General features: G+C 43.3%; 9 protein-coding genes across 34 annotated transcripts in view; 5 read left to right on the top strand and 4 right to left on the bottom strand.

Annotated features, from left to right (window-relative positions):
* LOC106579140 (V-type proton ATPase subunit C 1-A) overlaps positions 1-1,489 on the bottom strand; it is an 8,640-nt gene extending 7,151 nt beyond the window's left edge. The window contains exons 1-2 of the mRNA XM_014158739.3: positions 1,330-1,489; positions 755-943 (exon numbers count right to left, since the gene is read on the bottom strand). Of these exons, the coding sequence (XP_014014214.1) occupies positions 755-886 (132 nt within the window). The 5' untranslated portion in view covers positions 887-943; positions 1,330-1,489. The remainder of the gene's footprint in view (positions 1-754; positions 944-1,329) is intronic.
* A 3,936-nt stretch (positions 1,490-5,425) lies between these two features.
* On the top strand, positions 5,426-14,588 carry azin1 (antizyme inhibitor 1). 3 transcript variants are annotated; one of them, NM_001140405.2, is given in 13 exon segments: positions 6,768-6,939; positions 7,661-7,783; positions 9,171-9,370; positions 9,427-9,614; positions 10,040-10,213; positions 10,582-10,754; positions 10,873-11,007; positions 11,759-11,840; positions 11,978-12,052; positions 12,309-12,471; positions 12,657-12,772; positions 13,016-13,230; positions 13,531-14,588. In NM_001140405.2, coding segments are annotated over 10 exon segments (1,350 nt in total). In that variant the 5' UTR covers positions 6,768-6,939; positions 7,661-7,783; positions 9,171-9,370; positions 9,427-9,512; the 3' UTR covers positions 13,646-14,588.
* A 3,921-nt stretch (positions 14,589-18,509) lies between these two features.
* On the bottom strand, positions 18,510-25,014 carry LOC123728948 (Krueppel-like factor 10). Its single transcript, XM_045701874.2, has 4 exons — positions 24,843-25,014; positions 20,809-21,057; positions 19,811-20,645; positions 18,510-19,494 (listed from the first exon to the last, which is right to left on the bottom strand). Exons 1-4 carry the CDS (start codon positions 24,882-24,884, stop codon positions 19,190-19,192), a joined length of 1,431 nt encoding a protein of 476 aa, XP_045557830.1. The 5' UTR covers positions 24,885-25,014; the 3' UTR covers positions 18,510-19,189.
* A 13,338-nt stretch (positions 25,015-38,352) lies between these two features.
* On the top strand, positions 38,353-87,969 carry LOC106579145 (E3 ubiquitin-protein ligase UBR5). Of its 21 annotated transcripts, none has more exons than XM_082961677.1 (57): positions 38,353-38,615; positions 43,350-43,394; positions 43,510-43,591; positions 43,825-43,901; positions 46,031-46,153; positions 46,782-47,067; positions 47,280-47,439; positions 47,772-47,921; positions 48,567-48,760; positions 49,042-49,158; positions 49,413-49,678; positions 49,947-50,064; positions 50,237-50,442; positions 50,655-50,785; positions 51,189-51,301; positions 51,614-51,775; positions 51,995-52,106; positions 52,234-52,388; positions 52,526-52,723; positions 54,443-54,653; positions 54,954-55,080; positions 55,370-55,617; positions 55,924-56,047; positions 56,318-56,415; positions 56,671-56,828; positions 56,967-57,058; positions 57,195-57,341; positions 57,820-57,938; positions 58,097-58,223; positions 58,554-58,692; positions 59,024-59,184; positions 59,407-59,646; positions 59,849-59,972; positions 60,175-60,295; positions 60,420-60,551; positions 61,879-62,136; positions 62,374-62,645; positions 62,886-63,103; positions 63,244-63,477; positions 63,720-63,793; positions 63,940-64,026; positions 75,043-75,215; positions 78,186-78,320; positions 78,669-78,883; positions 79,155-79,275; positions 79,750-80,134; positions 80,295-80,382; positions 82,379-82,523; positions 84,278-84,408; positions 84,678-84,738; positions 85,146-85,327; positions 85,492-85,576; positions 85,688-85,843; positions 86,171-86,284; positions 86,611-86,794; positions 87,069-87,154; positions 87,261-87,969. In XM_082961677.1, the coding sequence occupies exons 1-57, from the start codon at positions 38,554-38,556 to the stop codon at positions 87,471-87,473; spliced, it is 8,742 nt and encodes a 2,913-aa protein (XP_082817803.1). In that variant the 5' UTR covers positions 38,353-38,553; the 3' UTR covers positions 87,474-87,969. The 21 variants fall into 21 exon arrangements, with proteins under 21 accessions (XP_082817803.1, XP_082817810.1, XP_082817805.1 ...); XM_082961684.1 differs by having other exon boundaries at positions 48,549-48,760; positions 50,258-50,442; positions 50,676-50,785; XM_082961679.1 differs by having other exon boundaries at positions 48,549-48,760; positions 50,258-50,442.
* A 385-nt stretch (positions 87,970-88,354) lies between these two features.
* On the top strand, positions 88,355-96,478 carry lyric (LYRIC protein). Of its 3 annotated transcripts, none has more exons than XM_014158286.3 (12): positions 88,355-88,948; positions 89,133-89,246; positions 89,917-89,998; positions 90,914-91,114; positions 91,573-91,632; positions 91,841-91,990; positions 92,714-92,779; positions 93,021-93,154; positions 93,758-93,874; positions 94,089-94,190; positions 94,456-94,573; positions 95,543-96,478. In XM_014158286.3, exons 1-12 carry the CDS (start codon positions 88,616-88,618, stop codon positions 95,605-95,607), a joined length of 1,542 nt encoding a protein of 513 aa, XP_014013761.3. In that variant the 5' UTR covers positions 88,355-88,615; the 3' UTR covers positions 95,608-96,478.
* Positions 96,479-97,096: 618 nt separating this feature from the next.
* LOC106579220 (lysosomal-associated transmembrane protein 4B) lies at positions 97,097-112,276 on the top strand. The gene is made up of 7 exons (XM_014158920.3): positions 97,097-97,379; positions 98,167-98,278; positions 99,360-99,433; positions 99,817-99,939; positions 100,134-100,232; positions 106,457-106,552; positions 109,894-112,276. Exons 1-7 carry the CDS (start codon positions 97,287-97,289, stop codon positions 109,975-109,977), a joined length of 681 nt encoding a protein of 226 aa, XP_014014395.1. The 5' UTR covers positions 97,097-97,286; the 3' UTR covers positions 109,978-112,276.
* A 2,759-nt stretch (positions 112,277-115,035) lies between these two features.
* LOC106579226 (matrilin-1) lies at positions 115,036-122,130 on the top strand. The gene is made up of 7 exons (XM_082969160.1): positions 115,036-115,174; positions 116,678-116,886; positions 117,090-117,453; positions 117,560-117,682; positions 120,534-120,938; positions 121,074-121,226; positions 122,000-122,130. Exons 1-7 carry the CDS (start codon positions 115,036-115,038, stop codon positions 122,128-122,130), a joined length of 1,524 nt encoding a protein of 507 aa, XP_082825286.1.
* Positions 122,131-124,509: 2,379 nt separating this feature from the next.
* rn146 (RING finger protein 146) lies at positions 124,510-129,977 on the bottom strand. 2 transcript variants are annotated; one of them, XM_014158390.3, is made up of 3 exons: positions 129,887-129,977; positions 126,838-126,900; positions 124,510-126,670 (listed from the first exon to the last, which is right to left on the bottom strand). In XM_014158390.3, the coding sequence occupies exon 3, from the start codon at positions 126,656-126,658 to the stop codon at positions 125,609-125,611; it is 1,050 nt and encodes a 349-aa protein (XP_014013865.1). In that variant the 5' UTR covers positions 126,659-126,670; positions 126,838-126,900; positions 129,887-129,977; the 3' UTR covers positions 124,510-125,608.
* A 9,349-nt stretch (positions 129,978-139,326) lies between these two features.
* The window catches only part of LOC106579240 (R-spondin-3), a 19,186-nt gene continuing 15,593 nt past the window's right edge, over positions 139,327-142,919 (bottom strand). The window contains exon 6 of the mRNA XM_014158965.3: positions 139,327-140,483. Coding sequence (XP_014014440.1) covers positions 140,245-140,483 — 239 coding nt within the window. The 3' untranslated portion in view covers positions 139,327-140,244. The remainder of the gene's footprint in view (positions 140,484-142,919) is intronic.

Below are 142,919 nucleotides of genomic sequence, written 5' to 3'. Positions count from 1 at the left end.
TAGCCCCACTATTGTTATTTACTGCTGCTCTTTAATTATTTGTTATTCTTATCTCTTACCTCTAAAAAAAAAAGTATTTTCTTAAAACTGCATTGTTGGTTAAGGGCTTGTAAGTAAGCGTTTCACTGTTGTATTCGGCATGTGACAAATACAATTTGATATGCCACACCTGTCAGGTGGATGGATTATCTTGGCCAGGTCGCAGTTGTAAATGAGTACTTGTTTTCAATTAGCCTACCTGGTTAAATAAAGGTGAAATTAAAAATTTTAAAAATCTTGGAAAAGGAGAAATTCTCACTAACAGGGATGAGATAAATAAGCTTTTTTTGCATATGGAACATTCCTGGGAACTTTTATTTCAGCTCATGAAAAATGGGACCAACACTTTACATTTTGCATTTATATTTTTGTTCAGTATAAGTTAGTTGGGCGATATGGCCATTTTCATTCAATAGTTCTCATTTTTGATGGTATGTCAGTTTTTGAGTAGTGCATGACCGTAGGATGGCAACAAGTGAATTCTAAGTGTTATTATTGGGCTTTCTCCATTCTGATTATTTTATACTCAACCAAACTCGGAGAAAACTAGTAACTTGTTATTTATTTAGCACTGTCAACATATTGTTATAGATGGTATTGTAAAAATCCATACCGGTATGTGGCTCTGTACCGGTATTCACGATATATTGCCCAGCCCTACAAGTTAGTATGGTAATGTAGTAGCTACTATCTATGGCTACTACTGCAGGCTAACCTTGAGGTCTGGGATGTTGAACTTGTTGTTGGTGGACAGGTTGTTGTTGCGGGTGGTGGCCACCATCATCTGGTCCCATGTCTGCTGGCAGGTCTTTTCTCCAGGAGCTGAGATCAACCAGAACTCTGTCATCGTTACAGCTATACACTGATGACTACAGGCTCAAAACGAAATGCACAGAGATGGGTGCTGTAAGACAAAAAAATATATACTTGTTCAACAGGACTTAATTTGTAGTACAGTATTATCAATCGCAACGTTATTCTCTATTTCATGTTGATACATCAGTAGATAAATGATAGCAAGACAACATTGACTGTTATTTAATCAATCTGTCTTCCCAAACCTGTCGTATCTACGTGCTGCTGATATCTGGTTAGCTAGCATGCAAGATAAAGGATATTTGTCTTCTATTGCTTTACATCAAAAGTTGCTAACGTTAGCTAAACCTCACTAACGTTACTGCAAGTGACATTCTCTGTTGATTGAAACATGACCCATAGCTAGCTAGCTGGTATCACATGATATCGAGGAGATTTACAGTAAAAAACAAAATACATTTTTCCATTTCTTACCTGAGATCTAATGACAAAACTACTCGAACACTAATCAATTACTACCGTACAATTCCTATGGTTTAATCTTCATAATTGCCAATCAAATCCTAATCCTAGAGGTCTTTCCAGCAGCATCACATTCAAGTCAGCTGATCAAATGAGGAACAGAAAGGCCTCTCGTGGGGGAGGGGAAGTTTTGGCGTCACGTCATTTGACAGACGACCTCAGCTGGTTTGGAGGAGGTACTACAGCATGGACATTTCAAAACAGAGTAGAAAGATTTATTTTTTTACACAAATACTTTTAAAAAGTATCAGGGTTGGGGTCAGTTGATCCATTTCAATTTAGGAGTGCTATTTATTTACAATGAGTCATTTTAACCATTGAATTGGAATTGCATGATCCCCTCAAGCATGTACTGTACTTCTTGTGGGGCTACATGCTGGAGAGGGAAGGGAAGAGGGAGAGAGGGAAGGGGAGAGAGGGAGAGAGGGAGAGAGGGAGAGGGAAGGGGGGAGAGGGAAGGTTAGAGAGGGAGAGGGAAGGGGAGAGAGGGAGAGGTAAGGGGAGAGAGGGAGAGGGAAGGGGAGAGAGGACACAGACAATCTCAAATGTCCAGTCAGCTGTAATTTGGGGTGTAGACAATTTGGACAGGAGTCCAGCCGTTTCCTGACTTTGGGTGTCTCCCTGCTCAGAATTCAAGGAAAACCCTACAAAGGGACATGTTTATAGTTCAGTAGGTCTGGGGTGCATTGTTTGGGATACAATGCCTGGTCTGGCTGGAGCCAGCCGACCAGCCAACCCCTCAGATCAAACGACAGGCCAGGGACCAGGGTGGGCTGCCCACTGTTGGACACAGGCCAGTCTACAGAGACATGTCTGGGCACGTGCACTGTAATCACTGTCTCATTTGGGCTGCAGACACACAGACTGGGTCTGGGTCATTGAGTGGGGATGATGATGTGAGGAGAGGTATTAAGTGTTTCCTCAACAAAAACTGCCTCTAATACAAGTTAGTCATACAGTGTGAGATTTCTGAAAAACCTATGGATGAAGGTCATTGCTGTAACTTTGTGTATTTCAAAGATGGATGTCAACATTCTCTATCATTCCCATCTCAGTTACATGGTTTAATATATCCAAAGCATTACACAGAAATAGAGCACCAAGTTTGTTGTTGAGTCCTACCAACAGCAACGTGTCACATGCTCCCTCCAGTTGGAATGCCTTGTATACTGTGCTTAACTTTACATATCACATGTTTGAACTTTTACACGTTAGTTTGAGTGACCATGACACTGACAATACATCTTACTACAAAAACATGACATGATTAAACTGTAAATTACAAAATAATATACAACTACACATTCCTTCTACTGTGTACAAACTTTCAAGATCCATATAGTGTCCTCAGTTTCGTTCACTGTATTCAGGTTAGTTCTATTTCCCCAGCTAGTTAATCTGAGCCTTCTGAGGGACATTACAGTAAATCTAATCTAGTATGTCTGAATTATTATGGACTGCCTAGGGCAGAAAGGGGGTGGAAGGTTTTAAAGAGGGAAATTGTGTGAGATAAGCATTATTTTGTTTTATTGTTTCAGTGGCAGATTGGATCTATTTGTCAACCTCTCTGATACTAGTGTTACAAGGCCAACATGTCCAAGGCTCGAGTCCAGAATCAGACTCAGTGACTTCAGGAAAATGTTAGAGACTTGAGAAGAGAGGGATACCGGAGTGCTTTTACAGTTTCCTTTTGAATGTGTTTATTCAGAGTTCAGAGTAACCTGTAAAACACGTTTTATATATAGAATGAAATAGAATAGAATTTTGGTATTTTATAGTAAATTAGCGGAATGCAGTAGCTTTTATTTACTGTGGTCAAATTCTCTGACTGGATTTACACAGTTTGTATTTGACCCTGCTCAAAATTCAGCTTAGAGAAAAGGTCTGTGTAGAGGTAGTTTTACTTATCAACATTCTTTGGCAAATGCATAAGGCTGAAACACCATGGTGTAACTCACAGCATTAGAAACAAGTACTAGATCAAGACCCATTGTATAATGCAGAGACTGATGATTGACTGTATTCATTTGGATTTAGCCATTTCAACCTCCCCATGTCTCTTCTACACAACAAAGAGTGGAGTGATTCACTTGACCTACCAAAGGACATGCGCTTAGACAACCACTGTAATGCCAGTTATTCAATGAAGAATTGAGTTTTCCACTAGGTTCACTAGTCTTGTGACATTGTGCTTTGTTGCAGTGTAACATAACACTATCTAAGAACTGTGAGGAATTCCTTAATTTGTACTAAAATGTAACTATTATATTTTTGTTGGAGGTGTAGTGATTTGTAAAGGCAAATAGGATTGATACTAATTACACAAATAGGTTTCCCTATTATAGGAACAATAACAATAACATATGTTGTTTATTGATTATTTTAAGTTCCACTATGATTTATTATCACAATCCATAGAGTCCTCTGATAAACGAACATGGAGCTTTCATTGTGTGTACAATATGTGGTGTTTGCTCATGCAACAGTAATTGTGTTCATATCATCTGGCTGTTGATCATACTAAATAACTCTGTGTATATAATCTAGGCTTCAGTGGGGTGATATTTTGATGTAATCTGGCCCTGTTTGCAAATGAGAATTCCAGTTGCACAATGCACGCCACTGGAGTGTTTTCACTCACTGTGGGCGGTACACACTTCGACAGCAAGTGTGCTCAGTGTCCCGGGCTATTATGATCACAACAATGAAATTAAACATTATGTTTTTCTGGAAGCCACTTTAGATGCTATGTGTGATTATGATTAGACTCAATGCATACCCTCATCTACAGTCTTGGAGAACAGACACAAAGCTCGGAACAGATTCTTTTGTGTTGTGGTCCATAGGATAAACTTTCACTTTCAAGTCTTGACAATTGGCCAAGAAACTTGTGTTTGAGCAAAACAAACAGAACCATTGTGTTTTTTTCCCTTACCAATACCCATAGCTCATCTGACATTATGAGTTCACACTCCTCTAACCACCATCTATCTAAGATAAACAGGCCACATGTGTGGTTTTGGACTTTGCACATAAGCTATGTACCGGTGGCTATTCATAGGAGCTAAGTGCATGTCCTAAGCTTACTCTATCATTATATAATAAGGAATTGAAATCATATTTGGTCCTTTGCAGGCTAAATACAAAGTGATCAGGGCCAATTGAGAATCATATGGGACCAATAATATTAGTATCATAATTGTTCTTAGCTATAAAAAAAAAAATGGTGTATATTATTACAGTTTGAATTGTAATGCATAAACAGGCACAGTTATCCATATATTTCATTTCAACGTTCATTGTCTACCGTGGACATCTACTGTGGTTGCTGAAAATGGACATTGACCACAAAACAAGACAGCTGATATGGATTCCTGTAAGTATGTATGAAAATAAGAAAGGGTACAATAACAGTAGCCTGTTTTTATATATTCTAAATATAATATAAAAAAACAGTTCCCAGAATATACAATTTCATGAAGTGCAATTTTCATTCTCACATGCATTTAGCCTATCAACTGATAAACACCACTTGTGAAACCCGGTATGGGTGGTATGCTGGTGGTGTGTCTGAGCCTTAGGAGCCATGACTAACTTCTAAGGGTGATCATAGCCCATACCACAATGTAAACACATACAATCTCTGTATGCAGAGAGCAGCATAGGTTTGTGGCTGCAGGAGACAAGTTTTAGGATAGTCTGGCTGGCTGTTCAGACAGATCCCTGATGACTACATTAACTAATTACTCTATTAATCCATTGTCTGTAAAAAAATAATAATACATCACAACAAAATGTAATATTACCTACATAACCAAGTTATCATTGATACAACAGTCAACGGGGGAATAAAAAAAAAACGGTCAAATGAATACATTTGCAGGTACCCAGTCCCCCTGTCTGAAATTAAATTAATGTAGTTTTTCCAATTTGGAATAGACCTCCTTCTCCACCAATAGTCAAGAAGGGTGACGTGTAAATTCGTCTGTGGGAAATATACTCCTTTGCGTCTTCAGAGGGAAGCAAAACTTCACAAACTCTCCGCAGACAAGGCAACGTGAACGTCGAGGAAATCAAGAGGCAACGTGAACAAGGCAACGTGAACATCGTGGAAATCAAGAGGTTGTTTAAAAAAAAAAACACCTGCAACCTCATTTCACGCTGTTGAACTTGAAGCATGTGTTTCCAGAATACAAGAGAAGAGTACCAGTGACATTTTGTGGACATCATTTTACAGTTATCGTGGTGCCATGGGAAAAAGCATGAAGACGTAACCAAGGTAACAATACTATCTGATTGAGACGTTATATTCTCAAAACCGTAGTAGTATATTCTGGCAATAGTTGAATATTAAAGGGCATTCAAACAATACCAATCCACCTATCCCGCCACTGTTTTGGTAAATAGCTGAGGAATGGGGCTGGAGAAATCAAATTCATAGACAGAACTATGGATGAAATGGTCTGACCATATAAAAAATGACCTTTGAGGCTATACAGTGTTTGTTTACAGTTACATTGTTTACAAAAAAATGTGGTTGACAAACTTATATTTTGGGTTGTGACAGGATACGGCAGTTGAACTAAGTTCAGAGGCATTTATGAGCTATTTTCAATAATCGATGGGTAGAGATCGTTTATTTAAAAGTTGTATTTTTTTTAAAAATGTTTGATTAAACATAATTCTCAGCATATCAATAGCATAGGTATAATTGTAAATAATATGATCACAACAACTAGATATCACACATGAGGAAAAGACAATAACGCTTAGAATTAAAATACAAGCCAGACAACCTATCAGTCGCATTTGCTTTGACAGCTCGAAAACCCCGCCTATCTGACGTCATCCCCTTTCGTTCCAAAGATTTTTATAAGCAAACCAAGATAGACCACGGCCTATCGTTTCCAACAGGAACAAATGAGTCATAGTGGGCAGAACAAGCAAGGAGGTTGGCAGAGCCAAGCACGAGCTAGCGAGATCCTATTTGCCTGTTCCAGCATACATCTGCATATTTCCGTTAGGGAACGCCTGTGTGAAGTGCGTAAATGGAATAACCCAACTCGCATTTGCGCTCCTTATAAACAACGCGATTTTTTAAGACTTTGACAACGGTCAAAGTCTACAAAACGTAGTCCACTCTGTTCAAAACAGATTTTAGTTTAGGGACCCGAAAAATGTATTGGGATCCAATGTTAATCGATAAGAAAATTTGCAGAATTTCGGCCAAAATCCATTTCCTCCATCTTCTCCCACTGCTGGCCACTGGGCTTCCTCTCACTACCAAATTTGGTAGTGAGTAGAAACGCCAAGCGAACGCTTCACATTTAATAACTCCAGTGAAATATCTGTCTCATTGTTCTATCTGTGTTATTTCTCTCTCTCGACTTCGGCAGTTTTGTTCGCTGCGTAGCTACGAAAGGGTTCGATTTAGCGTCAAATTTCGATCTGCACCTCGGCTTTGATGGCATTTTTTCTTTCCTATAGTGCCCCCGCCACTCTTTGAAAATTCCACCTAAAAGGAAAAAACTATCCACCCCAAATATTGGGTTTTATTCTCACGTAAGTACCTACTAGCTAGCTAGCGTGCTATGTAAGTGGTTAACGTTAACTGTTTAAGGAGGGAAAGTAGCTAGAGTTAGCCGCAGCTAGCTACGTTAGCTAGTTAGGCAATGAACGAACTAGCTAACGACTGACTGTCATTATTGTCGTCATTCATCAAAGTTATTTAGCTAGCTATTTTAGTTTACTAGATATTATCATAGCTAGCTAGCCAACTGTGCTAGCTAGATAATTAACATTAGCTACGATTACTTAAACGTTATCGGTGTTTCTAACACTCGGAGTCTTATTTACAGCCATTTATCACACAGGGTTAGCTAATGTTCGCCTGCTGAGTTGGCATGTAATGTAAGTTAGCTGGCTAGCTAGCTATGGATGGTTTGTTTTGAAATTTCAGTGTTGTGTTATTTTGGAAACACAACAGTGGTACAATCAATAGCTATTTAGTTGAGGTTGGAACTTAGTTAACAACATTTAACATATTAGACAACATAAGGTACAACGTGGCACTTGCATTCATTCAAAATTGAGAAATAATGATTTGAGATGACAACCTAAAGAGAATTTCACACCTGTTATAGCTTTGAAAACCACCAGTCCCTAACAATCAATTAACCTATGTCTTTCTTTCCCATTCAGTATTTAATTTGATCTCATCTAATCCTCAGAGCCATCTTTGCCTCTTTCCTCTTGACTCAACTGTATCTTGTCTTCTGTGTAGGTGTACAATTATTACCCAGAGGGCTTAGGGGCGGCTCTCCGCCGAGAGCCGTTCGACTTCAACGCCGAGCCACCTTGGGAACCTAGCTGATAGTGGGGGAGCTCCATCTCCTAACTCGTCCATGTGAGTAGACATCAGGTCGCGTAGGAGGAGTAATGATCTCGGTTCAGTTTAGCCTCTTAGATCATAATAAATATAAAATACTACGGACAGGTTGACCCTGATCCTAGATCAGCACTCCTACTCTGAGACGCTTTGTGAATACGGGTCCAGGTCACGCTGACACCATAAAAACCCAAGCATGTCCTTGTGGTGACTTTTGTAATAACAATAGCATAGTGTTGGGCTACTTTTATCTGATGCTCTCTGTCCTTGTTTTTACTGGTGACTGGTTAGATCCAGTAACAGAGAGGAGGGGCCACTCAGCTATGAGTCATAGTTGTAACACAATGTTTCCTGTCTTCACCTGTAACCTAAATATTATGATTTCTTTGTGTATGTCATGTTGTAAGCATACTGTTAGATTTGTGATATGCTTTTATTTACTCCCAGGTCTTTGCTCCAGTGAAGTTGGTGGTCTGTAGAATTAAGCATTTTTCAAAGTTGCACAAACGTTTTTGTCCATTAACCAAAAAGAGACCATAATTTGTGACCTTTGATTTTTTTTTTTGACTAATTGTAGTGGGTTGTTGTCAGTGTTTTCACAGACTGCTGAGATGTTGTTTTAGTCATGCCACGGCTGGCCTGTTTCTTAGTGCTGTTCCAGCTTGCTATCATGAAGCTGTCTGTGTTTTTGAACTGCCAGTACAAGGCTCCCAGCCACAGAACAGAGACAGGGAGATACACAGCACCCTTATGATCACAATAGTCCAACCTGGCTGTGCGACACTGCACCCCTCTCATCACAGACAGTGTTCTGGTCCAGTCCAGCCGTCAAACATTGCAGTCTGAGGCCAACCAACCAGACATTGTGTCACCGCACACACCCAGGCCCACAGACCCAGGCCCACAATGCTCTACTGACTGACGTATTATGTAACATTATTGAATGCAGAGATCTGACATCCCATGCCGCTGGTATTGTACGCAGATAATGCCATCAAAAGAAACCTTTATGGGTCACTGCCAGTGGGATTAATCCTAATTGTCGGGAGTAATTGATGGTAAGGTAAACAAACTCCATGCCCCAGAGATCTTGTTTTCACAGTGGCTGTCCAGACACCCAGGGCTTCCCATACACAGCCCCATAACGTGATTTCCACTGAGACCTCTGATTGGCTGCCCTCACAAATATCTTGGTTCACAGCCGGAAACCATCCTAAAGGCTTAACTGGTCAAACTTAGTGTAACATTTAGAGAAAAGTAGACCAACTGCTTTTGCCTTTTTCTGTCAAATAATTCCCTATTTCTTTCCCCCCATTTTTGTAATGATTAGATGGATCTAATTTTCCCCATCCACTTCAATAGTTAGGGCTATATTTCACGCTGCCTCTCTTCCTGTGTTTTCCAGTTTACTGCATACTATCTAAGGGCTCAGAGAGCGACCACTTCACCCAGGGGCTCAGAGAGCGACCACTTCACCCAGGGGCTCAGAGAGCGACCACTTCACCCAGGGGCTCAGAGAGCGACCACTTCACCCAGGGGCTCAGAGAGCGACCACTTCACCCAGGGGCTCAGAGAGCGACCACTTCACCCAGGGGCTCAGAGAGCGACCACTTCACCCAGAGGATCAGAGAGCGACCACTTCACCCAGGGGCTCAGAGAGAGACCACTTCACCCAGGGGCTCAGAGAGAGACCACTTCACCCAGGCATAATTCTTTATGACTGGCAGATTAGCGGACAACAGTTGAGATGAAGGGACTAGCTGATGAACCAAACTACTCCGTCGCCCTGCTGGAGGGAGCCATGGCCCTCAGCGACGTGGTTGAGAACCACATTTATGAACAAACACTGGTAAGTACTGTAAAGAGACATTCTCTGTACATTAAAATACTTGTGTATCAAAGTTGTGCCCATGGAAATGAGATGAGTTGATTGCCTAATCCAGAAATAGATTGATAAATTCTAGCAATCAGCACGTAAATAAATTGAGGATGTGACAAATACAATGCTGCTTTGTAAAACTGTGTGCCAGTCTCCTCTCACTTGGTTGAAGTGGCAGGTTAATGAGTCATTGTGCCCGGTGACCACGCTCTATATGCTTTCAATTCACACCAGTGGGAAAATTAGGTTGCGGATCGCTCTTATGTAATTGTATGGTGTTGGATGAGAGACAGTAAGAATAATCAGTCATTGTGTACTTGACAGATACAGGTGAATGACATCATAGCATGCCAGACAGCCAGTAAACCTGTCGTGTCATGTTTTTCCTCCCTCAGGGTGGGAAGAATGCGTTCTTCGTGGCAGACTTGGGGGTCCTTATGAGGCAACATGTTCGCTGGCGAACCCACATGCCCCAGATGCGTCCCTTCTACGCTGTCCAAGCCAACAGCAGCCTGGCTGTCATTGAGATCCTAGCAGCTCTCAGCACTGGCTTCATCTGCACCAACAAGGTGCCTGCAGTGCTCTCTCCCGCTACTACTGCCAGAACACTGCAATAGCATAACAGACAACCTGTCCAGACCAAATTGCATTTTATTGTAGATTAATTTACGGGTCCTTTTCCACAGCTTTAGGATGTGTTTTTCAGTTAAATACATTTTATAGATTCATGGCTTACATCAGTTGCAGCTTCTCACAGCTCTGTTTTGGATCGTTTTGTTGGGCCAATTACTGCTTTATAACTGCTTTATAATTCAACTGGCCTCTATTCACAGAAAATAGGAAGGAGCGCCATCTAGTGGAGAAATGTCTCGCCACAGAGCATGGCTCCACTACTTAGAGCTGTAATATCAACGTTGTTGTTTTTGTGTCTTTTCAGTATGAGTTGGAGCTTGTGCAGGGCTATGGCGTTCCCTCTGAAGACATTATCTACAGCGGTGTGTGTAAGCAGCTCTCCCAGATCAAGTACGCAGCTAAGAACGGCATCGACTTCCTGGTGTGTGACAACGAGGCCGAACTACGCAAGATCGCTCGCTGCCATCCCCGTGCCAAGTAGGTGTCCATGTAACTGTTATTTTAAAAGTCTATATTTCATACCCTCTACAATACAACTACAATGGCTATAGATATGAAATCCCTTAAAACGATAATCTCCCTCGTCTCTGCTCAGACTGCTGCTGGAGGTGGCCACAGAGGCTTCCAGCGAGGGTGAGGAGATGGGCATGATGTTTGGCTCCAAGCTGAAGGACTGCAGACACCTGCTGGAGAGCGCCAAGGAACTGGGCCTGCAGGTGGTGGGGGTCAGGTGAGTCCTTCTGCAACTCCACCTTTCCTCTCTAGTCAGAGTTCATTATTATATTCTAGGTTTTTCTCTTTTGTCTTTTAATTATGTGCTAATAAATGAAACTGTATGTGTGCAGCAGAATTGTGTGCCTGTCTGTCCAAAGCTATTTTCACCCTGAGGAAAAAATAGTTTACTGTATCATTGGGGATTGACCATTGGACAATTCAGCAGTATTTTTTTTTTGTTTGCCTGAAATAATATAGTCACTTGCCCGAAAATGTGCAAATAGTTGTTTACACCCAAATTGCCGTAACTTGTCGGTCACTTAACAATAGGGAGGAAGTAGAGATCTGTTTTACGGGCCTGCTACATTGGATGTATAACTTCCGCAGAGTGTGAGACACTCATATTCATTTCAACAAAACCCTGGGTGTAAGCGTGCCGGCTCCCCAAGAGGTTTGCGCTGCTCGAGCTGAACTACGTTCTGGTTCTATTTCCAAGATTTCAACGTGCAGCTCACAGCCGAGATCTATAGGACATAGTGGCCAGCGCGCTGACCACAAGTTAAGCTTCCAGTTTAAAAAAAAATCACCTGCCTAATGAAGCTGCCCGGCTGCCATAAATTGGCCGTCTTTCATTTTTTTAATTACATTTTTAATCACTTTGGGTGACCTCAGCAGGCTCAACTTGCCCGAGTGTTCGGTTTACGTTCCTCAGTCAATCGCTGATTATATGGTATTCTCATGACGTCATCATTATCCCCATGATGCAGGTTCCACATTCCCAGCACCTGTGACGACCCTCAGGCCTACAGCCATGCAGTGTCTGACGCTCGCTGTGTCTTTGACATGGGGGTGAGTTAGCTAGTGCTCACGTTATGGGACTTTGAATGTGCATAATATGTGAAGGAGACAGCCAGAAATATGACCCACCCTCCTATTATATTTTGTTTTAAAAGTTTACAATAATTTTTCTGTAATGTTGTTTTCAGGAGGATATTGGCTTCAGTATGACAATCCTGGATATTGGAGGTGGATTCAACGGCTCAGAGACTCAGCTGAAACAGGTCATTATTGTATAATAGTTAGCTCGTTACATAGTACTGATTTTAGATGGATTACTTCAGCTGAATTAAGTCGTGACTCGGTCAGTCAATGGTCACAAACCACTTCACCCTCTTTCTGACGTCAGGCCTGTACTAGTAATGTATTTTTCAGAGGAAAGCCTTCACACAGCTTTCCTTTTTGAATTTGAACAAACACACTCTATTGAATGCCTGTTAGGCAGGTGCTGATTTTATTTTTTCTTCTCTCTGGTAACAGATTAACAGTGCAGTCAGGCCGTTGTTGGACCTGTACTTCCCTGCATCGTCTGGCGTCTCCATCATGGCAGAGCCTGGCAGTTACTACGTGTCCTCCTCCTTCACCCTGGCTGTCAACATCATCGCTAAGGAAGTAGGCGCCCGGGATCTTCATGGCAATCACGGTCAGGGGCAGTACCTTCTCAATACCTAGCATATGAAGTCAAATGCACTTCCATGGTGTGGTGGGCTGGTCAAAATCAGTGCTATAGTAAACGTGGTTCAGCAGACCTAGATGCTCCAGTACACCAGCACACACCTTTTCTACTATTTTTGTCTCATGACTCTTGTCCGCCATACCTCTTTATAGATGAACCATCTCCCAACGATGAGCCAGAGTTCCTGTACTACATGAATGATGGGGTGTACGGCTCGTTCACTAGCAAGCTAGCAGACAATGTGATTCCAGCCCCGGCTCTGCCCAAGGTGAGTTTTGGCTTCAGGGCTTAGTAAACTAAATCTAAATAAACAAAATGACTAATGAAATGCATGAAATTGCAACGATTTTGCATCACTAATCAAAGTTCAGTTCAATTCAATTTCCTGTCTCGAGCACCCTAGAGTGAATATTAGGCTACATCCCAAATGGAAACCCTATTCCCTATTTACTCATAATCATGGCCCATAAGTCTCTCTAAATGACTCTCTCTGTGTCCCTGGATGTTCCAGAGCGGTGTGTCCGAGGAACCGGTGTTTGCCAGCAGTCTGTGGGGTCCGTCGGGTGATGAGCTGGACCAGGTGGTGGATCAGTGTCTGTTGCCAGAGCTCAGTGTGGGAGACTGGCTGATCTTCAACAACGCTGGGGCCTATTGTCTGGGCCCTCAGTCTACTTTCACAGATTCAACCAGACCCCCCGTCTACTACACCATCTCTACTGGAGACTGGTAAGAGACAGACGAATGTCAGGGTCAGGCTGGCACTGCCACTGTTTGAAATGGGGAGCTGTTGAGGATTTGATTTGATTTATTGTTTGAGGTGAGTTTCTCCCATTTAATGTATGTAAAGTGCTTTCACCATCTGGAAAAGTGTTATTAAATTACATCAGTTTATTTATTTGGGACCTACTGATTTTTATTTTAACAGTTGTGTGCTGCCATTGACTTAGTTTTTTTCTATATGGTTTTGGTTGTCTTTGAAGTGAAGATTAATTACTTTCAACAAGTTTTGTTTTTTGTTGTTGACAGGTTTGAGATGCAGGATGCTGGTATCACCCAGGACATCAGCATGAAGAACTTCTCTCTGGTCCCCTACTTCCTCCACTCCAGCCAATCAGACGAAGCCCTGTCGGTCCCAGCTTAGGCTAGCTGAACCAATCCCATGTCTCTGCTGTGCTGACCTCACCTGGTCAACATTCCAATGGGAGGAAAAGACTGAATGGTGCTTGCTGGCTAAAAGCTTTTTATTATTCATTTCATAAGGAATTGAGCTTTTTGGGGTGGGGGGTGACAAGCCCTATACAGGATATTGTTGGCTCTCTTAAGGACTAGCACAGGTGTTCCTTTTCCACATGCAATAAAATGGATGAGTCTGTAGGGATGGAACTCCCACCTATGTGGTTACAGTTTACATACAGTAAATGGAATTTAAAAGTTAATATTTGAAACGTATTATATTGCCTATATGTCTCCTTTTGCCAGTCTTGTAAATTCAATTGTCTACCTACTCAAAGTGGAGCAGTTGCTTATTTTAACAAAACCTGATGTTTTAAAGCCATTTTTGGATGCTTTGCTAAAACATATTTATTTATGTTTTTCTTTTTTTAAATTTTTAAAAAAATGTTTTGTGCTATGAATATCTGATCCCCTGGCATTTATGATCAGTCAGTATTTAAAAGGGGGCATACAGTAGCCAAGGACGCATCCCAAATGGCACTCTATTCCCTATTTACTGCACTACTTTTGAACAGGGCCCATAGTGCACTACTTTTGACCAGAGCCCTATCTAGGAAACAGTGTCATTTGGGATGCATATAACAGTACAGTTCCTCAGATGAAGGGGAACTCTATTTGACTCAAGCAATATGAGTACAGAATATCATTCACCAAACATCTCGTTGATAGGGAGCTTGTGCTCACACTCTAAATATAGACCGTCTTGAGACTATCATAATGTAACATTGATGTTTCATTTGTTTTTTTTAAATCCCTCTTACAAGTCTCTGTGGAAAGAATTGTCCAACGTCTGTGAATTGGTCTCCAGTTTTGCCTAAAGTAAATTAATATAAAAGCTCTCTGAATCATAATGTGTATATGTTGTTCTTGCTGGTAAAATATACATTTTCACCCACCGCTTATTAACAGCACTGTTATACTGGTAACATGAGCCACTATACCAAACATACTCAGGGGACAGTTTATTAGGTACACCCATCTAGTACTGGGTGGACCCCCCCCCCCCCCCCCTTTGCCTCTAGAACAGCCCAAATTCTTTGGGGCATGGAAACATTGATCAATTGATATCAAATAAAATGCTTTTGGTCACATATGCATATTTAGCAGATGTTATTGCAGGTGTAGTGAAATGCTTGTGTTCCTAACTCCAACAGTGTGGTAGTATCTAACAATACACACATCTAAAAGTAAAAGAATGGCATGAAGAAATATATAAATATTAGATTGAGCAATGTCGGAGTGGCATTGACTAAAATACAGTAGAATAGAATACAGTATATACATATGAGATGAGTAAAGCCGTATGTAAACATTCAAGTGACTAGTGTTCCATTATTGAAGTGGCCAGGGATTCCAAGTCTATGTATATAGGGCAGCAGCCTCTAAGGTGCAGGGTTGCATAACTGGGTGGAAGCTGGCTAGTGATGGCTATTTAACAGTCTGATGGCTGCTCTCGGTCCCAGCTCATATGCACCTGTATTGACTTCGCCTTCATGATGATAGCGGGGTGAACAGGCAGTGGCTCGGGTGGTTGTTGTCATTGATCTTTTTGGCCTTGTGACATCGGGTGCTCTAGGTGTCCTGGAGGGCAGGTAGTTTGCCTCCGGTGATGTGTTGAGCAGACCGTTGCGGGCGTAGCAGTTGCCGTACAAGGCGGTGATACAGCCCGACATGATGCTCTCAATTGTGCATCTGTAAAAGTTTGTGAGGGTTTTGGGGGCCAAGCCAAATTTCTTCAGCCTCCTGAGGTTGAAGAGGCGCTGTTGCGCCTTGTTCACCACACTGTCTGTGTGGGTGGACCATTTCAGATCGTCAGTGATGAGTACACCAAGGAACTTGAATCTTTCCACCTTCTCCACTGCAGTCCCATCGATGTGGATAGGGGCGTGCTCCCTCTGCTGTTTCCTGAAGTTCACGATCAGCTCCTTGGTTTTGTTGATGTTGAGTGAGAGGTTATTTTCCTTGCACCACTCTCCCAGGGCCCTCACCTCCCTGTAGGCTGTCTTGTCATTGTTGGTAATCAAGCCTACTAATGCTGCAAACTTGATTGAGTTGGAGGCGTACGTGGCCACGCAGTCATTGGTGAACAGGGAGTACAGGAGGGGGCTGAGCACGCACCCTTGTGGGCCCCAGTGTTGAGGATCAGCAAAGTGGAGGTGTTGTTTCCAGTACCCAGTTGCACAGGGCGGGGTTCAGACCCAGGGCCCGAACTTAATGATGAGCTTGGCGGGTACTATGGTGTTGAATGCTGAGCTGTAGTCAATGAACAGCATTCTTACATAGGTATTCTTCTTGTTCAGATGGGATAGGGCAGTGCGATGGCGATTGCATCGTCTGTGGACCTATTGGGGCGGTAAGCAAATTGAAGTGGGTCTTGATCCTTAACTAGCCTCTCAAAGCACTTCATGGAACAATGGTGGACATCTTGAAGCAAGTGGGGAAAGCAGACAGGGATAGGGAGAGATTGAATATGTCTAAACACCAGTCAACTGGTCTGCACATGCTCTGAGGACGTGGCTTGGGATGCCGTCTAGGCCGGCAGCCTTGCGAAGGTTAACACGCTTAAATGTCTTACGTCGGCCACGGAGAAGGAGGGCCCACAGTCCTTGGTAGCGGACCGTGTCAGTGGCACTGTGTTATCCTCAAAGTGGGCGAAGAAGGTGTTTAGCTTGTCCGGAAGCAAGGTCAAGAGACCTAACGTGTGCCAGGAAAACATTCCCCACTCCATTCCGCCACCAGCCTGTACCATTAACACCAGGCAGGATAGAGCCATACTCGTGCTGCTTACACCACATCCTGACTCTGTCATCAGCATGACGCAACAGGAACCAGGATTCATAGGACCAGGCAAAGTTTTTCCACTCCTCAATCGTCCAGTGTTGGTGATCGTATGCCCAGTGGAGCCGCTTCTTCTTGTTTTTAGCTGATAGGAGTGGAACCCGGTGTGGTTGTCTACTGCAACAGCCCATTCATGACAAGGACCAACGAGTTGTGCGTTCCGAGATGCCACCAATGTTGTATGCCGTTATTTGCCTGTTTGCCTTTTAGCTTGCACGATTCTTGCCATTCTCCTTCGACCTCTTATCAACAAGCAAGTTTTCGCCCATAGGACTGCCACTGACTGGATGTTTTTTGTTTGTCGCACCATTCTCGGTAAACCCTATACACTGTCGTGCATGAAAAGCCTAGGAGGCCAGCTGTTTCTGAGATACTGGCACCGACGATCATAACACGTTCAAAGTCGCTTAGGTCACTCGTTTTGCCCAATCTAACGTTCAATTGAACAGCAACTGGATGCCTGTCTGCCTGCTTTATATTGCAGGCCACATTAATCAGTCTCTGTAGGAGCAAACCATATTCGGGAAAATGTGCTGGTGTACCTAATATACAGTGTATATTCCACTAGAACAGGGTGTGTTGTCTATTTTCGACTGAGGATAACAATGTTGAGTAGGTGGTTTTATGTTCACGCTACACAGAAAGTGAATGCCTCTCAATGGAAGGACACTCTGGTGACCTCACCCACTATTCAGTCACAACATCGCCTTGAACTGACACAGATACACACCCAGAAAGAGAGGTATACTACAAAGCAGGATCAATGAGCTTTGGGCAGCTAACTTTAATAAACAACCAGAAATAACAGTTGATTTTCTGGTTCATTAAGAAAGCTAAACATAGATACACTATATATACAAAAGTATGTTGACACCCCTTGAAATTAGTGGATTCGGCTATTTCATCCACACCCGTTTCTTACAGGTGTATAAAATCGAGTACACAGTTATACAATCTCCATAGACAAACATTGGCAGTAGAATGGCCTTACTGAAGAGCTCAGTGACTTTCAATGTGGCACAGTCATAGGATGCCATCTTTCCAACAAGTCAGTTTGTGACATTTCTGCCCCGCTAGAGCTGCCCTGGTCAACTGTAAGTGCTGTTATTGTGAAGTGGAAACGTCTAGGAGCAACAACGGTTCAGTAGCGAAGTGGTAGGCCACACAAGCTCACAGAACAGGACAGCCGAGTGCTGAAACGCGTAGCGAGTAAAAAAAATAATCTGTCCTTGGTTCCAACACTCCCTATCGAGATCCAAAAAACATCAGCAAAATAACTGTTTGTCGGGAGCTTCATGAAATGGGTTTCCATGGCCGAGCAGCCTCACCCAAGCCTAAGATCACCATGCGCAATGCCAAGCGTCGGCTGGAGTGGTGTAAAGCTCGCTGCCATTGAACTCAAGCAGTAGAAACACGTTCTCTGTAGTGATGAATCACTCTTCACCATCTGGCAGTATAACGGACGAATCTAGGAAGGGACAAAAAATTGTCAGACTACAATCACCCCAGTCATAGACTGTTCTCTCTGCTACCGCATGGCAAGATGTACCCGGAGTGCCAAGTCTAGGTCCAAAAGGCTCCTTAACAGCTTCTACCCCCAAGCCATAAGACTGCTGAACAATTCAATAAATGCCCCCCCCCTTGTTTTTACACTGCTGCTACTTGCTGTTTATTATCTATGCAGTCACTTTCCCTCCACCTACATGTACAAATGACCTTGACTAACCTGTACCCCCGCACATTGACTCTGTATTATTATTTTGTTACTTTTTACTTTAGTTTATTTTGTAAATATTTTCTTAACCATTTCTTGAACTGCATTGTTAGTTAAGGGCTTGTAAGTGAGCATTTCATGGTAAGGTCTACACCTGTTGTATTTGGCGCATGTGACAAATACAATTTGATTTGAATTCAACACAAGTACAACAAACTAGTAAAGTTTTACACATTTTATTTCACCTGTAACAAAATAATAAAAATGTATGTAATTTAGTCAAGTTAAATATACAACATTTTATCTTTGGCCAAACATAACTCTCATGAATATTAAATATACAGTGTATTGAGCACATTCAGTAGGTAGATAAACAATTAATGCACAAGATCTAATAGTCAAGCAGTTTTGCAATCCATAATGGTAATTTACTTATTTGGTAGGCTCAGAGATTCTGAAAGAGTCTATTTAAGGCTCTAGTTGTTCACAGATTTGACTTCTACATTTCTGTACCTTGCGCCACACTTTGGAGGTTGCCACAGAAAGAGCGGACAGTTGCCACCACTACAACCAAATGACAAGAGGTTGATCTCGTCTCGTCAGTAGTTCAAAGCACAGTTGTAAAATATAATATTTGTATAATCTTCAACAAGTAAGAGCTGATCAAACTTAATAGAAAAGGAGTGAAACCCTGCTATCATTCATCATACATTAAACTGCCAATAACAACATAATATCTCAAGTGGACCTGAATGAAATATGAAATTATAAGTCAAGAAACTTTAAACATGTCTAACAACTTTAGTTTTTTAAGAATTCAACATGTAATTAATTGCATTGAAGTCTTCAGTGAGCAGTATCACAGTGAATGAGTTCCTTCCCATCTAATGAAGAAACAGCTTATTCTACAGGGTCTTTAAGGCAAGAGTTTATTCCGGGCAGAGAACGAAGGAACGGTGCTGAAAACACTACATGTGTAACATCAACGCTGTGACAGACTCCCATCTGCCAACAGGGCTTCTTGTTGGTGTCCAGGTGTCGACGGGCGTGCTTGGCCAGGTGGTCGCTACGCATGAAGCGGCTGTGGCACATGGGGCAGGCAAAGCGCTTCTCTCCCGTGTGGGTTCTACGGTGGCGTGATAGCTCATCGGATCGGGCGAAGCGTCTCTCACAGCCTTCCCACCTGCATTTGAAAGGTTTCTCACCTGAACAGAACACATAGAGGAAAGACTAGTGTTACAGCAGGACACACACAGTCAGCCATACAGGCTAAGAGGGTGATTACCTGATCTTGTTATTATGGCATGTAAGGAGGTCTTTGAACGTTGTGGCTTTAGTGCAATTACAGCACCAATAAGGTAGCAAGAAAAAGCCAAAGAAAAGAACACCAACTTCAAAAAAAACTGAGATAAGCTCTGTTGTTATTCCTACAATATGTAATGCTTGTGTTACTTGTAAACAAAATGGCCACTACATGAATTTGTAACATTTAAACCAGACTCCCCACCAGCCCTGTCTTACCTGTGTGAGTCCTCATGTGAGCCTTGAGGTGGGAGCTCTTAAAGTAGGTCTTGCCACAGTCCTCGTGGGGGCAGATATGGCTGCGGACTCTGGACACCTCAGCGGGCTGCGGGCTACTCCACTGGACCACTGAGGTGAAGCCTGGCGCTGGGGCGATGGCTGGCAGCTTGGTGCCACCAGGTGTCAGCACTGACGGCTGGATCCCGACAACTGGCCAGGAAACCAAGAAGATGATAGGGCCCTTTGTCACCTGGTCGCCCATGAAGAAAACTGAAGGAGGGCCAACTGCTGCTGACTGTTGTTGGTGACTGGTCTCTACCATTGGAATATGATTGTTCGCTGCAATGGGCACAGCAGGTAGTATCTGGCAGTAAACCGGAACAGGAGAAACCCCACAGTTGACAGGGGACACCGATGTAGGTTGGTGGATTTTACCAACAGTGGCTGGCAGAGTCACAGTAACCGGAGCCTGGGTGGTAGCCAGTTCAGCAGAGGAGTCAAGGGGTGTCATGTTCCCTTTGGAGTCCCTGCCAGATAGCCTATCTGCCAGGGGGTTGATGCTTTCTGGGCTTGGCTGGGGAGGCAGGGGTTGGGTTAGTCTGTGCTCCAGGGGGGCGGCTGGACAGATGCTCCAGCTGCAGTGCTGTGCGTCTGCAGTGTGACGGATCACACTGGTGGCCTGTGATCGGGGCTGGCTGACCATCTGTGGCTGTGTCAAGCCCTGCTGTGCTGGCTGTGGGTTATGGCTCTGGCACCAGGAGGTCTGTACTGTCTCTGGAGCAGGATGACTGTGAATGGCCTCAAAGTTTGGCGGGCTGTATGGCGGGGTCATACACTGAGACGGAGGGTAAAGAAAAACAAGGAAGTGGTTACGAAACGATATAATCTCTACATTGTGTGAGGTTATATTTATAACATTTCACTTAGTATGGAGGATTATCACAGTGAATGTATGTGACAGAACTTGAGAGAACACACAAGTAACACAGGAAATTTACCAGAGACTCATGAACCTCAGCCGGGTCAAGTGAGAGACAAGAGTCATCCTCTGAGAAGTCAGAGGAAGGGGTCAGAGGTCGGAACTGTCTATGCTTGAAGCTCCTGGACGTCCTGGCTTTCCAGTGGGTGTTCATGAACATAAGAGCTTCCACCGCCTCCATGTCTCCCACGGCCATAGGGTGACACTGGGACTCTTCATGGTTCTGACTGCCAGGATAGTACAGCTCATCAACTTCCATTGTGCCACTCTGTTAACAGATAAAGAAATATACACTGAGTGTACAAAACATTAAGAACACCTGCTCTTTCCATGATATTGACTGACCAGGTGAATCCAAGTGAAAGCTATGAACCCTTATTAATGTCACTTGTTAAATCCACTTCAATCAGTGTAGATGAAGGGGAGGAGACAGGTTAAATAAGGATTTTTAAGCCTTGAGACAATTGAGACATGGCTTGTTCATATGTGCCATTCAGAGGGTAAGTGGGCAAGACAAAATACACTGCTCAAAAAAATAAAGGGAACACTTAAACAACACAATGTAACTCCAAGTCAATCACACTTCTGTGAAATCAAACTGTCCACTTAGGAAGCAACACTGATTGACAATACATTTCACATGCTGTTGTGCAAATAGAATAGACAACAGGTGGAAATTATAGGCAATTAGCAAGACACCCCCAATAAAGGAGTGGTTCTGCAGGTGGTGACCACAGACCACTTCTCAGTTCCTATGCTTCCTGGCTGATGTTTTGGTCACTTTTGAATGCTGGCGGTGCTTTCACTCTAGTGGTAGCATGAGACGGAGTCAACAACCCACACAAATGGCTCAGGTAGTGCAGCTCATCCAGGATGGCACATCAATGCGAGCTGTGGCAAGAAGGTTTGCTGTGTCTGTCAGCGTAGTGTCCAGAGCATGGAGGCGCTACCAGGAGACAGGCCAGTACATCAGGAGACGTGGAGGAGGCCGTAGGAGGGCAACAACCCAGCAGCAGGACCGCTACCTCCGCCTTTGTGCAAGGAGGAGCAGGAGAAGCACTGCCAGAGCCCTGCAAAATGACCTCCAGCAGGCCACAAATGTGCATGTGTCTGCTCAAATGTTCAGAAACAGACTCCATGAGGGTGGTATGAGGGCCCGACGTCCACAGGTGGGGGTTGTGCTTATAGCCCAACACCGTGCAGGACGTTTGGCATTTGCCAGAGAACACCAAGATTGGCAAATTCGCCACTGGCGCCCTGTGCTCTTCACAGATGAAAGCAGGTTCACACTGAGCACGTGACAGACGTGACAGAGTCTGGAGACGCCGTGGAGAACGTTCTGCTGCCTGCAACATCCTCCAGCATGACCGGTTTGGCTGGCGGTGGGTCAGTCATGGTGTGGGGTGGCATTTCTTTGGGGGGCCGCACAGCCCTCCATGTGCTCGCCAGAGGTAGCCTGACTGCCATTAGGTACCGAGATGAGATCCTCAGAGCCCTTGTGAGACCATATGCTGGTGCGGTTGGCCCTGGGTTCCTCCTAATGCAAGACAATGCTAGACCTCATGTGGCTGGAGTGTGTCAGCAGTTCCTGCAAGAGGAAGGCATTGATGCTATGGACTGGCCCGCCCGTTCCCCAGACCTGAATCTAATTGAGCACATCTGGGACATCATGTCTCGCTCCATCCAGCAACGCCACGTTGCACCACAGACTGTCCAGGAGTTGGCGGATGCTTTAGTCCAGGTCTGGGAGGAGATCCCTCAGGAGACCATCCGCCACCTCATCAGGAGCATGCCCAGGCGTTGTAGGGAGGTCATACAGGCACGTGGAGGCCACACACACTACTGAGCCTCATTTTGACTTGTTTTAAGGACATTACATCAAAGTTGGATCAGCCTGTAGTGTGGTTTTCCACTTTAATTTTGAGTGTGACTCCAAATCCAGACCTCCATGGGTTGATAAATTGGATTTCCATGGATTATTTTTGTGTGATTTTGTTGTCAGCACATTCAACTATGTAAAGAAAAAAGTATTTAATAAGATTATTTCATTCATTCAGATGTAGGATGTGTTATTTTAGTGTTCCCTTTATTTTTTTGAGCAGTATATTTCAGTGCCAGGTGCACCGGTTTGTTTCAATAAATACAACGCTGCTGGGTTTTTCACACCAAACAGTTTTCCATGTGTATCAAGAATGGTCCACCACCCAATAGACATCCAGCCAACTTGACACAATTATGGGAAGCATTGGAGGCAACTTGGCCCAGCATCCCTGATACAACTATTAAGGCCCAGTGCCCTACTTCTTTGGGAATATATATGTATACCCGACACACACACTAATGCATTAAGTTTGGGGTCACTTAGAAATGTTATTGTTTTTTTAAAGAAAAGCAAAAACAATTGTCCATTAAAATAACATAAAATTGATCAGAAATACAGTGTAGACATTGTTAATGTTGTAAATGACTTTTGCAGCTGGAAACGGCTGATTTTTTATGGAATATCTACATAGGCGTACAGAGGCCCATTATCAGCAACCATCACTCCTGTGTTCTAATGGCTCGTTGTATTAGCTAATCTGTTTATCATTTTAAAAGGCTAATTGATCATTAGAAAACCCTTTTGCAATTATGTTAGCACAGCTGAAAACTGTTGTCTTATTAAAGAAGCAATAAAACTGGACTTCTTTAGACTAGTTGAGTATCTGGAGCATCAGCATTTGTGGGTTCAATTACAGGCACAAAATGGCCAGAAACAAAGGACTTTCTTCTGAAACTTGTCAGTCTATTCATGTTCTGAGAAATGATGGCTATTCCATGCAAGAAATTGCCAAGAAATTGAAGATCTCATACAATGCTGTGTACTACTCCCTTCACAGAACAGCGCAAACTGGCTCTAACCAGAATAGAAAGAGGAGTGGTAGGCCCCAGTAGGCCCCGGTGCACAACTGAGCAAGAGGACAAGTACATTAGAATGTCTAGTTTGAGAAACAGACAACTCACAAGTCCTCAACTGGCAGCTTCATTAAATAATACACGCAAAACACCAGTCTCAACGTCAACAGTGAAGAGGCGATTCCGGGATGCTGGCCCAGGCAGAGTTGCAAAGAAAAAGCCATATCTCAGATTGGCAAATAAAAAGACAAGATTAAGATAGGCAAAAGAACACAGACACAGGACAGAGGAACTCTGCCTAGAAAGCCAGAAAGACAGCATTCCAGAGTCAGCAGGATGTTTTTATTTAACTAGGCAAGTCAGTTAAGAACAAATTCTTATTTTACAATGACGGTGACGCTGGGCCAATTGTGCGCCACCCTATCAGCCTCCCGATCATGGCCGGTTGTGATACAGCCCAGGATCAAACCAGGGTATGTAGTGCCTTTGACCGCTGTGCCACTCAGGAGCCCCTATGTGCAATGGCAAAATGTATAGAATTGCCGTAAATGAACTTTAAAACTAAAAAAATGTATCTCTGCTGTCAAGTAAACAAGTAAAATGTTTTGCTTACTTAAGGCACCAAAAAGGCTTAGGCCAGCCCTGGCTACTGGTATACTACATTTTACTATAGTTAAGAGAGTTCAGTCATTTAACTGCACAAATCAGTTGACTGCATGTGTGGGTGTGGGTATGGATGTGGGTACGCAGACCCGCCAGCCACTGCGGCCCCTTATGAGGAGTTCAGAATTTGTGCCCCCTATCAAAGTTCAGAATTTTGTGAACTGAGTGATCGGCTAGTGTTTCCCAGCACTTTGGCCTTTAACACAGTTACCCAGCAGATGCACCGGGCGTGCTGCTTATACAAACAGTCCCACGCCCCCTCCCACAAGCTACGCAGAGAGATGGGACTCAAATCTACTGTCCTACAAATTCAACTAAATCTCAACATCCACTTATTATTACTGAAAATATCTAAAAAAGTTATGTTTACATTCAAAACCTATTCCAAAGAGATATATGCACCTTTTTTTTTAAACAAAACGTAATCATCGAACATCACCCGAACGTTAGTGGTTTCTAAATACTTAAGTGAGAATGAGGATTGTAGCTACTTACATTGTTGTGGCGCTCGACAAAGGACGACATACATTTTCTCATATTCGGAGACAATGTATCGAATGTAATTTAACTGTGTTAATGAAGTGGTGTGTGACAGTCGGACTTGTGGTAAATGTTACAATATATGTTTCCCTTGTCCTTTTTCTAATTCCGTTCATCCATAATTTCAAATGCAGTGGGATACAGAGGGGCCGGTCTCTACTTTCAGCCAATCAGACACAAAGGTGTGTAAGACAGAAACCAATAAGAGAAGAATTAACGCGTGATCAGGTGCTGATGTGGTCCGTGGAAACAGCGTGGTACACAACAGCATCAGGGTGTGAAAATACCGCTGCGAATCCTCTTTTCCCGAGTTGAGTGAGTCACATAAAACCTCTAACATGACGAATTGTCGAATTTTGAAAGATATCAGTTATTTTCCAGTCTACTGAACTACATCTGATGATACTTTAATTGTTATATTATATTACATTCTTTTACACACCTGATATTTTTGGTACAAATAAAAAATAAACATTAATGTTTTGAAGTCAATAAGACTTGACTTAAAAATATAAAATCCAATATTATATAGCAAACTGGTCTCATAGACTATACAATATAGTAAACGTAAATCCTGGATACCAAATTTGTATCATATATTACATTTGGTATGGTTGCATAAAACAGGAGGGTGGTTGGGTGGGTGTATAACATGAACTTCTAGCAACTCAAAGGTTGTGTGTTCAAAACTCATCATGGATCTCTTCATCATTTTAGCTAATTATCAACTTTTCAACTACTTACTACTTTGTATCTACTTTGTAACTACTTAGCATGTTAGCTAACCATTCCCCTAACCGTAACCCTTTTAGCTAACCCTTCCTCAAACCTTAACCCTTTTAGCTAACTCCTAACCTTTAACCCCAAACCCCTAGAGCTAACGTTAGCCACAACAAATTGGAATTCGTAACATGTCATAAGTTTAGCAAATTCCTAACATTGTTCATTTTGCAAATTTGTAACATATCATATGAATTGTAATTCATAACATTTCATACGAAATGGATGATGGACATCCACAAATGAACACATACCATACGAAATGTAAGACATCATACTAAATGGATCGTCTCGGATTTACATACAGATACAGAATAATATGAAATGCTCCGAGACCACATTGCATATCTGGTTTTGATATCTGGTTTCCAACAACAGGAGAGTTGCTGGTTTGAATCCCAGCTGACAGGAACAATCTGGTGAGAGTTAAAGTGTTCCTGTCACTGTGCCCTTGAGCAAGGCACTTAACTCTATCTGCTACAGACAAAAGCAATTTTTTTCTATATTCCCTTTAACCTCAAGGGATTTAAACCTGGGTAGATAAAGCCTAAACTTTATTCATTTAACTAGGCAAGTCTGTTGAGAACAAATTCTTATTTACAATGACGGCCTATTGGGGAACAGTGGGTTAACTGCCTTGTTCAGGGGCAGAACAACAGATTTTTACCTTGTCAGCTCAGGGATTCGATCCAGCAACTTTTCAGTTACTGACCCAACGCTCTAACCACTAGGCTACCTGCCACCCCAATGTGGCTGTGTACAGAGAGAGACATCGCCCTATTAAGTGTCTGTGCGGTTTTTGGACTGCTGCCCTCAGTAGGGCTGGTAGTGTTCTATCCTGCCAACAGAGATGGTAAGTAAAGGTAAGTGGTAAGTGTCAGCTGTCTAGACGATCCTCCATGGGGCAGAGACTGGGAACAATGGGAGGCTGCAGACAGAGACAATAGTGAAACATACACACAGACTGCCTCCCAAATGGCCCCCTGTTCCCTTAGCAATGTACTACTTTTGACCAGGGCCCATAGGGTAGTGTACTATATAGAAAATAGGGAGCTATTTGTTACACAACCACAGCCAGGCAGCACGGCAGCTCCAGGCCTCTGGGTGGTGGTACTGTCTATCTGACATTGAATGACAATATTTAACCTCTTACCTCCATTAAAATAACTGACTATAAATGAAATAAGAAAATATTTAATTCAGTCCAGTCAGTTGTGACTCACTGAACTCTTTCCATCAAGTACAGTGTTCCTTAAAAGAGTTAACTCCATTACTAGTTCACTGTATCACAGTATCATGTAGTGTCAATGCACGGTCTCTAGACGGCCAGCGGTCTCTAGCTCTGGGTGCCAAGCTTATGTACTGTACATCTCGGCCAAGTAGTGTGTCCTAAATTCAAGTTGTAATGCAAATAGATGGGGTTGTATCTGGAGTGTTGGCCTAACTTTGAGGCTTGAGGCAACTGTGCCAGTACAGTATCTTGTGATCAGAACCTTATAGGCTATCTGAGCTGCTGCTGTTCATCTGAGATTATTGCTGGAATGGAGGTGTGGCAAGAGGGGCACAGTCCCTGAATCCATCCCTTTTTCTCAGAAGAGACCAGGAAAAGCCCAGCAGTGTCCATCCCTCCCCTTTTCTCACATAAATGCCAGCAGTCACATTACACTGAACTCTGAAGCTGGGTGGCTTGTGAGATTGTAGTGCATGGGGGTGGAGGAGTGAGAGGTGGTTGCATGCCTCTAGGCCTAGACAGACCCATATTAGATTACTAACAATTTTTTATTTTAACCAGGCAAGTCAGTTAAGAACAAATTCTTATTTTCACTGACGGCCTAGAAACAGTGGGTTAACTGCATTGTTCAGGGGCAGAACGACAGATTTTTACCTTGTCAATTCGGGGATTCGATCGTGCAACCTTTCGGTTACTAGTCCAACGCACTAACCACTAGGCTACCTGCCGCCCCATTAACATTAACACTAGACGCAGACATATTCCAGTTTATCCCACACTGACCAGTCCTAAACTCAATCTTTTAAAAAAAGTCCCAGCTAGCAGTACGGAGGAGTTATTTTGAAGCCTCAGTCCTCAGTGATCTTGTTACTGAGCTGGTCTGAGTGACGAGAGCTGGTGTCGTCCCAGCTGATGTGGGCCTGTTTAGTGGGGGTGAAATAGCAGTGGAGAGAGGCTCAGCGTTTGGTCTTCAGAGTGTACATTGGAGGATTGTAAAATGTAAATCTTAAATCCTGGAGACATTGGCACTGTTTAATGATGCCTAAGAGACTTCCCCCTGTGTGAATGGGTGACACCTCGTTTCAAGTATTCTTTCAAATACTTTTAGGAATTTCAATTAGTCCACCTGGCATGCCAGATGGGTGACGTTTGTACTTTTGGGACTATTCTATTGTGCAAGGCAAGTTCAATCAAGTGCAGCTAAAGTTTTTGTTGTCTATCATAGTAAACAAATATTATTTGAAACCAGGTGGGGTGTGGATTACTTTAAGTAAAGGACACCAGGGTTTTACTCCAAATACTCCCCCACACAATAAGGCTCTAACTACAGTACTCCTCCGCTTATTTACTTGGGGCAGTGTTTTTTTTTCCCCCAAGATGGCGTAGCAGTCGGACGTGTGTTTGTCTTGTCCCGTATAAATAGTCGTTTTCCTAGTTTTTTTCATTTATATTTCGTATATATTTTACTCACTTTCCATCTACGGACTGAATATACTTTCCTGCAACCCGCCTCACCCAATGTGGTACGGATCTGCTATTTTTATACTTTAGAACCGGAACCCCCATCAGAAGCTAGACCTATCTGCTGCCTTTGATACCGTGAACCATCAGATCCTCCTCTCCACCCTCTCCGAGCTGGGCATCTCCGGCACCGCGCACGCTTGGATTGCGTCCTACCTGACAGGTCGCTCCTACCAGGTGGCGTGGCGAGAATCTGTCTCCGCACCACGTGCTCTCACCACTGGTGTCCCCCAGGGCTCTGTTCTTGGGCCACTCCTATTCTCGCTATACACCAAGTCACTTGGCTCTGTCATATCCTCACATGGTCTCTCATATCATTGCTATGCAGATGACACACAATTAATCTTCTCCTTTCCCCCTTCTGACAACCAGGTGGCGAATCGCATCTCTGCATGTCTGGCAGACATATCAGTGTGGATGACGGATCACCACCTCAAGCTGAACCTCGGCAAGACGGAGCTGCTCTTCCTCCCGGGGAAGGACTGCCCGTTCCATGATCTCGCCCTCACGGTTGACAACTCCCTTGTGTCCTCCTCCCAGAGTGCTAAGAGCCTTGGCGTGACCCTGGACAACACCCTGTCGTTCTCCACCAACATCAAGGCGGTGACCCGATCCTGTAGGTTCATGCTCTACAACATTCGCAGAGTACGACCCTGCCTCACACAGGAAGCGGCGCAGGTCCTAATCCAGGCACTTGTCATCTCCCGTCTGGATTACTGCAACTCGCTGTTGGCTGGGCTCCCTGCCTGTGCCATTAAACCCCTACAACTCATCCAGAACGCCGCAGCCCGTCTGGTGTTCAACCTTCCCAAGTTCTCTCACGTCACCCCGCTCCTCCGCTCTCTCCACTGGCTTCCAGTCGAAGCTCGCATCCGCTACAAGACCATGGTGCTTGCCTACGGAGCTGTGAGGGGAACGGCACCTCCGTACCTTCAGGCTCTGATCAGGCCCTACACCCAAACAAGGGCACTCCGTTCATCCACCTCTGGCCTGCTCGCCTCCCTACCTCTGAGGAAGCACAGTTCCCGCTCAGCCCAGTCAAAACTGTTCGCTGCTCTGGCACCCCAATGGTGGAACAAGCTCCCTCACGACGCCAGGACAGCGGAGTCAATCACCACCTTCCGGAGACACCTGAAACCCCACCTCTTCAAGGAATACCTGGTATAGGATAAAGTAATCCTTCTAACCCCCCCCTTAAAAGATTTAGATGCACTATTGTAAAGTGGTTGTTCCACTGGATATTATAGGTGAATGCACCAATTTGTAAGTCGCTCTGGATAAGAGCGTCTGCTAAATGACTAAAATGTAAAATGTAAATGTAGCTAACTAGCTACTAGCTAGTAGTCAGTTAGCCACTGCTAGCGGTCTTCACCGTTAACTCGAACACCAGCCAGCTTCAGCTCGGTCAATACCTGCTAGTCTGCACAGCGTGATATCAACACAGAGCATATCGGACTGCTTTACTGCATCACCGGATTCCTGCCGCAAGCTCTGGACCACTACACCGGATCATCACAGCTACCTAGCTGCAATCGAGTGGCTACTGCTGGCTAACGCCTCTGTCTTGAAGCAAGCGCCAGTTAGCCTTGAGCTAGCCTCGAGCTAGGCCCATTTCCCGGCTAGCCGAAGAGGTCTACAAGCTAATTCTTGAGCTACAATAGCTCTTTTGCCAATTGGCCTGGACCCTTTATTGCCGACACGGAGCCCCGCTGCTCCATCACGACTGGTCTGCCGACATAATTGTCCGAGGTGGTTTCAACAGGCTTTTCCGTTGCAAGGTTGTCGAAGACCCATCTGCTAGCCCCGGCCCGCTAGCTTTCTGAATCGCTGTGTCTCCAGCTCGCCTGGCGAGCCCTTGTCTGTACATTATGCCCTGAATCTATTCTACCACTCCCAGAAATCTGCTCCTTTTTTCTCTGTTCCCAATGCACTAGACGACCAGTTCTTATAGCCTTTAGCCATACCCTTATCCTACTCCTCCTCTGTTCTGTTGGTTGTGTGTGTTAAACAACAGTGGTTGATACTGTAATCCTAATTCTACTCTCACTAAATCCAGGCTATAGTAAATGGTTCTAGTAAACTCAAATATATTTCACACACGGGCCTCACAGAGACAACCGCATGATATACTTCAATTCCTAGTATTATATCTTAAGGGTGTAGAGAAACAGTAATATATTGTTATATAATATATTATTGACAGAACTCCTTCCTGCCATCCTCACTTCCAACATTTTCTTTCTTATAGTATTCCAATTTAATGCCTTTATCTATATACTGTTCCTCGTCCTCCTCCATATCAAAAATCCCCTTACAACAGCTCTCAGTCCTCAGACCAAATAACCAGTTCTTGATTCGTTTATCTCCCTACCCACTGCGCATTTCAGATTATTTCTATCTTCCAGGTGTCCCATAGGTTATCGCATGTTCAGAACTGTTCCCTCGGATACAGCTTCTGTCCCTAACTAAACAACTTATCTCAGGTGTCCCATAGGTTATCGCCTGTTTCAGAACTCTCTCTCAGATACAGATTCTGCTCCTAACTACTCTTGAGTACGCTTCCGGAAGTTACCCCAGCACCCCCAACACTCAGAAGGCGAGCTACTGTTCTTAATACATATAACAAATAACACACATTGACATACAACAATTACCACACACTCAATGACTTAAACATGCACATTTTAGGTTCCTTTGTTTTTATAATTACAAGAGGGAGTCGGTGCTTTTACATACCAGTGAAACACTGAACACCCACTCATAAATTACAGACTTCGATATAACAGGTGTCTTGCTTACCTTATAATTTGGTGATCAGAGAAGGGGGTTCAGGTTCCGTCCAGTAGCGTTGTACTCACTCCCTCCTGGCAAGCTCGCTAAATGTTGGTTCCATTTTTCTGTGCTCTGTTTTTTTACTTAACAAATAAGGAATACTCAAAATGTGCACTTATAAATCATAACAATTTGAATTGAAATACAGCTGTAGAAAGAAGTCAAAGATCAAACATCACACATACAACTGATGTCTCTCCTGAGTTCTGCAAAATAGGAATGGGTCCAAGTTATTTTATTATGCTTGCAGTCAACCCCTAGTGATGTCACTGCCTACGTCATTACCTTCTACTCATGAGACCAAGCCCATGCATACATAGCTATACAAACAATAGTTTCAGTGTTATCTAAAGGCTCAGCAGTAAATGTCCACTCCCCAAGTTGATTTATAGTGGTATGTCTGACTAGTCTCTTATCTCTTTCACTCCCCTGCAGGGTTCTGTGTCTATGAATCTATTTTATCTTTGAGGCGCTTTCTCACAAACCCCCTGTTTTGACTGCAATAACTTACACTGTGGAACAATATTAAACCTTATAATGAATATGTATATATTGTTAATCTGTAGTCTAGACCCTATAAATGTGGAGGGGGAGGGGTCTTATAGCCCTTCCCCTTCTATTAATACAACATAAGCATAATCAATTATTATAATACATCAAACATTTGGTGCAGCCCCGATCATGACCCCAAGTTGACCCCATCAGTTCCTCTGGTGATGTAGAGGTTAACCCAGGCCCTATAGCCCCCAGCACTACACGTATTCCCCAGGCGCTGTAACTGTAAAAAGCCTTGGTTTCATGCATGTTAACATCAGAAGCCTCCTCACTAAGTTTATTTTATTCACTGCTTTAGCACACTCCGCCAACCCTGATGTCCTAGCCGTGTCTGAATCCTGGCTTAAGAATGCCACCAAAAATTCTGAAATGTCCATCCCCAACTACATCATTTTCCGACAAGTTAGAACTGCCAAAGGGGGCGGAGTTAGCCTCCAGAGTTCTGTCATACTATGCAGGTCTGTACCCAAACAATTCGAGCTTCTACTAAAAATCCACCTTTCCAGAAATAAATCTCTCACCGTTGCCGCTTGTTATAGACCCCCCTCAGCCCCCAGCTGGACACCATATGTGAACTGATTGCCCCCCATCTATCTTCGGGTTCGTACTGTTAGGTGACCTATATTGGGATATGTTTAACACCCCGGCCGTCCTACAATCTAAGCTAGATGCACTCATCCCGTTAGTAGAGGATGCCTGGTTGCTCTTTAAAAGTGCTTTCCTCAACATCTTAAATAAGCATGCCCCATTCAAAAAATGTAGAACTAAAACAGATATAACCCTTGGTTCACCCCAGACTTGACTGCCCTTGACCAGCACAAAAACATCCTGTACCTTCTCCACAATACAATCTGGTTTCCGAGCTGGTCATAGGTTCACCTCAGCCATGCTGAGGTCCTAAACAATATCATAACCATCATCGGTAAAAGACAGTACTGTGCAGCCATCTTTACCGACCTGGCCAAGGCTTTCGACTCTGTCAATCACCACATTCTTATCGGCTGCCTCGCCTGGTTCACCAACGACTTCTCAGATAGAGTTCAGTGTGTCAAATCGGAGGGCCTTTTGTCCGGACCTCTGGCAGTCTCTATGGGGGTGCCACAGGGTTCAATTCTCGGGCCGACTCTTTTCTCTGTATATATAAATTATGTCGCTCTTGCTGCGGGTGGTTCTCTGATCCACTTCTACGCAGACGACACCATTCTGTATTCATCTGGCCCTTCTTTGGACACTGTGTTAACAAACCTCCAAATGAGCTTCAATGCCATACAACACTCCTTCCGTGGCCTCCAACTGCTTTTAAATGCTAGTAAAACTAAATGCATGCTCTTCAACTGATTGCTGCCCGCACCCGCCCGCCCGACTGGTGTAACCGATGTGAAATGGCTAGCTAGTTAGCGGTGGTGCGCGCTAATAGCGTTTCAATCGGTGACATCACTCGCTCTGAGACCTTGAAGTAGTTGTTCCCCTTGCCCTGCAAGGGCCGTGGCTTTTGTGGAGCGATGGGTAACGATGCTTCGAGGGTGGCTGTTGTCGATGTGTGCAGAGGGTCCCTGGACGAGCCCCGGTAGGGGTGAGGAGAGGGACGGAAGCTAAACTGTTACACTGGCATCACTACTCTGGACGGTTCTGACTTAGAATATGTGGACAACTACAAATCCCTCGTTGTCTGGTTAGACTGTAAACTCTCCTTCCAGACTCACATTAAGCATCTCCAATCCAAAATGAAATCAAGAATCGGCTTCCTATTTCGCAACAAAGCCTCTTTCACTCATGCTGCCAACATACCCTCGTAAAACTGACTATCCTACCGATCCTTGACTTTGGCGATGTAATTTACAAAATTTGCTCAGCAAATTGGATGTAGTCTATCACAGTGCCATCTGTTTTGTCACCAAAGCCCCATATACTACCCACCACTGCAACCTGTATGCTCTCGTTGGTTGGCACTCGCTACATATTCTTCGCCAATCCCACTGGCTCCAAGTCATCTATAAGTCTTTGCTAGGTAAAGCCCTGCCTTATCTCAGCTCACTGGTCACCATAGCAACACCCACTCGTAGCATGCGCTCCAGCAGGTATATTTCACTGGTCATCCCCAAAGCCAACACCCCCTTTGGCCGCCTTCCCTTCCAGTTCTCTGCTGCCAATGACTGGAACGAATTGCAAAAATCACTGAAGCTGGAGACTCATATCTCCCTCTCTAACTTCCAGAATCAGCTGTCAGAGCAGCTTACCGATCACTGTACCTGTACACAGCCCATCTGTAAATAGCACACCCAACTACCTCATCCCCATATTGTTATTTATTTATTTTTTCTCTTTTGCACTCCAGTATCTCTACTTTCACATCATCATCTGCACATCTATCACTCCAGTATTAATGCTAAATTGTAATTATTTCGCCTCTATGGCCTATTTATTGCCTTACCTCCCTAATCTTACTATATTTGCACACACTGTACATAATCTTTCTATTGTGTTATTGACTGTACGTGTGTTTATCCCATGGGTAACTCTGTTTTGTTGTTTTTGTAGGACAAATTGCTTTATTTTGGCCAGGTTGCAGTTGTAAATGAGAACTTGTTCTCAACTGGCCTATCTGGTTAAATAAAGGTGAAATAAATAAAAAAATGTCATACGAAGTTAAGCTTTTAAGTGGCTAGAAAATAGCAGAGGTTGTAATCTGATCTAAATTGTATAACCAATGTGAATGTGAATATGTGAGGTGAAAGTTGAAGGATGTGCACTACATTTCTGCGTTGTATAATGCAGTGCATCCATTGCCGTGACACAGCAAGTTTCCTGCTGTTTGTTTTATTATCAGTATGTCCATATTAATCCCTATTTTAGGCCATTTGGTAACACATTGACCCGTAATCTAAAAATAACAGTGATATTTCTATGTTCTTTTTTGACTTGGCTCTGATAAAGGGTTACATTTAGGCTTATTGGCAACAGAGTGGTACTGGTATGGAGTTCAACCACCTCAGGATAGGAATACACAGAGGCACACAGTGGATTTCTGGAAAAGCAACATGCTTTGGCGACAGTTCCACCAGCTATACAATCTGTTTAACTCCTGGAAATGTTCTTGCAGGTGATATTTTTAGGGAAATGTCTTGTCAGACAGTTAGCAAGCATAATCTGCAAAATATATACATCATCTGAATAATCAGTGTTTTTTTTTCTTCTGTCATCCAACTATTTTAACAACATTTTCACAATGCATTTCATCATGTAAACTAAGCCCCCCCCCCCCCAATATAACGTGGCTTTTCACTGACAATTCAGAATACAACAATGCAAAGTACCTGAAGTGAAAGTAAAAAACAAACGTAATATTTGTTATAAACCTGTTATAACACAACATGAGAAACTAAAACATGGTCACCTCACATTTACTTTGTGTACACCTAGTACCAGACCAATGGCCACATGAACCAGATTTGCCCTCATGTTTTTCTTTTTTTGTAGAAACATTTTGCAATACCGCTGAGAGAATTGTCAACCTGCTGTACCAAATCTAACTGAAGAAAGCAAGTGAGTGTGAAGCAGATCACAGCAGCTGGCTCTCTGGGAACTTTGCAGTTTATGTTGATTCTGAGGGAATGAGAGAGTCTCTCTGTCAGATGAAGGACTCTCTCCACTCATTCACCTCAGGGGCGGGCAGAGAGAAGTGGAGCTCTCTATTCCCTTCTTTTCCACTCCTATACTCAAATGGGCTGTACAGTCATGAATTTCAGAGTATTAGTAATTTCCTCTACTGTATAGGCTGATGATGAAGAAGAAAGAGATGACGAACAGACAAACCTGTAGCATTACCTATGTGCCTCTTTGTCATTCAAACGAGCAGTTGTATACAGTTTAGATAATTTTATACCCTGAGAACACAGATGTATCCTTTTCCATTTGTGTTGTTTTTTTTAACACAGAGCATATACTGTATCTTTTCTTTTTGGAGAAATATAGAAATCTTTATTTTCTGTATTAAATTCCTTCATAAATGAATTCTTCCTCTGATACTGTGATCATAAAATACAACATTTCTTGAAAAAGTAAAAATGTTTTAATAAACAGTCAAATACTTGTGATTTGACAGAGTTATTGGGTATCATAAGGTTAGGATTAGGGCCCTGTCTCTGGGATACTCTATCAGCAGCCAACAACACACTTCTCAAAAAGTGAAAGACAAAGCCTGTCATCTGCTGTTATAAAAAACAAACTTAAAGTAACCCAGACAGACCATAGGTCTAAACTGCTGAAGTTGTTTCTCGATGAGTAGGTACATGCAATCAATGCTTCTGCTACATAATAGAGTTATCTAAAAAACTGCACCAGGTCTATCAAAATGTTTTAATAATTTCTCTTCAAAAAGATGTACTGTAACATATAATCCCACAACACTGGATGCATAGCGAAAGCCAGCCATCATGTTTTTATTGCTGTGTGGAAATTTAAAAACAGGCTAAAATAATTATACCTTTGGTTCCTGCTGCCATGCTTCTTTTGGGGGTTCTGCCATAATTAGGCCAGCACAGCACTCATATCCAGGGCAACATGAATCAAGCAGTGCAGGGGTGCCTTTTACTGTAGCTAGGCTGGCCTAAGTTTACTCTGCTGTTCTATTGTCAATTTCCCTAATTTCCAATTATTTCAGGAAGGGGAATTACATTTTAAATACTGTATTGCATTTTTAACCCACCATATCCAGTGTCCCTTTGGTTATTCTGGCTCTTTAATATATTACATTTTCATGTATAGATATTTAAATATTAGTAGGGAAGGATTACCGAACAGGCATGCAGGGCTCCCCCCCCCCCAAAAAATAAAAAAAAATACAAATTGGGTTCTGGCCCCCCTGTAGGTCGGGGCCACCCAGATAATTTATGATAGCAAAATGTGTAGAATTGAAAAATTCAAAATTCTCTCTCAGCCTCATGGCAAAATGTAAGCAATAGCATGAGATGAGCTATAAAACAGCACATATTTCTCTCTGACCCATAGAAAATGTGTAGACATCAAGGAAATTAGCTTTAAAACTGCAACATTTTCTCATAGCCTCCTGACAAAATGTCTAGAATAGCATTATAAAACAGCATATTTTTTCAATGTGTTTAACTGGAGGAAGTAATAAATAAATGCATTCAAATAGAAAACACTTTTTTAAGAACATAGGACACATGTATGATTTTGACAGTGGTTACTGAAGGTCTGTAGACAGGTGCTATATCTGTGGACCTTTTTCATTACGCCACTATACCCACTGGGCAAAAACTGGTTGAATCAACATTGTTTCCACATCATTTGAACCAAAAATTAAATATGATGACTTTGAATCAACGTTGAACGGATTGGATTTGTAAAAAGTCATAAATATAACAGAATTTTGTATTTTATTCACACAACTTTTAACTTAAATCCTATGATAGGGTATAATGTTGGTTGATTTCACGTTGAATTCATGTTAGTTGACAACTCAACCAAATGTAATTCAAAACTAGACATTTAATTGAAGTATGTAATTCCTCTCTTGAGCTGTGGGGATGTCAACCAGCAGAGGGAGCATGGGGATTATAAATGGAATGGGATGCAATCATTGGCTAATATACACCTACACGAAAGTCATACTGGACAGTGATCCTCAATCTCCATGTTATAGTATCCACATATCAGTTTGCATAACGGAGAATGTTTATTTATCAGAAAAGTAATGACAGAGTGGAAAGGAAATGTTTGAATGTAAGACATTAATTTTTGTTTTGTCATTGTCAGAGGAAGCGCCTGTTATCATTGTTTGCTAAATCCCCACAGAGCCCCAAATGTATTATGGATTATCTCAAACATCCTTGGATTTGTTGGCAGAATTCCTTTGTGCATCCTTATCGTGCACCTGGAGGCATTGTGTATAATCTTCCTTCTAGGAGAGGAGACTGTCATAATTATCCTACCTCTTGCGTCAGGACCAATATAAAAAAACTGTAGCAATTTCCTTTAAACTGTAGTCTACTAATCCTAAACATCATATATGAACACATTCTTGTCTATTGATGTTCTGTATTATGTTTCATGTTTTGTGTGCACCCCAGGAAGAGTAGCTGCTGCTTTCGCAACAGTTGATGGGGATCCTAATAAAATACCCAAATACCCAAATAACACACACTCAAACTCTGAGTGAACCCTTGGTGTTATTTTATTGTTCATTTTTATTTAGGGTAGACTTAGAGACCTATAATAGGGAGAGGCTCCAGACAGTGTCCCTGGAGGAACTGTTTTTGTCTTACTTGTTTGACTGTTGGCTAAATTGGCAACCAGTGTATATAAAGATGTTATAGAGACAATGTCTATATCAAAACATAGACCATGAAAATATTGCTTTCTATCCAATAGATGTATCACAATCCAGTAAAAAAATTAAAATAGCACGAGCTAGACGTCTAGAAATGTTCATTTCCTTTCTCTTCATTGCCTTTCTTCTCTAAACCAATCCCGTTCCGTTTAACATATTCCTTGTTCTGTTCAAGGTCCAACCAGCATCCAGTTTGCGTGTGTGCTAGCGTTAATCAACATACAGAACGAAAAAGCTTGGTAGAGTTAAGATGGCGGCATGTGGGTGAGGAGGCTGTAGTTCTAAGCTCGGGATTTTTTGTCAGAAAATATTTATATGAATCCTTACATATACAGATATCGAGAAAATAACATTTCCCACACACTTGACACATTTGTGTGTTAATTTGGATTGGATCCATGACATCCATACACTTCGTGGTTCACCCGTTGCCCGGGACTGAGGACCAGCTCAATGACAGGTATTTGTTGCGGGCGTGGAAAATAAGGGTTTAAATCAATATATATGTGTAGGGTGTGGCACCCGACGATTATCTATTTGTTTCGAAGCAATGTTCATATTGTCATGTGTATTTCAATCGAACAATTTTCGACCACATTACCGTTCTTGAAGTAAGGCCCGGAATCTTGAACAAGCCTCTTCAACGTAGCTAACGACGTTAGCTAGCCTGCTAGGCTAATAAGCTAGTTAGCCAGGGCTAGCAGCAGTTAACGGAGCTGTTTAGTTCGTTCTCTGACTCTGCCTGGAGTGATTGGCCGATGGTCAGAGTTGAGACGGACAATGCGGCTTGGGGGATGGGGGGGACGTCAGTGATTATGGCATTGAAAAGATCCGTCAATGTTTGTTTTTTTGCATTTGACATTGTGTATATTATGTTAGGTACCTTTTGGATATCTTATTGTCGACTATCCAGTTGGCCAGCTCAACGGAACCATTGAAGATGTAGCTAGCTAGTTAAGTGGCTAATAAGCTAGCTAATGTATTAGTCATTGCTAGATAACGTTAGGTAAGCTAGCCACACTTGTGCCAATATGTTTGCTTGCGAGATAGGTACCGTTATCCAGCCAACCAATTGTAAACTAACATAGGATTGCTTATTTGCTTCGACTTGTTTTTCTAGCCAACGACGTTAACTAACAAACGTTAGTCGACCAATTAATATTGTTCCTCGTGAACTTGTAACTTGCCTAGTTAAATAAAGGTTAAATGAAAAAATAAACATCAGCCCGTTTTCAACGTCATATTCATAATCTCCAGCATCAAACCAATACAGTATGTGAAAACAGCGCTTTTCGATGATATGTGGTTTAAAAAGATAAGGTCCTTTAAAAAATGCTTCTCTGTGACATTGCAGGTAGGATTAAAAGTAAAAAAAATAATGATTTTCAAAACCTGCAACGAGTTTCTAGGCCAAGGTTGTATTTTCTTGGCCCCCATGTCACCGCGAATCTCAGACTGTTTGAAAATCACTGAAGATATCGGGTAGCAAGAACTTTTTAACTTTGTATTCTTTTAAGTACAAAACAGAAATGCGCCGTTTTCACATATGCTGGACATAATAAAAATAAGGGTGAAAGTGGTGGAGTTGGCCTTTTAAGTTAATGTTTTACAGACGTTAGTTTAAGAGAGACAAGGACCAGCTATGGAGGTTGACTGTCTGTCTTGTGGCCTGCATTTTGCTCTGTAGGTGATTTATGGTAAACCTATTTATATCATCCATTGAGATTGAACTGATTAATGGGCCGTTCTACTTTCAGACAGAGATTGGGACGTTCAGGCAGAGATTGGGACATATTGAATGACCTTGAATTAAAAGCCAGGATATGACATATGAAGCTAGGATTTTGTACATGTGTAGAATCCAGGTCTGTACCATTGGCCACCTGCTTGGGCCTAATTGACCAAGGTGGTTCAGTTGACTTCACTTGGGCCTAATACAATCATGTTCACTCATCTTGCGACAGAATTGGTTGATGTGGAATGACAATCATTCCCCAAGTAAGCCATGCCTTTTAAAAGCTGCTAGCAATGGCATGCATTCACATTTGCTATATGGTCACCGTGTGCTCATATATCCCCCTACTGCTCAACTGCAGTTATTTGTCTTACCAAAGAGGTGTTTCTTACCATAGTTGTCAAGAGGCATACTTGTATCCCAAATAAATAGGATATTTGCTTACAAGAATAGGTTGTGACTCACAAGCCAGTCTCATGGACTGCTTGTGCCTCAAGTTCAGGATGTCTTTTCATGACCCAGCTGAGGACACTAATTCTTCTCTGACCCACATGGTCAAAACAGTATTTTTGTACAGGTTAGGAGGAGAACATTAGGTTTAGAATACGCAAACTGAGGACACTAATTCTTCTCTGACCCACATGGGTAAAACAGTATTTTTGTACAGGTTAGGAGGAGAACATTAGGTTTAGAATACGCAAACACATTTCTTGCAGACTAAAAGAGCCCTTCTGTCCTGTTGATGTTGGTTATTAATGGCTCTGGGTGGTGTGCCTCATATATCAAGGCAGTGTTGCTGGCTCATTGTTTATCTTCTGCTGAGGGACTGGTTCCTGTCGCTGGACAACCGGCTGGGCCATGCCTTATAAGTCATTGCCATCCATTGGTTTGTCCACTGGGCTTGCTTGACAGGAAATGTCATGCATTCAACTGTCTGATAGCCTTTCCCCTTTGCAACAGGTAATATTGCATCTTTGACAAGATTTGTCCACTTTCTGCGGCTGACTTTTTGTATGATATCAGCCTTGGTGTATTGACTTGCTCCCTTTAACATATGGATTAATTAAATGTTTGTTCTCTTCACCTGTTTCCTGTCACCATAACCATTGTTGTACTTCAGCCATTAAAATGAGAATCAATGCTTTCAGTAGTGTAGCCTTTAGCAGTTGAAGCTCTGTTTAAACAATTGTTGATCCTATTTGACCTGTCATTTCATAGCAAGCAAAAGGAGTAAGGAATGTGCCTGGTTCACTCATTGAGAAATTAGATGTTAGAGCTGAAACAAGAAGTAAAGCTGCCACGTTTTACATGACATGGTTTTTAAACTTGCCTACAATCAAAGATTTTGCAGGTCTAGGATGGTGACAGTTATGGACTTGTACTAAATAATCACTCTGCTAAACTTGTACTAAAAAGAATGGTCACAATACTACTGATGTCTCCTCTGTTGGATGTACAGTTGAAGTTGGAAGTTTACATACACCTAGGTTGGAGTCATTAAAACTAGTTTTACAACCGCTCCACAAATTTCTTGTTAACAAACTATAGTTTTGGCAAGTCGGTTAGGACATCTACTTTGTGCATGACACAAGTAATTTTTCCAACAATTGTTTACAGACAGATTATTTCACTTATAATTCACTGTATCACAATTCCAGTGGGTCAGAAGTTTACATACACTAAGTTGACTGAACCTTTAAACAACTTGGAAAATTCCATAAAATTATGTCATGACTTTAGAAGCTTCGGATAGGCTAATTGACATCATTTGAGTCACTTGGAGGTGTACCTGTGGATGTATTTCAAGGCCTACCTTCAAACTCTGCCTCTTTGCTTGACATCATAGGAAAATCAAAATAAATCAGCCAAGACCTGGTTCATCCTTGGGAGCAATTTCCAAATGCCTGAAGGTACCACGTTCATCTGTACAAACAATGGTAAGCAAGTATAAACGTCATGGGACCACATGGCCGTCATACCGCTCAGGATGGAGACATGTTCTGTCTCCTAGAGATGAATGTACTTTGGTGAGAAGTGCAAATCAATCCCAGAACAGCAGCAAAGGACCTTGTGATGCTGGAGGAAACGGGTACAAAAGTATCTCTATATCCACTGTAAAATGAGTCCTATATCGACATAACCTGAAAGGCCGCTTAGCAAGGAAGAAGCCACTGCTCCAAAACCGCCATAAAAAAGCCAGACTACGGTTTGCAACTGCACATGGGGACAAATATTGTACTTTTTGGAGAAATGTCCTCTGGTCTGATGAAACAAAAATGTAACTGTTTGGCCATAATGACCATCATTATGTTTGGAGGAAAAGGGGGGAGGCTTGCAAGCCGAAGAACACCATCCCAACCGTGAAGCACGGGGGTGGTAGCATCATGTTGTGGGTGTGCTTTGCTGCTGGAGACACTGGTGCACTTCACAAAATAAATGGCATCACGAGGAAGGAAAATTACGTAGATGTATTGAAGCAATATTTTAGGACATCAGTCAGGAAGTTAAAGCTTGGCTGCAAATTGGTCTTCCAAATGGACTTTTGACCCCAAGCATACTTCCAAAGTTGTGGCAAAATGGCCACTCCAATACCTTAACTTTGTTGTCCTTAAGCCATCACAAAGCCCTGACCTCAATCCTACAGAAAATGTTTGGGCAGAACTGAAAAAGCGTGTGCGAGCAAGGAGGCCTACAAACCTGACTCAGTTACACCAGCTCTGTCAGGAGGAATGGGACAAGATTCACCCAACTTATTGTGGGAAGCTTGTGGAAGGCTACCTGAAACGTTTGACCCAAGTTACACAATTTAAAGGCAATGCTACCAAATACTAATTGAGCGTATGTAAACTTCTGACCCACTGGGAATGTGATGAAAGAAATAAAAGCTGAAATAAATCATACTCTCTCCTATTATTCTGACATTTCACATTCTTAAAATAAAGTGGTGATCCTAACTAACATAAGACAGGGAATTTTTAGCTCGGATTAAATGTCAGGAATTGTTAACGGAGTTTAAAATGTATTTGGCTAAGGTCTATGTAAACTTCCAACTTCAACTGTAGCTCCGCACATTCCCTGTCTCTTTTGACTTTGGGAATGACCTGCCCACTGGCATCCTCTGTGTGTGAAGGCAACAGTCCCAATGCAGATGGTTATACACACCATGCTGTAACTGTTTAGCTATACTGCTATTTAGATTTTTTTTTAATGAAGCTGGTGAGCCATTTTGATACTATTGTCATCAGTATTCATGTACTTGAGATTCTCACCGGACTTATTTTTAATGTCGTGCAAGCAGATGCCATGCTCCTTATAGTATACACAGAGTACAGACTAGTAGAAATGTCCTTATTGGACATGGATTTCCAGATCATTAATAGCACAGATTCACACCATGAACGGAAATGAACAATCTCACTAATGTCAGTGTTTTTTTAATTTAATGTTTATCCTTAACAGACTTCGTGAAGTGTCGGAGAAACTCAACAAATACAACTTTAACAGGTAAGACCTGAATATTATGTTTTTTTTTTTTTACTGTGGAATTATATATATATATATATATATTTATAGCTTTTCTACATGTTAACATTCACTGCATTGTCTGTTTCCAATGCAGTCATCCACACCTCAACCTGCTGGAGCAGGCCACCTTAAAACAGTGTGTAGTTGGCCCAAACCATGCTGGCTTTCTGCTTGAGGTAACATCGAAGGATTTATGCATATTACAATCAATAACATTTGAGCTGTACTGCCTCTACATTTTGGATGGAGGTTGTGATTCCAAATGGCACCATATTTCCTATACAGTGCACTACTTTTAAATAAATAAGAGCACCATTTATTAATAAAACAAATATTTTAGTGCAGTCTTTTTTTTGCGACATGCCGTCACCTTTTCCTTTTTGATATGTAGTAATGTCTTTCTTTCCAGGATGGACGTGTGTGTCGGATCAGCTTTGCTGTCCAGCCAGATCGTCTGGAGCTGACCAAACCAGATGGCAACGATGGGTGAGACTGTTTACACTAGGAAAATAGTTTCATCCTAATGGAGTTTAAGAGAACTTTATATACCAGGGGTTGCGTTAGCTTTCAGAAATGGGCGTTTTCAAAACGTATACCATTAAAAAAAATCTGAGTTTTCTACCATTTCACCTGCGTTTTATATTGAATTTTTTAATAATTTATTTTGCTTCAGTAGTGTTAAGGGGCGTGCTACTATAGTTTTTCTTCACACAAAATACATTAGTGCAACACATTCGGGCAGAAAATAGTTTTCATCCAATGACAACAGAAGTGCAATGCTATTTGGCTAGTAAATTAATTTGCAATGAAAAAGAAAGTTTTTTTTTTTTTTGCACAAACGATGGGTGGCCATCATATTTGTTATGTTTGTCATCGAAAGAATGTAGCCAGCTACATTTCCTAATGTTTTGCCTGATGATAATCTTGCTTTGTAACTTGTTACTGTAACAACTACACTGGAGGAAAGTACGGAACACATATCAGTCAGACCGCTGTCTGGTGATCCTATGAGAGAGCAGATTTCATCCGAGTGGAGAAGTGCAACTGAAGCACAAAATGAGTCCTTTTACATTCTTGATTTGGAGCGAACCCTGACTGAAGCTGAGCAGAATTCACAATAAGAAGCGTTTTAGATCTGCATTTACAAAACGCAGCAAGATATTTTTCTGCCTTGACTCCTGCATGCTGAAGCCTAGCAATGGCGAGTCCTGCGAGTTGAGTTCCACTGAGTACTTAGGCCTACTAGTTTGAAACGGTTTCATTATGTTATTACTTGGTCACTTAAAACACTGACAAATGAAAGACCAGAAAGTTTTGACTGTGTTGAGGTGTTTTGCATCCTGGACAATGTATGTTTTATAGATAAGTAATAGGTATTTTATTCCATCTCTGCTAACTAGACAAAACAAAGCTCGAAATGGTATTTTAGCATTTACGAAATCTAGGCTGGGTTCTGAAAGCCAATTGCATTTATGAATTTCCTTTTAGTTTTATTTTGTATGAGCAAGAATGCCTTTTTAGCTGTTGCTCGGAATTGTGTTGGTGGCCAACATGCATTTGTGAGTTTCATTGATACCATATATGTTTTACCAGCAGACCAGCATTAAACTGTGAACTAGCCCCTCTAGTTGCAAAGCATGCAAGTGAATCAGCCTGAGAAAGACTGTTGAATAATGTGACTGGTTTACTTTAAGCTTTTCTGCAGAGCACATGTTTTGTTGCCTGGCACGGTGAAATAAGCTGAACTTTTCAAAAGAAAATGAGATGGTTTCAGATGGTAATAGCTTTGCAGTCAGCCGCATTGTGGGTTACTGGAAAGCCTTACTGTGGAAACGAGCACTGCACATTTTCAATCAGTAACTTTGACAGCTGACTGAACAAAGCTTCCACTCGGAATACTATCCAGTCACACTCCGCACTATATTTCTTTTTTTTTTACCGTGTCATACTTGTGTAATAAATGGTAAACAAATGTACATTTTAACAGGTTATTTATATTTTATTTCTGCAGAAGTCTGCACAATTCCTTTCATTGTTAGGTCTACTATACTGTTGCTAAAATGCCTAATAGTAAAATGTATCTGCATTCTTTCATTGGGAAGCAATTCACAATATATTGAGATACTGTGTTCAAAAGAGTCATGGTTTTGAATCTCAGACAGGACAATGCTGTTATGGTCAGTCTCAGGCGTTGCTCATGATTTGGTGGCAAGTATGTAATGCAATTGACTCAATTAAACACAGACTGCAGCATATTCATACATCCATGTACAATAGACATCAAATTTATTTAACACAGTACACTCCCATGATATCAAATTATTTTATTGTAGGAGTCAGCAATCGCAGCCCTAAAAAATCCCAAGAACCTTTAAAAAGGAATAAGTCTTGAAGGCGGAACGAGTTGCAGCTAATTCTGATTCCCGAGGGTGTTGCCATGCTAGTCTCCATTTCCCCTGTTGTTTTTTAACCTTCAACATAAAAATGTAAAAGCCCTAGACATGGGCCACAACCTGGGATTTCCACTCCCAGGTTGTCGTCTTAATCTTTGGTCCCATAATGTGGGACTACTAGGTATGTAGTAACTGATCTGATCTCCCGTCTTTTGTTTCCAGTTCAAAGTTGAGTGGCAGTGGTTCAGGGACAGGAAGGAGCTCCAGGCCAGGCAGGACTAGTGATCCTCCCTGGTTCCTGTCTGGCTCTGACACACTGGGCAGACTGGCAGGCAACACCCTTGGGTAAGTTCTGGCAGTAAGGGCCCTCAGGGAAAAACCTCCCCTAGACACACTCGGGTAAAGTCGTTATATGGTTTCATGTGCATTAGCGCCACTTAGGCCTAGACAAAGACAGCTGCAGCAGGACTGCTGAAGGCATTATTACTATCCAGGATTCAGGTATTGTCCATGTAAAATGAGATGACGTGGTCAGAACCAGACCTTGTAGCACAGAGTTGTCCTGGAAATTGGGACCTTCAATCCAAAGCAGCAGCAGCTCTGAGGTTAAAGGCATAAACATAAAATACCAATTGAGCTTTGATAGAAATGTGCTGTGGGCTGATTTTGAATGACAGTAGGTGAAAGCAATCTACCATCCTCCATTTTTTTTTCATACCTTACTGGCCCTTTAATTATGAGATTTAATGTAGTCAAATTCATCTCTCAAAAATGACAAGACATTTGCTACCAAACTATTGCTTCCAAATTGCGGTATGCATAAATACCCTAGGACCTCTGCTCTCTCTGTGAAAGCCAGCTGTCCCACGGTTAATTGCTAATCCAGTGTGCAGGCAGGCAGCCGTGTGTTGAGTTGAGACTTTCTGCTGTGTGGCTGACTGCTGTGCCTGACCTTCGCCTTGTGCTATAACAGGAGTCGCTGGAGCTCCGGGGTGAACGGTGGATCAGGTGGAGGAGGAGGAGGAGGAGGTGGTGGCGGCAGCAGCAGTGTAGGAGGTGCAGGGGGAGGAGGTGTAGGAGGAGCTGTCAGTGGAGGAGGTGGTGGAGGCTCCTCTGGGAGGTCGTCTACAGCTGCCAGGGACTCAAGACGTCAGACCAGGGTGATCCGCACAGGGAGGGACCGGGGCTCTGGTCTCCTGGGTAGCCAGCCCCAGCCTGTCATCCCTGCCTCGGTCATCCCAGAGGAACTCATCTCCCAGGTTAGACCCACTGTCTGTCCTCAACTACATTTATTTACATTCTGGAAGTGACCCCACCATATGAGGATTTTATTGCTTGACCAGAGCCCCTCATTAATTATAAAAAGGGCCTCAACACATGGCCTTCACTTCTCTCTGGTGCTCAGTCACCATCGTCACAACATGGTTGATTTCTGGGTGGTGATCTTCATGTTGCCTCCCCTCTCCCCCAGGCTCAGGTGGTCCTCCAGGGGAAGTCTAGGAGTGTGATCATCCGGGAGCTCCAGAGGACCAACCTGGATGTCAACCTGGCCGTCAACAACCTACTTAGCAGAGACGATGAGGACGGTGACGATGGTGATGACACAGCCAGCGAGTCCTACCTCCCTGGAGGTACCACTTTATTTCAACTTGATGTGTATTCTACAGCTTTCTCATTAAGATAATCTCTATTGCAAGAAAGACTCAACATGGCAGCTTTGTATGAAGGAGCAGAGGGCTCTCAAACCGTTTGGTCTGGTTTAAGGGGCTTATGTGAAAGCTTTATGTATGTAGATAGTTGGTATTTGCTACATTTGTGATTTGCTACATTTGTGGAACCGATGGAGTTTTCACAAACATTCTAAATGCAAACGTCTTTATTAACCTATGGGTTTGACCCTTGCCTGATGGGACAGTAATAGTCATGTCATAAACATCCCTCTCTTTTGTGTTGGACCTTACAGAGGACCTGATGTCCCTGCTGGACGCTGACATCCACTCAGCCCACCCCAGTGTCATCATCGATGCTGACGCCATGTTCTCTGAGGACATCAGCTACTTCGGCTACCCTTCCTTCAGACGCTCCTCCCTGTCCCGCCTGGGCTCCTCGCGAGGTAACTGACCACACGGCACTCAGAGCTGCTGCCTAGGGACCATCATCCTCTTCTGTAGTCAGGAGGTGGAGATTGAAATCATATTTCTCTGCCTAAAATAGTAGTAGTTGTAGTAACAAGTTACCTAAATGGATGTAAGATTACTTTTCACCATATATAGTATATGCTTTTAGTTCTGATAGTCGAGGTATATTGTTAGTCAGTACTAGTCTTTCCTTTTCAACCTGTCGGCAAAGCCCGTGGCAGTGTGAATGTGTGTGTGTGGTACCAGTAGTGTGTGTTCAGTGTGCTGAATGGCCATAATACCTGTTCTTCAGTGAGCCCTCTGAGAAAGGCCCGCTATACCCTGTCATTACAGGCAACACTCTCTACTGCAGCCTTATGCTGTAGGATAAACCCTCTGCCTTGTAATGCATGTCTATCTCTAATCTATCCTGACCTGTCCTCCTACCTCACATTTCAACATGTGAGCGTGCAGACAGACACCACTATTAACTTTCACCTTTTTACTGCCAAACCCCTCTTATTTGCATAATTCTAAAAACAAATCTCTTTAATTTGTTGACGGGTCTTCCCCAGAGAGTGGCTTACTTTTATCCCACTGGTGTGACCCCATTGCCATACCAGTTCTCCTTCTTCCCTTAGAGCGTGACTCAGAGCTGTTGCGTGAGCGCGAGTCTGTGTTGAGGTTGCGGGAGCGGAGGTGGCTGGATGGGGCCTCATTTGACACGGAGAGGGGCTCCACCAGCCGCGAGGGGGAGCCCAGCCTGGACAAGAAGAACATCCCCGTCCAGAGCCCTGTCTCTCTGGGCGAGGAGCTGCAATGGTGGCCTGACAAGGTGGGAGGATGGGGACATTGATCGATTGGTTGATGGAATCATTTGATTAATGGGAAGGTCCACTCATTTTGGTGTTCATTCAGATGTGATGTCAATAAAGCTTGTTCAGGGAACATGACAGCATTAATTTATCATCTTGATGGATTTCCCACTTGGTTTATTTCTATCTATGTTTTAATAGTTTTCACTAGGTCTATATCCTCTATTGTTTTGGGTTAATATGCACAGATCAGATGAGCATATTTTTTTTAAGTAATGTTTCTGTTGGCGTTTTGGTCCAGGATGGTGTGAAGTTTGTGAGCATCGGGTCCTTGTTCTCTGAGCTGGTGGCAGTGAGCTCTAAGGGGGAACTCTACCAGTGGAAGTGGAGTGAACCAGAACCATACAGAAACACACAGGTAAACAGCAGTACTGTACAACAAGCCAACAGGACTGATTGCATGAATAATGTGAAGGATTCATCAGCAGCCTTTTATCAAATAAAATTCAAATGATTTATCAGAGACCAGTGCTGTACACTAAGAACACTAGCTCTGCTCCTGAGGACTACTTTGCAAATAGGTGTTTTCATTCAAATACACATTTTATTAGCAAACCCACCCCATTAAAAAAAAAAATATATATATAAAAAATCAACTCCTCCTCCAATCAGAACCCTTCTATCCACCACCCCCGGGTGTCCTTCCTGGGCCTGACCAATGAGAAGATCACCCTGCTGTCTGCTAACAGCATCAGAGCCACCGTGGCCACGGAGACCAACAAGGTGGCAACCTGGATGGATGACACACTGAGCAGCGTGGCATCCAAGCTGGAACACAGTGCCCAGGCCTACCCTGAGCTGCAGGGAGAGCGCATCGTGTCTCTGCACTGCTGTGCCCTCTACACCTGCGCCCAGCTGGAGAGCAGCCTGTACTGGTGGTGAGTTACAGTAGTTAATCCTCACTGCCGAGAGGAGAGAGATTGGCTGGATTTGCACTGGGATTGTGCCAAGCAAGCTCAATCAAGAGCAGCTCAAGTATTTGAAAGAAAGCAATTACTAGTTGAACTCAGGCAGTGGATGCCCAGAGGCCCTCGCTCTACTCAAATGTCCAGTGCAAATGTAAAACTCAGTCCTTGGGAGATCTATGCGTACAAGAAGGTTAAGCTGGATGTTAGTGGTTTATGTTTTGATATGTTGTTTCCTCAGGGGTGTTGTGCCTTTTAGTCAACGGAAAAAGATGCTTGAAAAGGCTAGAGCCAAGAACAAGAAGCCAAAGTCCAGTGCCGGCATCTCCTCAGTACCCAACATCACCGTGGGAACGCAGGTGACAAAACATAACATAATAACATAACATAGAACCAAGACTATGGGAGCATTAGAACCCTGTGTAAATGTTCCTTTCTTTTTCCTGAAATGTTTTTGTTCTCTGCACCTGTGAATCCGATTGGATGTCTGTTGCGTACACTCGTACACTGCTTTTGAACGAATGTGAACAGGTGTTTGTGTCCTCTCTCCAGGTGTGCCTGAGGAATAACCCCCTCTACCACGCCGGTGCCGTTGCCTTTTCTGTCAACGCTGGGATCCCCAAGGTGGGACTCCTCCTCGAGTCTGTCTGGAACATGAACGACAGCTGCAGGTTCCAGCTGCGATCACCAGAGAGCCTCAAGAACATGGACAAGACCACCAAGACCCAGGAGATCAAGTGAGTTAGCTTCCATTTCAGAGAGCAGCTGGTCTCAATTCGCTCCCTGCCCTTTTCCCTTGGCCCTAACCCTTCTATGTTTGCAGATTTGCACATATCAAAGGGTTAGACCCACAGGAAGGGGTAGGGAGTGAATTGAGACCAGCTTGTTCCCTTCTAAGCCACTCCAAATCTAAATCAATGGCCCTCGTCTCCAACACTCATGAACTCAGTCCTACCCATTCTTGCCTTAGAACGGAGAGCAAGCCGGAGTTGGTAAAGACCGAGATGGGGCCCCCTCCTTCCCCGGCCTCCACCTGCAGTGACACCTCCTCCATCGCTAGCAGTGCCTCGCTGCCCTACAGTACGTCACATTACTAGCTACTATACTAACCACCTCTCTCTCGCTCTAATATTGCCATGACTCATTTGCCTTTTAAACAGATGGTGTGGCAATTGCAGGTCTCAATTATTCTTTTTTTGCTAGCAGTTTGAGTTTGTCTCTAGTTGTTGTATCTGATAATAAAATCTGTATCTGCTAACGAGACCTGGGTTAAATACTTAACGTCAAATGCTTGTGCTGCACTTGATTTAGCTTGCATGGTACAATGGAACCCAAATATAGAATAGTCCTAAAAGTGCAAACCCTGCCCACCTTGCAGTGGACAAGCTAAATCAAGCACACCTCGAGTATTTTACATGTTTGTCAACCCAGGTCTGGTCTGCTGTTGTATGAATATCCTAATATGTGTTCTCTGCCCTTACAGAACGAAGACGCTCGACCCCGGCTCCCAAAGAGGAGGAGAAGGTGAACGAGGAGCAGTGGCCTCTTCGGGAAGTGGTGTTTGTGGAGGATGTTAAAAATGTCCCTGTGGGAAAGGTGGGTGTGGCTACAGGAAGGGACCACACCCTAATGCTCTCTGGCAGACTGGGGGATAGACACCATTGTTTTGATTTTATTAACACTAAAATATTTAGATTATCACATTTGATAGTTATTTCTAAAACCTTTTGGTCTATTTTTCAGAGTAATTTTTTTATTTCTGTGTTCATTTACATGTAAAGAAATGCCTAAGAACACAACTCAAAGCTGTAGTGTCATGTTTTGTATCCTGTGGATTGTCTGTTTGTTGTGTTATTGTGGTGTCTTCATGACGGCCCTATTTGCAACAGCTCCGTCTTTTAACTTCAGGTGCTGAAAGTGGACGGTGCGTATGTAGCTGTGAAGTTTCCAGGGACGTCAAGCAGCGTGAGCACACAGCCGAGTCAGACTAGTGCTCCAGCTCCCATCACTGACTCTGACCCCTCCTCACTGCTGCAGGACTGTAGGCTGCTCAGAATAGATGAGTTACAGGTACAACTACTGGACGCTCACTTACACTCACATACTTATAAAACATTAGTGTAGTTATTACTCCCATACAAATGTGTATTTTCAGTGATGGTTTAATGTTTGTGCAATTATTTAATCAATCTATGCACAATTTTACAATAAGTATCTGTCATTGTAGTATTACATCTGTTGTATAAATGTTGTTTGTCTAAAAGCTGGTGCCTCTCTTTTTATCAACAGGTGGTGAAAACTGGTGGAACTCCTAAAGTTCCAGATTGCTTCCAGCGTACACCTAAAAAACTCTGCATCCCAGAGAAGGCTGAGATTCTGGCTGTGAATGTTGACTCCAAAGGTAAGACACCTGGATAACAATACAATGTAGTAATTCATGTTGGTGCCGATAATGTACTACTGAGTAAGTGTGGATATTAATGAATTCTATGTGTATTTCTGACTTGCTGTGTTGTCTGCCCCTTCAGGAGTCCACGCAGTGCTGAAGACTGGTAACTGGGTGAGGTACTGTATCTTTGACCTGGCCACAGGCAAAGCAGAACAGGAGAATAACTTCCCCACCAGTAACCTGGCCTTCCTGGGGCAGAGTGAACGCAACGTAGCAATATTCACTGCAGGACAGGTCAGCACCTCTCCACTACTCAATACAACCTTTTCTAATATAGCCATGCTTCATGTATTGCAAAAAGGTTGTGTAGGCAATTGCATATCCAACAATTTCCCCATTTTCTAAGCACATTTTGACCATTTTATTTCCAGGATTCCCCAGTCATCCTTCGGGATGGAAATGGCACAATTTACCCAATGGCCAAAGACTGTATGGGCGGCATCCGAGACCCTGAGTGGCTGGACCTGCCGCCCATCGCCAGCCTGGGCATGGGGGTGCACTCCCTGGCCAACCTCCCCACCAACTCAACCATCAAGAAGAAAGCTGCTATTATCATATTGGCTGTGGAGGTTAGCAAAATGTGATATTATTTATAGTTCAAAGGGGATTATTTAGTTGCTGGTCAATTTGTTACTGGGAGGATCATAATTTTCACAGGTTTCCCTAGATTGAGCTTACCTCTGGACCAAAAAAACATGCTCAATATAAACTCAGCAGAAAAAGAAACGTCCTCTCACTGTCAACTGCATTTATTTTCTGCAAACTTAACGTGTAAATTTTTTTATGAACATAAGATTCAACAACTGAGACATAAACTAAACAAGTTCCACAGACGTAACTAACAAATGGAATAATGTGTCCCTGAACAAAGGGGGGGTCAAAATCAGAATTAAGTCAATATCTGGTGTGGCCACCAGCTGCATTAAGTACTGCAGTGCATCTCCTTCTCATTGACTGCACCAGATTTGCCAGTTCTTGCTGTGAGATGTTACCCAACTCTTCCACCAAGGCACCTGCAAGTTCCCAGACATTTCTGGGTGGAATGGCCCTAGCCCTCACCCTCTGATCCAACAGGTCCCAGACGTGCTCAATGGGATTGAGATCCGGGCTCTTCGCTGGCCATGGCAGAACACTGACATTCCTGTCTTGCAGGAAGTCATGCACAGAACCAGCAGTATGGCTGGTGGCATTGTCATGCTGGAGGGTCATGTCAGGATGAGCCTGCAGGAAGGGTACCACATGAGGGAGGATGATGTCTTCCCTGTAATGCACAGTGTTGAGATTGCCTGCAATAACAACAAGCTCAGTCCGATGATGCTGTGACACACCGCCCCAGACCATGACGGACCCTCCACCTCCAAATCGATCCCGCTCCAGAGTACAAGCATCGGTGTAACGCTCATTCCTTCAACGATAAACGCGAAACAGAGAAGAGCACTTTTTGCCAGTCCTGTCTGGTTCAGCGGCGGTGGGTTTGTGTCCATAGGTGACGACGTTGCCGGTGATGTCTGGTGAGGACTTGCCTTACAACAGGCCTACAAGCCCTCAGTCCAGCCTCTCTCAGCCTATTGCGGACAGTCTGAGCGCTGATGGAGGGATTGTGCGTTCCTGGTGTAACTTGGGCAGTTGTTGCCATCCTGTGCAGGTGTTGTTACACGTGATCTGCCACTGCTAGAACGATGTCCTGTCTCCCTGTAGCGCTGTCGTAGGCATCTCACAGTACGGACATTGCGATTTATTGCCCTGGCCACATCTGCAGTCCTCATGCCTCCTTGCAGCATGCCTAAGGCACGTTCACGCAGATGAGCAGGGACCCTGGGCATCTTTCTTTTGCTGTTTTTCAGAGTCTGTAGAAAGGCCTCTTTAGTGTCCTAAGTTTTCATAACTGTGGCCTTAGTTGCTTACCGTCTGTAAGCTGTTAGTGTCTTAATGACCGTTCCACAGGCGCATGTTCATTAGTTTATGGTTCATTGAACAAGCATGGGAAACAGTGTTTACAATGAACACTTTACAATGAAGATCTGTGAAGTTATTTGGATTTTTACGAATTATCTTTGAAAGATAGGGTCCTGAAAAAGGGACGTTTCTTTCTTTTGCTGAGTTTAGGCTCTACATTGGATGTGCTTTTTAGCCAAGGAAAAGTATGTTTTTAACCTAAAACCGTCCCTTATTGTATTCTGTTGATGATAAATGCTTTTGTATTTTGCATGTTTTTATTCCCGCTGTAAAGTATATTGCGATGCTGTGCTGATGCACTTTAAATAACTTTGTTCAACTTGTGTTTCCAGAAGCAGACGTTGATGCAGCACGTGCTGCGTTGTGACTTTGAGGCCTGTCGTCAGTACCTGGTGAACCTGGAGCAGGCTGTACTCCTGGAGCAGAGTCCCCACGTCCTCCACTCCTTTCTGGGCCACCGCTGCGACGGCAACCGCAACATCCTCCACGCCTGCGTCTCCGTCTGCTTCCCCGTCAGCAACAAGGAGACCAAGGAGGAGGAAGGTAAACCACGGCGAGAGTGCTGGGAGGTGTATACAGCGAGATGAAACGTTGCAGATGGAAGTCAACAACTGGATTCCCTGTTCTACCTGAAACACAAATCATATCTGTTCTAAACAATATATTCCAATCTGAACGTTCTGTGAGGTTACACCAGCGTCAAGACTCCTGGAGTGTCCAAAGGCACAGTCAGTTTTGAGCCATCCTCTGTGTTATCTTTCCCATCTCCCATTTGACTTCCAGTATTTCTTCATCTCCCTGTGTCTGTATATGTGTGGTAACTGTTGGGCTGGTGTTTTCCAGAAGCTGAACGGTCTGAGAGGAATACATTTGCAGAGAGACTGTCAGCAGTGGAGGCCATCGCCAACGCTATCTCTGTGGTGTCTAGCAACAGCTCTGGGAACAGGACCGGCTCTTCCAGCAGCAGAGGGTAACTAACTTATACAAGTTTTTAAGTTTCTTTTCTTTCAGGCTACATGTTCATGATGGAAAACACTGAAGAACTGGATTATACTAACTGATTGTTCCATAAAGCACAATAAGTGAAATCATTTTACTGAGCCTATTGGCTTTTTTCCGTTCTTAGAAAACCTGTCAGGATGCCATTTAAGACACTTGAGACTAAGAACACTATCTTGGTGCCCATTTATGTCTACATGTCAGTCCCGTTGTCTTTCCACCACTCATGTAACCTGTTAAGTGTGTTCTGTCTGGCGCAGGCTGCGTCTGAGGGAGATGATGAGGCGCTCTCTGAGAGCAGCGGGGCTTGGCCGTCACGAGTCCGGCCCCTCCTCCAGCGACCACCAGGACCCCGTTTCCCCACCCATCGCCCCTCCCAGCTGGGTGCCCGACCCCCCTCCCATGGACCCAGACGGTGACATAGACTTCATCCTGGCCCCTGCAGTGGGATCTCTCACCACAGCCTCAACAGGGACCAGCCAGGGCCCCAGCACATCCACTATACCAGGTCAGATACCTATCTAGAACACATTCCTCAACATACAACCTCACCTAGCCAGCTACTCCACCACTATACCTGGTCAAATACCTAGCCTGTGTGGTACTAAATGTCACCTAATTCCCTGTTTAGAACACTACTTATGGCCAGAGCCTGTATATAAGGAATAGGGTTCCATTTGGAACCAACCAATGGCTAGCTACATCCTCACTATACCACCATACATGCTCAGATGTGGAGTTAGTAGTGGTTACCCTATTGTTGTTCTCCATCTCTCTCCAATGTCTCTGACCTGTTCCATCCTCCTGCCCACAGGCCCCTCCTCTGAGCCTTCGGTGGTGGAGTCTAAAGACCGCAAGGCCAACGCCCACCTCATCCTCAAACTGATGTGTGACAGCATGGTTCTCAGGCCACACCTCCGCGAGCTGCTCTCTGCCAAGTAAAGACTCATTGTTTTTTCATCTTTCTTTAAAAAACTGAAGGAGCGTTCTGTTCTTTTGTATTTTGTTTATGATAGAGGCAGGTGTGATTGAGGGGGAGATTAAGAGTTGAGAAGGCCAATGGGTCTGGGCAAGCTCTTTCATTTTATAACACAGTAATGCCTTGTTTCATTAAAATACTGAACTATTGCTCTCATTATTATTGTTTGTCCCCCCCCCCCCTCCTTTCTGTTGCTGTTCTAAAGTGTGTGTGTGTGTGTATTTGACAGGGATGCCCGTGGAATGACCCCGTTCATGCTGGCAGTCAGCGGGAGAGCTTACCCAGCTGCCCTTACTGTTCTGGAGGCTGCGCAGAAAATGGCCAAGGGTACATCACTCACTACACTGTTTATTTGTCTTTGGTTGAGAAAGAGGAGACTTTGGCAGTGCTACTAATGGATATGAATGCTTACATGTTGATGTAAAGACATTCTAAGTCATTAATTTATACATGAAGAAGTGATTATACGTGTACTGTGTTTAATAAGGAGAGAACACCATTTTTTTAATGGGGAAATGACTACCTAAACTTTACCTAATAAAATCTATATTTTAATGTTCCGTTGCAACACCTGTTGTGTAGTGGGAGAACCCGGCATGACTGAGAAGGTGGATGCAGACTCTTTGTTCATGGAGATGATTTGTCCCTCGGGGACCAACCCTGACGACTCTCCTCTCTACGTCCTCTGCTGCAACGACACCTGCAGCTTCACCTGGACAGGAGCTGAACACATCAACCAGGTGAGGGACACACACACACCAGGTGGGCCACTTGGGAGGACAATGCAACGCACACAACAAATGAGTCAGCCGTTCACACTGGTTTGCCTTTTCACAGATGGGAATCTTTGCTGACCATTTACTCTCTGTCCCATCTAGGATATCTTTGAGTGCCGGACCTGCGGCCTGTTGGAGTCTCTCTGCTGCTGCACTGAGTGCGCCAGGGTGTGTCACAAAGGACACGACTGCAAGTATGTACTTCACTCCTCATCCTGGTGTTAGTGGATTTTATTACTTACATCCTGGTTTTATACTGTTGTAATTCATCACTGCATCTGATACAGGTGATTTGCACCAGGCCTTTAATGTTAATGTCTTTCTCCCCAGACTCAAGAGGACCTCTCCCACTGCGTACTGTGACTGCTGGGAGAAGTGTAAGTGTAAGACGCTGATTGCTGGACAGAAAGCTGCTCGCCTGGACCTGCTATACAGACTACTCACCACCACTAACCTGGTCACCAGTCCAAACAGCCGGTAAACACACACACCGACTGACTGTAGGCCGTGTTTTGTGTTGTGTAAACATGTATTGCTTTCAAATCCAATGTTGGTTCTCTTCATTCAATCTGTAATGTCTTTTTACAGGGGCTTTAGTAATGTGTTTTTACAGGGGCTTTAGTAATGTGTTTTTACAGGGGCTTTAGTAATGTGTTTTTACAGGGGCTTTAGTAATGTGTTTTTACAGGGGCTTTAGTAATGTGTTTTTACAGGGGCTTTAGTAATGTGTTTTTACAGGGGCTTTAGTAGTGTGTTTTTACAGGGGCTTTAGTAGTGTGTTTTTACAGGGGCTTTAGTAATGTGTTTTTACAGGGGCTTTAGAAATGTGTTTTTGCAGGGGCTTTAGTAATGTGTTTTTACAGGGGCTTTAGTAATGTGTTTTTACAGGGGCTTTAGTGATGTGTTTTTGCAGGGGCTTTAGTAATGTGTTTTTCCTCCTCTGGCTGGCCAACAGGGGGGAGCATATCCTTCTGTTCCTGGTGCAGACTGTTGCTAGGCAGAGTGTGGAGCACTGCCAGTACCGACCCCCTCGCATCAGAGAGGACAGGAACCGCAAGGCTGCCAATGCTGAAGGTGGATGGAGGTTTACTACTGTTGTCAGGCCTGGTTTCACTTCAAGCAACACTAAAAATCTAGCATGATGGCTCAATGTTTATTTTCATTCACATCAATTCTCTATTCTAAGAGACAATTCTAATAGTTTTTTTTATGTTGTCCTCCCTGTGTGTCAGACTCTGACATGCCAGACCATGACCTGGAACCTCCACGCTTCGCCCAGCTGGCCCTGGAGAGGGTGCTGCAGGACTGGAATGCTCTCAAGTCCATGATAATGTTCGGATCCCAGGAGAATAAAGACCCGTGAGTTCTCTAGCCCTGCCTGCCTTCACCAGCTCAGTGTCACCTCTCAAACCTCTTTGTCCATTCCTCCAACCTCTTTTATCCCGCTGTCCCTCCAACCTCTTTGTCCATCCCTCCCGTCCCTCCAACCTCTTTGTCCATCCCTCCAACCTCTGTATCCAATTTATACTTCTGTAAGTATTTTAGACAGCTGAAGCAAGCACGCACATTTTCTTCCTGAAATGTACCTCATCGGATGAGCAGCTGTTTTACCAGTTACGAGTCCTCTTAGTAGTGTCACCTTTATAACTCTGGCGTCCTGATTGTGTTGTGTGTGTGTGTGTGTTCCAGGCTGAGTGCCAGCAGCCGTATCGCCCATCTCCTTCCAGAGGAGCAGGTGTACCTGAACCAGCAGAGTGGCACCATCCGCCTGGACTGCTTCACACACTGCCTCATTGTCAAGTGTGCCCCTGACATTACAGTAAGTCGGGTCAGTCTATACCCCCCCCCCTTAAGTTACTCAGAGCTTCTGGAGTCAGTCAACCACAGTTGTAACACCTAGAGGACGCACCACCCATCTTCTGTTGCAAGTACTCTCTCTGGGTCGTGTTCTCAGATACAGATTAAGCCTAGTCCTGGACTAAACCTATTTCATTGGAGAATTTAATTTGGGTCAGAGAAACTTGCCCAGAGGGTACATCACCACCTATCTATGTCGCAAGTGCAACATTATCCCTCTAGGTGTAACTATGTGGAGTCAACCTTGAAGGTGGTCCGTGTGCATTAGTTAACCCTCTCTGGATCTTCTCTGTCTCCTGTAGTTTATTGACACCCTGCTGGGGACCTTGGTGAAGGAGCTGCAGAACAAGTACACTCCTGGCCGGAGAGAGGAGGCCATCGTCGTCACCAGGAGGTTCCTGCGCTCCGTGGCCAGGGTGTTTGTCATCCTCAGCGTCGAGATGGCCTCGTCCAAAAAGAAAAAGTATGAGTGCCAAATCCAGATAGATCTCCATTTTCCTGTTGGACAGGGCTAGTCCTTTAGTTTAGGTGGTTTTAAAGGACTGGACTAGTCCTTTAGTGGATTTAAACAGGTTTTATTTGTCTTGTACTGCTCCCCACTCCTAGGTGAATATAAACATAGCAGCAAGGACTGAGTTGATACTTCCAGTTCACATCTAATCTCCTTTCTCGTTGTTTCTTCCAGTAACTTCATCCCCCAGCCCATTGGGAAGTGCAGGCGTGTGTTCCAGGCCCTGCTGCCCTATGCGGTGGAGGAGCTGTGCAACGTGGCGGAGTCTCTCATCGTGCCTGTGAGGATGGGCATCGCCCGGCCCACCGCCCCCTTCACCCTGGCCAGCACCAGCATCGACGCCGTGCAGGGCAGCGAGGAACTCTTCTCTGTGGAACCCTTGCCACCGAGACCCTCCCCAGACCAGTCCAGCAAGTGAGTGGTTTTACTCTGTGTTCGCACAGACCAACATGCAGACCGAGTTCCCCAGCTCTGTTGATTTGGAGGTCTTTGACCTTCCTCTGGGAAAATATAATCTAGGGAAACACTTTTGCCATGTATAAATTGGTTTAAAGTGGCTTGGATTTAAACATTGGCATTGTTGACTCAAATGGTCTTGTTTGCTGGTGTGTGTCAGTTCTAGTCAGACTGCATCGTCCTACATCATCAGGAACCCACAGCCTCGCCGCAGCAGCCAGTCCCAGCCGGTCAGAGGGAGAGACGAGGAGCAGGATGACATTGTGTCTGCTGATGTTGAAGAGGTGAAGAGTCTCACTAGAAAAGGAACATATCAATGGGGGGGGCGAAGGTCAAAGTGTTGGGTGTAATCAGGGTTGCTGTCAGTTTACTTAGAATTTCAGTTTACTTCTGAAATGAATTGAATTGAAATGGAATTGAACCCAACACTTGATGACATGTGCTTTCTCAGTACTGATACCCAGCTGTCTACCTTTGTTGTGGCAGGTGGAGGTTGTCGAGGGCGTTGCTGGGGAGGAGGATCACCATGAAGACCAGGAGGAACAGGGAGAACAGGGAGAGGAGAACGCTGAGGCAGAGGGACAGCATGATGAACATGATGAGGATGGTGAGAACCTAGACTGGACTGACTCCTTTTTTTTTCTACCACTGTGGTAGAATTTTACAATATTTCTACAAATTATTGACTGTGATGATGGTGGTTGAAGAGGGTGATGTCCTTTCCTCTCTAGGAAGCGACATGGAGTTGGATCTGCTGGCTGCCGCAGAGACCGAGAGTGACAGCGAGAGTAACCATAGCAACCAGGACAATGCCAGCGGGCGGAGGAGTGTTGTCACCGCAGCAACTGCTGGCTCCGAAGCAGGTATTATAATTCCCACCATTGTCTTTTGTTTTCACATTTTAGATTAAGTCCTTGTCATTTTAATTGAATTTAAATCCCTGATTTATTTTCTTCTGTGATGTGGCCACCCGTCTAAATGACCTCATTTAACCATCCTACCTGAGTTCTTGAGACTGCTAAATGGAAATCGCTTTCTGCCTCACCACCCTCTTTAATATTCAGTTGCTGTTCAGGCTGACTAATTATTTTTCTCTCATTATCACCAGTCTTGACTGGCCGTCACACCAGCCAGTAAAAGGGAAGAGGCCCCTTTATTTTTTTGGTATCAAAAGGTCCTTTTAGGTCACATTGTTCTTACCACTGTTGACAACATGGTTTAAGACTGCAGACCAACTAGTCTACTACTAGGGCTTATTACTCCATGAGTATCATTACTCAATGTATTTCATTTGCAGGATGTAGAATATCCCTGGCTTTTCGAAATGTTGGTATGGGCTCCTTTTTACTACAATGCATAATATGTCAGGGCTAGAGTGACATTTTTGAGGTGCACACACAGCTTATCCTAAGGAGTTCTCCCAGTATTGCCCCCCCCCCTCCCCCCTCCATCTCACATATCACCATGGTTCTCATCAACTAATAATATCTTACTCCCAAGTCTTAACTGTCTTGTTGGTGTTTCTCCCTGAATAACAAACTAATCACCATCTTTAGACTTGCTAGCTGGTGTGGGGTTCCTCCCTTGTGTCCATCTCCATTTTGCCTTTGATTATTTGTTTGTGGTTGTAATTGCTTTTGATATGGCAAAGTCAGGAAATATTTGTAATTATGGTGTCTTTTCCCCTCAGACACTACTAAGATCACTCAGAAATAAGACCAACAATAGAAAGAAATAAATAACCTATGATGGGCCCATTTTTTTCAGAGTGAATGATCTGGATTTAGCCCATCAGACGGTATTAAATGCGTAGCTGGAAACAGAATGAATAGAACGGGAGTCCCCATTAAAGCCAATGATTAGTCTGTTCTATTCATTATATTTCTATGCGGTTATTCCTATGCGATAGGTGAAATAACTTTCTAAAAACGGCACCCTGGTGAAACTGTGGTACTTTAGCCTAATTTGAACAACAAGAAGCAGCGTTGTTTAAGCTGAGTTGAGCTGCTCAATATAACATGGCAGCTAGCTAGCAGTCTTGTGGTGGTGTGGAACACTAACCTGCACTCCTGCTACCTCGCAAGGTGAGCAGCCACTCACACTCATCTCTCCTCTGTTTCCCCATCCTCCTCCTCCTATTTCCCCATACCTCCCTCATCCCCCTTCGTCTTCCCATCTCTCTCCTCCAAGGTGCCAGCAGTGTCCCTGCCTTCTTTTCAGAGGACGACTCCCAGTCCAACGACTCAAGCGACTCGGACAGCAGCAGCAGCCAGAGCGACGACGTGGACCAGGAGACCTTCCTATTGGACGAGCCCTTGGAGAGGACCACCACTGCCTCGCACGTCAACAGCGCTGCCCAGGCGCCGCGCTCCATGCAGTGGGCTGTACGCAACACCCCCAGCCAGAGAGCCACAGGCAGCGCCCCCTCCAGCTCCTCCACCCCCGCTGGTCAGCACTAATACTACTACATACACAATCTGGGCCGTACGCACCAGGACTCTCATTGACACATCCAAGATGGACTGCATTTCGGGCAGTCTTGTATTGATTTTTTTAAAATGTATTTTGTCTGTCATTCTATCGCAAGAGCATATTGGACTGAGTCAGTGGGATGTTTTTTGGTGTTATGCTGTGGACTATGTTGATGAGGTCTGTCTGTGCTGATGCTCATGTCTCTGTGCCCAGCAGCGAGCTCCACAGGTCTGATCTACATCGACCCGTCCAACCTGCGGCGCAGCAGTGCCATCAGCACCAGCGCGGCCGCTGCGGCCGCAGCTCTGGAGGCCTCCAACTCATCCAGCTACCTGACGTCAGCCTCCAGTTTAGCCCGGGCCTACAGCATCGTCATCAGACAGATCTCTGACCTGATGAGCCTCATTCCTAAGTACAACCACCTGGTCTACTCCCAGTACCCTGCTGCAGTCAAACTCACCTACCAGGACGCTGTCAACCTGCAGGTGACACAGCCCACACACAGATCACATTGCATTATGTTACCTACCGATGGTCACTTGTTAGTGTCAAAGTATTTTATAGGATAATTATTCTGTTGTACCTATGGGATAAGAAGCAATATAAACACCTTTCTGAATGAAGTGACTCAAACCGTTTTGAGGAGATGCAAATTTGATTGACTTTTACACAAGTGTTATTGACGTTCTGACTGAAGCAACCTTCTCTGTGTGTTAAACTACCAGAACTTTGTTGAGGAGAAGCTGATCCCTACGTGGAACTGGATGGTGTCCATCATGGACTCTACAGAGGCTCAGCTGCGTTACGGCTCGGCCCTGTCCTCAGCTGGCGACCCCGGACACCCATCCCACCCCCTCCACGCCTCGCAGCACTCTGCCCGCAGGGAGCGCATGACTGCCCGCGAGGAAGCCAGCCTCCGCACCTTGGAGGGACGGAGGTCTGGGTAAAATAAGTCTAACCCAAAATAGTAGAATGTGTTATTGGCAATCAGCAGTGTTTCATAGGCCCCCACTAGTTTGCAATTGTTTATGGATTATATTTCAAGTCGCTATCTGTGCTGATGTGTGTGTTCCTTCCTCCCAGGCGTGCGGCCACTCTGCTGACAGTGCGTCAGGGGATGATGTCAGCGCGGGGAGACTTCCTGAACTACGCCCTGTCTCTGATGCGTTCCCATAATGATGAGCACTCTGACGTTCTGCCTGTGCTGGATGTGTGTTCTCTCAAACACGTGGCCTACGTCTTCCAGGCCCTCATCTACTGGATCAAAGCCATGAACCAGCAGACAACTCTGGACACGACACAGATGGACCGCAAGAGGTACTGACTCCCCTGGAATGGATGGACATGTTTACACTGACTCTTTCTCGAATGTCTTTTCTCCATTCCTCCATGATTCCTCACCTCTGACCTTGGCTTCTTCTGCAATGCTTTTTGAGAAGGAAGCGAGGACGTGAGGAATCAAGGAAAGCCTAATTGAGAAGGAGCCACTGACTCCCCTTAGAAAATGACCCGCATGTCAAATATTCAGTGTGATTTAACTCCATTCGTTTACCCCACAGGAGCCGTGAGATTCTGGAACTGGGACTGGACAATGAAGATTCTGAACATGAGAATGACGAGGACACCAATCAAAGTAAGTTCATCGAATTATGAATGATATGCTTTTATATTAGTGTGTTCTGTTTGAAGTGTTCTCATACAGGTGTCGTATTATTTTTCACCTCAGTTTGATAGCCATTTTAAGAGTTACTACTCCATTGACATGTGGAGCACTGTTAGGTTGTTTTCTGGTATTGGAAGGCAGACAAGCCAGAAGAAAGGCAGTTAGGCAGAAACGAGGCAAAAAGAAGAGGGCAGCTCCCAAAGGTACAGTTAAGTTCAGATTAGACAAACAGTTTTGCCCTTTTTGAGTCACTTAAATCTGACAAACGACACTTAAACTGTTTGCTCAATCAGCCACCTTTAGTCACTGTTAGTGAATCTACAGTGCTGTGAAAAAGTATTTGCCCCTTTTCTAATTTTCTCTACTTCTGCATATTTTTGATACTGAATGTTATCAGATCTTCAACCAAAACCTGATATTAGATAAAGGGAACCTGAGTGAACAAATAACACAATTACATACTAATTTTATAAACAAGGTTATGCAAAACACAATGCCCCTGTTTGAAAAAGTAATTGCCTCCTTACACTCAATAACTGGTCGTGCCACCGTTCGCTGTAATGACTCCAACCAAACTCTTCTGTAGTTGTTGATCAGTCTCACGTCGCTGTGGAGGAATTTTGGCCCACTCTTCCATGCAGAACTGCTTTAACGCTGCGATTTTTGTGGGTTTTCAAGTATTAACTGTTATTTTCAAGTCCTGTCGCAACAACTCAATTGGAATTAGATCTGGACTTAGACTAGACAAGGTATTTCCAAACTGGGGTACGCGCAATGCCATCAGGGGTACACCAAATAAAAGTGATTTCACATTTTCAAACAGTGCATTTTATATTTTCCAACGGGGCTATACATCTGGGTGTTTTTTTTATTTTTTATTAAAATGTTTTTTTTATAATTCTCGCCTGAGTAGCCTCGTTTCACTGCTAAAAATGGAATTAAAGCATCTAGTGTTCAGCGAAATAACACAATGTAAAATACAGGTAGCCTAGTCAAATAATTAACATCCAATCACATTAACCGTTACTCTCTCGCGGGTAACCTTCACTCTTGCGCGGACGTTTAGAAATAAAACATGGCAATTAGAAAAATAAGCAACAAGTTTTTTTATTTTTTTGCCAGAATAAAGACGACTTTCGAGTAGTAAGACGTGTATAAAAGCAACAGATACCATTTAATAAGAAGGGGCTAGAAGCATATTATATGGTGAGCTACTGAGTGGCTAGGACAGGCAAGCCCCATACTATTGTGGGGTAGAGGTCGACCGATTAATCGGAATGGCCGATTTAATTAGGGCCCATTTCAAGTTTTCATAACAATTGGAAATCGGTGTTTTTGGATGCTGATTTGGCCTATTTGTATTTTTTTTTTTTTTTTTTTTTTTTTATACCTTTATTTAACTATGCAAGTCATTTAAGAACACATTCTTATTTTCAATGACAGCCTAAGAATGGTGGGTTAACTGCCTTGTTCAGGGGCAGAACGACATTTTTACCTTGTCAGCTCGGGGATTCAATCTTACAACCTTACGGTTAACTAGTCCAACGCTCTAACCACCTGCTTTACATTGCACTCCACGAGGAGCCTGCCTGTTACGCGAATGCAGTAAGAAGCCAAGGTAAGTTGCTAGCTAGCATTAAACTTATCTTATAAAAAAACAATCAATCAATCATAATCACTAGTTAACTACACATGGTTGATGATATTACTAGTTTATCTAGCCTGTCCTGCGTTACATATAATCGCTTAGGTACACGTTGCTCCAACCATAAACATCAATGCCTTACTTAAAATCAATACACAAGTATATATTTTTAAACCTGCATATTTAGTTAATATTGCCTGCTAACATGAATTTCTTTTAACTAGGGAAAATGTGCCACTTGCAAACAGAGTCAGGGTATATGCAGCAGTTTGGGCCGCCGGGCTTGTTCCGAACTGTGAAGACTATTTCTTCCTAACAAAGACAGCCGACTTCGCCAAACGGGGGATGATTTAACAAAAGCGCATTTGCGAAAAAAGCACAATCGTTGCACGACAGTACCTAACCATAAACATCAATGCCTTTCTTAAAATCAATACACAGAAGTATATATTTTTAAACCTGCATATTTAGCTAAAAGAAATCCAGGTTAGCAGGCAATATTAACCAGGTGAAATTGTCATTTTGCGTTCATTGCTCGCAGAGTCAGGGTACATGCAACAGTTTGGGCCGCCTGGCTCGTTGCGAACTAATTTGCCAGAATTTTACGTAATTATGACATTGAAGGTTGTGCAATGTAACAGGAATATTTAGACTTAGGGATGTCACCCGTTAGATAAAATCCGGAACGGTTCTGTATTTCACTGACAGAAAATGTTTTGATGATAGTTTCCGGATTCAACCATATTAATGACCCAAGGCTCGTATTTCTGTGTGTTATTATGTTATAATTAAGTCTATGATTTGATAGAGCAGTCTGACTGAGCGGCGGTAGGCACCAGCAGGCTCGTAAGCGTTCATTCAAACAGCACTTTAGTGCGTTTGCCAGCAGCCCTTCGCAATGCATTGCGCTGTTTATGACTTCAAGCCTGTCAACTCCCAAGATTAGGCTGGTGTAACCGATGTGAAATGGTTAGCAGGTTGCGCGCTAATAGCGTTTCAAACGTCACTTGCTCTGAGACTTGGAGTAGTTTTTCCCCTTGCTCTACATGGGTAACGCTGCTTCGAGGGTGGCTGTTGTCGATGTGTTCCTGGTAGGAGCGAGGAGAGGGACGGAAGCTGTACTGTTACACTGGCAATACTAAAGTACCAATATGAACATCCAATAGTCAAAGGTATATGAAATGCAAATCGTATAGAGAGAAATAGTCCTATAATTCCAATAATAACTACAACCTAAAACTTACCTGGGAATATTGAAGACTCATGTTAAAAGGAACCACCAGCTTTCATATGTTCTCATGTTCTGAGCAAGGAACTTAAACGTTAGCTTTCATACATGGCACATAATGAAATTTTACACCAAATGGAACATGTTTCATTATTTATTTGAGGCTAAATTGATTTTATTGATGTATTATATTAAGTTAAAATAAGTGTTCATTCAATATTGTTGTAATTGTCAATATTAGAAAAAAAAATAAAAAATTGGCCGAATTTTTTTATTTTTAATGTAATTTTTTATTTTTTTTTAATCGGCATCGGGTTTTTTGGTTCCTCCAATAATCGGTATCGGCGTTGAAAAATCACAATCGGTCGACCTCTATTGTGGAGGACTTCATTCTTCCTGCTGCCGTGGATAAGGCTGGGACAATGCTGGGGAAAAGGCCAAAAAAGCTATACAGACAATTTCTTCATCAAACAACACTTTCACGACGCATCAGTGAATTATATGCATTACAGCTGGATGAGTCAACAGATGTGGCGGGCCTGGCACAGCTCCTGGTATGTCCGTTACGTTTTATGGGGGGTCAATTAAGGAAAACCACTGGAAACCAGGACATGAGAGGATATTTTTAAAGCAAGGCCCCTGAACTCTCGTGTAGTTTCTGCATTATGCAATGATATGGGCAGCGACCATGTAACGCTTTTACAACATACAGAATTCCGCTGGTTATCAAGGGGCAAAGTATTGACACTTTTTTTTTTTTTTTTTTTTAATTTGGAGACGAGCTTAGTTTTATTTACTGACCATTTTCACTTGTCTGACCGCTTGCATGATGACTAGTTTCTCATACGACTGGCCTATCTGGGTGATGTTTTATCTCGCCTGAATGATCTGAATCTAGGATTACAGGGACTCTCCAACTATATTCAATGTGCGGAACAAAATTGAGGCTATGATTAAGAAGTTCGATTCCCACGGGTGGGCCAGTACAATTGTTTATTTTTTTTTATTTTTTTTAAATGTATGAAATGTATGCATTCACTACTGTAAGTCGCTCTGGATAAGAGCGTCTGCTAAATGACTAAAATGTAAATGTAAATTGGAGCTCTTTTCTGTCTACATTAACAAGGACAACACACAGGTCTTTCCTGTGTGCAAATGAACTCAAGCTTACGGACAATGTCAAATGTGATGTAGCGAAGCACCTGAGTGAGCTGGGTGCTCAATTACGCAGGTACTTTCCGAAACGGACGACACAAACTAGATTCGTTATCCCTTTCATGCCCTGCCTCCAGTCCACTTACCTGATATCTGAACAAGAGAGCCTCATCAAAATTGCAATGATATTCTGTGAAAATGTAATTTAATTTAATGCCAGATTTCTGCAAAGGGCTGCGCTCAGAGTTTCTTCCCTTGGCAAATCGAGCTGTTAAGACTGATGCCCTTTGCAACCACGTACCTATGTGAGAGTGGATTCTCCGGCCTCACTAGCATTAAAACTAAATACAGGCACAGACTGTGGGAAATGATTGAAGACTGCAATGTTGGGTTGTATTGGAGAGACTCGGAGTTATGTGCATCCTTTCAAGCACACCCTTCTCATTAACCTGTGGTGAGTTATTCACCATTTTTGATGAATAAGGTTTTATATGTAAGATGGTTAAATAAAGAGCAAAATTGTTGATTATTATTTGTGCCCTGGTCCTATAAGAGCTCTGTCACTTCCCACGAGCCGGGTTGTGACAAACTGACTCATTCTAATGTTTAATGAATGTATTGTATTGTGGCAGGCTTACAATGATGGCAAAAAAACATTTGAGAGTGCGCTGACCCTGGTGTTAGAGGGGGGATGCAGCTGGAGGTTGAATGTTTTAAGAGGTACGGGACTATTAAAAAGTTTGGGAACCACTGGGCTAGACCATTCCAAAACTTAAAATGTGTAGTTTTTTTTGGCCGTTTTCATGTAGACATGATTGTGTGTTTTGATCATTGTCTTGCTGCGTGACCCAGTTGCGCTTCAGCTCACAGACGGATGGCCTTACATTCTCCTGTAGAATTCTGGTACAGAGCAGAATTTATGGTTCCTTCTATTAAGGCAAGTCGTCCAGGTCTTGAGGCAGCAAAGCATCCCCAAACTAGCTTCTAAAGGTAAGCAGGGTTGGTCCTGATATGTCCCTGGATGGGATTCCAGATGCTGCTGGGAGTGGTGTTGAAGGGCCAGTAGGAGGCACCCTTTCATCCGGTCTAAAAAAATTGCCCTGTGTAGGGTGCTGTCTTTCGGGATGGGATGTTAAATGGGTGTCCTGACTCTGGTTACTAAAGATCCCATGGCATTTATTGTAAGAGTAGGGGTGTCATGTAGCAACAGCACGTCATCAGAAACCGACGTATGTTGTTGAACGCTGTCGAACGCTGAAACCTGAAGTAAAGACCTCGGTTTAAAAGCCTGCGGCTCTGTTGGGCTACATTTTTGTGAGCGCCGCTATCTCTCCCGGGATCCTGCAAGATTCCGTATAGGGGGAGAGACACGAAAGCCTAGCTGGCTCGGCGTTCTCAAATGGAGGCCACTATTGAAAGTTTCCAGCGTTACAGGAGCTGTGTTTACTTTGCTTTGTTACGGGGCAATGTGGACCACGCTGACTTTCAATGTAGCAACTGCTTGCTTGCGGAGGACTACAGGAGTGAAGTAGCTACTCTTAACAAGCAAGTAGCAAACCTACATAAGCTGCTGGGGAACCCACGGCCACCTACTTTTTCCTTCCACCCCAGTAGCTGGACGGCACTCTGGTCTGGTGGAAGTTTTGCCGCCGTGTTGGCTCTCCACAGCCGACTGGCTGGTGCTAGGCAGGGTTCCATCCCCGACGGGTTACCCCCTTCCCTGGGGAACGGAGCTGATCTCGACCCAACCATCCATGGAGGTACGTCACTTGGCGTGGAAGTCGAAGAAGGCGTTCTCTGGCAACGAGGGTCTCATGGAGATGTTGAACCTGGAACTGACACGGACCAAAAACAGCTTTGCCGCCCTGGATCCAGAGGTTCCGGCACCTTGGTCCTTGGTGGCTTCTCAAACAAGATCGGATCCGGAGGTACCTGCGTCTTCGTCCTCAGTTCTGTCTCCCTCTCCGGTGGCTTCTACCTCAGGTTCAGATCCTCGGAGCTCCCAGCCTCACCAGACAGTGACGCTGCCTGAGAGACCGGCCCATTCAACATCACCAGCTGTCATCATAGGCAGCTCTATGGTAAGAAACATCTCGGTCCCCAAGGCAAAAACCCTGTGCTAGCCAGGAGCACAAGTACAGGACATAAGGCTGCTTCCGTCTGTTCTACCACAGATGCCCAGAGCTGACACTGTCATAGTCCATGTGGGGTCAAACGACATCAGGAGGGCTAGCTCGGAACATTTGAAATTGGATTTTAAAGAACTGATTTTAGCATTAAAGGACTCCAAAACACGACCAATAACTTCAGGTCCAGTGCCATCGTGTGAAAGATTCAGCAGACTGCTGGCATTACACATCTGGCTAAAGGACTACTGTAGCTCTGCTGGAGTCACTTTTATTGTTAACTTTGACACCTTCTGGAAACAGAAGATACTCTACAAGAATGACGGAGTCCATCCAAATCATCTTGGCTCCTGGACTGTCCACGCATTTCAAGGCTGTGTTAAAACAATGACTGGTAAATGATCCAAGACCAGCTCAGTTAATCCCTACCATTGTGACAATGAGTCGTCATAATGCTGCATCAAATGTACATGATCTTAGGGGCATTGGCAAACGCAATGCAAGTAATTTAATTTATGTACCCCCTAATTGCACCAAATGCATCCGTTTATCCTACAGCTATTGTAAGCAGTAGTCATGAGCCTATAAACCAGAGTTACACTGTTAGCACTGAGGCGGTGTTAATAATAGGAAGACCACTTTATGCAGCTCACCCTGCACTATCCGCTCCAATGGAAATAACATGAGTAAGTCTACCTCTGTTTTTAATGCTTTACTGGGAAGCTTATCAATCAAGCAACCCAGAAAAGTGCTTAAAAATAGCCCATATTAACATATGTAGCCTAAGAAACAAGGTCCATGAAGTCAATGACTTGCTTGTAACAGATTACATTCATATTCAATCTCAAACTCACTTAGATAACACCTTTGATACAGCGGTAGCAATACATGGTTATAACATCTACCGAAAAGCCAACGGAGGCGATGTTGCAATCTATATTCAGAACCACATTCCTCTAAAGCTTAGAGATGATCTAATGTTAAATACTGTCGAAGTAATATGGCTACAGGTTCATCTGCATCACCTAAAGCCCATTCTTGTGGGAAGCTGCTATAGACCACCAAGTGCTAACAGTCAGTATCTGGATATGTGAAATGCTTGATAATATATGTGATATCAACAGAGAAGTGTATATATTCTGGGTGATTTAAATATTGACTTGCTATCATCAAGCTGCCCACTCAGGAAAAAACCTTGAACTGTAACAAGTGCCTGCAACCTGGATCAGGTTGTCAGTCAACCTGCCAGGGTAGTTACAAACAGCACAGGAATTAAATCATGTATTGATCACATCTTTACTAATGCTGCAGATATGTGCTTTAAAGTAGTATCCAAATCCATATAATGGAGTGATCACAATATAATAGCAATATCTAGGAAAACTGAAATTCCAAAGGCTGGGCCTAATAAAGTGTATGAAGTCATACAATAAGTTTTGTTGATGTAAAGAATATTTGCTGGTCTGTGGTGTGTAATGAGGAGCAATCAGACGCTGCACTTGATGCATTTATGAAACTACTTATTCCAGTTACTAATAAGCACATTAAGAAAATGACTGTAAAAACTGTTTAAATCCCCTTGGATTGATGAGGAATTGAGAAATTGTATGGTTGAGCGAGATGAGGCAAAAGGTATGGCAATTAAAGTCTGGCAGTCCAACTGATTGGCAAACGTACTGCAAATTTAAGAAAATGTGACTAAACTAAATTCACTATGAAACAAAGATAAAGAACGATAGTAAAAAGCTTTGGGGCACCTTAAATGAAATTTGGGGGGGGGGGAAGCTTACTCGGCTCCTTCAGTCATTGAATTGGATGACTCATTCATCACAAAGCCTACTGATATTACTTGAATGACTTTTTCATTGGCAAGATAAGCAAACTTAGGGATGACATGCCAGCAACAAACGCTGACACTACACATCCAAGTATATCGGACCAAATTATGAAAGACAAGAAGAGAATTGTACTTTTGAATACCGTAAAGTCCGTGTGGAACGAGGTGAAAAAATTGTCTGTCAGACCCTGGTGGCTTGTCATTGTTGATAATCTAGATAGAAAATTACTGAGGATAATGGCAGACGATATTGCCACTCCTACTTGACACATCTTTAATTTAAGCCTACTAGAGAGCGTGCGCCCTCAGGCCTGGAGAGAAGCTAAAGTCATTCCGCTACCCAATAATAGTAAATCCCCCTTTACTGGCTCAAATAGCCGACGAATCAGCCTGTTACCAACCCTTAGCATTGTATCTGGTCAAACAAATTGACAACAGAATTTCAGCATGCTTATAGGGAAGGACACTCAACAAGCACAGCACTTACAAATTACTAATTGGCTGAGAGAAATTTATAAGATGATTGTGGGGCCTGTCTTGTTAGACTTCGGTGCAGCTTTTGACATTATCGATCATAGTCTGCTGCCAGAGAAACTTATGGCTTTACACCCCCTGCTATATTGTGGATAAAGAGTTACCTGTCAAACAGAACAGAGGGTGTTCTTTAATGGAAGCCTCTCAAATATAAACCAGTTAGAATCAGGAATTCCCCAGGGTAGCTGTTTAGACCCTTGCTTTTTCCCCAATATTTTTTCAATTTTTACTAACGACATGCCACTGACTTTGAGTAAAGCCAGAGTGTCTATGTATGCGGATGACTCAACACTATACACGTCAGCTACTATGGTGACTGAAATGACTACAACACTCAACAAAGAACTGCAGTTAGTTTCAGAGTGGGTGACAAGGAATAAGTTGGCCATAAATATTTCTAAAACTAAAAGCATTGTATTTGGAAAAAACACTCACTAAACTCTAATCCTCAACTTAATCTTGTAATGTGGAAATTGAGCAAGTTGAGATGACTAAACTGCTTGGAGTAACCCTAGATTGTAAACTGTCATGGTCAAAACATATTGATGCAGTAGTAGCTAAGATGGAGAGAAGTCTGTCTATAATAAAGTGATGCTTTGCCTTAACACTATCAACAAGGCAGGTTCTACAGGCTCTAGTTTTGTCGCACCTTGACTACTGTTCAGTCGTGTGGTCAGGTGCCACAAAAAAGGACTTAAATAAATTGCAATTGGCTCAGACCAGGGCAGCATGGCTTGCCCTTGGATGTACACAGAGCTAATATTAATAATATGCATGTCAATTTCTCCTGGCTGAAAGTGGAGGAGAGATTGACTTCATCACTACTTTTATTTATGAGCTGTCTAAACTACTGGCACACAGCTTGGACACCCATGCATACCCCACAAGACATGCCACGAGGGCCCTTTACAGTCCAAGTCCAGAACAGTCTATGGGAGACACACAGTACTACATAAAGCCATGACTACATGGAACTCTATTCCACATCAAGTAACTGATGCAAGAAGTCAAATTAGATTAAAAAAAAACACCTTATGGAACAGCGGGGACTGTGAAGCAACACAAACATTGGCATAGACACATGCATGTGTATATACACAATAACGTACGCACTATACAGACACATGGATTTAGTACCGTAGATATGTTGTAGTGGTGGAGTAGGGGCCTGAGGGCACACAGTGTGTTGTGAAATATAAATGTATTGTATGTTTTTTAAATTGTTTAAACTGCCTTAATTTAGCTGGACCCCAGGAAGAGTAGCTGCTGCTTTGGCAGCAGCTAATGGGGATCCATAATAAATACAAATCTCAGGGTCCTGGCTAATTTCCCCAATCTGTCCATCATACCATCACGGTCACCTAATCATCCCCAGCTTTCTATGGCTCATTCACCCCCCCCCCCCCCCTCCTGTAACTATTTCCCAGGTCGTTGCTGTAAATGAGAATGTGTTCTCAGTCAACTTACCTGGTAAAATAAGGGTTCAACAAAAAAAATAAACATGCTTGACCATTGGATAAAGGTCTTACTATGGAATGCAGTGTTTGGTTTTCGGCAGGCGTAATGGGACCCACGTCATCCAAAAAGTTATACTTTTGACTCATCTGTCCATAGAAATTTCATTCTTCAGGTGCTTTTTGGCTAACTTGAGTCCACTTTTTGGATGAGATGGGTCCCATTATGTCTGGTGAAAACCAAACACTGCATTCCACAGTAAGAACCTCATACCAACAATCAAGCGTGGTGGTGGTGGTGGTAGTGTGATGGTTTGGGGATGCTTTGCTGCCTCAGGACCTGGATGACTTGCCTTAATGGAAGGAACCATGAATTCTGCTCTGTATCAGAATTTTACAGAAGAATGTCAGGCCATCCGTCTGTGTTGAAGCTGAAGCGCATCTGGGTCATGCAGCAAGAAAATGATCTAAAATACACTATCCTCCATGAAAATGGTTAAAACGACATTTTTAGTTTTGGAATGGCTTAGTCAAAGTCCAGACCTAATCCTAATTGAGACAATGTTGTGGTAGGACTTGAAATGAGCAGTTCGTGAAGCCACAAAGGTTGCTGAGCTAAAGCAGTTCTGCATGCAAGAATGGGCCAAAATTCCTCCACAGCGTTGAGTGACTTATCAACAACTACAGGAAGCATTTGGTTGCAGTCATTGCAGCTAAAGGTGGCACAACCAGCTATTGAGTGTAAGGGGGCAATTACTTTTCCACACAGAGGAATTGGGTGTTGCATCACTTTGTTAATTAAATAAATGAGTATACATTTTGGTTTTGTTAACTCGGGTTCCCTTTTATCTAATATTAGATTTTAGTTGAAGTTCTGATAACATTCTGTAGCAAAAATGGAGAATATCAAAAAGGGGGCAAATACTTTAACACGTCACTTTAGGTCATGGCTCTCCGTACCTGTTCATGGAGAGCTACCCTCATAGGTTTCACTCCAACCCCAGTTAAGTAACCTGATTCAGATTATCAACCAGCTAATTATTAGAATCGGGTGCGTGTGATTACAGTTGCCGTGAACCTGCAGGACGGTAGCTCTCCAGGAACTGGGTTGAAGAGCCCTGATATAGGTGATAGGCGGCAGTTTGAACTATGTACATATTTTTTTTGGCCAGTCTTTCCCAGTGATCTTTTGCAGTGTGGAGAAATGCAGGGAAGCAGTGCTGACCTCTCTCCCTCTCAGGTTCCACGCTCCAGGATAAGGAGGATGACCCGGTCCCCGCTGAGACGGGACAGAACCACCCGTTCTTCCGCCGCTCTGACTCCATGACCTTCCTGGGCTGTATCCCCCCCAACCCCTTCGAGGTCCCCCTGGCGGAGGCCATCCCCCTGGCAGACCAGCCTCACCTCCTGCAGGTTAGTGCATTTCTTTCATAGGTCGTTATCAATAAAACGTCACAATAGTGCAGAGCGTTAGATTTGGCTGCTGGGGGGCAAAGAGACCCCCAGCTCCACTAAAACCATTGACAAGTACATGCTGTTTTTAAGGGATTGTTAACTATTTGGTTTTAATATCATCACCTTGAAGAGCATAGTCAGAACTACACAGTTCTGATTATTCCACATTTAGCTCTATCAGAGTTAAACAACAAGTAACTGCATGTTTTTCATGATCAGTAAACATCAATTGATCATGTATTTTCAGATACATGAGGGTAACCTATCATTTGACATCTAGCTAGCTAAGCAAACTGTCACTTGGCTTGCTTCATCAGAGGTTCGGCTTTTGGAAAGTGCTTGACATCGGCAAGTCCTCGTCAAATTGTCATTTGGACTACTGTCGTCACCTCTATAGATGCCAAGCAAATTAAACAATATTAGGATATAGTCTTCTAGTTTATCCCCTGAAAGTGAGCTTGTTAACTAGCCATATTGATGTCATGTTATTGGCTAGCCAATTTGACGGGGTCCATAAATCATGTTTGTCAGCAGCAATTGCGATTTAACTTATGGATGGTGGCAGTATTGAGTCGCTTGGATGACTGACGTGCCCAGAGTAAACTGCCTCCTACTCACTCCCAGAAACTAAGATATGCATATTATTAGTAGATTTGGATAGAAATCATTCAAACAGTTTTAGAAACTTCAGAGTGTTGTCTGTGAGTATAACAGAACTCATATGGCAGGCAAAAACCTGAGAAAATCCAACCAGGAAGTAAGTTGTAGTTCTATCTAATCCCTATTCAAACTACAGTGTCTGTGGGGTCATTTTGCACTTCCTAAGGCTTCCATTGGCTGTCAACAGCCTTTAGAAACTTGTTTCATGCGTCTCCTGTTACTGGGCAGAGAATAGGAGCTCAGTCTATCAGTGGACTGCCTGGGACCAGTGAGTTGTTTACTACATGGGCACGTTTGGCGCGCCGCTCCTTCTTTTTCTTCTGTAATGAATACGCTATTGTCCGGTTGGAATATTATCGGCGTTTTATGTTAAAAAGACTCTACGGATTGATTGTAAACATCGTTTGACACGTTTCTACGAACGGTAATGGAACTATTTGACTTTTTGTCTCTTGTTTTACGCTCACGCGTTATGCCTTTGGATAGTGATCTGTACGCACGAACAAAACGGAGGTATTTGGACATAAATATGGAGTATTTCGAACAAAAATAACATTTCTTGTGGAAGTAGGAGTCCTGGTAGTGCATTCCGACCAAGATCAGCAAAGGTAAGGGAAGATTTATAATGCTAATTCTGAGTTTAGTTGACTCCAGAACTTTGCTAGTATCTGTATAGCTTGCTTTGATGGTTGAGCTCTGTACTCAGAATATTGAAAAATGTGCTTTTGCCGAAAAGCTATTTTAAAATCTGACACAGCGGTTGCATTAAGGAGTAGTATGTCTATAATTCTTTCAATAACTGTTGTAAATTTTATCAACGCTTTATGAGTATTTTTGTAAATTGATGTGCTCATTCAACGGGAGTTTTGGTGGGAATACATTTTCTGAACATCACGCGCCAATGTAAAATGGGGTTTATGGATATAAAGATGAACTTTATCGAACAAAACATGCATGTATTTTGTAACATTGAGTCCTGGGAGTGTCATCTGATGATCATCAAAGGTTAGTAATTAATTTTAGCTGACTTTCTGTTTTTTGACGCCTCTCCTTGCTTGGAAAAGGGCTGTGGTTTTTCTTGTTTAGGTGCTGTCCTAACATAATCTAATGTTTTGCTTTCGCCGTAAAGCCTTTTTGAAATCGGACACTGGTTAGATTAAGGAGAATCTTATCTTTAAAATGGTGTTTAATACTTGTATGTTTGAGACATTTTAATTGAGATTTTTGTTTTGAATTTGCCGCCGTGCACTTTCACTGGCTGTCGTCATATCGATCCCGCTAACGGGATTCAAGCCATAAGTTTTAAACACCAAAAAATGTTAAAGGGTTTATGTTAGCTAACTTCACTAAGTAGGTCTCTGATGGTTGGAGAAAAAAAGTACATAAGGTCTACTTAGCACTATGTTTAGCCAACTGTACAACGTTTCTACCTGTAGCTTGCAAAGTAAACGTCACACCAATTTGTAAGTCGCTCTGGATAAGAGCGTCTGCTAAATGACGTAAATGTAAATGTAAATTATCAGCTAACAATAGGCTTACATCGGCAAATGTGCCCCTCTGCTGCTTGACAGGCAGAGCCCACAAAGGATGGGGAAATGAACCTAAACCACTCATACTTATCACATATAGTTAGTTCACTTTTCACTCAAATATCTAACTAAAGGTTATTGAGAGACGTCAGGGTAGCCTCAACATATCTGAAATGACATGACCAATTGATGTTTACTGATCATGACAAGCATGGTTACTTGCTGTTTAACTCAGAGCTGAATGTGGAATAATCTGAACTGTGTAGTTCTGACTATGCTTTTCATGAGGTTAAGATATTACAACCAAATAGTTTTAACATTTATTTAACAACCCCTTAAACGGATATTAGTTGTCAATGGTTTTAGCGGCACTGGGAGTCTCCTTGGCCCCCAGCAGGCAAATCTAAAACTCTGCACCTTATTATGACATTTTATTGATTACTATATAAGAGGGAAATTCAATTAAAGTTTAATTAAAGTGACATGTGCAGGTGAAGTCCTAACGGGCTCCCAAAACAGCCTCTTCTGTATAATCCTTAATGCAGTGTAATTGATGCAGACAGTAATTGTTAACACAGCTATAGAGCTTCTTTGCCTACTTAACCCTTTATGGGGCAAGCAGTGCAATATACACTAGAAGTCAATAAATCCACCACTACCAATATGTTGTTAATCTCTGTTTTTAGTTTGTTACAATAATATGACGCTGCAACTTATTTTACATTTTTCTACCTCCCAGCCCAATGCAAGGAAGGAGGATCTGTTTGGCCGTCCTAGTCAGGGCCTGTACTCGTCCTCATACACAGCAAGCAAAGGCCTGGCCGAGGCCACCCTGGACCGCAGCTGCCTGGAGGTTAACATGGGCTCCTCTCAGGTATACAAAACGACCTGCCCGCCCTGCTCTAATACGCTTATCATGCATCCTTCCTTTATCCCTCATCCCTTCAATCAACATGCATCCTTCCCTCATCCCCCCCCTTCCCTCCTTTCTTGAAAGAATCACTGGTCTAACATGGCTGGATTGGTGAAAGCAATGCAATGGAAACTGGAAAGCTTGCTAATGCCAATCCATGTTAGATCAGTGATTAGTACTTCATGGAAGGAAAGATGCATCAAATTATTGGAGCAGAGCCACAGTCTTCACAGTACATTTCCATCATTAAAAAAAACCCATTCATTATAGCACCATTCACCACAACCACAGCTGTGTTGTGTCCTACAGATCCTACCCACCAAGATGTCCTACTCAGCCAACCTGAAGAACGTGATGAGTATGGAAACTAGTCAGCGCGGCAGAGAGGACCAGCCCATGGACCAGGAGCTAGTGGCTCCAAAGCCAGGCCCCTCACCCCACGACCTAGCTGCCCAGCTGAAGAGCAGCCTCCTGGCTGAAATAGGCCTCACTGAGAGCGATGGACCCCCGCTCCCTTCCTTTAGGTATGGTACACGTGGCTAGTAAATAAATGAAAATCCCATCTAGGTTTGCTTTCTCAGGTCGCTCTCTTTTTGCTTCAGTACGGAAACAATGAATATAGTTGGGTTACGAAAATAAATTAAAACGTTCTCCCTCTTTGCGTCTTACAACTGCATATGTAAATGTTCCTTACGCTCCCATCTTTGGTATTAACATCTCTGTGCCCTCTCCTGTGTTTTCCAGACCCCACTGTAATATTAACCAGGAAGTATATCATCTCTCTGTCCTCTCCAGACCCCACTGTAGTTTCATGGGGATGGTGATCTCCCATGACATGCTGCTGGGCCGCTGGCGTCTGTCTCTGGAGCTGTTCGGACGCGTCTTCATGGAGGACGTTGGAGCAGAGCCTGGATCGGTATGCACACTCAGGGATTGGTGTTTAAACACTTATACTGTATTATATTTACAGTATTTCCCCTGCCCCAAACCATTAATACAATGAAATCCACAAAAATATACAGCTAGACAGACAAAATAAAGAAAAATACCATTACCAAGATGATGGGCTAGACAGTTTATGAATTGCCTGGCTGGGCTGTTGAACAGCGCATTGATGATTCAAATGGAACTGTTAACAGGCTTTACCTGTGGATTATCGTGAATAACTAACAGCTATTAACCAATCAGCATCCAGGATCCAAATGTACGCTTTTAGAACGGTAGACAAGTCACTACAGCTTTCTGTCCCCAGATCTTGACAGACAAACATGTAATAAAGAAAAGTACAATTACCAAGATGAGATCAGGACTAAAAAACATCTGTTAAACATTAAAAACAGTTGACGATCTAACCAGACATTTAATCCTGCCTGTCTGATCCCGTCCCCAGATCCTGACCGAGCTGGGGGGCTTTGAGGTGAAGGAGTCTAAGTTCCGCCGGGAGATGGAGAAACTCCGTAACCTCCAGTCTCGTGACCTGGCCCTGGAGGTGGACCGTGACCGTGACCAGCTGATCCAGCAGACCATGAGGCAGCTCAACACCCACTTTGGCCGGCGCTGCACCACCACACCCATGGCTGTGCACCGCGTCAAGGTCACCTTCAAGGACGAGCCGGGCGAGGGTAGTGGCGTGGCCCGTAGCTTCTACACGGCCATCGCCCTGGCCTTCCTGTCCAATGACAAGCTGCCCAACCTGGACTGTGTGCAGAGCGTCAGCAAGGGCATGCAGGCCAGCAGTACGTGTCATCACGATTACAACTCAAGTATGACATTGAGTATGAAACTACTAGCGTCAATTTATTAATTACTTAACCCAAATGGCAGTTTAACATGGTGGCTGTGACAACTTGCTGGTACCACCACTCTGGGGGAAGCAAGAGGAATTTCAGAAGAGAACAGAGATATATCTTTCCTAAAGTCTCCCTCTGTGTGTAGATCTGATGCAGCGGCTGAGGAACAGAGACCGGGAGAGGGAGCGGAGGAGTGGAGGGCTCCGAGCCGGCTCTAGGAGAGACCGAGACAGGTGAGACCAACCTCCCTGCCCACCAACCCTGTGGTTGTAGTGTGTTATTAGGACATGTTGCCTTTCAGAAAACATTTGACCTTCATGTGTTAGGCTGGAGTTAAACAAAGCAACTTTCAAGCAAATTTAGTTGCAGTTAGAGGTTGCAAGTGACATCTCAAGCAACTTTGCTGATACACGAAGTAACTCAAACGTGATTGAAATTGCGTGCAAAAGCCAATCAAATTGAAGCTGCTATTGTCATTATGGTTTGAGAAGTCGTATCTCACCTAATGTCATCTGCTGCATTACGTCATGATTTTACTAATTATTGTTTATCGAACCGTATGGTTGTTGTATAAGAATGGATTTGGACAAAATGCTGTCTGTACACTAGCTAGCTAGTCAAAATGACCAAGCTAGCAATGAACTAAGTTAGCTAGTGCAGTTAATGTTGGACAATTTCAGTTGAAACTGGTCTGACAGGTCTGGGTTCACTTCAAAAATGACATTGACTACCAAACCATGTACATTAACTGTGACTTCCCATGATGCCAATATTTATTTACAGCTCCCGTTTGGCTAATGTCTCTTCTACCAACCTTGATCACGGTTCCCGCAGCACTGACAGCTGTGTTGACATGACAACTGGGTCGGAGTTCCGAACCTTCAAATGGATCATGTGCGACGCATTCATTTTGATTGGCTGTTGCTTGCAACTAGTGCACAAAGTATAATAATTTTTTTTGCAACTGGATGCAACCACGTTATAGATTCATTGCTTATCAGTTGCTGGTGGTGTTACACAAAGCAATACAAATGCAACATAGTTTGAAAGTTGTAACTAAAGCCTTCTACATCTCTCTACTCAACTACACCGATTGAAAATATTACCCTACTGAGCCGAGCCAAACCTAGCTGGCCTGGTTACGCATCCACCATAGGTTCTGGCCTGCACTGCATTGTCTCACGTTGGATAACATGGCGGCCGTCTGCACTGATCTGTCTGAACTCGCAGACACTCATGGATAGCTAAAAATAAGTCCGGTTACAATATGCTGTCCTAACATTCGAAAATGTTACCAAGGTGACATCATCCACTGAAACCCTGTTCATCCTCAAGAGTCAGTTAATCTTACCAAAAACGATAAACCTGTAGCAAATTTTTTTTTTTTTAAGTAATGAGGATGTCTTCACTACCTAATTCTATATCTAGCTAAGGTGTATTGTGGTGGTAGAATCCATATTTATGAAATGATTTATGTACGAACATTTCTAATCAATCCATATGAAAAGACAGGGATGCTAATGTTAAGTTCATGTTTTAAGTATCCCTATATTTCTGTTATTACGGGGCTATCACTCAGTCAAGAGTGTGCCTGCGCAGGGAGTCTTGTGGTTGATGGACCTAGCCTAGAGTGGAATGGCTACCTTGTAGTGTGTTCATACGGTATAGTAAACTTTGTTAAACTGGAACCTTGTCATTTCGAGTTAACAGCTAACACCAGTTCACACACTCAATGCTGAATACTCACTCTAGCTATGCACATGAGTTTTCATGATATTTGTTCTGCTGTGATTAGTGCGCCGAGTTATACAGCACAGCTGACTGTGACTCTGCAACGTTATCACGTTGGCTAAATGTTACAAAGTAGCGAGGCACAATGGCAGTTGTCTGTTGCATACATGCTGATTTCTGAGAGCAGTCCCATAACTTTGGTTCTGTACAACTTAATCAACAAGCTGTTAAACTAGCTACCATATGGCCATTCAAACAAGCTTGTACTAGGCTGTTAGCTGGTGCATGGTTTGCCGTAGTAGCCAGAATTAGGAACTAGTGTTGAGCAAAATATAGTTTTATAGATGAGTTCCACGTCCTACAAGACCGATCGGTTGAGGGACGAGCATTGATCTGGCGTAAGACAATGGCCTGCACTGGCCAGTTTGGTTCGGGTCGGCACGATGGTGTAGAATGTTTGAGGGCGCTAGCTAACCTTCCCTTCTGTGTGTGTTCCAGGGACTCGAGGAGACAGCTGTCCATTGACACCCGACCCTTCAGGCCAGCCTCGGAGGGGAACCCCAGTGACGAACCTGACCCCCTACCTGCCCACAGACAGGCCCTGGGAGAGAGGCTGTACCCCCGCGTCCACGCTATGCAGCCGGTACCTACCAGCTTTACAACACTTTAATTAGAATTAGATTATCTTATATACACTGCTCAAAAAAATAAAGGGAACACTTAAACACATCCTAGATCTGAATGAAATAAATAATCTTATTAAATACTTTTTTCTTTACATAGTTGAATGTGCTGACAACAAAATCACACAAAAATAATCAATGGAAATCCAATTTATCAACCCATGAGGTCTGGATTTGGAGTCACACTCAAAATTAAAGTGGAAAACCACACTACAGGCTGATCCAACTTTGATGTAATGTCCTTAAAACAAGTCAAAATGAGGCTCAGTAGTGTGTGTGGCCTCCACGTGCCTGTATGACCTCCCTACAACGCCTGGGCATGCTCCTGATGAGGTGGCGGATGGTCTCCTGAGGGATCTCCTCCCAGACCTGGACTAAAGCATCCGCCAACTCCTGGACAGTCTGTGGTGCAACGTGGCGTTGGTGGATGGAGCGAGACATGATGTCCCAGATGTGCTCCTTTGGATTCAGGTCTGGGGAACGGGCGGGCCAGTCCATAGCATCAATGCCTTCCTCTTGCAGGAACTGCTGACACACTCCAGCCACATGAGGTCTTGCATTAGGAGGAACCCAGGGCCAACCGCACCAGCATATGGTCTCACAAGGGGTCTGAGGATCTCATCTCGGTACCTAATGGCAGTCAGGCTACCTCTGGCGAGCACATGGAGGGCTGTGCGGCCCCCCGAAGAAATGCCACCCCACACCATGACTGACCCACCGCCAAACCGGTCATGCTGGAGGATGTTGCAGGCAGCAGAACGTTCTCCACGGCGTCTCCAGACTCTGTCACGTGCTCAGTGTGAACCTGCTTTCATCTGTGAAGAGCACAGGGCGCCAGTGGCGAATTTGCCAATCTTGGTGTTCTCTGGCAAATGCCAAACGTCCTGCACGATGTTGGGCTGTAAGCACAACCCCCACCTGTGGACGTCGGGCCCTCCTACCACCCTCATGGAGTCTGTTTCTGACCGTTTGAGCAGACACATGCACATTTGTGGCCTGCTGGAGGTCATTTTGCAGGGCTCTGGCAGTGCTCCTCCTGCTCCTCCTTGCACAAAGGCGGAGGTAGCGGTCCTGCTGCTGGGTTGTTGCCCTCCTACGGCCTCCTCCACGTCTCCTGATGTACTGGCCTGTCTCCTGGTAGCGCCTCCATGCTCTGGACACTACGCTGACAGACACAGCAAACCTTCTTGCCACAGCTCGCATTGATGTGCCATCCTGGATGAGCTGCACTACCTGAGCCACTTGTGTGGGTTGTAGACTCCGTCTCATGCTACCACTAGAGTGAAAGCACCGCCAGCATTCAAAAGTGACCAAAACATCAGCCAGCAAGCATAGGAACTGAGAAGTGGTCTGTGGTCACCACCTGCAGAACCACTCCTTTATTGGGGGTGTCTTGCTAATTGCCTATAATTTCCACCTGTTGTCTATTCCATTTGCACAACTGCATATGAAATTTATTGTCAATCAGTGTTGCTTCCTAAGTGGACAGTTTGATTTCACAGAAGTGTGATTGACTTGGAGTTACATTGTTGTTTAAGTGTTCCCTTTATTTTTTGGAGCAGTATATAAATGCATTATCCATTCATTATCTAATCTAAAATATCGATCTATATACAATCAACAAGGAATACTGTATGTGATGGGTGGTGAATAAGTGAAAACCTCAGGACTGTCTACAGAATTTGACTGACTGGTGTTGTTCCTTCCTCTCCAGGCGTTTGCCAGTAAGATCACAGGGATGCTGCTGGAGCTCTCTCCAGCCCAGCTGCTGTTGCTCCTGGCCAGTGAGGACTCTCTCAGGGCCAGGGTGGAGGAGGCCATGGAGCTGCTCATTGCACATGGAAGGTATAGTACAGTGTCCTATTCACCACTCTGTCATTTTGTTCTCAAAATAGCACCCTGCTCAGTGCGTTACTTTTGACCAGAGCCCCTTTATGCTAAATAGGCAAAAAGGTGCCATTTGGGATGCATCGTCACCATACACAATTTCAAGGATGCCCTCTTGGCCAGGTCTCCCTTGTGAAAGCTTTTTTTTTTTTTTTTACCTCAATAGGACAACCTGGTTGGATAAAAATAAAGGATAACCTGACTAGAACCCCTCTCTCCTTCCACAGGGAAAATGGCGCTGACAGCATACTGGACCTGGGTCTCCTAGAGGCTCCTGAGAAAGCACAGGTAAGCTTCAGCTCTCTGTCTCTGGTCCCAGCATGCCTCAGCTCTGTGGTCCAGGAACACAAGTCATTAGACATGCCTGTAAGAAAGTTGTATGAAGAATAAAAGTAATGTGGCCTTCAGCCTCATGACATTAACTTACTGGTTAGAATTCTGACTGTGGCTGTTTTTAGAGGTTTACTATAACATAATAGAAATATTCACTTCATGATCACCCACTGATATTATGCTCTAATAGTAACAGGATATAGGGGACTGTTTGTCAACATTTCAGCCTTAGCAACCTTTCTCAAGACCAGTCACTTACATTTTTCTGGGTGGCACTGATTTTAATAATTTTACACTGTAATAACCAAAAATGTGTCAATTATTGTCAATTACGAATAAAGTTCCTAATTTCCTGGTTGTAGCAGCAGGAGAACCGTAAGCGTCATGGCTCCACCCGTAGTGTGGTGGACATGGAGCTGGACGACCCTGAAGACGGAGATGACAACGCTCCCCTGTTCTACCAGCCTGGGAAGAGAGGCTTCTACTCTCCCCGGCCCGGCAAGAACACGGAGGCCAGGCTCAACTGCTTCAGGAACATCGGCAGGTAAGTCCTAGCGTCCTATTCCCTTTATTGTGCAACCAGGACCCATAGGGAACAGGGGGCCATCTGGAGTGCAGCCACTATTTATTCGTATTCAGGGATAAAAAAACGAAATTACAATTATATGTAGCCTACCTGAAAAGTTCTCTCTTTTTCTTCTTCTCCAGAATACTAGGGCTGTGTCTGCTGCAGAATGAGCTCTGTCCAATTACCTTGAACAGACATGTCATCAAGGTGCTGCTCGGCAGAAAGGTAATGATTTCCACTGTTATATGGGCACTGTTGTACACTGCAATATTGAAACCGCTACATCTGGACTTGTACACGGATAGAATTCTCATCAGTATGTGTGTCTGTGAGCAGGTGAATTGGCATGACTTTGCCTTTTTTGACCCGGTAATGTACGAGAGCCTGCGACAGTTGATCCGTCACTCTCAGGCTGGAGAGGCGGAGGCTGTGTTTGCAGCCATGGACCTGGCCTTCGCCATAGACCTGTGTAAGGAGGAAGGGGCTGGACAGGTAAAGAACTCACAGGGAGAATATTTCACATGCGGTCAACTCAACTCAGGAAGTGCACTTAAGATACGTTTTCAGTCCCGATTTTTCATTTCGTTATATTTTTGCAATCGCCTGACTGCATGCTCTGGTTTTAATGCACTCTGTCACAACTGGCATTTCACTGTACTTGTGCATGCAACATTAAACATTTGAAACTGCCAGGTTTTGCATTTATCAGAAGTTGACTGTTTTGAAAAGCCCTCTATTCTGCCGTCTAATTGTGACAGAATGTTATGAAACATGGCATTACATTATTGACATGGTGTCTGCTGTCCATGGCTATATCAGGTGGAGCTGCTGTCAGGTGGGGTCAACATGCCTGTGACTCCTCTCAACGTTTACGAATACGTGAGAAAGTACGCCGAACACAGGATGCTGGTGGTTGCTGAGCAACCTCTTCATGTGAGTTGTACACTGTATACAAGTGAATTAACATTCACTATAATAAGGGGAACCAAGTGAGGCATTCTGTATGGAGTTAGGTCTAAAGTTAGCCTGGTCCCAGATCTGTTTTTGTTTTTGGCATTTCATAGGAGTTTCCAAAACAGCAAATCGGACACCAGTCTAAAGCTGGAGTAGGGATAAGCCTAGATGTGTACAGAGACAATGTTGTAGAGTGTAAATTTGTGAGATTAATACCTTGTTCTGTCTCAGCTGATGAGAAGGGGATGGATGTGTACTGTATATAAAGATGACATTTAATATTAATACTGTTTTGTCTCTTTCAGGCGATGAGGAAGGGTCTGTTGGATGTCCTTCCTAAGAACGCCCTGGAGGACTTGACAGCTGAGGACTTCAGGCTGCTGGTCAACGGCTGTGGAGAGGTCAACGTGCAGATGCTCATCAGCTTCACTTCCTTCAATGATGAATCTGGTACAAAGACCTTGGCCCGTATTCACAAAGAATCTCAGAGTATGAGTGCTGATGTAGGATCAGTTTTGCCTTTTTGATCACAATGAATAAGATTATATGGATGGGGAGACCTGCTCCTAGAACTGTAAAACCTGGATGTATTTAGTTTTCCTTTGGTTATTGATCCTCACCCTAACACTTTTAGCTATGCAGTTGGAAGTCTTGTAACAAAAATACATTTGTACTTTTACATGACTTAAATGTGTTTGAGTTTATGGTTTTTATTCCATGATTGAGTCACTTATTTGTGTTATCCCACTCTGAATCTCAACAGGGGAAAATGCTGATAAATTGTTGCAGTTCAAACGCTGGTTTTGGTCCATCGTGGAGAAGATGAGCATGACTGAGAGGCAAGATCTGGTAAGAAATTATTTTCACTACCTGATGCAGCCCCAGTTTGTAATTTTTATCTGCACAAACTCAAATATAAATTCCAATACAATCTGATTCCTCTCCCTCTCTGCAGGTGTACTTCTGGACCTCCAGTCCGTCTCTGCCAGCCAGTGAGGAAGGCTTCCAGCCCATGCCCTCCATCACCATCAGGCCTCCGGACGACCAGCACCTGCCCACGGCCAACACCTGCATCTCGCGCCTCTACGTTCCACTCTACTCCTCCAAACAGATTCTAAAACAGAAACTCTTACTAGCCATTAAGACCAAGAACTTTGGTTTTGTGTAGAGGTTGACAAACATGTTTACCTGTTGTGTAATATTTACCTAGTTCAATTTTTGTAGATTTGTTTTTTGTCTATACAATTTTATGGAATTCGAAGAAAATACAAAAATGCTGTCGCTCCCCTGGCGGTTATTTTGTTTGTGTTGTGAACACAGACGGCTTGTTCTTATTTTATTTTAATTTTTTTAGTTCTGAAGGTAATATACATTCCTGCATTGGCTTTGTAAAGTTGAAGCCCTCTGCTCTATTGGCTTAAACCTTTACTTCCCAGGAATTTGGCTCGACAGCAAACTGTGCCGAAGCTCAGCCAAAGAGGACCGCAGTAGAAGTATTTAAAAAGTTAAAGCATAAAAAAACACACTGTGATTATGATTTTGTTCCTTGCCCTAAACAGAATACTTACTATCACTGACAGTTCGCTGCTGCCTTGGTGGAAAGTCATTATTTTTCTTGTAAAGGGGGAGTAGGGAATTTCAAAATAAACTTGGATGCAAATGATCATTTTAGTCTCTTGATTGTTGTAGAATGTATTTCTGAATATGGTTTAAATCGATGCCCTCACAATAAGTGCTAGGCATGCTGATAATCTGGTTTTAGGAACTTTACGAAGACTGCAATTCTTTAGATTGTGGGAAGACACCCAAGCATACAATAAAACAGGCCACAAATTCTACTTGTGGGCAGCAAAAGTTTGGTTCAAGATATGTGATTCATCATTGGGTATAGTTTTTTTTAATCAAATATTCTAGTCCAGGACCACCATTCTTAATCTGTCTGGGGATAGTCGTCATGATTTCAGAGGGACGCCTCCTTCCATGATGACGTTGCACCAATCGTAGAACGGGATGCTGCTAAGCACCGCCTGTTTTTCTGTTGCTCCTCGAAATCAACCTTCTTGCTTTATCACAGTTGGCAAGAAAGGGGTTCATCAGGCATACGAGGTGGACACATAGCTAGCTATATGAGGGTAATTTATTTCGACCGACTCAAATGTTACATGAGTGACAGCTAGCTAACACGTTAGCAGCTAGGTGGATGACAAGCTAGCGATGATCGTGGTTTTGTTTGCCCTGTCAAAACCGTTATTTTTAGGCAGCTAACGTTAACTTTTTAGCATATTCTGTCAATCATCGAGATCAACCCAAATGGCAGAGAATTGGCAGGACGCAACCTGTCAACAGGCCAGGTTGATAGCAGGTCGCCTGAATGAGCTTCTTTCCACTGGCCTAGACCTCTTGCACTCAGAACTCGGGGTGGATTTTGGAGTGAAGCCCGAGATTCCGCCATGGTTGATCTTCTTAGCAGCGTGCATTGGGCTCGTGCTAATGGTGGCTATGTGGGCCTCGGCCTGTCGCGGGCTCTTCAAGAAGCGACCGACCATAATTGAAGTTGAGACCATGGAAAGCACTAAACCAGCTCCTATCAAGACGGCAAAAGCAGAGGAACCGAAGAAAAAGAAAGGGAAACCTACAGATAAGGTAACGTTTCCAATGTTGGCTTACTAGCTAGTTATGCTATGCTAATTTTGACAGCTCTGTCACAGTAGCTAGCTAGTAGTTAGTAGCCGACATTAGCATGATTCGGCTAGCTAGATTAACCTGTCACGTGAGCCAAACTAATATTTGTTTTTAATTAAGCCTTGTCTTCTCTTTTGCCCTACAGAAATCACAGCCAAATGGTAGTGCAGTTGCTGAGCTACAAGAGGAAGTCAGAGTGACTGAAGACAACCTGCCAGTAGTGCCACATTCTCAAGTCAAGACAGAAAAGGCTTCTGAGGTAGGCCTAATGTTGCATGTAGAGGAAAATTATTGTATGCAAGCCTAGGAGACTAGTGAAAGAGTTAAATCTGTTGTATACAAAACAAAGTCCGTTGTATGCAAAATAACTTCAGATATGCTTGGTTATAACTAGCTACATAATATCCCAATTTCTGCACTAAACATGCCTTGAAGATTGAGAACCGGCCTTATGGCGTTTGTAGTGGAGTTTTACTAGTGATGATGTGGCTTTTAGACTAGAGGCCTGCCTCCCTTAGGACTCCTACTGTCCTGTGATGTGCAAGTGCCAGCTGTCTGGTTGCCAGATTTTAACTTGCAGATGCAGCAAATCCTAAAGGATGGGACCATGGCTTCCTCACTTAGCTTGTGTCAAGTGTGGCTCCTCCATGATCAAATACAGCTTTCAACCCAGTTGACTGTCAGTCTGTCAATCAATGCTCTTTATAGTTGTTTTAGGCATCAATCTGCATTGAGGGGCTGACACTTAAAACATAATACTTTTGATTTGTTTGGTTTATAGCGTTTGAGATTGTAAGGACCGTATAGCCTATAAATTACATGTCAAAAGGCTCTTGGTACACAGATTTAAGGGAACAGGATGGTGTATGTGACTTGAGATTTGCCTTGTAGCATTAATCCACCATACATGTTGAAATCTATATATTTAGGTAAAGAATACCAAGAAGAAGCAGAAACAGGCAGTAAAGGAGGCTAAGACGGCTTCTTCTCATGGCAAGGAATCGGAGGAAGGTACGCCATACAATACCACCAACTGTTTGAATCAATTGTGCCTAGCAAAGCGCAGTGGGGCATACATTTACAGCTAATTATTACGTCCTTTCAGAGAAATTGAAATTAGTCATATTTTAATGTGTTAGATTAAATCATTCATAGACTATCATTCATGCAATCTGACCTGAATTGGGGGGGTGGAGGACTGCTCTAGGATCAGCTTTCTCCCTTTCCAATCTTACCTTAACATTAGAATTATTCCACAAGACTGACGATGGGTCAGCTCCTAGAGAGATCACCTATGGTTACAAATATTGAGGCGGCTTATTCTAATGCTTACCTTATAATAATGCACTAAATCCAGGTTGTGCAAATGTTACATCATGAAATATATTGAGACAAAAATGTATCGGTAGCTTACAAATATCTAAATAAAACTAAATTGCATTAACATGAAATTGATTTCCATATCATTCATATATACATGTGTATGTAGCCTATACAGTATTTGTATTTTAATACAGTCATCTCGGTTTTCATTTGAAGCGTACGCCTTTTGTTATGCAAAAAAAATGGCCAACTTTGTTTTTGTAGTCAGTCTACAAACTTCTGAAGTTATCAGCAGTCATAGAAAGACGGATAAACATCTGTGTATAAAGTGACGCGGAAGGGCAAAAAAACATCTAACAACGTACTTAGCTGTTCTACGAGTGGTCTGAGGCAGTCGTTAAATAATGAGCATTTTCAAGAGCAACTTGAAAATGTTACATCTCTGAGCAACAGCTCGGAGATGTAACAATGTTCCTAAGAAGGTTAACGATGAACGTAGTCTTGAGATGGTTTTGGGAAACTGGGCCCAGAGCCTGTGGATTTGAACATGAGATGTAGGCCTATTTAATTTCCTCCCACTAACCTTCCCCATGTTTCTATCAGTATCAGGCACCTGGGAGACCAAGGTCAGTAACAAGGAGAAGCGTGAGCAGCGCCGTAAAGACAAGACGACCAGTGACGGCTCAGGGAGCCCTGGAGGAGTGGATCCTCTGCCTAGTACTCCTCCCACAGTGTCAACCAAGGCCAGCCCTAAAGCTGCAGCCCCTGGGTCTGGCTCTGAGAAGAAAGAAAAGAAGAAGAAAGGTAAAGCTAGTTAGGTCTATCACCTTATGGTATACCACTTTGCTGGCAAAAGGCGGCAGCTGAGCAGGCCTGATCATGGTTAAAGACACCTACACTTTCACAAACGTTCTGTAAACAGACTAATTTGGCATCCAGGGAGACTGCTACTCTCTGTCTTCTCCTGTTATTGAGTTCTGCTGGTCCCCTGTTGATCAGACCTGCTATAAATACAGACCCTGGAGGACTCCGAGCCCAGAGAGAGAGGTGTAGCTTCTGCTGTTTGTCAACTGCTCTGTTAGCTTGTAATCCAAACTGACATGCTGCGTTTCACCACTGAAACAATAGAAAAAATGAGCATATCAGTTTGCGTTCCAGGCTACTGCTCTTTGTGTGTTGACCTGCTCTCCCTTTGCAAATAGGAAATAGAAATGGAAATATAGCTACAGCCTTGCCTTTAAACATCACTGTTATTTCCCCAGGAGAATCCTCCAAAACCAAAGCAGAGAAAGCGGATGCCGTCGCCGTAGTCAGACCTCAAGGTAAAAAAATATACATATTGATTCAAATGAGGGTCTGATTAAGGCTTAGGGTGAAATCAAATCATGTCCCATTTTAAGAAAAACTATTAGTTTACATGCTCTTACTTGTATAGTACTTGGTTGGAATCTATTTCTTAGGCACACTATTTAAAGTGGTGCCAATGTGTGGATGTTCTTGAAGGGTGTTAAATGTGTGTGTTGGTGTCAGCTATCAGCAGTGAGGAGGCTCCGCCAGTGACTGGAGAATGTACTGACCGGGCTGTGACGGCCCCAGGCCTTACCATTGTTCCTGATGAGGAGCACTGGACCACTTCTGAGGGCAACCAAGACACCGCTGTCTGGGGGCACGAGACTGAAAGTAATGATAGTAGTAATATTTCCCTGGAATATACTGCATATGTACATATTAATCAAATCAAACTTTTTGTCATATGCAGGGGATACAGTATACACAGTAGAATTACATTTTTACTGGCAGGAGTTTTCAGTGAGATTTTCTATTGCAAAGTTGTGTTATTAGGAGGGTGGACTTATTAGGAGGATCCCTAATAACAGAGAGAAAGGCTAAAGACCTGAATCTAGTCTCATTAACCAGACTAACAGTTGGCACTGCAGGTAATGGGGCTGACTGTTCTTTGTGGACTCCTGGTGTAGGATCACATTTTGGCCTCTAGACGGCATGGTTTACAGTACAAACAAGTATACTTCCCTACAAAGGCAAAATGCACAAACTATACATTTGGTCCAAAATATTTTATCTGTTGTAATGGCCAGGTATATTATCTGATTTGTGTGGTATTTAGTTTCCTGACACAGGAACAAGCCAGTTAATCAGAATATATAATGGTGTATCAAAAATTGCTGTCTGTCTAGACAGAAAGACTGAAGTCAGACTTTGCAGTAAAAACAATTACTTAGTTACTGTGTTTTGCCTTTGTAGGGCAGTATAGATATTTAATCAGATTGTATAATTTCAAAAAATAAACTACTAAAGGATAAAAAAAAAAATATGGCAATATTAGTTTGAGTATATTGGTGATAGTCCGCCATGAAGCCAAGTCGTGTGTGTGTGTTCCAGCAGTGGAACCCCAGCTGCCGTCTCCCAGCCAGCCTGAGCCTCAAGTGGAAGACGAGTGGTCTGGTCTGAGTAAGTAAAACAAACCTTTACACTGGCAATAAAAGTCATAGCAGGGATTAGATCACATAATGAGTAGTTATACGGGTTGCAAGGTGGTCTGTAGATCAGTGATTCTGCGCAGTCCAACTGTATTGTAGTCAGGAGACTGCTGTAGGAGTGAAAATCACCATCTCTGTCTGTACCATGTGTTGTAAAGGTTGTGTATTTGTGAGGTGTTTTAACTAGAGCTTTCCTCCGAATGGGTTTTCAGGTGGTGATGGGTCTGCTGCTGCAGCGGACAGGTGCTCTGACTGGAATGCCCCAGCGGAGGTGTGGGGGAACTATGAGGAACTCTCTGCTCCAGTAGAGGCTGCCCTCGAAGAGCCCCTGCCAGAGACCGTCAAGGTCAGTCGCCAGTTGTGATAACACTTATTTAGGTGCCCCTCACGAGAGGTTTCTAACATAAAGGGCCTGTTCCTGGTTAAATAAATAACATGCCTTATATTTAAATACTGTCAATATAATCTGGGAAAATTGAGGAGAGAGACACCATCTCCAGAGTTAAACATCATTTCATCATGAAGAGAGAAGTCAGGGATTTAATTTAAATGTTGCATTTAAAAACCTCTAAATATAACCTTATGCATATGTGAGGATAGACTGACTGGTAGTGTGCACTACGTCCTTGGAATATAACTACAGTGCAACAGTTGCTTGTAAAGAGACCATGCTGTATCCTGTACAAGGTTCTGCACAGAGTAATAGTAGTGATTTGGGGGTTGCTTCATTTCAAAAGCCTCTGTCAAACAAAACTGCACATTTTAAATTTCAGAAGCCTTCTCATGTAAAAAATATATATCTGCTGCTTACTGTACGCACTCCCCTTGTTATTATTTTGACTTTTTAAGCTCAAGTTGGGGACAGGTTGTCAGGTTGTTGATTTAGGTTGAGCAGTCTAGATCTGTCAAATATTTGATTTAGTTTTGTGCTTTGAATGTTGTTTCACAGCAGGTATCTGATGAAGAGAGAGACAAGGCGGAGCCTGCCGCTGATGGAACTGGTAAATCTAAGAAGAAGAAGAAGAAGAAGAAGAAGCCAGCTGAAGATGCTGTAGTTACTGGCCAGGTAACACCGTAGACTAACCACTTACTGGAATTCCTCCTTAACAACATTACAATGTTACTATAGTGATTAGTCTTATTACACAGGAATAGAGCAACTTAATTTAAACTGTTACCATCACTCATTAGAACTACATTGCTGAGTCCTTCATTGGGTTATTGCTTCCTGTGGCCTTTCTGATTGGCTCATATTTGTTCTGTTTTTCTGTGATTGATAGGAGTCAGAGGAGCCAAGTAAAAAGGTTGTTGCTGAGGCCAAGGTGAAGAAGCAGCCAATCCAGGAGCCTGCTGCTCCTGCTGTCAATGCTACTGCTTTGACGGTTGGTGACTGTTCTATAGACCTCAATGGCCATGTCTCAAATGGCACTCTATTCCCTAATAGTGTACTACTTTTGACTAGGGCTCGTCAGGACTATAAAGGAAATAGGATGCCATTTCGTTTAGGGGACCCCTGTTGGCCCAAGAGCACCCCTGTTGGCCCAAGAGCACCCCTGTTGGCCCAAGAGCACCCCTGTTGGCCCAAGAGCACCCCTATTGGGAAAAGCTCTTTACCATCTTTAATCCCAAGGTTTCTTCTTCCTGCAGGCAAGAGTGGAGCAACCAGTGGTGGTTCAGAACTCAGCCCCCATCACACAAGTGCCACCCCAACCCGCAGAGACGGAGCCTACTGCCAAGCAGAACAGTCTACCTGCTCCAACACATAGTAAGTGTATCAGAACTAAATGTGAATCACACAAGTCTGATCTAGAGGTAGTGCTGCAGACCCTGGACTACGTATCTCTGCCAACAGCTGGGGTTTGATCCCTTACTTCACTTTATACTTTCCTCTATTCTATATCCCCACTCATTCCTTGCTATACTATGATCACAATAGAAACACATTAATATTAAAGAAGGAATAGCTTTGCCTTGCCCTCAAACCGTTCAGATCTAGACATAATAGTGGGCTGCTTGGTGGTGGTCCTGGGCAGGGCCGCCATGTTGTGTGATTGACTGGGCCACCAAGCTGCCTGCTCACCTTCTTCCTCTGAACCAGATGTCGTCCCCTGGTTGTGGCAAAGTGTAGCTCTTGATTTCTGGAGGCGTAGGAAGCAGCTAGGCCAGGTTATTACTCCCAGATGTCCCCTCTCTCCATTGTTTGATTGGCTATCCCAGCTCTGAGCTAGTGCATCAGTCCTTCTCTTTAATGTATCAATCATACGGTTGTAACATTTAGGTAACTTTCCTTAAATCCTATTTGGAAGATTCCTGGAATAAATGTTGGAATAAGCAGGAAGTCCAGGAGAGTTACAGAAATGTTGCAACCCTAAAAACTCAAGACTGTATACAGGTAGGGCTGCAGTTCTCGCTCAGCGTCCACTCAAACTTTTCTACAGCTGCACTGTTTCTCAATCCACTCCTGGAGGACCACACCTCTACAGGGTGCACCTTTTTGTTTCAACCCAGCTAATATCCATGCCATTGATTGAATGATTCAGGTGATAGTACTGGGAGAGAACAAAAATGTTCATTCCCTGGTGATCCTTCTGGAATGGATTCTACACACTTCCTGCTTCTAAACTCTTCGTTTCTGTTTTCTATTTATGATTTTTTTTTTTACAACCTGTCTTGTCTTACAAGGAGTCCCGTATTGTATTGTAAGACTTTTCTCCCTGTGTGTTTTCCCCTATAGAAAAACCTGAAGAGAGCCAGCCTTCCAAACCAGTGAAGAAGAAGCGGGCAAGAAGAGAAACATGAGTTGGAGTCATGAACATGAAGTTATATGCAAAATACTTTGGATAAAACAGCTGTTTATGCAACATATAAATACTTGCCCTTTTAAAAACGGAAATATCAAACATCTAAGTTCTGACCGGCCAGCTTCATGTCCAAAATGCAGCCTGGTCAAGCAGACTGGATCTAGATGAACTGTAAAGCTAAATTCTGCGATTCTGATCAATATCGTAGTGTGGGCACACCATATGAAAACTGTTTTCCAATTCCAATGAATCTTTCGAACGATCATGTTTGATGATTAGACACCTAGAAAATGACTAATAAATCCTGATTTAATAGTGATTGGGATGTTGTGGCTTTGAGATTATTATAGAGGAAGAGTCAGCCGAGTCACGTTACAGGGCTTTATTCTGCAGTCTTTGTTTGCTGTTTATATCGTTAACCATATTGGTGCAGTGACTCCTGCTCAAAAGGTCAAGTCCAACACTATAGGGTCGTGTTCAATAGGGCACATGGTAGCAAACCGTTTTTGAAAGGGAAAAACAAAATAAGCGATTGCTATCTATGTCCAGGTAGTCCTCCCTGTTTCAGTAAATGTTGTACTGTTTGGTGCCTAATGGACACGACCCAAGGGAATCATGTTTAGCATTTGGATGCAGGTGGTGTTAGTCGCTACTGTTCTGCTGAACATGGAAAAGAGACATACTTTCAGTTACTTGCTGTTATTTTGATAATCAGTGTTGTGCTCAGACTGTGTAGTTGCTTCTACCATTGATGGCTGTTGTCCTGTCCACCCATGGTTGATGATTCAAAAGTCCTCAACCTTTTGTAACCTCTTTGTAATAAAAACGCTTCAAGCCATATGTAAAATTAATAAAGGCCCTTTTCTATATTTGATTTGTCGTTTATATTTCTATTGTTTTTCCTATTAATCAGTTCTCTTTTTTCTTTTGAGCAACTGATTGGTGTGTAGTGAAAAGTAATGTTTAGTCCTGCTGTAGACAGGATGGTTTCAAACTGCTTTAATCAATGATGTACTTGTAATGATGCAGTAATCAGGAATACAATTTGATGCCTTAGTTGGTTGGGTAATGTAGGCATGTGCTCTACCAACCGTTTTAATGTGTTGATTGTATCCTATGTTGGACCATGTTTATTCTGCACCCTGAATCTTTCTTCCTCTGGAAATGTAACGTGAATTGCTTCCATTTTTCCTGATTGGGGATAGTAATGTCTCCGTTGAATTATTTAAATGTGTTTGATACTTTTCATTTACCTCTGTCTTTATTGTCAGAATGTTCCAAATGCAATAGAATCAAATATGCCCTTTGTGAATTTCTACCATAAAGATCATAAAGGCACTTGTGAAGCGTCAATATTCTTATTCAACATATCCCAATAAACAGCAGGCAGCTAAAGTGTAACTATTTAAATTTCCCGGCTTTGGTGAGGGATGATGGGAACATTATTCTCGAAACAACTGGTTACATCACCGGCTCTTGATCCTATCTGGCTCAGGTCACATGCTCCAATGTTTGCTACTTGCCTGAGTTGATCACTAGAGGCACGGAGAGGCTTTTATCACGAATTGCAGACGACACCGCGCACTGCGGAGAAGAAATTCACGTCGATCTATTTGGATTGTTTATCATTAACAGATATATATATCTGCGAAGTGCCTCCTCCTCGGATTGTACAATATGATTTCCCCGTGGGACCGATGGCATTCCACCAGATGCTGCCTGTGCTGTCATGTCCGCACGGGCACGGTTATCCTGGGGGTTTGGTATATGGTGAGCATCCACAGTCGCTATTATTCACATATCACTATTTAGATAGCTCAACAAAAACGGTATGTTATTATTTGTAGGACGTTTTTCCATGTTAAATGACGTTTATCCAGCAGAAAGTAGTCTCATTGTGATTGGCTGCACGTGTTAACATTTATTTAATGGATTGTTTTGTTAATTATGGATGAACAAGTTATTCCGCTAAGGTGTCAACGTAACCTAACACCATTGGGGAAAAAACGTTCATTAATTTTTCAGTACACTCAGCCCTTCAGCACAGGTACACAGGTCTTGTGTCAGGTAGAAAGAGGCCTTCAGGCTTTGGCAATAATTAATTTTCCGTTATGCGCATATGGCCTAGGCATATGTATAATTCATTTAAAAGTTAACGCACCATCTCTCCTTGTGGAGTCTTTCCATCATGTTGACATTAAATTGAATGTCAGCCTACATTGCTGAGTTAAAGAGGTAGTTCACTCAAATTATACAATTACTGTTTCCTTACCTGGAACACAGTCAAATAGTTCCTAAGTAAGTCATCATATAATAAAGTAATTTGGGTGAACAAGTTATCCCTTTATAAGCTGAGCTGTTATTATGTATCTGTATCCTCCTGTCAGTCTGACTGGTCCTTATGTCTTTGTGTTTAGCTGATTAATGCCATCAAATGCTTGTGGAACCTTTCCTTCATGTTGTGGTTGAACCTTTTCCTAATGTTGATCTATTAATGTGTATCGTGTTCCTATCTTGTTTGTCAGTCTAAATGTCCATATGTCTTAATGTCGTTTAGCTGATCAATGCGGTGGTGTTGCTCATCCTCGTCACGGCCCTGGGTGATCCTGACCAGTACCATCTGACCAGCGCTGAGCTGGCTAACGACTTAGATGACATGGATGACGCCAGTAAGTAGCCTACAGCTTTATGCTGGGATAGATGTGTGTGACGTTGCATAGGCCTGCCCACGCCTCCTCAGTAGCCTGACGGGCCAGTGTGTTTGTGCTCTAGCCAACTCCTCTCAGAGTCTGTTGTGTATGTGATGACAACGATGGAAACTATTATGGCGTTACGTATCAATGCCAAAACTACTGGTTTTATAAATCACTTCATATAATTGAAAGCAGCCAATAGTCAGTATTTCTCTCACTTCACAATAAAGCAAATCAAATCTCTCAGTCCGTGGGCACGCGTGTCTAATGTTCAGCTGTGTTGTGTATTTTCCCAAACTTGCTAAATCAGCTAGGTCTTGCCCAGGTTGGAGGTGAACTGTAGCGGCATATGCTGGCCAAATTGACATGTCTGCCACTGGCTGGCTGTCGGTACAGTAGTGTCTGATTGAAACTGACTGAGTTGACCCAGTTCCGGTCAGATTAAGCCGTCCCGTGATCCCTTTTGCCGTTGGTCCAGCTGGCCCTGCATTAGGCAGGCTATAGAAATATAATTACTAGAACGGCCATCCCTGTTCAAGTCAATGTGCCATGATGGGTGGAACAGCAAATTTCTACGAGGCAGGCAGTGATTCAGTTCAGGTTAGTTACAGAACTAAAGCAGACTGGCTTTTGTTCTGTTCTGTTGGAGCAGACTACTGTGTTCTGTCGGAGCAGACTACTGTGTTCTGTCGGAGCAGACTACTGTGTTCTGTCGGAGCAGACTACTGTGTTCTGTCGGAGCAGACTACTGTGTTCTGTCGGAGCAGACTACTGTGTTCTCTGGGCTGTGCACAGATGGACAGGATTACTGTGACGCTGACCGTCGGTGACACAGTATTTTTGTTTTCTGTGAAATCCAGAGCAAGTTGGGTCATTTTCACATAATCAGTGTCAAACTAGGAATGAGCTGAGTTTATTATAAACTTATAAATTACTGTGAGATGAATTCAATCACCATCCAAGGACAAAACACATTTTTTTTTTTCATCATTTGCTACAGTTATTAATTCATTTGAATGCAGACCTTGTATACAGTATGATTTCCCTTCTATTCCAGACATGTGTATTGCTTCAGCGATCTCGTTGCTGATGATCCTAATTTCTGGGATGGCGACCTACGGTGCGTATAAGGTAAGCAAACGTCACGTCAATAGCGTTCTGCTGTTGCTTGTACTGGTATACTATGTCTGCTTTCATAAGAATGAATACAGATGAAAACACTAGGAGGATCGTCCAAATATAGTTTAAACTTTATTGTCCAAATGTAGTTAAAAAAAATAAAAATAAACGTTCAAATCAAGATTTACAGACATGGTCTTGAATGGCTGCGTCCCACTGGAGTAAGTTCACCAAACCTCCCACCAGAAACACATTGATTTACGTTTAATGCATCGGTCAGAACGTTGTGTTTGAATCTTTGTTTTTTCAGATAGATATATTAGTCTTTCCTGCAGCTGCATCTCTTCAGATGCTATTCTCTCGTGGCTAACATAAAACTGGTTTTCCTGTTTCAGCAACATGCTGCCTGGATCATCCCATTCTTCTGCTACCAAGTCTTTGACTGCGCACTGAACACCCTGGTGGCTGTTAGTATTGTGGTCTACCCCAACACCATACAAGATTACCTCCAACAGCTGGTAAGAAGGACTCCGAAGTAAAACTCTTATTCTAATAAAGTGCCTGAAATGACACTCTATTGCCTGTATAATGCACTAGATAGTGCACCATATAAGGAATTGGGTGCCATTTTGGATGTAGCCACCACACTCTTTACCGCCAATCTCACTGCAGCTGATTTTGTCTGTCTGACTGTCTGGTGTCACCCTCACAGCCTGAGAACTTCCCCTACAAAGAGGACATCATGGCCATGAGCAATGTGTGCCTGGTCTTCATCGTGCTCCTCTTCATCGGATGCATCCTCGCCTTCAAGGTAACTGCTGCTGAACTGACACACACACATTGTATCTTTTCGTTACTTACTGTGTGAGTGACAAAACAGTGCTTATGCTGTGTGAGAGAGGAAAATGGTGCTCATCTGAGGAAGTTATTTTTATGGCAGAAACCCTTGGGGACGGACAGAGGGTCCTGCAGCGGTTCAAATGCCCGGCAGGAGCCGTTTCACAAGGCTGTTGTTTTCATAACACTATAATGGGAGCCATTGAGGCAGTGCCCTCGTCAGTGTTGCTCTTGGCCCATCCAGGTTAGAGAGCTTTCACATTAGCTCTGACAGACTGTCAGATGATGCCAACTGCCAACGTCCCACCACACTATACAACTCTGTTTTATGGCATTGTAAAAGCCCCTCTAAAAGGCCTGCTAGTTCTATTAGGCTGCTGCTACAGAGCTCCTGTGTCTTACAAAGACCATCCAGATGGAGGGAAACCGATTGAGAGAAAGAGGTTGTGGTTTATTTTGATAGACTTCAGTAAGGCTCTGTGTCACCATGTAAAATTGTGGAGATGCCTTACTGCGAGCATCTTAATGCAAATATGCTTTAATAATGAGGATGACCACACGTTTCTATTTCTTCTGGTCCAATCCAAAAGTAAGGGTTGATACGTAGCTCAGCTGTCAGTGAGTGATAACTGTTCTGTATAGATGTTGCTACCTCTACCAGCATATCATCCACAGAGGATTGACGATTGTATGTGAGTTTAGCACGTTGAGTAATGTCTTTTGGAATTGCTTACAGAATGTCTATAGACAGTATATACCAAATGGAGGTCTACAGCTTTTACTTTATATTGTTGAAGAGCCCGTAAAAGTGACAGAGGTGTCAATTCATTAAAGTGGTGTGTGCAGTGGGATATACAGTGCATTCGGAAAGTATTCAGACCCCTTCCCTTTTCCACATTTTGTTACGTTACAGCCTTATTGTAAAATGTATTAAATAAAAAATGTTCCTCATCAATCTACACACAATACCCCATAATGGCAAAGCAAAAACAGTTTTTTTATTTTTTTTTAAATGTTTGCACATTTCTTAAAAATAAAAAACAGAAATACCTTATTTACATAAGTATTCAGACCTTTGCTATGAGACTCAAAATTGAGCTCAGCTGCATCCTGTTTCCATTGATCATCCTTGAAATGGTTCTACTATTTGATTGGAGTCCACCTGTGGTAAAGTCAATTGATTGGACATTATTTGGAAAGGCACACACCTGTCTATAAAAGGTCCCACAGTGGACAGTGCATGTCAGAGCAAAAACCAAGCCATGAGGTCGAAGGAATTGTCCCCAGAGCTCTGACACAGGATTGTGTCGAGGCACAGATCTGGGGAAGTGTACCAAAACATTTCTGCAGCATTGAAGGTTCCCAAGAACACAGTGGCCTCCATCATTCTTAATTGGAAGAAGTTTGGAACCGCCAAGACTCTTCCTAGAGCTGCCCGCCCGGCCAAACTGAGCAATTGGGGGAGAAGGGCCTTGGTCAGGGAGGTGATCAAGAACCCGATGGTCACTCTGACAGAGCTCCAGAGTTTCTCTGTGGAGATGGGAGAAACTTCCAGAAGGAGAACCATCTCTGCAGCACTCCACCAATCAGGCCTTTATGGTAGAGTGGCCAGATGGAAACCACTCCTTAGTAAAAGGCACATGACAGCACACTTGGAGTTTGCCAAAAGGCACCTAATGAACTCTGACCATGAGAAACAAGATTATCAGGTCTGATGAAACCAAGATTGAACTCTTTGGCCTGAATGCCAAGTGTCACGTCTGGAGGAAACCTGGCACCATCGCTACGGTGAGGCATGGTGGTGGCAGCATCATCCTGTGGGGATGTTTTTCAGTGGCAGGGACTGGGCAACTAGTCAGGATCGAGGAAAAGATGAATGGAGCAAAGTACAGAGAGATCCTTGATGAAAACCTGCTCCAGACCACTCAGGACCTGACTGGGACGAAGGTTCACCTTCCAACAGGACAATGACCTAAGCACACAGGAAAGACAACGCAGGAGTGGATTCGGGACAAGTCTCTGAATGTCCTTGAGTGGCCCAGCCAGAGCCCGACCTGAAAATAGCTGTGCAGCGACTCTCCCCATCTAACCTGACAGAGCTTGAGAGAATCTGCAGAGCTTGTAGCCTCATACCCAAGAAGACTCAAGGCTTTAATCGCTGCCAAAGGTGCTTCAACAAAGTACTAAGTAAAGGGTCTGAAAACATATGTAAATGTTTTATATATATATATATATATATATATATATATATATATATATATATATATATATATATATATATATATATATATATATATATATATATATATACACAGTTGAAGTCGGATGTTTACATACACCTTCCCTGTAGCTCAGTTGGTAGAGCATGGTGTTTGCAACACCAGGGTTGTGGGTTCGATTCCCACGGGGGGCCAGCACAGAAAAAAAAAAAAAAAATGTATGAAATGTATGCATTCACTACTGTAAGTCGCTCTGGATAAGAGCGTCTGCTAAATGACTAAAATGTAAATGTAAAAATGTACACTTAGGTTGGAGTCATTAAAATTCGTTTTACAACCACTCCACAAATTTCTTGTTAACAAACTCTAGTTTTGGCAAGTCGGTTAGGACATCTACTTTTTTAAATTGTTTACAGACAGATTATTTCACTTATAATTCACTGCATCACAATTCCAGTGGGTCAGACATTTACATACACTAAGTTGACTGTGCCTTTAAACAGCTTGGAAAATTCCAGAAAATGTCAATTTGAGGTGTACCTGTGGATGTATTTCAAGGCCTACCTTCAAACTCAGTGCCTCTTTGCTTGACGTCATAGGAAAATCAAAAGAAATCAGCCAAGACCTCAGGAAAAAAAATTGTAGACCTCCACAAGTCTGGTTCATCCTTGGGAGCAATTTCCAAATGCCTGAAGGTACCACGTTCATCTGTACAAACAATAGTATGCAAGTATAAACACCATGGGACCACGTATCCGTCAATCCGCTCAGGAAGGAGACGCGTTCTGTCTCCTAGAGATGAACATACTTTGGTGCGAAAAGTGCAAATCAATCCCAGAACAATCCCAGAACAACAGCAAAGGACCTTGTGAAGATGCTGTTGGAAACAGGTACAAAGGTATCTATATCCACAGTAAAACATGTCCTATATCGACATAACCTGAAAGGCCGCTCAGCAAGGAAGAAGCCACTGCTGCAAAACTGCCATAGAAAATCCAGACTACGGTTTGCAACTGCACATGGGGACAAAGATCGTACTTTATGGAGGAATGTCCTCTGGTCTGATGAAACAAAAATAGAACTGTTTGGCCATAATGACCATCGTTATGTTTGGAGGGAAAAGGGGGACGCTTGCAAGCCGAAGAACACCATCCCAACCGTGAAGCACGGGGGTGGCAGCATCATGTTGTGGGGGTGCTTTGCTGCAGGAGGGACTGGTGCACATCACAAAATAGATGGCATCATGAGGCAGGAATATTATGTGGATATATTGAAGCAACATCTCAAGACATCAGTCAGAAAGTTAAAGCTTGGTCGCACATGGGTCTTCCAAATGGACAATGACCCTAAGCATACTTCCAAAGGTGTGGCAAAATGGCTTAAGGACAACACAGTTCAGGTATTGGAGTGGCCATCACAAAGCCCAGACCTCAATCCTATAGAAGATTTGTGGGCAGAATTGAAAAAGCGTGTGCGAGCAAGGAGGCCTACAAACCTGACTCAGTTACACCAGCTCTGTCAGGAGGAATGGGCCAAAATTCACCCAACTTATTGTGGGAAGCTTGTGGAAGGCTACCCGAAACGTTTGACCCAAGTTAAACAATTTAAAGGCAATGCTACCAAATACTAATTGAGTGTATGTAAACTTCTGACCCACTGGGAATGTGATGAAAGAAGTAAAAGCTGAAAGAAATCATTCTCTCTACTATTATTCTGACATTTCACTTTCTTAAAATAATGTGGTGATCCTAACTCACCTAAGATGGAATTTTTGCTAGGATTAAATGTCAGTAATTGTGAAAAACTGAGTTTAAATGTTTTTGGCTAAGGTGTATGTAAACTTCCGACTTCAACTATTTTGAGCAGTGTAGATATATATATATATATATATATATATATATATATATATATATATATATATATATATATTGCTCAAAAAATAAGGGACCACTTAAACAACACAATGTAACTCCAAGTCAATCACACTTCTGTGAAATCAAACTGTCCACTTAGGAAGCAACACTGATTGACAATAAATGTCACATGCTGTTGTGCAAATGGAATAGACAACAGGTGGAAATTATAGGCAATTAGCAAGACACCCCCAATAAAGGAGTGGTTTTGCAGGTGGTGACCATAGACCACTTCTCAGTTCCTATGCTTCCTGGCTGATGTTTTGGTCACTTTTGAATGCTGGCGGTGCTTTCACTCTAGTGGTAGCATGAGACGGAGTCTACAACCCACACAAGTGGCTCGGGTAGTGCAGCTCATCCAGGATGGCACATCAATGCGAGCTGTGGCAGGAAGGTTTGCTGTGTCTGTCAGCGTAGTGTCCAGAGCATGGAGGCGCTACCAGGAGACAGGCCAGTACATCAGGAGACGTGGAGGAGGCTGTAGGAGGGCAACAACCCAGCAGCAGGACCGCTGCTGGGTTGTTGCCACCAGTCAAACTCTCATTTCATTTAGTAAGTACCTTTGCGCCTTTGTGCAAGGAGGAGCAGGAGGAGCACTGCCAGAGCCCTGCAAAATGACCTCCAGCAGGCCACAAATGTGCATGTGTCTGCTCAAACGGTCAGAAACAGACTCCATGAGGGTGGTATGAGGGCCCGACATCCACAGGTGGGGGTTGTGCTTACAGCCCAACACCGTGCAGGACGTTTGGCATTTGCCAGAGAACACCAAGATTGGCAAATTCGCCACTGGCGCCCTGTGCTCTTCACAGATGAAAGCAGGTTCACACTGAGCACATGTGACAGAGTCTGGAGACGCCGTGGAGAACGTTCTGCTGCCTGCAACATCCTCCAGCATGACCGGTTTGGCGGTGGGTCAGTCATGGTGTGGGGTAGCATTTCTTTGGGGGGCCGCACAGCCCTCCATGTGCTCGCCAGAGGTAGCCTGACTGACATTAGATACCGAGATGAGATCCTCAGACCCCTTGTGAGACCATATGCTGGTGCAGTTGGCCCTGGGTTCCTCCTAATGCAAGACAATGCTAGACCTCATGTGGCTGGAGTGTGTCAGCAGTTCCTGCAAGAGGAAGGCATTGATGCTATGGACTGGCCCGCCTGTTCCCCAGACCTGAATCCAAAGGAGCACATCTGGGACATCATGTCTCGCTCCATCCACCAACGCCACGTTGCACCACAGACTGTCCAGGCGTTGGCGGATGCTTTAGTCCAGGTCTGGGAGGAGATCCCTCAGGAGACCATCCGCCACCTCATCAGGAGCATGCCCAGGTGTTGTAGGGAGGTCATACAGGCACGTGGAGGCCACACACACTATTGAGCCTCATTTTGACTTGTTTTAAGGACATTACATCAAAATTGGATCACGTGTGTGTTTGTTTGTTATATATATATATATGTATGTATGTATGTATGTAGTGTATGTATGTATGTATGTATGTATGTGTGTGTGAGTGTGTGTGTGTGTGTGTGTGTGTGTGTGTGTGTGTGTGGGGGGGCAAATTCTAAAAACCTGTTTTTGCTTTGTCATTATTGGGTATTGTGTGTAGATTGATGAGGGGGACACACACACAATTTAATACATTTTAGAAAATGTGGAAAAAGTCGACGGATCTGAATACTTTCTGAATGCACTGTGTATATATACAGCTGCTTTACCAGATGGTGTTGTTTGGCTGGATAGGACAGAACCCCCAGAAAGCTACCGCACTGCTCACTGAGCGTGGTGATGTCAGGGAACAATGAGAGCTTGTTTTTGTACCACTCTCCTGAATGAGCTGTACTATACCTTTGTGCAATGGACTGGACATTGAGTCTTGTACTTTTCTGAATGAATGAAACCCCTCTGCATTGGGCTGGAGATTGAGTCTTAACACTTTCTGAATTAATTATACAGTACCCCTTTGGATTAAGATGAATATTGAGCCTTTGACAGATACTGTAACTTTAAATCATGTCAGCTGTTGATAAAGTTATTTTCTTTCATGTCTTTGATAATGGCTTTCCCTTTGCAGGCGTACCTGATAGCGTGTGTGTGGAACTGCTACCGGTATGTGCGTGCAAGAAGCACCACAGAAGTCCTGATATACGTCACTACTAATGACACCACGGTAAGTCACAGGATACAAGCATCTGTTTCAATTGCTGTACAGTACATAACTGACAAGTCCTACATTATGATATGGTGGGTTCGTTTTTGTGTTTTATACTAGTCTGCTGTAGTTACTACAGTGTAATGCAATTTCCTCTGTTCAGTTAGGTGGGTTTGAAGAAACTGACGTATCCTCCAGACAAACCACCTCTGTGAATGCTAACCACCTTTTTGACAGTTATGTTTTTCCACAAATATTGACATTGCTTTTACTCCTACAATAATATGTTGTAATTTCCAACTCAAACAGCAGCTGAAAAAAATATACTGTTTCTGTTATTCACTCTAACATTTTGCTTGCAAAGTTGAAACAATCTAGACATTTACCAGTGCTGTACTATCATAATATATCTCTTTGTATTCATATGATACATCTCATCTATTCTATAATTACCCATCCCTCCCTTCCTCATTAACTCCCTCTGCTTTGTGCTCTGCATTCTGGAGAAAGTACAAATCATAAGTCTATCATAAAGCATTTATCTTATCTCGGTGTGATGCTATTGTGTGTTTACAAAGAAAGCATAGAAACCTCACATCCAATGGAAAAAGGATTCACTTATTCCAGGTCACTGATCAGGTTCATATTATGCGTAGGTTAGGTTCCCCTCAAGACGGTGAGGGAGAGCGCATTCCAACAGTAAAGCCATCATGTCAGAGTAGGAAGGAAGTATAAAGCTGTAGTAAGTTGGGCTGTAGTAAGGGGCTTTGCGTGGATGAGGCCGGAAAAAAGTCCACACTGGCAAACTCATTAATATGGCTACAGTACATTGGCCACCAACTCAATGAAAAGCTCTCGGTCTGTCTCTCTCTCTCCTACTGGTATCATATAGCCCAAGCTTGGCCACCTGGCCGCTTATCCTCTGCTTCCGCTGCAGATATTACAACACGTTATCCACTGTTGAACCAGGGGAGGGAAGAAATGCAGCCTGAAAACATGGCATTAGCGAGGGGAGGATCTGGTTTAGCTTTCAGATCATTGCAGCACTGCTCATCCAGCGAGCCTGGGGGAAGAGGATTACTGTGTGATGTCACAATGCAGGTGTAGGAGAGGAGATTGAGGGGTTGTCAGAACAGTGTTTGTACCTCTACGATGAGAGTCAGAACAATACTATTATCAGGACTTTTTGTTCCACCAGTAGAATGTGTCACTGTATAATGTTGTAATTGACAAGAGTTTGATGTCCAAAAGGGATGAAGTAGGCTTATGTAAATTGCATTTTTATTTGTCCCCAGAATATAAACCTTAAATTCAAAGCCACTACGAATGGCTCATGATGCTCATGATTTCTTTTGAACATGTAGAGCACAGGTCAGCTACAGTCTGGCAAATTTTCAACGTTTTTTTTGTTCTGACCCCCAAATGTTTTTATCACCTGGAATTCAGCTTAAAATCTGTTCAAGTATTTCAACCCCCCCCCCCACCCCCACCCCCCACCCCCCCCCAAAAAAATAGACATATGTGATACAGTCTCTTTTTGGGCTTAGTTGTGGTCAATTTGCAGCATACAAATTATTTTTATGTTCCGGCCCCAGACCATCCCCTCCGACCAGAAATCGTAATCTATTTTTTGAACCATGTTGTGTTGCTACCGTGTTGTTATCATGTTGTGTTTCTGCCATGTTGTGTTGTTGTCTTAGGTCTCTCTTTATGTAGTGGTGTCTCTTGTCATGATGTGTGTTTTGTCATACTTAAAAAAAAAAAAATTGTACCCGTCCCCGCAGTAGGCCTTTTGCCTCTTGGTAGGCTGTCATTGTAAATAACAATTTGTTCTTAATTGACTTGCCTATTTAAATAAAAAAAGACAAATAGTTGCCTACCCCTGATGTAGAGGAATGACGTGATGTTTTGCTCTAGAGAAGCTGAGGCCCTTCTGGTGCTCCTGATGTGTAAAACACCTTAGCTATAAAGGGACTGGACGAGACTGCTCTTTTTAACCATTCAAATCATTAGTCAAATGTGCTAGAAAAACCACATACTGCCTGCCATGCTTTCTGTAGGTCTAGGCTTTTCAATTAAGGCTTCCAGTGGGCAAGTGGTCAGAAAATATTCTGGTAGTCCACCAGTCTACGGGAGTGTTCTGATTCCCTACTTCTCTCCTGAAGTGTGCACTCACTCACTCCCCTCCTAAACTTAAATGCTTTGGATTAAGTGATTTAGAGGGAGTTTCCTACACCAGTCCATTCCTTTTAAATCTATAGTGGGGATTGACCGAGTGCACACTTCATGGATAAAGGTAGACTGCAGCCATCTGTGTATTATTGACAGGTTATTATAATCAGGGACACTGCATTGCCTTCCGACAGGTGGCGTCACTCCACACGACACTAAGCCCTCGATCAGAGCAGATGGAGTCGTGCTATCTGACATCACTGGTCTGAGATCAGAAAGGTCCACCGTGACATGGACTCCAGTCTGGACTATAATGCCATTATGCCCCTAACCAGTGCCTTACTGTTACTTACTTACTGCGTGTGAGGATGACAATGGCATACTCTAACCATATTTTACAGTATCCTCTGCCGGTGTTGTCCATCGAAAATGCATTGAATCATAGATGTTGCCTACAGTATGTCTCTGTGTCAGTAGGAAAACCAGGATGGGTTACATACATCTGAGATACACACACACACACACACACACACACACACACACACACACACGGCCAGCCATTTCCCATGATAGTATTTGGTGTGTTCCCCAGAGAGAGAGAGTGTAGTAGTCTGAAGAGAGAACATCTGAGACTGAGTTCTACTTTACCTCATCAAAGACATAGAGGAACTGGCTGACTGAACTTGACTCATTTCAGTCAGATAGGATGTGAATATGGTCTGCAGTGGACTTGCCTTGCTGCCTGAGAACCACAGTCACAGCCTGGAATCCAAACGGTTTCACTTCACTGATTTCAGTCTGGACCTGCTCCAATAGACTTGTACCATATTCATTCATGGCCTCCCTTTCTCCCTCTTAATCTTCTCTCATCTCTCTATTCTCCCATCCAGACTATTTTAAGATCATTACAGATCTGTTTTGAAATCCTCTGTCATCCTCTCTATATATGACCATCGTGTCACTTCCGGGAGCTCACACTATTTTCACTTTATCCTCAAGAGTATATTTGACCAACTGCTGTTTGGAATCAGACCAATACGCAGCCTATTACTGCTTGTAGTCTTTGCCAGTGACAAAAACCAATATATTCAAAACCATGTCAAACAGTTAAATAGCACTTTGATGTCTGTTGTCAGTCACACATTAGAAGACTCTGGTCTTGATCACCCTTTATTCTGTATTCCCAGGTACTGTTACCCCCATATGATGACACCATGGCTATTCCATCCAAGAACGCTCCTCCCCCCTACGGGGCACCCTACATAGCATGAAGAACCTGGGCCGCTGTTCTGCTGACGGACTGGACCCCCTTGTTACTACAGCAGCCAGACATTCCAACCAGACCTGGGCAACAAATATAATATGTTTTCTTTCCAATACATTATGCATTTTATAGTTGGCATTTGATAACTGTCACACTGGGTGTGTAGTGTTAGCAATATTTTAATTAAAAAATAAATGTTTTGTAATAATTTGACTGAGACCCCAATACTACTGATTCTTTCCAGAGAATTTTACCTATACACATTTACTTACTACTTACCTGTTACTGTGATACTGTTTAACATTATACTGTTTATTTGGAGTTATTTATTTTCACTGATCTACAGTTGAAACGTCGAGCAGGAAAGTGATATGCAACAGAGTTAAACTATGAGAGCGCTACTAAGCTGTACTTCTACATGTTCTCTACTGTCAGTCCTAGTCCAAAGGCCACCCACCAGAAACTTGTTTCCATGGTCCCCTCCTGTATTCCCTGTTCACCCACAACTGCGTGGCCAAACACAACTCCAACGCCATCATTAAGTTTGCTGACAACACAACACAATCACCGACAATGATGAGACAGCCTATAGGGAGGAGATCAGAGAACTGGCAGTGTGGTGCCAGGACAACAACCTCTCCCTCAATGTGAGCAAGACAAAGGAGCTGATCGTGGACTACAGGAAAAGGCGGGCCGAACAGGCCCCCATTAACATCGACAGGGCTGTAGTGGAGTGGGTCGAGAGTTTCAAGTTCCTTGGTGTCCACATCACCAACGAACTATCATGGTCCATACACACCAAGACAGTTGTGAAGAGGGCACAACAACACCTTTTCACCCTCAGGAGACTGAAAAGATTTGGCATAGGCCCCCAGATCCTCAAAAGGTTCTACAGCTGCACCATCGAGAGCATCCTGACCGGTTGCATCACCGCCTGATATGGCAACTGCTCGGCATCTGACCGTAAGGCACTACAGAGGGTAGTGCGTACGACCCAGTACATCACTGGGGCCAAGCTTCCTGCCATCCAGGACCTATATAACAGGCGGTGTCAGAGGAAAGCCCATACAATTGTCAGAGACTCCAGTCACCCAAGTTATAGACTGTTTTCTCTGCTACCGCACGGCAAGCGGTACAGGAGCGCCAAGTCTAGAACCAAAAGGCTCCTCAACAGCTTCTACCCCCAAGCCATTAGACTGCTGAACAATTAATAAAAATCGCCACCGGACAATTTACATTGCCCCCCCCCCCTTGTATACTGAATGCTACTCGCTTTATGTTTGTTACCTATGCATAGTCACTTTGCCCCCACCTACATGTACAGATTACCTCAACTAGCCTGAACCCCTGCACACAGACTAGGTACCGGTGCCCCCTGTACATAGCCTCGTTATTCTTATTGTGTTACTTTTTATTATTACTTTTTATTTTAGTCCTGCTTGGTAAATATTTTCTTCTTCATGAACTGCACTGTTGCTTAGGGCTTGTAAGTAAGCATTTCACGGTAAAGTCTACACTTGTTGTATTCGGCGCATGTGGCAAATAAAGTTTCATTTAATATGAAGCAAGTACTTGTGAGAGACCTACACAAATCAAATCAGGCACTGCAACCCCCCCCCCCCCCACCCACCCACAAAAAAATGTATTGCCCATGATTTAGGCTGGTCCCAGATCTGTATGTATGGCATGACAATTACAGTCAGAGGAGTTGGCTTAAGCATACACAGATCTGAAAACAGGCAAATGAGGATTGTATCCTCGACTCAAAAATATTTATTTGTTTTGCCCATGGTCACTGTTCATTGTTGGATTGCCTTTACAAACAACTTCCTTTCTGATGGGGTGCATTGAGAGGATGTATGAAGTGTTGCTATGCGAGGAAGGATTCCAAAGATTCAAAGCACCTGCCTGTAATCTAACTGAGATGATCGAAGAGCAGAAGTCATATCACCAAGTTACTCGTACGTTTTAGTTTAGTGTGTGTAGAAAACTGTCATTATCCTGAATTATTACAACAGGACTGTGTTGAGTTGACATTTCTTTATTTTTAAGGTTGAGTTTTATGACTTGTGCATTTGATCTTATATCTGTGTTGTTTCCAATAAAGGAAAAAGTGGTGGTTTTGTTTTTTTAAATGAAGCCAATGTAAGCAGACCAGTCTGCTCTGCCGGATGCTGTTATTGGCAAGCTGTTCCCCAAATGGGGGATGTCCTCTGAGGACTCAGTCACATTTAACCGTCTGCTGCTGCAGCATAAAAAGACACAGAAGTTACATTTATTTGTCTATTAAAAACACATTTCATTGATGGACAGATCTTGAGTTTTTATTTTGGATTCATAAGTATCATGCTGTGTGTTGTATTTACTGTGCGTCTCATTTTACTATGTTGTACACTTTATCACTTCTAAGTCAGGGGCTACGGTTCTGTTTTTCAAAAGGGTTTTGAGACAAATCCAGTATAGTATTATTGTGTTACATTACATCACTGCTTGGTAGGCCTATGAGATGAAAACCAAAGGGAAAAGTCAAGGACTAAAAGACCTCGTTTTTTCTTCGACTGGCACTAATTCTGTCATCCTTAATTCATAAACCTGAATAATGGAAATTCTCTATGAAACTTGGAAACTATTTGGCCATTGACTTTAAGAGCTGTTAGGGCCATAACGTTGTAATATTGTAAGACAGGTAGTCTATTTTCAGGATGATTGACGTTAAGAGCACTGAAAGCACTGCTTTAGACCCCTTTTCCATAAACTGCTGCCTTACTGTTTCCTTCTGTTCAATGTGGAGAGTTCATCCAGACGTCTTCCAGGTACAAAAACCTCCTTTCACTGTAGCTTGGACCACCATTGGACCAGGACCACAGTACAGTAGTTGAACTATCTGACCATTGGCAAAACCAATACGCTTGTCATTTACGTTGAGAAATGTACAATACAGTTGAGTTGTAGACACACTTATCACCTTTTCACAATGCTATTTGTCAGATGTAAGAACAATCGATGGGATATCTGTTTGATTATTAGTCACTATTTCTGATCAAAGAAGATCATATTTATGGTTACCAAAATTCTTAGTCGGCACAGTTGAAGATGTGTTGATTGTGATTCTAATACTGAAATGATAGTTTAAACTGATAACCTACTGTATGAAAACTTGAAGACTTGATCCATACACCAATTTTTTTCTCTCCACATAATGGCTCCAATAGGAGGCTTCCCTCCCCAGGTTAGAGCCAGACTGAGGTAAGGCAGCTAAGAGTAAATACAGAAACAGTCAGTCCCAGAGGAGAGGGAACTAGTCTGCTGCACGTGCATATAGAGAGAGAACTAAAGGACATCTGCATATTCTCTGACTGACTGCACGACTACAACAGTCACCAGCTTGATTCACTGATCCAGGTGGATTTCCTTTTCCTGCTTTACTTCTTTTTTAAAACACTTTAATTTAGATATACTGACAGATATTTTCACCAAACTTTATTTCGATATTAAGGTAAGGAGACTTTGATATTTTGATGTTATTTTCAATAGGTAGTGTTGACACACTGCAGCATGAAACACCATGACAGATGTAGTGTTTACCACACAGAATCTGAGCTTGAAGATGACAATTTCATTTTTAAATAAAGTAAACATATAGTAAACATGATTTAGATTCCACATTAGACTGTGTTTGATTGAGATTCAACATTAGATGACAAGATACAATACGGCCATAACAAAAGGTTAAAATATACTGTGGTTTGCAATTATCTTTTTTTAGGACTCCACTTGTATATGGTCCATCTCCTTCATTTTCAATTACAGACTGAATGAGTAATAGTAACAACTGTTGTATCGATCTCTGGCATGTGCTTGCATTGTGTCTCCTGTTTTCACTGGTTTTTCACTTACCAAAAGCTTGTGCAGCTGTGGTAGTTGAACAGGAATTGATGTTCCGTGAGTGTGTGACCCTGCTTGCTTCAGGTCACTGACAGTCATCATCAACATGTCTGGTACTCCTTTGCATCTCAGACCTGTGAACAGTAAGGAACAACTCAGTGTAATCAGCTCATCACTCAGGCTCCAGAGTGGTGCAGTGGTCTAAGGCACTGCCTGTCAGTGCTTGAGGTGTCACTACAGACACCCTGGTTCAAATCCAGGCTGTATCACAACCAGCCATGATTGGGAGTCAAATAGGGCAGTGCACAATTGGCCCAGTGTCGTCCGGGTTTGGCCGGTGTAGGCCGTCATTATAAATAAGAATTCATTCTTAACTGACTTGCCTAGTTAAATAGGACATATGTGTTCTAGAATGGGCATGGCTATGTCTTTTAAAGCCATGGAACACAACTACTGTATGTCTTAAAGAATGGCCCGTACAGTCAACAGCTGCCTGTGTGTTGTGTGTTGATTGTAGCAGCAGGCTGTATGTAGGGGTAGCAGAGGTAACAGATGGCTCTGCAGAGGAATAGTCTGCTGTGTATTATAGACTGATTTAAATCACTGCAAATCACCTGTAGCACCTAAACATCTCAACTCAGAGTGGAGTTTTGTTCCATGTATTAATAACTCTGTGGGAAGACACCCAGGAGCAGCCAATGTTACATTTCAGTTCATGAACTGAAGGGAATTGGTGCATGTTTTTGTATTAGATTGTGGACCTCCCTCACTGGTAGCTTAGGTCAGGAATGTGTTGTATACATTGTAGCTGTAGTTGCGTCTTAAATGGCATCCTTTTCCCTATAAAGTGCACTACTTTGACCATTATAAGCAATAGTGTGCCATTTGAGACACAACCCTAATCGTACTGTGCGGCTGTGACATTAACCATTCTGGGTTAATGAGGTGAAATCTGAAGCTGTGGTTTCAGGCAGGCAGGAGGTGAAATGTATTCCTATTTATAATTCCTCTAGAGTCTGACTGACATCCCATCCCCAGTCTCTCATTGACTGGCAGTGTTTGTGTTTGTTGTTGTGCACTCATCCTCATGACTGGAGGTTGAGTTGGTTGGCTCCGCAGTTGTTTTACCAGCTGCTGTCTGTCCATCCATCCGTCCGTCCGTGGGTCCCCCTGGTCAAGGATGAGGTCCCTGGCCCTCGGGCTCTTTTGCCTGCTCTGCAGCGATGCAGTCCGAGTGGACCACAGAGACAGACGCCGTCCCAGACCATCTGTCCTGTCCAGAGGACGCAATGACTCGGCCGTCCGGTCCAACTCAGTGGGTAAGACCAGCAGAGATTACTGGTACTAAAGGAAATGTGGTGCTAGCTAAATACTTTGGTTTGTGTCGCAATCGACACTATCAGCAATGCAGGTCCTACAGATTCTAGTTTTGTCACACCTGGACTACTGTTCAGTCGTGTGGTCAGGTGCCACAAAGAGGGACCTCGGAAAAGTACAATTGTCTCAGAACAGGGCAGCATGGCTGGCCTTTAAATGCTAACATTAATAATATGCATGTATATCTCTTATGGCTCAAAGTGGAGGAGAGATTGACTTCATCACTACTTGTTTTTGTAAGAAGTGTTGACAAGCTGAATGCACCAAGGTGTCTGTTTAAACTACTAGCACACAGCTCAGACCAGAACAGACGATGGGAGGCGTACAGTACTACATAGAGCCATGATTACATGGGACTCTATTCCACATCAGTTAACTGATGCAAGCAGTAGAATCAGATTTTAAAAAACAGATAAAAATACACTGTGAAGAGACACACACACACAGGCACAGACACACATATACATGATAAGACATGCACTCTACACACACGTACACATGGATGTTGTATTGTAAATATGTGATAGTGGACTAGTGGCCTGAGGGAACACACTAAATGTATTGGATAAAGAGTTATGTAATATTTTTAATTGTATATAACTGCCTTAATGTTGTTGGACCTGATGAAGAGTAATAAATACAAATACAATGGAAGATAGTGGAATGCATGGAATATAATGGGACATAGAGTACAACATAATGGGACATACGGTACAATATAATGGAATATACGGTACATATAATGGGACATACAGTACAATATAATGGGACATACAGTACAATTTAATGGGATATACAGTATCATATAATGGCATATACAGTACAATATAATGGAATATACAGACCATATGTGTGTGCTATGTACAGTATGTATATTCATAATAGGTCTGTATTTCCCCTCACAGTAAAGATCATGTAAAATCAATGTCTGACCAGGGAAACTGGTCCTCTCTAGGGGAATATATGGAGAATGTAGAAGTTTTTATTCTTGTCTTTTCCCAGGCTTAGTTTAGTGTTGACTGACCTACAGATTATTACTGGAGACTAGAGAATTCAGAATCTTTCCTCTGCTCTCAGACTGACTGACTGACTGAGTACACAAAGTAATAGTCATTGTCCAAACTCTAAAAGAAAGAATCAACCAGATAGTGTCAGAATTATGTACTACAGTACTTTAAGTAAGACCCAACTTTTGGTTTCTTCATACAGAGAGCCCATGTAAATATCAGTTATATACAGTATAGTAAGACTACTTCCAGTCAGATTATCTGCATGTTCCTCAGAGAGCCCCTGTAAATACTATATTAGAGTTACATTAAGCCTATATACAGTACAATACTTCCATTAAGGCTTTCTTTGTGTTCTCCCCCAGATAACCTGTGTAACTATCACATATAGTAGGCCTGGTCTACTGTACTTCCAGTAATGCCTGTGTCTTTTCCCAGAGAGCCTGTGTAAAGGGAAGCCCCTGGATTTTGTGTTCATCATCGACAGCTCCCGCAGCGTGCGTCCCAGCGACTATGAGAAGGTCAAGATCTTCATCACCAACCTCCTGGCCTTCCTGGACGTGGGGCCGGAGGCGACGCGCGTCGGGCTGCTGCAGTACGGCAGCGTGGTGCAGAACGAGTTCTCCCTCAACACCTACAGCAGCAAGGTAGCCTGGGGAACGAGTTCTCTCTCCCTCCCTCTCCCTCTCCCTCCACAGGGATGTTGCAATGTGGATGAACTTCCAGAGCAGAATAGAGAGATATACTGTTCATATTCTTTTTACAATGTGTTTATTTGGTTTTCCAAGTACAAGAATCCCCAATAAACTAACCCACCCACATTAACAAACACAGAACTGTTGTATTCAAGGCAGATGTGGAGCGGGCGGTGAAGGCCATGGACCACCTGGCCACCGGCACCATGACCGGCCTGGCTATCCAGTACACCATGGAGACAGCCTTCACTGAGCCAGAGGGCGCCCGGCCCGCCGACATGCACATCCCCCGCATCGCCATGATCGTAACGGACGGGCGCCCCCAGGACACGGTGGAGGAGGTGGCGGCACAGGCCCGGCAGGCGGGCATCCAGATCTTCGCCATCGGAGTGGGCAGGGTGGATATGAACACGCTGCGGGCCATCGGGAGTGAGCCCCACTCGGAGCATGTGTACCTGGTGGACAACTTCAGCCAGATAGAGACCCTCACATCCGTCTTCCAGTCCAATCTGTGTGGAGGTGCTTTCTCTCTGTTCATCTATCAATACACTCATGTGCTTTATTCATTATATTGATGGGGATTCTAAGGATGTATTATTTGTATGTGTGTGTGTGTATGTATTAGGTACAGACCTGTGCTCTGTGATGGACCATCAGTGTGATCACCTCTGTGTGAGCACCCCAGCCTCCTACATGTGCCAGTGCAGAAGGGGTTACACCCTTAACTCTGATGGCAAGACCTGCCGCGGTGAGTTAACAGCAGCAGAAGCATAGGGGAAGGTTTAGGGTTAGCATTAAATCCTGTCTTTGCCTATGTTGTGGTCCTCCTGGTTCTGTAGCGGAAGACCAATGTGATGTGGTGGACCATGGCTGTGCCCATATCTGTGCCAACCGGCCAGGGGTACCCGGCTACGAGTGTCGCTGCCGGCTTGGGTATGAACTCAACAAGGACGCGAGGACGTGCCGAAGTGAGATTCTTTGTTTTTCTTCTTTCGTTCGTTCTTTCTTTCTTTCTTTTTTGTGGTTATGACTAAAGTTAATATAGAACAAAAAAGATGAATTTACCCTGAAATCAAGTAATTTATCTGCTTGTGAAGGTTAACCTAAATTCCAGATTTCCATCTGTCCTTTCCTTGCTCAAATCTGATGGTCAATTATACTGAAAACAATAAGTAGTTTGTTTTGGGTTACATTTCAATCCATGGACTGGCTCAGTGATGCAACTATGCTTGACAATTGTAGTGTGCACAATCAGTTCTTTAAGCAGTTGAAAGGATGAATGTCCCAGATCAGTCCAACTCTAATACAGTATTTGGTCTATCTTGTTGCCAGACGGAGGTCCAAGTCCACCCACATTTGGACAGCCCCAGTCCGGGCCGCCGGTAGCAGGGGCCCGGGGTGTGCTTTTTGCTCCACGGCGCGACGGGGGAGTGTGCCCAGGGTCGTCTGCGCGCCAGGGTCCCGGGCGAGAAGGGTCTCGGCCAGGGCCGAGGGGACGCCCCCCTGGCAGAAGCACCTTTCAGAGGATGTCCGAGCTTGCACCCCCGAAAGCACACCTCTCGAGTGTATTACAATCCTAACACATTTGGGATATTGATTTCAGAGTCCTGTGGGTGAATCATAAACTGTAAGCGCTTGAAACAAATAGGCAGAAACAACTGGTATTACAGGAAATAAAGAAAATTCCAAATTAAAGGCACCTATTCTCTTGCTGACATCCTGAGAATAATGTATTAATTCAAGCCCATCTATGTGTGTCTCTACCTTTTCCCCTCAGGAATAGATTACTGTGACCTGGGGAACCATGGCTGTCAGCATGACTGTGTCAGCTCTCCTGAGTCCTACATCTGTAGATGCACGAGGGGCTATGTTCTCAACCTCGATGGCAAGACCTGCAGCAGTAAGTTCATCACTCCTCTGGTTATATGAACTGTGTTACTGTGCTATTAACAACACTGAACTCAACCTCCCCCTCCTGAGATGGCAGTGCAAGTACACCTCTAAAAATGGTTTAAAATATATTTAAGCTAACAAATAAAGCAATCATAAACTGTTCATTCAACATATCAGTCCCTGGAGGACTCAACAACAGAGTGCTGTGCTCACTGTGTGGGCAGTGTTGAGGAAAACATTTGTAATGTATTTATTTGTTGAATGTAGTGAATATGTGAGTCACTGTTATATTTCTATATAACAGTGTCGAAGTGTTAATTCCCTGAAAGAATATTAGCATGCGTTGTCCCTTTCTCTCTCCTGCCTTGTTTATGTCTCTCTAACACCTCTCAGAGATTGACCACTGTGCTCTTGGTGACCACGGGTGTGAACATGAGTGTGTGAACACTGAAGATTCATTTTTCTGTATCTCAGTCTCACCTAATACGCAGAAATATCATTTGTATTCAACATTTTACTTAGATTTCAACATACTAGCAAGTCTTGCTTATTGACCTCAACAACTGGGTCTGATCACTTTTACTCACTGCAGAGCTTGATCCATGTTCCCTTGGTAACCATGGGTGTGAGCATGACTGTGTGAACACTGAAGATTCATTTGTGTGTAGATGTCGAGAAGGCTACAAACTCAGACCTGATAACAGAACCTGCAAGAGTAAGTCCATGGCCATGCTTCCATGTCTTACTATCAGCTGTGCGGTAACAGATCTTTTGGCCATTGCACAGTAATGAGAGGATCTTCTCTATGCATCATGCTGTTTTGACCCAATGGATTCACATCCCTTTAAATTGATATGTTAGAATGAATGTGTTACATTTTAATGGTTATGTGACTGATGGAAGTTGGACTGCCTTCACATATACACCTAACTGCCTCTTTCATAATGGGTCTGACTGTGACTGAGTGTTTTTCCATCCTGTTATTTATATGTTACATCATTTGTGAGTATGAGGTCATGGTTAATCCTGATGCTCCCTCTAGTCCAGGGTGTTCTTTTCCTGGATTAACAGGAATATTCTATACTGTTTGACAGTGACAGGCACATGTCATGAAGGAAGTAAGAGTAGTCCTCGATAGGTAGATAGATGGATATTCATGCACATTATTACCCAATGTTGCATTAAAATGACTATGTATTTGGTACCATGAAGCCTGGAGTAGAGTAGAGAACACACTTTTCCATTATTAATGAGAATGATCCTTATTACTATTTCAATATGACCTGCACCAGGGGTGCAACTTTCACTGGGGATGGGGGGACTTGTCCCCCCCCACATTCTTAAATTGCATTTTTGTCCCCCCCAGTTTTATCATTGGAATGTGATACAAAACGATGCAATGGTGTGCTTTAGGACCATGTGGACGCCTCCAAGCGGTCAAGTAGGCTGTTTGGAGTGTTTATCCGACTGGATAAAAATAATAATATGTCCCCCCACTCTAAAACGGACCAAAGTTGCACCCCTGACCTGCACACAGGTCTTCATAATGTTGGGCCATTATTGTAAAATGAGCCAGTTAGTAGCCTATCAGCGACATTGTTTAAGTAATGTAGGCTAGTACTTTCTGCTGCTGTCTTACCATAGTATAGTTGATTTGGGGCGTCGTGACGACTCAACACTATTTGTCTCTACTACGGCAGAGGCAGAGTGTTCAGACGGAGGGATGGATCTGGTATTTGTAATTGATGGCTCTAAGAGCCTGGGACCAGCCAACTTTGACCTTGTCAAGCAGTTTGTGAACGGCATCGTGGACTCTCTGGACGTGTCCGGCACGGGCACCCACGTGGGGCTGCTGCAGTACTCCGCTAAGGTCCGCACAGAGTTCACCCTGGGTCAGTATACCTCAGGCCGGGACATCAACAGGGCCGTGTCGCGGATGCAGTACATGGGCAGAGGATCCATGACGGGTGCTGCCCTGCGCCACATGTTTGAGTACAGTTTCTCTGCCAAGGAGGGGGCCAGGCCCGACATGCCACGGGTCAGCATCGTGTTCACCGACGGACGATCCCAGGATGATGTGTCGAAATGGGCCACTAAGGCAAAGGATGCTGGTACGGTTTCTTACGTCGTGTTTGCTGAACTTGATCTGATTGCAGAGCCATTTAAAGAGCCTTTAATAGAGTAACATCTTCTCTTAAAGGAGTCATTTATCCACTTCCTTCTGACCTTTGCTTCCCCACCCCCAGGTATCACAATATATGCACTTGGTGTTGGTAAAGCCATCGAAGAGGAGCTCAGGGAAATTGCTTCCGAGCCAGATGATAAGCATTTGTACTATGCTGAAGATTTTAGCAACATGGGAGAAATTACAGACAAATTGAAGTCACGGATATGTAAAGGTACCCAATGAATAAAACACACTGTAAAATAACTTTCTTATTAAAGATCCATCACAGCTACACATTATTAATTATTTCTCACACTTTTCCTGCACAGTGCACAAATCCTCTCATCTTGAATACATTATGAATTCTATAAATACAAATACTAAAACAAAAATGCCCCTAAACCCATCTAAAGTCTTAAAACTAATCAGATTGTTTATGGAGGTGGTGCTTATAGACTTCCATATCATTTTTTATACTTAAGCAATAAGGCACCTCGGGGGGTTGTGGTATATGGCCAATATACCACAGCTAAGGGCTGTTCTTATGCACTCCGCATTGTGTCGTGCATAAGAACAGCCCTTAGCCGTGGTATATTGGCCATGTACCACAACCCCCCCCCCCCCGAGGTGCCTTATTGCTATTATAAACTGGTTACCAACGTAATTAGAGGATTACAAATACATTTTTTGTTGTACCCGTCAGCCAATCAGCATTCAGGGCTCGAACCACCCAGTTTAAAATGTGTGTTAGATCGATTTTCTCTCATGCACTGCATTTCAGGAAATATTTATTGAGAGCCGGTAAGTACTTTATGTTCAGGGGAAAGATGCTGTACATCTCTGCCACCTGCAGGTGATTTTATGAAGTACAACAGAAACCATACCATTGGAGGCCTATCATTGTACAGTATATTGTGAGGCTCTGGGAATGAATAATTGTATTGCACTTGATCTGTGTCAGTCTGTTCCTAAAAGACAATCCATACCGTGTCTGTCTGTGAACAGAGAAACCCTCCCCTCAAGATATGTGTAAGTGTGAGAACGTGATGCTCTTCCAGAGGCAGGTCAACGAACAGCTTAGGAGACTGACCCAGAATAATATCCTTTACAGCCCTGTGGTGGTGTGCATACTTTAGATAAGAGTTTTAATATTGCCATGACATTGAATGCTTTACAAATGGTACCCTATTACCTGTATGGTGTGCTACTTTTGACCAGAGTGCTATCAGCCCTGGTCAAAAGTAGTGCACTATAAAAGGAAATAGGCTGCCATTTAGGATGCGACCACTATCTTTAAAAATGTGTTTAGTTTAAAATCAATAACTTCCTTAATGTGTAAATACTTGATGTTGTGTCAAAAAGGATGGAGACCTTGAGAATCAGCTTGGACACAAATGAATGAAGGACAAAGACATTGTTTTCATCTGTTCGTCCTCAACGGATTCTTCTCAACTGGCCTGCGGTGCAAGAGCATTACTAAACTTCAAGGGATAACTTTAAGCTATTTCAACATGCTACACTGAAACATATGGTATATTTTCTACTGTAACTGTTATTTATATTCTGAACAAAACTATGCATTTATGCACGTGGCTGTGGACTGGAAGTGAAGCCAAAAATACTGTATATCTTTGCTACATTCAGGTACCAAAATGCGTTTCTTTTTAAAAGTAAAATGTTATTTGGCAGATAACTGCAATTTATAGATCCAAATATAATTCGTATAAGATACAGTACAACATTTTATAATGACAAATCAAAGTAAAATCACTTTGTATTTCAAGCAAAATGCTTTCTATTGCTGTTGATGTGAATAAAATCCCTGTTGATCTTGCTTGTATTGTACTTTGTGGAACACCAAAATGTGTCAATGTTTTCAAAGATTGGAAGATCAGATCATCTGTTAGATTTGGATTGAACCCAACAAAGTTTTGTAGAAAACAGAAACACACATAGTGGTCTTACTGCTACAATTTCCAATGCATGTGAATTCTGAATAATCTAACAATGTGTTTATCCTGCTGCATAGATCTAGGTTAGAGTCAGCTGCTCCTTTTCCCTCCCTGAAAGATAAAGCTTCACTATGGTGTGAACCCGGCTGGCAGGTCTCTGGTCCCTGCATAACACACCGCTAGGGGTACGTCCCAAAAGGCACCCTATTCCCTACATACTGGGCCCTGGTCAAGGGTAGTGCCCTAAATAGGGAATAGGGTGCCATTTTGGATGCACCCCACCAGGCCTTTTGTCTTCCTCTCCCGTCCCTTTACAAAGGTCATGCGTTTCCTGGCCAAACACCAGGCTTTGGTGTTGCTTACAGATACGTGATCAGAATATCAAACCAGGGTGTGAGATGAATTCAGAGAGGGTTGGAACCTGTTGAAGTAGGTACGCTACACTGCACCAAGTGGACCTGTGCAGGGCAGGAGCAGCGGGTGCATGGTATTAGCAAGTGGTGAGGTACACTACATGTTCCAAAAGTATGTGGACACCTGCTCGTCGAACATCTCATTCTAAAATCATGGGCATTAATATGGAGTTGGTCCCCCCTTTGCTGATATAACAGCCTCCACTCTTCTGGGAAGGCTTTCACTAGATGTTGGAACATTGCTGCAGGACTTGCTTCCATTCAGCCACAAGAGCATTAGTGAGGAGGTTGGGCGAAAAGCCCTGGCTCACAGTCAGCGTTCCAATTCCTCCCAAAGGTGGAGTTGATGGAGTTGAGGTCAGGGCTCTGTGCAGGCCAGTCAAGTTCTTCCACACCAATCTCAACAAACCATTTCTGTATGGACTTTGCTTTGTCATACTGAAACAGGAAGTAGACTTCTGCGTAGCTGCTCAGCCATAGAAACCCATTTAATGAAGCTCCCAACAGTTAGTGCTGACATTGCTTGCTGACATTGCTTCCAGAGGTAGTTTGGAACTCAGTGAGTGTTGCAACCTAGGACAGATGATCTTTACGCACTTCAGTGGTCCCGTTCTGTGAGCTTGTGTGGCCTACCACTTCGTGGCTGAGCCGTTGTTGCTCCTATACGTTTCCACTTCACAATGACAGCACTTACAGTTTACCAAGGCAGCTCTAGCAGGGCAGACATTTGACCAACTGACTTGTTGTAAAGGTGGCATCCTATGACGGTGCCACATTGAAAGTCACTAAGCTCTTCAGTAAGGCGATTCTAATGACAATGTTTGTCTATGGAGAACGCATAGCTGTGCGCTTGATTTTAGACACCTGTCAGCAACAGGTGTGGATGAAATAGCCAAATCCACTAATTTTAAAGGGGTGTCCACATACTTGTGTAGATAGATAGATATATATATATATATATATGTATATATATATATATATATATGTATATATATATATATATATATATATATATATATATATATATATAGACCAGATTTGATACAAGAGCTTATTTCTTGCAATATCTTGCATGTCGCTAGTTGTGTTGGTATGTGACCAGCTTGTCTTTTTCTTTCATCCAACAAAAACAATACTTCCGGTCTCAATGTTTTGGGTTGATGAATACACACATTTTATTTAAAATTACAAGCCATGTAACAAAAGATTACAAACCAAAAATCGTTACATAAAGGTTATCTTAATGACAGTAAAATTGAGCTGAACAGATGACAATATGCTGGTAAGAAATATAAACACAATAACATTTAAAACTTCAAATGTTTTGCTGGAGACAGCCACCAAGCCACCGTTCCTCTTCTCTTACCATCTAAGTAATCACACAATAGAATTTACAACCAGAGAGAAAAAAAATTGTTAATCAAACTAAAATCTAAAACACCAGTCCTCCTCCTCACCAGTAGTGTTTAAGAAACCAACCCCTCTCTTAAAACACATGCACACGTTATGAAACAGACTAGCATTTCAGATGAATAATCAGCAACTTAACAAATTACAATGTTGTCCGACTTTGATCAGAGGTCATGGAGCATGGTGTTAATCACTTTGGAGCAGCCTAGAACTCAACACACCAAGCTGCTGCAGAGAGGAAAACCACTGATCTGATCAAAACAACTGTTGATTAGCTGGTAAAAGGCTGCTACCTGATTCAGTTAAATGCATTTTTAATTTGACCTTTAACTAGGCAAGTCAGTTACGACCAAATTCTTATTTTCAAATGACAGCCTAGGAACAGTGGGTTAACTGCCTTGTTCAGGGGTAGAACGACAGATTTTTACCTTGTCAGCTCGGGGATTCGATCTTGCAACCTTCCGGTTACTAGTCCAACGCGCTAACCACTAGGCTACCTGCCACCCCATGTCTCTTAAAATAAAAAGTCTCCATCTTTCAACACGGCTGCATCACACACACTGTCTGGAGGCACGGGGATGTTCAAACAACTTACACGAAACAACTCAACGCTCAATTAACAAGTTGTATGGGGAAAGACTTTGCTCCCAAGGCCCACCAGTAAATTTAGACAATCACTAATTTTCAGGGGGGTAATTTTCATCTTTAAAGTCTAATATAAATGGGAATGTCTCCTTGCCTTGAGACAGTTGTATGCAGGGGTTGGTTTGAATCGGTTTCAGAGAACTATATTAACTGAGAATGTTAGCTACAGTAAAGAGGTTCAGGATGAGTTGAGCTCACACTTCAGTACACTGGCCGTCAGGCCTTCGCGACCTCACACTACTGCTGCTGGAGGCCTCAGCCCCAGGGGGGGACCTGTCCACCAGGCTCTCCCCCAAACGCAGTCTCTGCTCCCGGGGCTCCACAGCCTCCCCATCCCCCTCATCATCACTCCAGTCTCCAGACCCATCCGCATAGGTGTTAGGACTAGATGACATGGAGGGTGTGGCGGTGGCCTCCTCTTCCCCCTCCCCGACCTCAGCCCTCTCCGGCGCATCTGTGGGGCTGATGTGGAGCAGGGCCAGTGTGTCCTCCAGGGAGGGGCTGGTCGGGCTGCCAGGCTGGCCCCCCAGAGAGGTGGGAGGCCTGGCAGGAGCAGACAGGACTGTGGTAGCAGCTGGAGCTGCTGCAGCCTGCTGCACTGCGGCTGCTGAAGTATCAGCCCCGTCTGCAGAGTTCCCTCTCCCTGCCGCAGCAGACCCCTGCACGCCACCCTCGGTGTCCAGACGGAGGCCCGCCACCCCTTTCTTGGGGATGTCCACAACGTCCCGTTTTATCTTGCGGCGGCGGCCGTGCTCATTGCGCCGGTACTGCACCATGTTCTCCAGGTCGGCCACGTACAGGAACCCAGCTATCAGCATCTCGGCTGTCTTCTTGCCCTTGGAGAAAGCGTCCTCCAGCTCACGGCTGGTCCTCTCGTCATACTGCCACCAGCCGTTCCTCCCCTCATAGTACCAGGCGTTGTCCCCTGTGGCACCCCGCCCTCCGGTCTTAAGCTCTTCGGGGGACAGCAGAGTGGGGTGCTCCAGGAAGTCCTCGGGAACCTCCTGTCTACAGAGAGCACAGCGCTTGCTCTGCCAGGACGCCCCTTTCACACACAGGAAGCAGAAGACGTGGCGGCAGGGTAGCTGGACAGGGTGGACACAGCTCTGCAGGCAAATGGCACATTCTGGGACAGGCAGGGCAGGTGATGAGCCACTGGAACCAGAGCAGGCAGAGTCACCACTCCCCTTCTTACTGGATGGGAGCGAGCTTACAGAGTGGTCAACCTCGCCGCAGCTAGCCATCCTTAGAAAGTACTTTGGGTGGGGGGTGGGGGGGCAAAGAGACCATTATGGACACAGAAAAGGATGTTAATGTGAACTACTAGCATCATAGTTGTCAAATTAAATCAACCAATACACTGAAGTTAAAGCAGTTTATTTAGCTACACACAGGACAGGCAGAGATTGTTGTAATTACTTACTGTAATATCTGCTAATGTTGCCACTGTAGCATTAGGCTTATTGGTGGTTGTTCAAATATCGCACTGCCAAAAGGAAACAAAGGTTATAGCACAGACTTTTTTAATCGATAGATGAACTTACGATTCCGGGAAAGTAAACAATACGGGAATGACAATATCGACAGTCGATTGTTTTCGGATAATTAAAAGACTATTTATATTTGACAATTTTCAGCTAAATCATGAAACGACCGGAACAGGGTCCCGATACACTAGCTAGTTAACAATTACATATTCGGGACTTTATATGGCAGTTGGCAACCAACTTGAGGTGCATTACTGCAACCGACTGGAGTTTGGACCTAAGTTCATCTTTCAACCACCCAAATAGGACCAATTATTCTATTTTAACGCCTGGCACCCACACGCGAGCAGTGTGGGTGCAATGATTGAATAACGTGTACATGTATTTTGCAAAGCTCGTGTACGCAACCGGTCTGGTCAGAATGCAAATTCTATTTTAGCGACGGGCTACGCAGACGCTTGTTGACCTGTGCAAGCAGTGTGGATGCAATGATTAAATAAGATTATTTTTGTTGCCCTTTTTCCTCCCCAATTTTGTGGTAGCCAATTGGTAGTTACAGTCTTGTCTCGTTGCTGCAACTCCCGTACGGACTCGGGAGAAGCGAAGGTCGAGAGCCGTGCGTCCTCCGAAACACAACCCAGCCAAGCCGCACTGCTTCTTTGAAACACTGTACACCTGGCGAACATGTCAGCGTGCACTGCGCCCGGCTCACCACAAGAGTCACTAGTGTGCAATGGGACAAGGACATCCCTGCCAGCCAAACCCTCCCCTAAACTGGACGACGCTGGGCAAATTGTTCACCGCCCCATAGGTCTCCGGTCGCGGACGGCTGCGACAGAGCCTGGACTTAAACCCAGAATCTCTAGTGGCACAGCTAACACTGCTTTAGACCACTGCGCCACTCAGGAGGCCCTTAATAACATGCATGTCGGAATTTATTTTGCAACGCTCACGCAAGCGGCGTGAGCAGTGTGGTCAGTATGTGAGCTAGCTAACTGACAGGACCTGTATCGCGATACTCTTTAGTATCGTGGCAAGGAAACAAAACATTAAGCAAATTTCACTTATTTTGGAAAACAGCACTAATGTTAAAAACAAAACATTATGTTGTCATCCAGTGACACTTAATACCCTGTGTAATATTTTATTTTCCAAGCTATAGCTACAGTGAGGGAAAAAAGTATTTGATCCCTTGCTGATTTTGTACGTTTGCCCACTGACAAAGAAATTATCAGTCTATAATTTTAATGGTAGGTGACAGAATAACAACAACAAAATACAGAAAAACGCATGTCAAATTTTATAAAATGATTTGCATTTTAATGAGGGAAATAAGTATTTGACCCCTCTGCAAAACATGACTTAGTACTTGGTGGCAAAACCCTTGTTGGCAATCACAGAGGTCAGACGTTTCTTGTAGTTGACCACCAGGTTTGCACACATCTCAGGAGGGATTTTGTCCCACTCCTCTTTGCAGATCTTTTCGAAGTCATTAAGGTTTTGAGGCTGACTTTTGGCAAATCGTACCTTCAGCTCCCTCCACAGATTTTCTATGGGATTAAGGTCTGGAGACTGGCTAGGCCACTCCAGGACCTTAATGTGCTTCTTCTTGAGCCACTCCTTTATTGCCTTGGCCGTGTGTTTTGGGTCATTGTTATGATGGAATACCCATCCACGACCCATTTTCAATACCCTGGCTGAGGGAAGGAGGTTCACACCCAAGATTTGACGGTACATGGCCCCGTCCATCGTCCCTTTGATGCGGTGAAGTTGTCCTGTCCCCTTAGCAGAAAAACACCCCCAAAGCATAATGTTTCCACCTCCATGTTTGATGGTGGGGATGGTATTCTTGGGGTCATAGGCAGCATTCCTCCTCCTCCAAACACAGCGAGTTGAGTTGATGCCAAATAGCTCCATTTTGGTCTCATCTGACCACAACACTTTCACCCAGTTGTCCTCTGAATCATTCAGATGTTCATTGGCAAACTTCAGACGGGCATGTAGATGTGCTTTCTTGAGCAGGGGGCTTCTGTGGACAGGTGTCTTTTATACAGGTAATAAACAGATTAGGAGCAGTCTTAAAGGGAGTGCTCAGTTTGTTACCTGTATAAAAAGACACCTGGGTGCCAGAAATCTTTCTGATTGAGAGGGGATCAAATACTTCCCTCATTAAAATGCAAATCAATTTATAACATTTTTGACATGTGTTTTTCTGGATTCTTTTGTTGTTATTCTGTCTCTCACTGTTCAAATAAACCTACCATTAAAATTATAGACTGATCATTTCTTTGTCAGTGGGCAAACGTACAAAATCAGCAGCGGATCAAATACTTTTTTCCCCTCACTGTAACTATTTTACATACAGCAGGTTATTAAAAGGACCAAAGAGTTGAGTCAGCTTCGTAAAAAAATTGCCATGGAAAAATTACGTGATACAGCCCTACCAAAAACGAAGACAGCTAGCGAACAGTAGGTTCTCTTCTTCTTCTTCGAGGGTAAAACACATCGTTAGCCATGTAAAGTTAGCTAACTAACGTTGGCTAATCTCCGAGCTAGCAAACTCGACAGCATTCTCTTTTTACATAACGTTAACGTAGCGAGCTACGGCAACAATATTTTGATATGTTCGGTGACGGTGTTGTTATTCGCATTGAAAAGGCGTCAAACTGACGTTAGCTAGTCTGCTAACTTTGATTTGAACTTACGTTACCCACCCTCAGGGGGAATCAAAACAATGAGACATGTTGTATCCAAGTATCTAGGACTGACAACGTAGCTAGTTAGCTAGCTAACGTTAGCTTGCCGTTTCAGTCGAGAAAGAAAGACAAAGCTAGTCACGTCTCTCTCTTAGCCGAGACTGTAATTTCGCATGTTAGATTTATCGGTCATTGTGCGCCTCTTGTATTGTTAAATATTACATTGACTATAAATCATAGACATTTATCTAAATTAGCTGCATAGGGAGAAACGTTAAGTTAAACTCACCCGTCTGTTTTCCTCCTTCACAAAAAGCAGCGTAGTAAGTCTAGCGTATTTAGAATGTTAACGTGACGACTACGTTTACGTAATCACGCACAGCACACGCACGTTACAATTTTCTCGAATCAGTGAAGTGCAATTTGAAGTAATTGCAGACCGCAATTCGCGGCGTTTCTTAATGTGGGCGTTCCTTTACATTATAAAACGCCCATTGGTGTATAGCATTGGTCAGTCCATAGATGTTTTTTTTTTTTTTTTTACCTTTATTTAACTAGGCAAGCCAGTTAAGAACACATTCTTATTTACAATGACAGCCTACACCGGCCAAAATGGTGGTCACACCAGATACTGGCTGTTTTTCTGATCCACACCCCAATTTTATTTTTTAAAGGGTATCTGTGACCAGATGTAGGTCTGTATTTCCAGTGAAATCAATGGTTTAGGGCCTAATGAATTCATTTTAATTGACTGATTTCCTTATATGAACTGTAACAGTAGTATCTTCGAAAATGTTGCATTTATATTTTTGTTCAGTGTAGTTACACACACAGCACTGTTACCATACAATGTTTTCAATTTGCATATTTGATACACATTGACATATATGATCACACTGTGTATGATCATTTATACAGTAATTATTATCCAACATGTCTTCACCTGGGATTTGAACTCACAACCTCTTGGTTCATGATATTCTGATATGCCACCATGTCTGTGTCAATTAATCTGATTGATTTGATTGACTTATTTAAGCAATTTTAAATTTATCTGTATAGTTGTCTAATGTTGCTGGTGCTTATGGCTCCTGAGTGGTGCAGCGGTCTAAGGCACTGCATCTCAGCACTAGAGGTGTTGCTATAGACACCAAGGTTTGAATCCAGACTATATCACAACTGGGCATGATTGCGAGTCCAATAGGGCGGTGCACAATTGGCCCAGGTTTGGCTGGTGTAGGCTGTCATTGTAAGTAAGATCTTGTTCTTAACTGAATTGCTTAGTTAAATAAAGGAAAAAAAAAGTTTTTGTTACTCCTTAATCACTATGATAAATGAAATTGTTTTTATACAGTGTACTTTTAACCTCTCTAGGGTAGGGGGCAGTATTTGCACGGCCGGATAAAAAAAACGTACCCGATTTAATCTGGTTATTACTACTGCCCAGAAACTAGAATATGCATATAATTGTTTGATTTGGATAGAAAACACCCTAAAGTTTCTAAAACTGTTTGAATGGTGTCTGTGAGTATAACAGAACTCATATGGCAGGCCAAAACCTGAGAAGATTCTGTACAGGAAGTGCCCTCTCTGACCATTTCTTGGCCTTCTACACTCTCTTTATTGAAAACTGAGGATCTCTGCTGTAACGTGACACTTCCTACGGCTCCCATAGGCTCTCAGAAGGCGGCAGAACGTTGAATGATGACTTTGCAGCCCATGGCTGAAAAACAGTAGCGCATTTGGTAAGTGGTCGATCTGAGAACAATGAGACGGGTGCGCGCGTGCACGTGAAGAGTCTATTTTAGATTTTGAGTCTTTGAACGAAAACAGGGTTTCCCGGTCGGAATATTATCGCTTTTTTACGAGAAAAATCGCATAAAAATTGATTTTAAACAGCGGTTGACATGCTTCGAAGTACGGTAATGGAATATTTCAATTTTTTTTGTCGCGATACGCGCCGGGCGCGTCACCCTTCGTTACCCTTCGGATAGTGTCTTGAACGCTCGAACAAAACAGAGGATATTTTAACATAACTATGGATTATTTTGAACCAAACCAACATTTGTTATTGAAGTAGAAGTCCTGGGAGTGCATTCTGACGAAGAACAGCAAAGGTAATCCAATTTTTCTTATAGTAAATCTGAGTTTGCTGAGTGCCAAACTTGGTGGGTGTCAAAATAGCTAGCCCGTGATGGCGAGCTATCTACTCAGAATATTGCAAAATGTGCTTTCACCGAAAAGCTATTTTAAAATCGGACATAGCGATTGCATAAAGGAGTTCTGTATCTATAATTTTTAAAATAATTATGTTTTTTGTGAACGTTTATCGTGAGTAATTTAGTAAATTCACCGGAAGGGTATGCTAGTTCTGAACGTCACATGCTAATGTAAAAAGCTGTTTTTTGATATAAATATGAACTTGATTGAACAAAACATGCATGTATTGTATAACATAATGTCCTAGGAGTGTCATCTGATGAAGATCATCAAAGGTTAGTGCTGCATTTAGCTGTGGTTTGGGTTTATGTGACATTATATGCTAGCTTGAAAAATGGGTGTGTGATTATTTCTGACTGGGTACTCTGCTGACATAATCTAATGTTTTGCTTTCGTTGTAAAGCCTTTTTGAAATCGGACAGTGTGGTTAGATTAATGAGAGTCTTGTCTTTAAAATGGTGTAAAATAGTCATATGTTTGAGAAATTGAAGTAATAGCATTTCTAAGGTATTTGAATATCGTGCCACGGGATTCCACTGGCTGTTGAGTAGGTGGGACGATTTCGTCCCACATACCAGAGCTGAAATTTACTTTGAAGCGCAAAGTGTAGCAATACAGGTGAAAATATGTTTTTTTGTGATCAAATGTTTATTTAGTAATAATAACTATCAGCAAACATGAAAACATACATACAAAATGAAGATACTCCCCCTACATCCCACCCCACCCGAGGACCTAAAGGATCAAATTAAATAAACATAAACGGTTCAAAATACAAAATAAAATCCAGAGCAACCCATGAAAGTGTTTTTACCGGCAAGAAGCCATTGGTTCAAAGTCTCTTCTTTAGCTCCATTAATGCGAGAAGTAGAATGCTCCATATAAATTACATACAAAAAAGTGAGGATCGATTGACGGATAGAAAGTGAGTGTGGAGGCTTCCATCGTACAGGAATAATTTATTTTGCAGCCGTTAGGCCAGTGAGAAGAATGCACTTCTGACATAGAGATAAATGAAAAACAGATACATCATTTAAAAGTAAAACAAAAGGAGATGCAGGAATATTTTCTGACAAGAGTGGATAAACTCAAAGGTACTTAATCCCAGAATATAGATAACAAAGGGCAATCCCAAAACATGTGTATAAAGGCACCAGGTTCATTAAGATGTCACAATGTACAGAAAGCATAATTAAAAATGTTCATATGACTCAGTTTACAAGGAGTTTGATAAATGCTGTGTACAAAATTGTAATGGATCCGTTGGTGATCAGGATTCCGAGAAGATTGTTTAATATTAGACCACACGCGGTCCCATCTAAAACATTGATCCAAACCTGGAAGGTCTCTATTCCATAGAGTATAGAGAGGAAGAGGTTTATAAGAAGTTGATAGTAAATACATTTTGGAAACCCTTTGTTTCAATCTTAATTTCAAAATCTTATGCATAGGATGCAGCATCAAAGCTGACTGCCAAGGAACACCATGAGCCCTAACGGCAGACGTAAATTGTAGATAGATTAAAACTATCTGGCTCATCATTTTTCTTTTATCTTTAGGAACAAAAGCCATTATCCCAGTAGATACAAGCGAATCCATTAATGACACCGACGTGGTGGCATAGCAGGAAGCTTGGAATGCTGTGAACCAAGAGGTTGTGAGTTCAAATCCCAGGTGAATAGGGGAGCGCAAGGTAAGTTGTCACATGGGTAAATTGTCAAACTGTTCATAATTCGAACACTAGAGGCGCTATCTCAAATAGCTACTTTTGTGACTACATGTTCTATGGTCAACTTCCTGTTCACATGTGGTCAAGGTCACTCTGAGGTGAGCACAAGTTTCTTATTTTTCCCCTTCAAAAGTAAAAAAATGGCACTTTACATTTTATGCAATAAGACTTTGTTAGGGATGAATGTTCAAAATTATAATTTTGCACTGAGTAGAGGAAACAATAACATGTCTTTTGATACTTTAGCTGCAGTCCTATGTTGAGCTAACCTTAAGATTTAGCCAACATTAGCACACAGTTTGGGGCAAGTTGTCTCAATGACCTAGGGGAAAGTCTTCACATGTGACATCTTGCCCCAGTATACATAGACACATAGAACATGCTCAAAAAACATTGTGATATTGTGTAATCAGCTCTGATAGGATTAAATGTTACTGTAAATGGATTATTATATATTCGTATAGTTTAGAGCAGAAGACATATCCCTGGACTACACAAGACAGGCTCTGGTGTGTGTGTGTGTGTGTGTGTGTGTGTGTGTGTGTGTGTGTGTGTGTGTGTGTGTGTGTGTGTGTGTGTGTGTGTGCGCGTCTACTAACACACTACATGCCTACTGTTGAGACAGTATATTCACACACACACACACACACACACACACACACACACACACACACACACACACACACACACACACACACACACACACACACACACACTACTTCATACAGTGTCATGAATTTAGTGTGGTGTTATGAATTGCATTGTGGCAACAAGGATGGTAGAAAGGGAGGTGGGCGTAATACGCCTGTAATGAATATGTAATTTTTTTTGAAGGAAAGAGGGAAGGAAAGAAGGTTAAGAAGAAAAGAAAGATGGTTAGAGGCAGTGAGGCTGGTGAAGTTGGAAGAACAAACCAATCAGGAGTACAGCGAAGGATTTTGACATAAATTACCGTACTCTGACTCGGTATTGTCAAAAGGTTACCAGAGAAGAAGTTTAAAGTCAGACAGCCATGCCAACAACAGTAGTTGGCTATACAAAGCAACGGCAGGTTTTTTCACCTGATTTGGAGATGCAGCTTGTTCAGTATATTACTAGGTCAGTTTGCATTTATTTTGGTCTGTTGCCAAGGGGGGTCAGAAGACTTGCCTATCAGTTTGCTGTGGCACACCAGCTGAAGTTCGTGCCAATGTGGGCAGAAAAAGGCCAGCTCGGAGTGGTTTACATGCTTCTTAAAGCGGCACCCAACGCTGTCGCTGAGAAAGCCGGAGGCAGCTAGCCTTGCCAGGGCAAGTAGTTTCAACAGATAAAATGTTCATGCTTTCTTCGACAATGTAGCAGAAGTGCTACAGAGATATCAATTTGGACCAGGGGACATGGAATGTCGATGAAACTGGGGTGACCACTGTACATAAACATGACAATGTGGTGGGCAGACGTGGATTCAAACAAGTAGGGTCACTGACCTCCACTGAAAGGGGAACCCTCGTCACACTGGCCTGTGCTGTCTCAGACACAGGGAATATTATACCTCCATATTTTATATTCCCCGTGTCAACTTCTTCGATCAATTCCTGATCAACGGGCCACTGGCAGCAAAGGAGGGGACAAATCCCTCTGGGTGGATGAAAGATGTGCACTTTGTTGACTTCCTGTAACATTTCGTCGAGCATACGAAGTGCTCAAAGGAGAAGCCCTGTTTATTCCATCTGTCCATTGATGGACTCAATTATGCCAAAGAAAATGTCATAATTATGCTGTAATTCCCATCCCATTGCTCTTGTTGGGTTCAACCCTTAGACAGGTCTGTCTACGGGCCACTAAAGATGCACATCAACACCACATGTGATGCCTGGATGAGGAACAATCCCAGGAAGACAATGTCAATTTATGACATTCCTAGGATTGTGGTAATCACCTACCCTCTGGCTGCAACCCCCTTGAACATTCAGGCTGGCTTTAGGGTGGCTGGGGTACAACCTTACAACAGGGATGTATTTCTGGAAACTGAGTTTGCGCCATCCTACGTTACAGATTGCCCCATTCAGAACCCAACCCTACTAGGCCCCAGCACCAACCCTGCCAAGCCACAGCAACATTCCAGCCCTGCCAGCCCCCAGCACCAACCTGCCAGGCCCCAGCACCATTCCAGCCCTGCCAGCCCCCAGCACCAACCTGCCAGGCCCCAGCACTATTCCAGCCTTGCCAGTTCCCAGCACCAACCTGCCAGGCCCCAGCACCATCTCAGCCCTGCCAGGCCCCAGCACCAACCTGCCAGGCCCCAGCACCATTCCAGCCCTGCCTATTATGAGCTCAGACCTGCCCAGTTCTTATGCTAGCACCAGCTCACCCTTGCCCAGCAATGCCATTGCTGACAGCGGACTACCAACTCCTGAGGACATCCGGCCATATCGAAAAGCTGGCCCCCAAAAACCAGCTTGCAAAGGAAGAAAACAGCACAAAACCGCAATTCTAACTGACACACCAGTGAAGCAGGTACTAGAAATGCAAAAGAATAAGGCACAATCTAGCAATCTAGATCCAAAATGTGGATCTGCAAAGAAGAAAAATTGTAGAAGAGTCATCATCAGATGAAGAGGAGAGCTTCTGCCTCGTCTGTGTGGAGCCATTTTCAAACAGCCTTCCAAAAAAGACTTGGGTGAAGTGTGTGAGATGCAACAAATGGGCACATGATGCTTGCACCTCAGGCCAGGCAATTTATGTGTGCCAGAACTGTGACTCTGAAGATGAGTCTGATTAGTCAGATGCGGATGTACTCGTATAGACTGTTACAAAACTGTGCATTAGAGCATTAGTGTGTTTAAACACCTCGTCAGTTTTGTTAAGACTTGTGGCAGACCAGGGGGTTGTGTCAAAACGTTTACACAGATCAGACACGGACAGAGTAGGATTAGCTCAGTTTCAAAGGAGTTTATTAAAATAATAGTTGAAAAGAAAAGGTCTCCCACATGAGACCCTCTCCGGGATACCGTCTTCTTGGCTCCGGGTCTTACTGTATCCTGTGGGGATCAAAAACTGAACTCACTCCTGTTACCTCTGCAACTGTCCCCAACTATTTGGGAGTCCTTTCTTCCCCCACTTTCTCCCTGTGTGCTGCCCTTCTGGCAGCTTTATGAGACTTGCACAGCTGTTGAGCAATCAGCCCTTGATTACTCACCAACTCCCAATCAGTCCTGGCCGGAAAGCCCGTCGAGACCTGGCATGTCCAGCAGATGGAGCCATCGCCTCGTGATGTATACTCCGTCTGTCACCAGGCCTCGACGAGACTCCCCCTGGTGGCTGACCAGCTGTACGCCACAGACTTTAAACAAGTTTTCTGCAACATTACATTACATTCGATTCCAACAATTACCATGGATTTATGTGCACGCCAGAAAACGTTCCATTTCAAAGTTCAAAGTAAATTGATCGTGCCACTTAATGTGTGTGTGCTCGGCCAGCATTATTGTTTTGATTGAAAGGCATGATTTGCCAGATTCTCTAGGCATGATTGTTTTTATTTTGAGTTCTTTAATGAAGTTGAATTTCGTTATGAATTTGAAATTAAAATCAATATTCACAATTCATTATTTGTGTTCTTATTTGTTGATAATCCAATGTGACAACTTACCCGACGTAGTGTGACAATTTACCCGCTTGCACACTCTCTATTTAACGGTCTCCAACTCCATACTGAAATAATTTAAGAAGATGTAATGAATGCAAAATAAGTGCCCAAGACTTACTTCTTTAATTTGGTATACATTTATACCATTGTGATGTATTGTGCCCAGTAAATGTTAGACAGCGTGAGAAGTGTGACAACATATCTCACTCTCCCCTACATTAGACATTAACATGCACAATGCAATCATGTATGTCAACGTGTGTCAAATATGTTATTGACACAGACGTGGTGGCATAGCAGGAAGATTGGTATGCTGTGAACCAAGAGGTTGTGAGTTTGCACAATGTAATCAGGTGTCAAATATGTAAGTTGAAAACATTGGATGTTAAAAGCACTGTGTGTGTGTAACGGTTGTCTTCGTCGTCAGACAAAACAGAGAAGTCATCGTCTGAGAAAGTGGACCAATACGCAGTGGAGTTAGTGTTCATCATTGAAGTTTAATTTACTAAAGAACACTACACAAAACAAGAAAACCGACAGCCAAACAGTCCTGTCAGGTGCAAAACACTAAACAGAAACAATCACCCACAAAACCCCAACGGAAAAACAGGCACTTGTGTGACTCAGCAACAACACTCTACACCTGTGCCTGATTGGAAGCCACACGGCCAAAATCAATGAAACAAACCAACATAGAAAAATGCACATAGAACGCCCACCCAATGTAACACCCTGGCCTAACCAAAATAAAGAACAAAAACCCCTCTCTATGGCCAGGGCGTTACAGTGTGTAACTATTTCCACAGCCTTTTTCTGTTGGTAAAATAATACTTTTCTAGTTTAATGAACATATGAGACGAAATTGAACAAACACATTTTAAGTTGACTGAATTTTTGCCTACGTTTTCTCATGTTGGAAAATAAAAAATGAAAAGTTGAGTAAATCAAAAAAAAAGGCTGTGGAACCAGTTACGTAATACTATTTAGTTACAGTGTACCCAGCCCTTGAGTTCTCAATTGAATGTATGGACAACAGCTGGATCAACGTCTACAATCCCAACACTCGGTTTTAATGTTAAGAAACGTTATTAATCCTTCTAGCAATACGGTTTTATAAACCTTTGGAACTTTACATTCATGTAAGCGAGAAAGATTATTTCAATTGTATTATTTTTAAATAAAAAAGATAGATTTACTGTGAGCAGTTTTGAAATGTTGCACCTGGCTGTTTTCACACACCACCTCGGCTAGCACACTTCCTTTCATCTTGCGCTCTCATTGCCATTGGTCCATTCCATTGGTCCATTCCATTCCACATTTCCGACTGGATTGCATGTATTTCTCAAAATACAACTGTCCTAAACTGCGTACAGTAAGTGTATCTTTTGGATATAATATAATATTTCTCGATTATATGAAAGTTAAATTCCAAATGTTACCGAAACTGTATTTGCGTTTAGACAGAGCATTTGGCCAGCGTCGGGCCATTCCCCTCACAAGGCTAAACGGGACGTACTAATGGCTGAATGTAAAGGAATAGAATAAGGGTAAGTAAGATTGTGGTGGGTTTGATTCAGCGTGTCACTGACAGTTGTTTGACCATCTATGACCATCTATTTAATGCAATTTATGTGAAGGCCTATATAAACTTACAAACAACCGTGTTTAGGATGGATATATCTTCAAAAGACTTGCAAAAATGAACAACTTCAGTGAATCTGAAATTAGAAAGGCAGGTCTCCGGAGAGTGTTTATTCATGTAGTTGACAAATAATAAAGGGGCGATCCCATACTACCGTGTCCCGAAAATATTTTGGTTATCTCCGAATGTTCTAGCTATTTTCACATAGAAACTTCATATGGGAGCAAGGATGTTTGATATGTTTTTTTAGATTTCTATTACAAACTATTTTGTGGGATGAAAGTGGCCAATTCGTCCCTTTTAGACCTATAGATGTCCACTGTAAGATGATCCATGAACTGTACATGATAAAGACACCATCGTGGTGTCATTTTACTCCATATAGTGTGCTCTAAAATAGGGAGTGTCTTGTTTCTGAAATATATATATTTTTTTGAAATTGTTCACTTTTATCATGATTTCCCCCCAAATGGTTTGTGATACAAATTAAAAAAGCATGTCAAACATCCATCCCCTGAATTAAGTTTTTATTTGACAGTTGCCAGAACAATCTGAGATACCAAAAATATTTTCAGGCATAGAATTGCCCAAAGATAACAAATGAAAAACAAAGACAAGTACAAACCCATTATAGTTTATTTGACATACAGATGCTTTTGATTTCTGCTCAGGTGGCTTTAGTGAAAGCACAGATCCTGCTTACAGATAGGCAAACTAGCACTTTGTCCAGGACACTTCTGAACAAACATGACCAATAATAAGTTGGGAGGAAAACACTGGGGTCCGTCCTTATTCTGTCACAAAATCAATTCAGTCGGTTTGTCTCATATGTTTACTATACATCTGGATGCAGTTACCACATCTGACTGTCTGTCTTTCTGTTACTGATATCCCATGATAATTTACTCAGCAAAAAACAACAAACAAAAACATAAAGACATTTAAACAACAACAACAATTCTACATAATGTCACAAATTAAACCTACATTCAAACCAAGACGCAACGTTTGTTTCTAACTGGGCGGGACCCTTTTAAATAACCGATTCAACAAGCATTTACATTGTCCTGACTCACTCCTCTCCTCTCTGTACAGTCCCATCCAATCACAAGAGCAGTTTTGTTCATTCCCGTCCAATCAACAGCATTCTTGGGTCTCTCTGGTCTGGTGAAACTAGAGGACAGGACGGGAAGGGGGAGGCGGCCTCTCAGTGATGTGTGGTGGAGGGGGGCAGGTAGGTAGGTAAGTAGGTATGTAGGGGAGAAGTACTTAGAGTCTGTAGTGGCCCGATCGAGTGACCCCATCTCTCTTGTGCATATACAGTATATATTTAAATAATACAGGTAGCAGCAGCACCCCTTCAGCAAGGAGTTGAGGGGGCGAGGGGGACAAAGAGGGGGTGGAGTGAGAGGGCTCCTCCAGGCTTCGTTACTGTGTAGGACCTCCTCCCTCAGGTGAGACAACAGGGTCTCTGTTTTGGCCTCTCCGGCGTCTTTGCTCTGTCTTGTTCCTGTTCTCAGAGTCCTCCCGGTCGCCTGTCTCCCCCCTCTCCCTCTCTCTGTCCTTCTTCCTCTCCCGCCGGCTTTCATCCTGGCTGTCCTTGTCCCGGCGGTTGTCACGATTTCTCCGCTCGCCCCGCCGCTCACCCTTCCTCCCCTTGCCTTGTCCTAGAGATATAAAAAACACAGAACAGAAAACACTTGTTAGTCAACTGCTGGCATCTCGTTAAAAGGTGCCTTTTGAGTTTACCAAGGAAAGAAAGCAATTCTGTTTCTGTACACAGCCCGTCCAATGTATCAATTTTAAAGTTTCTTTATAATGATTTCTGTTGTAGATTAAACTCTGATATTTTCAAGTGATCTACATGACTTTACACAGAGAGCTGGTCGAGGGTCATGGCAGGAACTGCACTTTCAGATGAAGATATACAGAATAAGATGAATATGAAGAGAGAATGGGTGTGACGATGGCTGTCCAGGGAGTAACTCTGTAATATGGCACAGTACAAACATGTTCCCCCTATTCACCACTAGAGGTCAGCCTTGCATCACAGACAGTGGCCACACCCTGTGAGTAAGGTTTATTTCAGCTGTTGCAATTCTCCGCTAAAAGGCTTTGTCAAAAATAGAATGCCTTTAAATAGTTTATCTGCTCAGTTGATCTGCTCTTTCGACATCTCATAAACAAATCAATTTCATGGAATGTTGTAGAGTTTACCACTGAAAGCTGAAAAGCCCCACATCATTAATATAAAACACCCCCCCAGAGAGAGAGAGAGAGAGAGAGAGAGAGAGAGAGAGAGGGGGGGGGGGGGCAGATTGACAAATTGAAACTGGCCCTCTTCGTGTTGTGCTGTCCATGTGTAAGCAGCAGGATTGCGAAACTGCTGAGGTAGGCACGGAGCCTCTCTCTCCCCCTGGCCCCCCTTCAGCCTGTGTCCATTAATCAGCCCAGCCGTGCTCTGAGCTCCGCTCCGTCCTGACCAGGCAGAGAAGGGCTCGCAGCGCACACCAGCCCAACGCTGACCCACACATTCCTGGGGTCCAGCCAGTGCGATATAGGGCCCTACCATCCAACTCTGTTTAGTCTTCCCTGGCTCTGGTCGGTAGGAATAATGAAAGCCCACCAGCCTCAAAGGTGAGACAAAGCTGGCGCTGGCACTAGCACTAGTGCTAGCTCTCCCCAGCTGTAATCTTTATCTGAACTATCTGAGCTCAGGGCAGGAGAGGAGGAGAGGCCCCCATACATCCCACAAGGCCAGGAAGATTGTAGGGTGTGTCTGTGTCCAGTGTGTGTTAATGGCATATGTGTGTGTTTGTATGGTGTGTGTGTGTGTGTGTATAGTGCAGCGTGAAAGAGGCATTATTGAAAGGGCTTTGGTGGGTTGCTCTTGCAGCAGGAGTGTAGGGTCCAAACAATGTGTGGGGGTGTAGAGAGGGATAGAGAGAAAGTGAGAGCAAGAGAGAGTGAGAGATAACTAGATAGTGAAAGAGTGAAAGTGTGGAGAGAGGAGAGGGCAAGAGAGTGACAGAGCAAGAGCATGATAGAGAGAGAAAGAATAATAGAGACAGAGAGAGAGGGAGACAGAGAGAGACACAGAGAGAGACAGGGAGATAGAGAAAGAGACAAGGAGATAAAGAGAGAGACAGGGAGACAGAGAGAGACACACAGAGAGACAAGGAGATAGAGAAAGAGACAAGGAGATAAAGAGAGAGACAGGGAGACAGAGAGAGTCACTCAGAGAGACAGGGAGATAGACACACAGGGAGATAAAGAGAGGAGAAAGAGGGAGATGGAGAGAGACACAGAGAGAGACAGGGAGACAGAGAGAGAAAGAGGGAGATAGCGAGAGAGACACACAGAGAGAAAGAGGGAGATGGAGAGAGACACACAGAGAGAGACAGGGAGACAGAGAGAGAGACAGGGAGATAGCGAGAGAGACACACAGAGAGAAAGAGGGAGATGGAGAGAGACACACAGAGAGAGACAGGGAGACAGAGAGAGAGACAGGGAGATAGCGAGAGAGACACACAGAGAGAAAGAGGGAGATGGAGAGAGACACACAGAGAGAGACAGGGAGACAGAGAGAGAGACAGGGAGATAGCGAGAGAGACACACAGAGAGACAGGGAGATAGCGAGAGAGACACACAGAGAGACTGGGAGACAGAGAGAGAGCCACTCAGAGAGACAGGAAGATAGAGAGAGGCACACAGAGAGAGACAGGGAGATAGAGTGAGACACATAGAGAGAGAGAGGGAGACAGAGAGAATCTCAGAGAAACAGGGAGATAGAGAGAGACACACAGAGGGAGACAAGGAGATAGACAGGGAGACAGAGAAAGACACTCAGAGAGACAGGAAGATAGAGACAAGGGGGTAGAGAGAGAGAGAGAGAGACAGACACAGAGAGAGACAGGGAGATAGTGAGAGAGACAGGGAGATAGCGAGAGAGACAGGGAGATAGCGAGAGAGACACACAGAGAGACAAGGAGATAGAGAGAGAGGCACACAGAGCGAGAGACATGGAGATAGAGAGAGAGTCACACGGGGAGACAGAGAGAGAGAGAGACACTCAGAGAGACAGGGCGATAGAGAGACACACT

The sequence above is a fragment of the Salmo salar genome, chromosome 02 (assembly GCF_965601325.2).
Source record: "Salmo salar chromosome 02, fSalSal1, whole genome shotgun sequence".
Lineage (NCBI taxonomy): Eukaryota > Metazoa > Chordata > Actinopteri > Salmoniformes > Salmonidae > Salmo > Salmo salar.
This window is presented reverse-complemented; position numbering and strand designations above follow the sequence as displayed.

Bases quoted from the DNA above. Each gene is read 5' to 3' on its own strand.
- azin1 (XM_045695798.2), top strand. From the start codon at position 9,513: ATGAAGGGACTAGCTGATGAACCAAACTACTCCGTCGCCCTGCTGGAG. The intron at 9,615-10,039 runs GTAAGTACTGTA...TTCCTCCCTCAG, and splicing joins ACATTTATGAACAAACACTG to GGTGGGAAGAATGCGTTCTT. The intron at 10,755-10,872 runs GTAGGTGTCCAT...GTCTCTGCTCAG, and splicing joins CGCTGCCATCCCCGTGCCAA to ACTGCTGCTGGAGGTGGCCA.
- LOC123728948 (XM_045701874.2), bottom strand. From the start codon at position 24,884: ATGAGAAAATGTATGTCGTCCTTTGTCGAGCGCCACAACAAT. The intron at 21,058-24,842 runs GTAAGTAGCTAC...ATCTGTTAACAG, and splicing joins TTGTCGAGCGCCACAACAAT to AGTGGCACAATGGAAGTTGA. The intron at 19,495-19,810 runs GTAAGACAGGGC...TGTTCTGTTCAG, and splicing joins TCACATGAGGACTCACACAG to GTGAGAAACCTTTCAAATGC.
- LOC106579145 (XM_082961659.1), top strand. From the start codon at position 38,554: ATGACATCCATACACTTCGTGGTTCACCCGTTGCCCGGGACTGAGGAC. The intron at 49,679-49,946 runs GTGAGTTACAGT...TTGTTTCCTCAG, and splicing joins GAGAGCAGCCTGTACTGGTG to GGGTGTTGTGCCTTTTAGTC. The intron at 62,646-62,885 runs GTGACACAGCCC...TTAAACTACCAG, and splicing joins AGGACGCTGTCAACCTGCAG to AACTTTGTTGAGGAGAAGCT.
- lyric (XM_014158286.3), top strand. From the start codon at position 88,616: ATGGCAGAGAATTGGCAGGACGCAACCTGTCAACAGGCCAGGTTGATA. The intron at 92,780-93,020 runs GTAAGTAAAACA...ATGGGTTTTCAG, and splicing joins AGACGAGTGGTCTGGTCTGA to GTGGTGATGGGTCTGCTGCT. The intron at 93,155-93,757 runs GTCAGTCGCCAG...GTTGTTTCACAG, and splicing joins CCCTGCCAGAGACCGTCAAG to CAGGTATCTGATGAAGAGAG.
- LOC106579220 (XM_014158920.3), top strand. From the start codon at position 97,287: ATGATTTCCCCGTGGGACCGATGGCATTCCACCAGATGCTGCCTGTGC. The intron at 98,279-99,359 runs GTAAGTAGCCTA...CTTCTATTCCAG, and splicing joins AGATGACATGGATGACGCCA to ACATGTGTATTGCTTCAGCG. The intron at 99,940-100,133 runs GTAAGAAGGACT...TCACCCTCACAG, and splicing joins AAGATTACCTCCAACAGCTG to CCTGAGAACTTCCCCTACAA.
- LOC106579226 (XM_082969160.1), top strand. From the start codon at position 115,036: ATGAGGTCCCTGGCCCTCGGGCTCTTTTGCCTGCTCTGCAGCGATGCA. The intron at 115,175-116,677 runs GTAAGACCAGCA...GTCTTTTCCCAG, and splicing joins CGTCCGGTCCAACTCAGTGG to AGAGCCTGTGTAAAGGGAAG. The intron at 120,939-121,073 runs GTACGGTTTCTT...CCCCACCCCCAG, and splicing joins CACTAAGGCAAAGGATGCTG to GTATCACAATATATGCACTT.
- rn146 (XM_014158390.3), bottom strand. From the start codon at position 126,658: ATGGCTAGCTGCGGCGAGGTTGACCACTCTGTAAGCTCGCTCCCATCC.